The 135,804-nt window shown below is 44.8% G+C and overlaps 2 protein-coding genes across 6 annotated transcripts in view; both read right to left on the bottom strand.

Moving 5' to 3' along the window:
• Nucleotides 1-61,746, bottom strand: part of SLC35F4 (solute carrier family 35 member F4) — a 93,084-nt gene extending 31,338 nt beyond the window's left edge. The window contains exon 1 of one of the 2 annotated variants that reach the window (XM_032445046.1): nt 61,487-61,746. In XM_032445046.1, the coding sequence (XP_032300937.1) occupies nt 61,487-61,589 (103 nt within the window). In that variant the 5' untranslated portion in view covers nt 61,590-61,746. The remainder of the gene's footprint in view (nt 1-61,486) is intronic. The other variant, XM_032445048.1, reaches the window with a different exon arrangement.
• Nucleotides 61,747-81,516: 19,770 nt separating this feature from the next.
• ARMH4 (armadillo like helical domain containing 4) lies at nt 81,517-128,561 on the bottom strand. Of its 4 annotated transcripts, none has more exons than XM_015865798.2 (9): nt 128,455-128,561; nt 121,017-122,413; nt 119,731-119,940; nt 118,312-118,530; nt 109,224-109,475; nt 89,231-89,262; nt 88,099-88,203; nt 85,988-86,122; nt 81,517-85,789 (listed from the first exon to the last, which is right to left on the bottom strand). In XM_015865798.2, the coding sequence occupies exons 1-9, from the start codon at nt 128,496-128,498 to the stop codon at nt 85,721-85,723; spliced, it is 2,463 nt and encodes an 820-aa protein (XP_015721284.1). In that variant the 5' UTR covers nt 128,499-128,561; the 3' UTR covers nt 81,517-85,720. The 4 variants fall into 4 exon arrangements, with proteins under 4 accessions (XP_015721284.1, XP_032300860.1, XP_015721285.1 ...); XM_032444969.1 differs by having other exon boundaries at nt 81,517-85,786; XM_015865799.2 differs by lacking the exon at nt 128,455-128,561 and adding an exon at nt 126,475-126,519.
• Nucleotides 128,562-135,804: the final 7,243 nt, after the last annotated feature.

Here is a 135,804-nt window from a genome sequence, read left to right as displayed (position 1 = left end):
CAAACAGCTCTTAAACACATCCAGGGATGGCGATTCAACCACCTCCCTGGGGAGCCTATTCCAGTACTTAACTACCCTTTCTGTTAAGAAGTTCTTCCTAATATCAAACCTAAACCTGCCCAGGCGCAACTTGAGGCCATGATGCCACAGAAGAATACAGAAGGCATCAGCTTCTCTGGCTACACAAGTCTGAGCTTTGGCCACCCATTTCTGCTCCTAATGTGAACAGCTGATGGCATTTATGCTGGTGATGTTATTGATGCAGGTGCTCTGATCCTGCCTGTGTACCCCCCATCTCCTCCCTAATCATGCCAAAGAGAGGAACAAATTAATATGGAGTAGAAGGGAGAAAAGCAAGCAGTCTCTTTCTCCTATAGTACACCTGACACAAATCCACCCACACATTGTGTTTCATGTTCAAGTTTACCAGGATGGTATGACACAAGACTGCAAGTCCACATGAAATCTGCTGATACTCACATTTATGTGTGGTACCACAGTGGGAAAAACATGGCTTGCCTTCCCAAGAGTAAAGTAGTAGAGTATACACAGTGTGTATTATAAACCAAACTGCAGGCCAGCAAGCTACGCATCTGTTCCTACTTAAGGCAAACACTGTTAAGACCCCAACCAATGCCCTAAAGCCAGATGAAAAATCCTTTCTCTGGTTTCAATGTAGATGGCAGCCACTGAATTAGCATACTCCAGTTCAGCTCCCTCAGCCCCACAGCCCAAGTATAGGCCTCAAAACTACCTCCCACCCACCACAGCCTCTGTCCCTCAGTAAATATTAATGCAGCCAAGCACATGGAGAAGCTGCAAGGCTGCTGACTCATGCATCTGATAGCAAACCAGTGCTGCAAGCCATCAGAATTAGGGAGTGATGAATCACATTTGCTAACGAGGGCTCCACACTCACATCAGAACAGGACTGATGCTATCAAATCATTGACCATCCTCTTGGCTGTGGCACTCCAGCCACAGATGTACTTGGTTCCTGCTGACAAAGCTAGTAAGAGACAAAAAACCATTTGCAGGTGTATCTTGGGGTGGGACACAAATAATAAGGTCCCCAATAAGGACACTCCACCACTCTGTGTCACTACTTCATTAGGACTACAGAGAGCAGAACCAATAAACTCATCAAGCCATGCCAAGTTTGGTTTGGAGAGCTTTCTTTTTTCTTTCCGTATGGGAAAGAACTGCTAACCAAAACCATAGTATTAATATAATCCCACTGAGAAGTGATGGATCATCTGATCCCAATGAAGATGACGAGTGTGCTATTGCCACAGGGAGACAGAATCATCTCAGCTAAAGGAAAATAGCTGCAGATGTACACAGAGCACGTTGATAATGGGATTCATCTCACCTGGCCGTGAACATCAAGGTCTGAAACAGCTACACCGAAACCTTTTAAAGGTGAATGGTGAGAAGCTGGTATCTCCAGAAGACAGCTTGCCTGGTCTCCCTTACATGTCTGCTGCAATCTGAAATTAGGAAAGCACTGAATGGATTCATTTCTGTCCAGTGAGGTGACTTGCTGACCCCTGGCCATTTTAGATATTAAGTTAGGGCAAATGCTTCCAATGGGAAACACTGCTAATGCTTGTTAGAGATATGAAAAGACTTTCTTTGGCTATAATTGGCTTCAGAACAGGGTTCAGATCCAAAACTGTTTGTTTTGTACAAAGCTAGTTACAAGATCCGTATGCAATCCACTTTCTGTAGGCCCCGCAGCCAACAGGTCAGTCTGTTCCCAATTACTAGACCATAATACCCTCATAAACATGACTTTACTGGCTCTTGCAGGCCGAGCGTGTGTTTTAAGACGAGAAGCTAAAGGGCTGTTATCAAGTTAATTTCACCATGCAGGAATATAAACTAGATGCAAGACATAGAAGAGATAAACAGTCAAACCGAGATCAAAATGGTTGGATCCTACAAAAAGCATTTCTATGTAAAAGAGAATTCAAGGCTTTAGTTTGAGCATTCACCAGAAGCAAGCGGCAAGTGTTACTTGATTTAAACAGCAAACTCAGTCCAAAACAGCTTCCAAGGCATGCAGAAAAAAACAACTGCAAATCTCTCTGCTGTGCCAGGCTGTATCACATGGATTATAGAGAATCATATCCTGAATTCCTCGCTTTGCCTTACCTCAGACAAAATTCTCACTGGCTTAAATACTGTTGGGTCCCAAAATATCAAGCCTATTCTGAGAGGAACCCAATAAAAACTAAGTCATGATCCTTTGATCCCCACCAGTCTATGTGCACATATCACGTGTGGATAAAAGAGCAAAATATTTCTCTGTCTGCTTGTTGCAGGAGCAACAATTGCTTCTGCACATATCCAGTGGCTGCTTGACCAAACACCTGCCCCTTCCAACACAGAGATGTGGCAGTTCATCCATCCCCATGCTCAGGTGGTGGATACCAGACTCTTAAGAGCCCAGGAGACGCAGGCCAGCTCTGACTCAGAGATATACTGAAGTGCTTGGAGGGTCCTATTCACTTGTTCAAAGCAACCGTACTCTCAAGTGCCTCCTGGATGAACAGAATATAAATCAGCACTGGTGAGCTCCTGCCTGTCTTCTCCAAACCTTCCACCCCTTCAGGCTGGAGCCTGATGAGTGATTCTGCAATGGTGTTCCAGCCTGGAAACTGCTGCTCCCAGTCATTCTTTGGCTTGTGGCAGAAAAACTGCCTTACCCTTGACTTCCCTATCATCAGACATACTCTGTTTAAGAACATTCATACCAGAGACACACCGAAGTCTCACATATTGTGCTCACTGACACAGCGATACAACTTCATCCAGCTCTTCTGACATTCTGCAAATACCTAGAAGCAGAGAATTCATTTCCGACTAAAATATCACCTAATCACCACAAGCACTACTGCTGAACGTGAAGAGATTTTAATTCCCTTGAGGGCTGAGTGTTTATATACCCATCTCCAGAGGCTCGTGTTAACACGGGTTGCTATTTCCAACAGATCAGCCCAGGAATTCACTCTTTAATTCCCACTAGAAAACAGGGTGGGTAGTAAAAAAAAAGCAATATGTTCTATTTTTGCACTTCCCAAGCAGGCAGTTTACAGAAATAAGATTAATGGCACTGGGTAAACATCTACACAGAGATGATGATAGGAAGATTTGCAGCTTGCTGTCATGCAGAGCAGGAAAGCTTCTCCCTGCTGTTGTAAAGCCACTGCTTTTCCACCAAACCCCAAAGAGCTGTAGCTAAGCAGATGGCAGTGAGTGGCAAACCTGCATGGTTGAAGCAGGGTTGGTACTAGATGGTCTTTACGGTCCCTTCCAACCTAACCCATTCTATGATTCCATGACATGGAACTACTAACATTTGTAGTTTTTGGAAAGCTTTTTACTCACTATAGGATTTCACAGACCCGACAACTACTATGGGCTCAAAAAGTCACGTGGCTAAGGAAAATCTGAAGCCCCCATAATGATCATGAGATATGCACTGACATCCCCTGAGCTGGCAATCAAAGAATCACAGAATGGCTTGGGTTGGAGGAGACATAAAAGATCATCTATGTCCAACCCCCCTGCTGCAGGCAAGGAAACCTCATAGGTTTTTTGTTCTGTTGTGAGATGAAAAGATCATGAAATAATATTTTCAAGCAAGTAGATAAGAAATACCAATGTTGAGCATGGGTAACCTTTCATTTTTATAACAGGTCACTCTGTGTTTCATGGGAACAGAGTGAATTTACCTCAGCTTAGACATATCCTCAGCACTTTGGCATCACTGGAAACAAGACCTGAATTTCAGGCTGACCAAATTATTAGATGTTACCTCCAACATTAGGAATTCATTCTCAGTCATATTTGCAGAATAATAAGAAGGTGCACAATGTAAAATCAAAAAACGACTGGAGATGAACCTTACTTCAGCAGCACTGTGCACATCATGCCAGTGGCATCACAGCCTCCATTGGGTTGAATTGATCCTGCTGTCCTCATTCTGAATCAGTAAGGCAAGGTTTGTTTAGCACCACATTGTAAACTACAGCTTACAGGCTTTACTGAGAGCCAGGCACAGCAAAGAGCAAGAATCTTACGAGCAACACACAGAGATTTCGTTTGTAGAATGCACAGACCTCATAGGAAGGATTCAATCTCAGCATTCCCTGCAATCCAGCCTCTCTGCTTGAGAAGCAGCACTGGCAAAACTCTGAGCCAATGAGAACATGCTTTGAGCTTCTGAAGCACTGTCTGAGTGAGTCTGGGCATCCCTCATCAAAAGTCACCTGAATTTCAGAGTCTTTGCAAGTTTAAAAGAGGAGAAGAAAGGCTCCCACTTCAGCTTGGCCAGTGAAACCTGCTGGTGTAAAACAGCGTGAGGTGATGTCCAGCTCACAGTCTGCAGCAATAGCAAAGAGTAAGACTGGTATCAATCCAAATACCCAACACAGACAGAATAACAGTCAGAAGCTCAACACTTATTGGTGTGTTTTTTTCCTGTTGCTATTTGGTTTTGTCTCTTCTCACCCCATGAAAACAGTTTAAACATAATTGCATGCCAGATTATTACTTGCCTTCCCCATGCATTATTAACAAAACTGCCACAAATGAAATAAGCTGTCTACATTTCCTAATTCCACAATTATGAAATGCTTCTTCTTTACCACAGGAGAGCATTTGAGTTGAGACAATTTTCATTTCGTGCTTGTCATCATGACTGCGGTGCACGTCAGTGACAAAGTAAATCACTTCTATTTGCTGTCTTTTGTGTAGCCAGCAGTTAACGAGATCTCTTTAGGCTTTTTGCAGTACCACTACCACAACGGAGCAGCAGGCTCTCCATGTTCTGCTATGGGAGCAGGAGCTTGCACCATCCAACACTGCAGTCCTCACCACTCAGATGACAGCACAAAGATCCTTGGGTGTAGAAACTCAGTATTACTTAGAATCATAGCATGGCTTGGATTACAAAGGACCTCAAAGACCATCTTGTTCCAACACCAAAGGTGAAGGAAAAATGACCAATTTTTAGGGCAAATACAGCACAAAGAGACAGCATTTCTTTTCTCATTGGTGGTGCTCCATTACATCTAATTTTATATTTCACAGCCCCTCTAATTTAAAAGGCTGGGTGCAGCATCTGCAGACATTCTGAAGCAAGAGCTGAAGCTTCAGAAAAGATCTGAAAAAGGATGGAGGGATCAGAGGTTGAAATAACAGTGTGTGAGTGAAGATGGAAAGAACCGGGGTCGAGCACTTAACGAAGACAGAGGGGAAACAGCAAAGCAGTCATCATGCGTATAAGAGATCCTTGCACAAAAGAAAGGATTAATTATGGACAACTTCGTTGACAGGGCCAGAAGCAAGAGACTTTAATTGTATTAATGAAAAGTTCTGTCAGCAGATGAACTGTTTAACAAGGAGAACAGTGAACTGCTTAAATGGGATAATAGCAGGTACAGAATTCCCACTGCAGGAGAGTTTTCAGACAAAGCTGTCTGGCATGTTTGAAGTGGGGCTGATTCCACTTCAGAGCACAAGAACAGAGTATGTCCACTTCCTATTATAAGGTGACTGTAAGAAACAGTTCTACCCCTCAGTGAAGAGCACAGCTCCAGCTAAACATGCATTTAAAAACTGGAGTCCATCAAAATGACCACATTTAGGTACTTATATCCTCATGGCTGCACAAGCCTTGGATTTCATTTTCCTTATCCCATTCATTCACTGAGTTTACTTTCAGGAACCAACCTTGCTCTAACAACAAAAAGGTGCTAATGATAAAACCAGCCATAATTAGTTGAGCTAAGAATAAAAACGAGGGTGAAGGAAACACACTGATAGCTCAGAATGGGTCTCAGAAGCACTCCCTTATTGCACGCAAGTCACTTAAAGTGCTGCTTTCCAACCTGTGTAGCACAGGCAACTCAAGACCACTGTTAACAACAAACAAAAATGCTAGTAAGAAAAGCAAACAGTGCCAGCAAACCTTACTTCCTATTTAGGATTCTGTGCCATTTTTGGAAGGAACTGAGATCTCTAAAAACCAAAACAGTTTGACACCCACCAGCATCTGGCACAGGACATTAGGAAATTCCCCAGGCAGATGTGAAACCTTGCAAAGATTCCCAAAGCAGAGCCAGGGGTTCTCATAGAAGGGGCCCAAGCTTGGCTTCGGGAGCTGATGCTGAACAATATGTTGTAGTTTTCTAAGGAGACAAAGCAAGTCCTGATTTAATGGGCAATATATTCAAATTCAATTCTAGTTTAGGCCCTATTCTAGATTAATTTCCTGGAGCTCTGATGGTTAGATATAAAACGTGCTACGTCCTGTTTTCTGCTATTTTATTTAAAAGAATTTTTATTTTCCATGTTCGTTGCTGATCTGCTGCCAACGTGTCTTTGCCTCTGTAAAATTCCAGCCACGTTTATTTAGTGATGATGAAACAAAAGACCAGAATCTCATCTGCAAGATATCAGTCTTAGTCTACTGCAGCCAGTGCTTGCAATTAGGTAACTGTGGTCATAAAGACTATCACAAAAAGTCTTCCACCACCTGCAGAGCCCTTCTGAAATCGTCAGTCTCTGCTGGGTGCCAAAGCCCATCCATACTCTTCATGATGGGTACCACAGGGGATGTTCATGTAGCCCTGGTCCAGCAGAAGAAGGAGCTTAACTCTCTTTCCTCAAGAATTTGGGTCCATTAGAAGCCACAGAAAAATCAGATGTTACCATTTAAGGATGAGGGGAAATGGCCTCAAGTTGCACCAAAGTAAGTTTAGGTTGGATATTAGGAAGAACTTCTTAACAGAAAGGGTAGTTAAGCACTGGAATAGGCTCCCCAGGGAGGTGGTTGAATCGCCATCCCTGGATGTGTTTAAAAGCTGTTTGGATGTGGTGCTCAGAGATATGATTTAGCAGAGGGTTGTTAGGGTACTATTGTTAGGCTGTGGTTGAACTTGATGATCTTCGAGGTCTTTTCCAACCTGGGTAATTCTATGATTCTATGATTCTGTTAGCATGAGTCTGAAAAGTACCCAGTGCTGAGATTGGACATAAGTCTTTTGAATGGTAGAAATCTTTTCAGTTTTACAGTAGAAATTTTCTATAATTCTCACAGTACGATTCTTTTGTGATAGAAATTCAAAAAATTGGTAATAAAATCTCCAACCTTTTGTGAGTACTTCTTGTCTAGTCTTTGTATAATCCCCCCTAATGCCTTTCAGTGTAAATCTCTACTATGTGCAGCATCTTATTAGCAAGACAACGAAAATAACACAAGAAACCTCTACCGAGCAGCATAAGGGGATTAAGGAAGGATTAAACAGTAGTGACACAATGAAAATGTCGAAGCTGTGTATTCACTATAAGTACTCTGCTTTTAACACTCTCACTGGTTCAGTTACCCAAGCTTTAGGATTGTCCTTCAGGGAAGTGTAGGCCCCAGCCTACATCTTGGGGCCACTTCTCCAACATAAGAAGAGGGATAAGGATCCTGTTCTTATGAAAAGCTGAGCGCATATGTACCAGAAAATGGATAGTAAAAGTTAATAGGATCTTTCTAGACAGCAGAGCTTTGCATTTCTTTAGGATGATGAGACACTTCTAGTAATTTGAGGTTATTATCTGAAAGGTCTCCATCCCACTCACAGAGCATCTCTTGAAGAGATCCTTCCGGAGCTCACCCTCCCAACACACATCTCCAGCAGGGGAAGCACACACAGAACCAGAGACAGATTCTGAGGTCCAGCTCTATATAAGTCCATTTTGTCTAGCAGTCACTTGAATGATAATTATCCTCAGACCCTCATTCCACTCACAGCATTCACTGCTGGTACTAAACGAAGTGGTTGGAAGTGAAATTGCTCAGATCCACACTCCTACAGAGATATCTGTCAGGGAAGAGATGTGCCTTCGCTTACAGAAGTTCCCAAATATGAGGAGCTGAGATCTGCAGCCTGTGGGGAGAGCAGCCACCCCCAAGCAGTATCTGTGCCCTACAGCAGGCTCTCACCTTGAAAAACTGGTCCTTAATCCAAAATACATCCTTACTGAATACTTAAAATCAAGCCTATTTACTGCAAGAGAGCACAGTATTGATCTGGGCAACGGTTTAACTTGTCAGAGGTAAATCAGGGCCCTCAGCAGGATTCTATTAAGTTATTGGAAGACTCATCTCCTCATTAGGGAAGACACCATGTGCAATTAGCGCTATATCCACAATACAAGTAACATGGCACCAAGTGTTCACGTACAACCTTTGCCGGCTAGTGGCATCTTTGAGCTGAGGACAGCATCTCTTTTACAATAAACTGTAGGTGTGCATCACTCACCAGGTTGTTGAGGGGTGGGAGCTGCCACATCTGGTCACAGAATCATACAACCACAGAATCACTTAGACTGGAAAAGAGCTCCAAGATCATCCAGTTCTACTGCCAACCCGCTCCCACGGTGCCCTTTAATTATGTCTCCCAGAGCCACATCTCCATGTTTCTTGGATACCTCCATGGATGGTGACCCCTGACCACTCTTTTGGAGGAGGAAATTTTCCTAATATCCAACCTGAACCTTCCCTGGGCCAGAGCAGGCCCATCACTAAACTGATAACTGTGGGGGTTAAAAATGCAGAGTCTAAGACCAGGCAGCGGCATGTGGTGAGGAAACATGGCCTCAAGACAAAACCACTCTCCTCAGCATGAGATCAAGATGCCACTGCTAGGCATAGTATGGCTTCTGTGCACAGTATGGCTCAGTGCAGATGCAGCTTGCTAGGAGAGCTCACTCCAACTAAGAACCTTTTTTCCCCTCTCCATCAAATCTTCAAGTGTCTGAAAGAATAAAAGAACAAGGGAAAAAAAGACTCCCATGTGTCTGCTCGGCCCAAAAGCCTTCCCAGTCTGCAGGCTGGCCCTACTGCAGCGATCTGCATGCACTGCACACACAGCCTGCTCTAACAAGGCAGACTCCATGCACTCACCCTGGGGATACACGTCCTTCTGTGTCACGCCGGCTGCCTTCCAGGATGCTCTTATCTGAGCTCCCTTGACCTCTGCTGTGCTCTTACTTAAACGGAAGCCTTTCCCTCAGGGATTGTCCCATAATAGGTATTTTGAACTCTATGGAAGACTGTCAGTTTTACTGCAACACATTGCCCAGTATGTTTTTCTCTGCTCTCAGGATCCGTACTGCGGCAGAGTTTTGCCAACTATCACCTCCTGGGGTTTTTAAAGCAAGAAAAACTCATCATGAACCCAACTAATTACTTCAAAATGATGCTGCATAAGGTTTCATTCATTGTTCTGTCATCTCTCCTTTCTCTTTGTACACATTCCCCTGCTCTTTCCACTGTTGGATTCTGAGCATTTAGCTCGATTCCCATCTGAATGCCAAAAGCAATAAGAAACAAGTGAAAGAACAGAGACGCAGGATAGCCCACCAGAGACAAGGGTTCTCTGCATGTTACCAAGCTGGTCATTAAAGCGGAGTAGACTCTAGCTAATGAAAAAGGGTAGGAGGAGGCTGCATGGTCTTAGAGCAGCACTTCAGCCGTGCCCTCCCAAGTCAAGCTCTCTGCCAGAAGCTTGCTATAAAATTAGCATGGCAGGTAACACAGCACAGATAGGAGAGCAGCTCTCCAAGATAAACCTTCGCGAAGTCAAATAAGTCAAATTCAGCTTTGACCTCCTCCTCTGTAATCCCAGCTGGTTTAAGATAGCTATTTAATCACTCTCACCAAAGAGGGAAAAGCACATGGAAAACGCAGAGTGAAGCAGCTGCTCTCACCCCAGCATAGCTCTATGCATTAGAGCAGGATGCCAAAAACTTGTCTTGGCATGTGAGCACACAGAAGGCTTTGGAGAGAGAAGTTGGAGGCTTTTGAGCTAACAAAGAAGAATTATTTTGAGCACTTTGCAAGCAAACACCTTTTGCTGGATCATCTATCTGTGTTTTGGTTTTCCAGAGCAGAGCCTTGGGTTACGCAGCTGTAGAAATGAGCAATCTGGAAACCACATGCTCTGCAGCTTTTACTGTCACCTGTGCCTTCCTAACCAGAGGCTCCATTTAATTACAAAAGCTGTGCTAAGCACAGATGCCAAAAACACAGTCCAAAGCCCGAAACTATTTTGCTGGTGGCAGGTGAAGAACTCTCTCTTTGCAGTCAAGAAGCATCTACCAAGTAGCCCCTCTTCTGCCACTCTGTCCTCTTGTTGCTGCAGCTGCAGGCAGTCAACACCGTTGAGATTCTTCCTAAAGCACAAAGCAAATTAGAGGACAGAAGTGATGCCTGCAATGAGATCTGGCTGCTCGTTCCACTTGCAGAGTCCATTTCCTATGCCAACTCTCCCAGCATGGCCAGGAGCAAGGAAACAAGCTTCTGTGGCACATGTAAAGCAACCACAGGCTTCCTTAGGGCCTTCCCTACAATGCTCACAGATGTCCAGAAACTTGAATAGATTGTTTCTCTGCCAATTTCCAGGACTTGCCTGGGTCAGCAGAGCTTGTAAGCATGAAAGCTCAGCCAGGTACGAAGCTGCTAAGTAATACATCCTCTGGTTATGGGTCTACACAGGCTGCAAGCAGTAGGCAGAGCCCCAGCATCATCTGTCTCCACTTTGCCATGCAGTAGCTGCACAGAATTGTTTGTGTTGGAAGGGTCACCTGGTCCAATGAACAGGGACACCCACAGCTCCATCAGGTGCTCAGGGCCCCATCCAGCCTGACTTTTGGTGTCTCCAAGGATGGGGCATCCACCACAGCTCTGAGCATAACTCACCCCAACATAACCACAGTGCACATAGCCTCCCCCAGCAACACTCAGATCAAGCTCATAGCACCAGCATTTGACAAATGCCTACAATCACAAGCAAGACAAAGTAAACAAGTAACCAAAGCCAAGGACTTGAGATGTTTCACCATGAGGACAGAAGAGTGTCATGGTCACTCACTGAGAATCTCCTATCCCTTAAAACCAGAAGGGACCTTCCCAAAACTCCCTTAGCACTCTGAGCAAATGACTGACCCAGAGCAGCTGTTAACCTTTCCATGTGCTCCGGTCTCTCCACCTGTAACGCACTGCTGGTGGTCAGGCTTTTCCATCCACACTCAAGTCTCAAACAGAAAAATGACCTGATTTCCAGGAGTCCTGAGCACCACAAATTCCCATTGAAATCAAGGATAACAACAACATTCAGCACCTCCAAAAATGAGGCCATGTACTCTTCGAGGTGGCTAGGCACGCATTTAGAAGCGAGTTTGAAAATCTGGCCTGCTAATTTTACTTTCCAACAAACTGCTTCTTATTTATAGCTCAGACTGAATCAAGTATAGCACGTAGTATCCACCCAGGAACTGGGGTGAAAGGCAAGAATGAGGACAAAAAAAATGCGAGAGGAATTGAAAAGGTTTGAAAGGAGAGAGGGGGAGGGAAGGCAGTGATTTTCTTCAAGCAGAATTACACTGGATATTTGAGAAAAGGACAGTGCATCATACAGGGCAGAGTCACAAAGCAACTGGCAGCGCTCAGCACTGCAGACTGTCAGATAACCAAGCAGTGCTGTTATCCAAAATGTGGATTTTGAGCTGTGAATGCAGAAACTGGAGGCTTTCCTTGCAGCTCTATAAACAAACACTCCAAATCCTGTGAAGTCCAGAATAATTACATATTCAGCAGTCACCTTGTAGGAATACACTGAGTTGGATATCTCTACTTCCTGGTAAGTGAAGGATACAATACAGGTACATGCACTGCTTCTCCTTGACGTGATTTTGAAGCCAAGTGTTGTGCTGTATGTAAAGCACCTACTGCCCTAGAGAAGAGGTCACTTCCAGGTCCAGGCCTGAGGATCACAGCCTGATCACAGTGAATTTCTGCCTGAACAAACCCTGCTGCATCTCAGGAGAATCCATAGCTCCCTCTTGTGTCTCTACAGCACCGCTGGTACTTGCACTGAGCACCTCCAGCCACCTCTGCATCTGTTCACCTCACCTTCAAGCACAAACTCACTTTGCTGGCACCATAAATTCATGTGATGCCCACGAAGCTCAAGCTTTTAATGCCTCCTGCCTACACATGGCACTTTCCAGGCTGCAAGGTCGTAGATCAGTATCTCAAGGCAGCACTGATTGGAGCAGAGCGAACAGATGAAGCTGGCTTCCCTCAGGATGCTGTGGGGAGGGCACTGTTATCTGGGTGTATCTGCAGGGATACGGGAGCAGTCTGCAGTGACATGCTGCTGTAATGCTGTACACAACAAAGCTGCTGGTTTGGAGGTTTCAAAAAGTGCAATTTAAGCCAATCAGAGAATAGCTTTTCTTACATTTTAGGAGCCTAAATTATTCATCAGCCCAAAGAAATGAGCTTTATTTATTTACTTATTTATTTCTGAACTTGGAACAAATCCAGAAAGAAAGAAATTAAATAAAGATGCCCTCAAAAACACACTTAAATGAAGGGAAACACATTCAGCATCCCACTTTTTGCAGCTATCTGAGGGCCTGACCACAGCTACCTTAATACAGAGTATTTTCACCATCGTTCCCCCATCGATGCTTTTCACATGCTGTCCCTTTCTGATATTCATCATCAGATTCAGAAGAAATGAAGGACCAGCTGAATCGGAGCCAAGATGCATTTGTATCCATTTTTTCCCATTTCCTCTCGTTTTCTATCACCAATTACGCAGTACCATCATGTATTAAATGGAATTAGCTTGTTGTTGAAAGGCAGCGACAGAAGGAAAAGAGATTAATACACTGCACTGTTCTCTACTAAGCAGCTTGGTTCTGATGGATGTTACCAGATATTAGTCACCATCAAATGAACCTAATTGAATCACATGGCCACGCAGGTAATGAACCCTGCAGCAGGAACTGCTCTTCAAGGTGACCCTATCAGAGCCACAAGAATAAGGAGGGATCACGGTGCCAAATTCATCTGAAAGTATCAGAGCTTGGAAGCCAGCAGCACCTTCCTGCCTTTAGTCTCTGCTAGGACACCATGCCCTCAGAGCCAGTGATGACACAATCAACTTTAGCTCTACTTACCCTTGAATCTTCTGTGTACACATACAGCACAGCTATAGGAACATGCAACCAAGGGGACACAGCTACTGTTTGCTCTGAGGATCTCCACTGAATTCCCCATTTTGCTGCAATTAAAAATCTTAAACTACTTTGGAAGCAGTTGGCTTTTTTTGTTTGTTTTCCTTCATTTTAATGCACGATTCTAACTTTAAGATAATCCCAGGAGATTGGGTTATTATTTGCCTTCTCTTTTCCCTTTAGGAAGTTTGAAAGGGTGACTTCTACTTTGTTTGCACAGTGCTTTGAGTTGTAGCAAGAGAGCCTCTGTGAATTGATAGCCAGTGTTAATTACTCACACTCTGCATTAAATCCTCTTGGAGTATTTAGCAGAACTTGAAAACTAAATTAGAGAAGTTTGGTTACTTTTAGCTTTAGGACTCTATTAGTCATTTATCCACTGGTATGGAAATTGCTCTGCACTGAAGCTGGACAGATATGGACAGCATAACCCAGTGCACAAAGGCAGCACTGATTTGCACCCAAAGGACAAAGCACAAACATTACAATTCACTGAGAGCACCATCAGCTCTGTCCAGACTTTGCTGGGAACCTTTAGGAAATAATGAGCGTGACAGCTTGTGCAAATCTATCTGGCCGCTGAATTTGGGCAGCTGAGTCTGGATGTTGAGCCTAGAACTCCAAAGTATAATCTCACTAACATGAAAATTATCAATATAGGTCTTGTTTGTTTGACAGATCTCACACTTTGTGCTCCAGGGTCATAGTAGGCTCTTACAGCTCTTACATTTCACCTTGCCTCTGCTTTCTTCCAGCTCCTTTTAGCTTTCTAGGACATACCTCAAGCTGTGCCAGCACTGAAAGCTAAACAGGTCTGCAGCTATCACACTGTGATTGTGATTGTCCCTACAATTTGTCCCTGCTGCAACCCATGCAACAGTCAAAGCAAGTCTCTGAGAAGAGAGCAATGACTGCAATGCATCCCCCAAGCCATTCTCCCAGAGCTCTACCAGCTCTATACATTTCCCACATACTGAATGAGAAGGTGCTTTATAAATTTCATGCAAGTGCCTGCGTGGTTATTAATAGGGAGAATCATTGGTTTTTGAAGGAAGAAGGGTCGCTGCATTTCCCATCAGCTCTCTGCCATCTGATTACAGCCAGATCCCTGGGCAGAAAGTGGTTCAAGCAACTCATTACCATCTCAAGCACAGACACTTGATAGTCACAACACCCAAATTCAGTATCTGTTGTAAGCAGCCTACGTGAGACCTCAAGTCAGTGTGTGTGAATTGGGACAATTCACGTTCTTGCTAGCTTTGCCTTGTTTTCCTTCCAGATTTCCAAAGCAGAGTCCCCGCACCCTTGACAAGGATGAAGATAGGACAAAAGCAGAACCCCCAAATCACCAGGCAGTCTGAAAACTTACCCAGTGCTCAGCTCAAAACCTCACGGATCAGTGCTTCAGAGAGCAAAATCAGAGCGACTGTGGGGAAGGTGTAGTTTCAGTCCTTCTTGTTTATTCATTTCAGTGCTCCGCTTAGTAATAGCCAGTGCCTGCTGAGCCAATCCAACAGTCTGAGCAGCACATCATATACACTGTTTTGACTCTTCATGCCAGGGAGCAGGGACTGCGGATGCTCACCAGAAGGGAGAGCTTCATTTTCTGCTATTTGGCGCTATTGCAAGTTGACAAGAACAACAGCTGACAGGGAAGTGCAGGAGGAATTGAGGTTTTGATGCTCCCAGGGAGGTCAGGCAGGGAAAAGACTGGAAATGCTTAGGAAATGGCTGGAGCCAGAGACATGACTGGCAGGATTGGTGCTGCTGGAGTCCCACGATAGCCATGTTTGAGCCACGTTTCGCTTTGCAGTCAGAGCATATTTCCCTGCCTTCCTTTTCTCCCCTCTCTGTCTCTGCTTCCTTTGTCAAAGTTTCCTCCTCACCATAATTTGACACTGAGGTGACCTACTGTTTGCTGAAGCACTTAGAAGGAAGAAGACTTTAAGGTGAGTATGCTGGAAATAGGAACCAGCATGCTCAGCATCACGGAATCATTTGAGTTGGAAGGGACCATTAAAAGCCCTCTGGTCCATCCCCTACAATGCACAGAGACACCCACAGCTCCGTCAGGAGCTCAGAACCCATTTCCTGACCTTAAGGGCCTGCAGGGATGGGGCACCACCACCTCTCTAGGCCACAGTGTTTCACCACTGGATTTTGCACACAGAGGCAAATCCAGCTACAGAGATACATCTTTACTTAGCACAGCTTATAACATTTTTGAGTCCTATTCGGGTGTCACTATATATTATACCTGCATTAGTGTTATGCAGCCAGTGGGCAAAGAATACAGCTCCACCTCAGGAATAGAAAGCTGTTGCTTTTTTGCTGGGAGGTCTTGATTATAAGCATTTTTCTCTTACAACCAGGAATCCCACTCAAGTCTGTACATATCATCACAACTAACCTAAACGACCAGGTTTCAACACGTTCCAAGCAGAGTAGAGTTCAACACTATTAGGTGATGGGCTACAGGACTCTCCCTGGAAGTGAGAGGGCACAACAGATTGGATTTCTAAGCAGAGATCTGAGAATGAGCAGAAGGGATGGGGCTGTTAGAGGATGCCTCCCTTGTACAAAGGGCAGCAGAGGTGAAAGTGTGAGGGTAGTCCATGAGAAGTTGTTTTAAATACATAAAAAAGAGCAGCTCTGCAGAGCAAAGACAGCCAAGAGATCGTAGCCAGGAAGCAGCCAGGTCAGCAGAGCCCTTACTAAGGCAGGCACATCATTTATGTCTGAGGCAGGGGAAAAGAAAGAACAAAGACACTGTGGCTGCACCATTCCAGGACAGTGCACTCACAGTAGTGTTTGGAAGGGCACAGAGGGGGCAGAGGCTGACAGACACTCACACACATTTGTCAAGGCTCACATATATTCCAGCTGCTGCAACTGAGTCCTGTCATTCATGCAGATCTCTCCAGGTATCTTTCCCCTCACAGAGCTCTAACAGTGATGAATTTCAGCTCCAGACACTTCATTCATCCCATGTTCCGTATTGTTTTTCTTCCAAAGTGCTGCTTGCATTGGTAGAACAGGTTATTTCTGCACCAGGCTCCCTCCCATCTGTGTTTCCTCATTTCCCTCAGCTCACTGGCTCATGATGACCAAAAAACCAACACATCTGGCACCTCGTGACTGGTTTCAGCATCACAACTCTGGTGCTCTTTTGTTGTCCATACAGCAGCTCCAGCTTGCTCTGCTCTCCACCTGCAACTACTCTGAGGAAATAAACAGTGACAACTCCTAAAACGCAGTGCAGAGCCCTTGCACAGCCTCTGACCCTGGCTCCAGCTGCTCTGTGCATCTCTGCTGGCATAAAACAGCCACAGAGTGGCAGACGTGGTATCCTGAGAGCACATCAGCACAGCCCCCAGACAGTGACAGAATCAAAGTAATGTGTCCGCAGCACACAACTCCCTGTTCACTGCCTAAGGAATCAGCAGTGCTCCAGCTTTCCTATGCTCCCCAGATCTAAAAGGGATCAGCAGCAGCCCTAGGATAAGACTAGATTTTGCTAAAAGCACTTGCTCAGCTGGCTTCCTAAAGCCAACACTGTAATTAACCAGCAAGGAGAAACAAGTGGTGAGGACAGCATCCTGCAAGCCTCCACCTACCTGAGAAAGGTGATCCCCAAAAGCAGGGGTCTGCAAACCCAGAAAGGCTCAGTGTTCCCCACTCTGGCTGCCCTTGCTGCTGGCACCTTGCTCAGTGGTACCCCAGCACCTTGCTCCATCCTGCAGCACCAGCTCCAGCTCACATCCACCTCCAGCTGCACACAGCCACCCCATTACTTAAGCCACACGTGGTTCCAAGCCACAGGCTGGCCATGCTAACTGCAGGATTCAGCCTTACACAAACCCAGAGCAGAACTGGACCTCTTTTCCCTGCCAAACTGAAGGTGAATCACACATACGAACCCGTAACTCAAATATCCAGTTTTTTCACCTACTCAGTGAAAAGAGCTGGCTTCAAAGGAAAGCCACGTTATCTGCTGGGAAATATCCATGCCACAATATGCATGAGCCAGAAATAGACACTTCAGCAGAAGAGAAACTGCCTCTGGTAACAGGCAGCTGCACCCTGCTCCATCTCTATTGCATCTCTCCATTTTTCCACTGGTACTTCCCTGCTCAGCTGTCCCGTGGCAATAAGAACATGCTGGAATGTGTTTCTCACTCAACGAACTTCATTACTTCATATTCTTTATATCACTTAAGTATAAATATCAGGAGAGCTGCATGAAATGGTATCTAGATCACATTTCATCACTTCTCTCTTAAAGGGAATCTAATAGATGCCCAAATGTCTCATTTCAAGTCACATAAACAGAATGATAGTATGCAGGGCTGCTTGTTTCAACACAACCACCACAAAAACACAAGCAAAGAGCCAGACTGAAAATGTCAAAACAAACGATTGGCTTTGAAACATGGGGAGAAGTTTGTTCTAATGATCCAAACAGCTCACATACTTATGCAGTGCAAAGAAACAAAGCACCAAAAGCATTCTCCAACTTTCCTTGATGTAACAGAGTGATGACAGATGCACAACGGAATGTCTCCCTCTCATCCCAGCCAGATGAGGAGGCAACCTGCTTCTGAGATGCTCTGCAGTGGTAGGGAGCTTTAATACCTATCAAAAGCCCTCTTGACTTTGTCATAATACATTCACCTCTCTGCAACTGCCTTGTCCACTTGAGCTGGATGCTCCTGGGAGGGATTCGTGTCTAAAAGTCAAATGTATGAGCGTGGTTTCAGCACAACACACCTCACAACCAGCCTTCCAGGTGCTACTGCAGTAGAAAGAAAAGCAAATATCTGCTGTAAGCTTTCAGTACCACGGGATTTACGCTTGTCAGATAACGCTGTAAAAGCAGGTCAAAAAACTGCAAACCCCACAGGCCAACCAGATGATAGCTGATCTCCTTTTAGTGTGGGAAGCCATCAAGTTAGCACTCCCAAAATGCACTCAGAACTTAAGGATGGCTCTGGCAGCAGAAATAATGCTGGTGGCAACGACAGCCCAGAGCCAGCATTGGAGCAGGAGCTCCAAGGGATGTGGGCCTGGACCTGAGCTGGATACTGAGAAATGCTTCCCACAGGAAAGCATGAGCTGCATCCCATCCCTGCCCTTCTCTGGTCAACCCACTGCAGGACCACAGGGCTTCCTCACCTGGGTAAAATATCTGCACATCCTTTATTGCTTCTAGTGAGCTGAGTAGCCCCATAAGTTCGGAGCTTGTATGGGCTCATACAGCTCTGAAGAAATAATTATTTTCCAAAATAATTCAGTTTATGGTTAAAAACTATTTGTTTTTCCTTTTTAGAGATTTTTACTTAATTTATTCGCTTTTCGCCCATGACTTGTTAAACCAGAACTGCACAATATATTTATTTCATTGATTAATAATGGATTAAATTAGTCTTTACTTACTTATTGCTTAATGACCCAGCAAAGGCCTCACAATGTGACTTAACAACAGTGCAGCAAGACACTTCAAGTGATTAATTAAGGCATAATAATTAACATCCTTGCAGTTGTCAGGCACAAAGCCCAGTGATGCACAAAACCTCTGTGTACGCCGGATAGAAACGATTCCAGGAACTCAGTTTGAAGCTCTTATGGCTGTGACACCATAGCTGACATTCAGCTTAGAGTCATTAAGGTTGGAAAGGACATCTAAGATCATTCAGTCCAACCTGAACCCATCCCCACCACAATTAGGAATGGAGGTAACTGATGGTGTCCAGAGCTATCATTTAGTTGTCAAAGCACTTTCCTGTTCAGGTCTCCTCTGGCAGCAACGAGAAGGAAAATCCAGTGGGACTTAAAGATTCTCAGCTTACAAGGCAAAGAATCATTTGTTAAACAGTACAAGTAAAGCCAGAGATGTGCCAAGTTTCACTTAAATGGATAAATACTGTGAGACATATTCCAGGGTCTTCCGGACATCATTCATTGGTCTCCTCCATGTAAGGACCTGGGAAAGTGGGGGGGAGTGGGGGGGGGGGTCAGGGAGAAAATCTAGAGCAAATGCTATGCCAAGCAGATATTGAAATCCATCTGTTTTACCAAAAGCAGCAAAAATGAGGAAGGCAGTAACACACCTCCTAGAAACTGCATCTGTTCAGTGTTAAGAAATCAGTCAGAGCTTCAAGACAAGGCTAAAAGAAGTAAAGGCTTGAGCATTGTCTTCAAACCACGTTTTCCTGACCAGGATGGTTTAGCAGTTTCAATACGTGGATAAAATACTTCATTGACATTGGTGCGATTGCCCATTTTGACTCACTGGTGTGGTTTCCCTTCCCATCAGCAACAGTAGAGGCAGTGATTGCCTGCACCTGCTTCCACCTTTGCCTGAAGAAAGGTTTAAACTCAGGAGTGCAATTTCTAAGAAAACAATTAAAATTGAAGCTTTGAGGCAGCTCAGGCTACCAGGGAAGCTGTCAACCCTCAATTGTGAGTGATCTCTCCAGCCAAAGTGGAGACAACTGCTGAATTCTGGTTTCACTCACAAATAGGACTCAATTGGCCTCAGCCTGAATCTCAAGCTGTCAAGGGCAGAGCACTGACTTGCTGCTCAGGCTTTACCACATAGCTGATGCCAGTACTGAATTCATGCATACTGGATAGTTGGTGGCTCTTTCAATAGAAGCATCGAGTTTGGCAAAATTCAGCCTTTTGAATGCTCAAGTCTGAGCCCAAATAAGCCCTCCACTTTCTTAAAAGAAGTCTCATGAATGTAAAGGAAGCTTAAGCATCCCTCAGTTTCAGGGACCATCCAGTTTTGGTAACACTTTCCTCACTGAGCACACACTTAAGCAGAACATTTAATCAATCCATTTAACACAAACTGACGGTTTGCCTGCACATACAGAACTGACAGCACTTTATTTGTAGGCTCAAGTAGTAAGGTTTTCAACTCGACAATGGGAAACATCACAGTGATTCAATGACAGTGTGATTTTGGCTGACCATTTGATTTTGGGTAATGGAGCAGTTTGCTGATACTCTGCTTGTGAAAGCGAATCAGATGCTCCTTGGCTTTATTATAATGACTTTTAAAAGCAGCGATTTTAAATGTACCCTGTGACAGATAATGGATCCAGGAACAAGTCTGAAAACAAAAGAAAACATTAAAGAATACAAAAGACAGCTTTACAAACACCACCAAAATGGCTGTAAACGTAGTTCAGGATGTGAGTGCAGATGATAGCATATTACATAGGTCAGAAGGAGATGGAGGAGGATGCAAGAGGGCAAAAGCAGAGATGCCATAAAAAGTCACTAAAAGACAAGTAAGAGATGGTGGAACTTGGCACGAAAGAAGAGAGAAATGGGAAAGCAGAAGGAATTCTGAATGAGGATGATTATCTCGAAGAGCAAGAGCTCCAAGGGTCAGTGTATTTCAGCAGAAGAATCTGCAGTGATTTTTCCTGTAAAGATTAGAGACAGAACACCAGAGCCAGCAAGACAGAAGTCATCTGAGACCAGCTACAATAAGGAAGGTGCAAGCAGTTCAGTGGTCCAGCTTTTTTCAGATAAAAAGCAAGAGCTTTTCTTGAGATTCTCACTCTTCTCTCACCCCTCCCAGTTTCAGCTCACAGGGAGAAAGCAGCATTCAGTCCCAGCCATTACTTCGTGTTGCAAAGCATCAAGCAACACCCAGACATCACCTCCCTTGCTGAGCACAAAATGCTCTTCCACCAGAGCAGCTGGACCAGAGTTCAACCCGTTCTCCTACTCTGCGACAGTACAACGCAACATGTCTTACAGCACTCCAATTATTTGGGCGTAACATGCAAGGATGCTGTGTGTCCTCATGAAGATGGGAAAACCACATCCAGCCCTGGGCTACACACAAATCCTACACAGCACCATAGACATAAGACCAGCAGCTCCTCGCACTGTCCCACGGAGTGGATTTGGGGATTCTGACAAGACTACCAGCCATCAGCTTCCTGGTAGATGCCTGTTTGGCTCCAAACCCCATAAGCAATGCATGGCCTTCTGAGACATTCTCCTTATGGTCATCCCTCTGTCTCTCACAAGTGCAATGTAACGCATCGATATCACACCCAATTTTCTCATGTTGTCTAGCAACATGCCAAAATAAGCCTTCAGATGGATGGAACAAAAACATTTCCTACTTGATACCTCGCTGTAAGTTTCCTAAGGTGTATTTAGAAAAGGACAGAGTACAAGCACTGATTTTGGTCACACTAACAACCACTCTCAGGGTGAAGCCTAAATGCCACTCAGTGCATAGAGAACTTCAAAGGCAGGTTGCCCCAACACATGCACACCTCAGCAATAGCCCAAGCATAAAAAGCCTGTAAGACAACAGTATCTTAGCAATGAAGCCCCAGTGCTCCTTCAACACTTATCCCATTGGGAAATTAAGTACTAAAAAGATGCGTTTGTGCCTCTTGGCTTCAGACACCCAGAGAAGTCACACTCCTTTTTTCTTTTCAGTTTGCAGTCACCTGGCACAAGGCAAAGGCCAAAGTTCTCTGTCAGAGAGAATGTGATGTTTCACTGCCAGTTTTCTTGTTTTCAGAGCAGCTGAAACACTCATTGCTCCAGTTCTCAAGAGAAAAAGCTGTGAAGAGGTGCTGACATAGGAGGCTGTTCTGACAACACCTTGTACTCCAGGTTACCCTGGTTCACATGTCCCCAGAGATCTCCATGGGTTTCTCAGAGCACAGGGAGAAAATCCCCAGGGCAGACCAGAAAGAGGAATGACAGCTAGTGGTGACACTCCTGTTCCCAGGATATAGGACCCATCCACAGCAGATCTTTGCTCCTTCTAATGAGGTCTCAGAGGAGATAAGCTGTGACTGCCCTTGGGGAAATACTCAAGGCTATTTTGCAGGTAGCAGAGCAGCCAAAATACTACAGTTTGAAAGCATTTGAGACCTAAAGTGCCTTTGGACCAAAGTGCTTAGTTTCATTTTAAGAGAGTTATTTTGGCAGGAGGCTTCATAAGAAAGGACAAATTGCAGAACCAAAGGTATAGCCCAAAGAACTGACTGGTGGATCAGTGCCCCCATAGCTCTAGAAGATACGCTACAAGAAGGCCCTGGGGATAACATGGATTATAAAGGACTCCTGGCAACAACCATGGCTCAGGTGTGTACCGGGTTCAATGTGGGAATAATCATTGACTACTATCAGAAGACACTGATAGTTACAAATCCTCAGAGCCAAAGCTGCAGAACACCTTCATGCTGCAGCACAACAAATGACAGGACTCCTTTTTCAAGAAGAAAATGCTACATGGCTGACAGCAGACTTACCACATGCAATCCACAGTAAAAATTAGTGTAAGGAAGCCTGCTAACAACATCACTCAAATCCTTCCTTGGAGATACGCTGCAGCATAATAGAATTTCTCAAACCTAAGATAGGGAAAGCAGGCAGGCTTCTCTGCATGCAGATTAGCTAGAAGGATGGCTTAATCTTCCTTCTGGGCTGCTTAAATCCAGGCTTCTCTTCACGAATCCAGAAGGCAAAGTTAAACGCAGATAAGGTCACTGTCAACATAAGCGGGAAACAAGTGAATAAAAAGCCACAAACCCTTGGAAGCGTCTCCATTAATTATAAATCACTGGAAAGCGTTCAGCTAGTTAACAGCTGAAAGCCTTTTCCTGGCTGCCAGCAGGGAAGTTTGAGGTTTGCTTTGAAAATTCACAGCAAGAAAAACCAAGGGTCTCCTGGCCATGACCAGCCAGAGTCACTAAGAGCTTTAGAAGCTCCTGATTTCCCATCTTAAACTGATGGGAGTAGATAGTGGCCAGATACAGCAATTCCAGTCATTGAAGGATGAGACACCATCATCAAACCAAGACTGAGAAAGATCCAAATCTTTCACAGATGTTGGAAATAAAAGGAGAGAGACTTAATGAACTTGGTCATGGACAGAGACTACCAACACACAGTCGCTCCCCATCTAAATGGTTGCCACAAATGGAAGGCAGACAATTTGCTTAAGCTTTACTGAAAGCTTTAGAACATTCCCATGGTCACATGAGGTGCTTGGGGAACAGCAGGGAACTGAAACCGGGCCTCACAGATCCACTTCCAGTCTCAACCCCCAAATCATCCTTTGACTCCCCTGTAAAGCTCATCCGAACAGGTCCAAGATCATCTGCAAGCTTTAAATAGAAAGAGTGTAAAGAATGGAAAATAATTCTCCATGCTGGCAATATTGTCCCTATTTAGCTAACGAGTATCGATTTCTTCCTCGGCCACTTGAATGCAGATGAAAGCAGAGCAGATTTGGTTCTTTTGTTTAATTCCCTCAGTCCAATGAGTGTTACTGATGCTGTCACCAGACTCTGAGGACTGACTACCCATGTGCTATTTAAAGTCAGAGAGGTGCTTACATCTCATTTTATTTAGGACCAATGGGAATTGTAGCTCTGGGAGAAAGTTCCTTTTTTTGTGTCTTCTTACCTTCAAAGCATTGTCCGTGGGAAAATCCACTTTGTCTGCTCATATAATATAGGCCAGAAAAGCTAATTTAGGGCTTTTTGCTTCCATCCAGTTTGGGTTTAGTGCTGTCGAATTGAAGATATTAAGTCACACACACACACAGAATCACAGAATTACCCGGGTTGGAAGGGACCTCAAGGATCATGTAGTTCCAACCCCCTGCCTAGCAGGGCCACCAAACATACGCCTTTAGTCCTGATGTTAAGATTGCAAGTGAAAGAAGTCAACAAAGCGGGGAGATAATATCTGCCTGCCTGCAATACACACATCCACCTGGCATCCCTGAATCCTATTCAGGCTCATGTACCAGCTGCATTTGCTGCCTCTCTGCAAACATCTTCCCCAAATATCAGGTGCTGCATTACATGCTTCTCTTAAACATCTGCTGGTTTGCTGCACAGTTCCAGTCTAGGACAGGATCACAGATGGGGCCATGACACAAGCACATATGTTAAGTTCCCAGACACAGCTGTCACCCTGCTGCAGCAGCACCCCTGCATTTCTGCAACGACCTTAAGAAATAAGAAATACGAAGTAATGCTACAACTTGGGAAAGAGCAGCAGCAGAAGAGAGCCATCTAAATTCTGCACCTGTCACCACACTCCCTTTCCACAGTTGTAAATCTATTACCAGTCATAGCTTCAGACACAATCTGGGACACGTGCCTGACACACACAGCATAAGGCTATAAATAGTCAGATATGGACACTCACGCTAGATATTCTGAAGATTATTTGATTAAGCTGGGGCTTAATGAGCAGCCTGTGTTCAGCAGATACCTTGCAGTAGCTGGCTCAGACCAGCACAACCAGCTCCCAGGATGCTGAAAGCTGCAGCTGTACCCAGTGACCCTGGGCAAGCACCAGTGGGGACCATCAGAGCATCTGAAGCTGGACTACCTAGAAGGAAGAGATCAAACTATTCTTAATACACACTGTTCTCATTTAGCCAGTATCTTGGTACAACCTGGAAGCTTGAGCATCCAGGGAGCTGCACTGCTCTTTTAGAAGAGACATGTCAACCACTTCAGACCATATGAACCCCAGTCTGACTAGAGCAGGTGTGTAAGCGCTGTGATGTGTTCTCAAATTAAGACAAAGCTGAGCAGATGCACTGAACTCACTCCTGTGTCATACCTGTATATTTACCTTCTGAAAAGACACAGATTTGATTTCCCACTGCTTTGTATTTAGCACTGTCACCCACACTCACAAACCAGCATTTGCCTTCTCTCAGACTCACACCAGAGTACTTTTATCCCATATAAATATGACAAATTTTGCAAGCCATGTGTAACAGACCCAAAGGCTCAGAAAACTCATCCAGATTCAAGGCAGAAGCAGCACATTCAGAGCATTTAAAAGCCATATTTGAAGCCCAGACTGAAACTCCCAGCACGGAGCCGTTCCCTGTCTACAAACCATAAATTATACATAAACCAAACTACCTGCTGTGAGCATCCACAAGCTGTTGCAACTCACTCTACCACAGTCAGGTTGGGTTTGCTTAGCTCAGCTGAGCTCTTGGCTTGCCGCAGTGGTGACTGCACTGGTACACAGTCAAGGGACGGTCAGGACAAGTCATAGCAGCTGTGGATCTGTTGTCCATGCCAAGCCCGTGAGGCTGCAGCACTCTGACACTCACACCAGGGACAGTTTGACAAGGCTATTTGCATCCAGATAGCCACGAGAAATCATGAAAGTGTAAAACACACCTGAAGAGAAAAAACTGCTTGATCCACACAAGCATCTGGTCTGCTTACAAAGGAAAGCATTTGTAACTCATTAAAGCACCCTAGTGATGCACTTCAGTTCCTGAAGGGAGGATTCTCTGCAGTCACAGGCTCTCCTTATGATTAGAGCACACTGCAGGTGGAGCATCAAGGGCTGAATTCACACAGACAAGCTAACATTACAGGGAAACCATAACTATGCTATAGACAGAATTAGGAGATTCCTTGCAATAGACACCGTGCAGGTGAAATGGGCTAATGGGCTGTGCAAGAAGCAGTTTCCTTGCTTGTTGGATGCTTTCCCACTCTGCACCAGGATGGAGAAATAACCAGCTAAAAAGAGAAATAATAACCCCCCAAAACAGCACAGGACAGTCACTGTGATAGCAGGGAAACACCAGCCTTGTGGAAAACCAAACAGCTGTTCCCATAAAATATTTCTGCTTCTATGGATAAACCTTTCCAAAACAAGAAAAGCCTATCAGGACATGCCCTACTTCATCTCCAAAGCCTGACATCTTCAGAGTTCAAACAGATGGTGTAAAGTTATCCTTCCAACACAAAACTAATAGCCACAACCACTTCTGTTTGGCCTGCTTTCTGGCAATATCACTAATCACATGCAGCAAATTAAAACCCCAGGATCATATAATTGCTTGAGTTGGAAGGGACTAAGAAGCACAGAACAAAGTGACAAGTAAAACTCCAGAAAATCTAAAACCCTTTTCCTAGCAGGAATTAACACACTCCTGGGGAAAGTGAATGTTCATACAAGAACATGGGTCATGATCCATGTGGGCCAGAGGTCCATGTAGGTAGGGAACCCATCTCCGATAATGGCTGAAGACCAGAGTCAGGTGCAGTGGGATTCATTCCAGCATCATCAATCTGTGGTTTGGGGATTTATAGCAATAGCTTTAAGGTCAAGATCCCAACCTGCATTCAGTCCTTCATATTGCTGCAATCAAAGTGTGGAATGGAACTAATCAAGCAGTCTGGAGTTGTTACATCCTGCATGCAGAACGCAGAGAGAACTTCATGCCACCTTCTCATCAAGAACAAGGAGAAAAGGGGAACCCATAAGCAGCACAAAGTGCTGGAATATCTCAAGCCATCTAAAGAGTGCTTTGAATCCTGCAGGATACAAAGTAGATCCCTGCACAGGGGAGGTGGGAAGCAGAAAAACATCACTGACCATTTCTGTGCTAAGCACAGCTTTGGGATGCAGCTTCGTATCATGAATTTAAACTGATGTGAACCATTCAAAAGAAGCACAGCATATGGTTCCTTGGTGCATTCAGAGCTCTGCTATACACCAAATTCTTCTTTAGTAAACCCCACAGATGAATGCAACTGCACAGCACAAAACAAATAGCCCTGACAGATGCATTTAACTTGCTCCTAGGACCTAGAACAAACCCAGGTTCCAGTTTCACTTAGCATCACACAAAGCAGGGTAAGCCAGTTCTCAGAGCTTTAAAGACAGCAGAGAAAAGGACAATCTCTTTGCATTTCAGTCTGAATTCAACTGGAAAGGTTCAAGACATTCAGAATTTAGGAGAGGAGAACACTGATATTCACACAATGACAGCAAAATGAGTTTGTTTATCTTTTGAGAAAACGAGTTGGAAAGAACTATTGCAACTGGCGTTTGAAAACCTTAAATGAACAGCCAACAATGTACAGGACGAGATTCTGAAGACATTCAGTAGGAAAGAGTTTAGTTAAGGCCAAAACAACATCCACTGATAACAACACGATCTTGTGTAAGCCAGTGTAAGGCAGCTTCTACTATCTATAATCCTTGGAGGGATGTGTCAAAACTGGCCTCCATTTTCTTACCATCTCCCCAGCAGTAAAATAAGAGACAGACATTATGGATGCAGCATTCTGGTCTTGCAGTAAAAATATTCATTAGATCCAGGAAACAAGTTGAAGCTGTCATGGAAAAGAGAGTTTTCTGTCCCCTGGAGGATCCCAGAGCATCAAGCAGTGTCAAACTCACTCAGCAAATCTCCTCATTTGAGACAAGAGTAAGTTGCAAACCATCTGCATGCAAACCTTTTGAGAGCATCCTGGTTTTGGCTGAGAAGGAGTTAATTTTCTTTGTAGAAGCTGGTATGATGCCGTATTTGCAGTTTTTGATGAATACAGTGGTGATAACATACCTGTGTTTTTTGTTATTACTGAACGGTGCTTAAACTAAGTCAAGGAGTTTTCTGCTGCTCATGTCGCAGTGCCAGCAAACAAGGCTGGGAGGGGACACAGCCAGGAGAGCTGACCCACATTGCCCAAAGGGATATTCCATATTGTATGGTGCTGGTATGGCATATGGTAAGCTAGGGCAATGATGGATGGAGGGGATGGCATAAAGATTGATTGCATTTGTCTTCCCAAGAAACTGCTACAGATGATGAGCCCAGCTTCTCTAGGATGGCTGAACACCTGTCTGCCAATGGGAAGTTGTGTATTAATTGTGTTTTGCTTTGTTTGAATGCATGGATTCTGCTTTACCTGACCAGCTGTCTTCATCTCAGCCCACGAGTCACTTTTACCTTCATTCCAACCCTCACCCTAATCCCACTGAGGGCAGAGAGGAAGCAGCTGGATGGTGCTGAGCTGCCCATCAGGGATAAACCACAGCAGAAGAGGTCCTGTCTGTCATTAGCCAAATGGATACACAGTCATTAAATCTGACACTGGAGCACTTGCAGCTACTGAGGGTCAGGGATATTTTTAAAAAGTATCATTAACCAGAAGTTTCTCCAGCAAACCACTGATGTCTTTAGGTAAAGCAGCTCACTGCAAAGAGCAAATTGGACTGAAGAAGTTTCTGTCTTTCCAAGTATTAATCTTAATGATTAGTTATTTTACTATGGGCTTAGCTATATGTATATATTTAACTGCATACAAAGAATTTTCAACCTTTATCGCGTTCATAATACGCTTGTGCAGCTCAGCAAAGTATATGCCCCATTCCCTAAATTAATAAAGTTGTATGCCTTCTTTGTAAGGACGACAAATGGAATTAAGCTGCCTAGGGAGCTATATTCTCTTGAGAATTCTCTCTGGGGATTTGGTTTGAAATACACATGTCTATTTTTTTGTTTTTCGCAAGTAACACTGTGCTTTTGTTAGCACTTGGAGAGAGATGCTGCATCCTGGGGACAGAAACTCAGCATTAGGATCCCCAAGTCCAATCCCACCCCACAATGCCCACGTCCCTCAGTGCCACATCTCCATGGTTGATGAAAACCACCAGGGACGGTGACCCCCCACACCTGGGCAGCTGTGACACTGCAGCACCACTCTCATAGAGAAGGAATGTTTTCTAGTATCCAACCTGAACCTCCCCTTGTGCAACTTGAGGCCATTACCTCTCATCCTCCCTTTTGCCAAGAAGTAAGTGGAGCCCAGAGGTTTTTCATCTATGTTTCCCACTAGAGATGAAGACCTCTCAAGTTTCCTCAGCTGCCTGAAGCAGCTCCCAGCACAGCCACGTCTCCATGTGTGTTCAGATGTCTTCACGCTGGGGGAAGGAGAGCACAGGGTGGCACTGACAGGGTGACAACAGCCTGTGCTGATTTCCCCCCTGCTCCTAACTGCGTCCCATGCAGAGTAATTTATCAACAAGATTAATCGGAGCCATCGGATCCTGCCTGAACTGAATTATCTTCCTTGCAAGTTAGAGAGAAAAAGCCCAAGATAGCATATTAATCCTTAAAAAGTCAAATTCTTCTGCACTCATAGCTGAGCAAAAGCATAAATAAAACAAAATCCAAGTACCATTTAACCAGGTTAGATTTTTGGAAGTACTCAATACTCCTCAGCAGCCGTTCTGACCACTATGGGCGCCACAACCATGACTGGGTAACTGGGAAGTCTAACAGCTGGAGCAGGAGAGGAGTCCTTTTGAGAGGACTGATTCTGCTTGTTGCTGTTAAGAAAAATCAGGTATTTGGGTCACAGTCTGCACACAATGAAGAAGAAAAACCACAAGCTCCAGCATTACATGGATGTGGTCCTTAAACCTGAACAACTACTACGGATTCATCCTCTGCAATGGATCCGCCTGTGCTCCTCTAATCCAGAACTGGCCTCTTTAGCAGCTGGTAGTAAAAAGAAAGTGCCAAGTCATCTACTTCCACATTTAGGGATGATGAAATGCACTTGAAAATGCTCAGCACTTCTGCAATAATTATAACAAGCACAAGTACTCACTTTGGGAAAGTATAATGTATTCTGGTGAGCGGAATCACATTGAAGCAGAAGCTTTCAGACACTTTAAGGAGGACAATGTGAAGACATATATAGAGACAGATACAATTACCATCATGATCATAAGTCCCTCTTTGGCAAAGACTGTAGGACAGAGAGCAGGTGAGTAAAACAAAGAACATAATGCTGAGCCCATAAGGTGGCATAATGTAAGTTACTACCTGGATGTGGAGCAAGCTGGGCTGCTACTGCAGCATTGTCACTTATGTTTCATACTTTTCCTTACTTACAAGGTGCTGTAGCTCTTCAAAAAACCCCTTTTTTCTCTTGGGACAGTGTTCCACAATTGCCTGCTTCCTCTGCTTCCTGCAAAGGGCTCAGAGCTGGTCAATAGCTCCAACACAACTAATCACAGCCTTTTCAAAGGTCTGGCTGTGAGCCTCCATCGCCTCCCTCTAACCTCCATTGGGAAATTTGTCTGTCTTTATCAGTTAATCAAGATAAAAACTGTGAATTTAGTTTAGTCAGCTCAGCTTCATTATCAGTACTTGATCAGAAGTCTCATGTGAAGTTCCCACTCTGTGCTGGCCTCTTGTACCTCCAACATCCCATGTGGAACAGGGCCTCTCATGCAGCACAGGCATCAAGCAGGGCTTCCCCTCTTTACTTAACAACTGACTACTCATGGAACTTATAGTACCTTAATACTAATTTGAAGAATTCAATAACATCATAATCTAATAGTAAGATCTGGATCTAAATTTCTTGCAACGAGGCAATGGAGTAAAACAGTTACTAAGAACAAAAAGAACTACTCTTGCACACAACCTTAATCATCACCAGAGAAACTGTGTTAAAATATAGCAAGGATAGGAATTCCCACAATATCAACATCAGTCTGAAGCCAGGAATCATTAAAAACACTGCAGTTTCTCAGATGCATTTTCTCTGCAATGTTTCATGCAGCAATCAGTTGTTTCTCAGATTACAAGCAGAGGTCACCTGCTGAACACTGAGGCTGGAGGCTTTATCTTCTTAGATAACCAGAGAATTCCTTTGCCTGGCAGGGTACAAGCATGCAAAGACTAACAATATTCAACTGAGATGGGGCAGTGTTATCTTATCTGTATAAGAGGAAGGTGATGGTGAGCAGAGAAGGACTGAAAGCATATTTGCATATAGAAACAGCTCAGCCCTCCCCCAGGACCTCTTCCCAGACAGTCAGGGATTTTCATTTTTTGCTGTAGAACTTCAGCCACAGAGAGAATGCGATGACGATGGCACCATCCCAAGCTGAGTGCAGCAAAGATGTGTTCCTCACTCATCCCCAACTGGCAGCTCCGCTGATGCCAAAGGATTTACAGCAAGGCAGTGGATGGCCAGCTTGTCTCCTCCCCCTCACCCAACAGCTCTCAAAAGGACAGGAAGGCAAATCCAGCTCCCCACAAAGCTGCCAGTGCTTCTCCTGTTTTCTGGAAGCCTTAGATCCTAGCGCAATGCACTTGTGAGACCCCCAGCTTGAGTTGTGCATTCAGGTGCATTTCTGAACTCTCAAAGCTATGCACTGTCTGCTACCAGAAAAGGTTCTTACATACCACCTGTTCCTGCGGGTTCTTCCATAGCAATCCTGTCTTGGATGGGGAATGGATATTTTAAAATCCTGCTACAGAAGAGGCAGGAAACACTTAACCTTGGACTTGGAAATGCATTGGTCAAAGTAAGGCCACAACATCCATAGAACAGACAGCCATGTTGACTGCTGGTTTGAAAGCACATTCTCTTCCCTTATGCCCCATGAGAGGGATGTATGGTCACTGTGTCACCACCAGTCCCTAAGGAGGACCTGCAGGAATGTGACCTGATGGGGCAAGGATACTGAGAAGTCCTGTGGTCACCAGGATCAGACTACGGCAAGGGGACTGAAGACAGAGCCTGATCCTGAGTGATGGCACACAGAGATAAGGATCAGGGTAGGTATGAGGCTGGCCCTGTGATCATTAATGCACTTGCTTGTCTATATTTGCTGGACTTAAAAGCAGAACAGTAACAAAATGAAACCCAAAAGAAGAAAGCAGAATGCAATGACCTTCAGCTCTGTTGAAAGTCCATCAAGTAAACAAAACACGCAATACATGATAGCACCACCTCAAAGACAGACAGAAAGTACAAGAAAGAGACATTTCTCCTGCATAATTGTTGCGTTTCAGCCATAGCAGGTACTGCCAGTGGGAGGAAGAATGATCCAAAAGGCAGGCACTTGTAGACAAGTTTGAATCCTCGCCCTGACACAGATTGCCTGGGTAACCTTAGACAAATTACTTCATCTATCCGGGGTGCAATTCCTCATCTGTAAGGTCAGAACATCAAAGGTTGCTCCATAGCATATCCCGGAACAGCCCAGAAGGACAATGAGTCACCAGTGTCACAGTTTTGATAGATGGCATCTCCACAGCATCAAAAGAGCCACAATTGCTGGTCTGAGCACACTCCTACAATAAAGGAAGACCTAATCAGAATGAAATGACCACTTGGATAACAAGACAACCCTTCCAGGAGGAAAGGCAAGTCAATATTCTTTACTTCCTCACCTCATCCATCCATCCATAAGTCCTTTAACTGGGAAGCAGAAAAAGCCTTTGACCCGGTGCCAGAAATTGGCTCTCAAATCAACTGTGTAACAGTATTTCCTCCCAGAGCAGAACATTTCTCAGTGTTTCTCTGCCTCATATTTATTAATAGCTTAGTCATCACAACAACCCTGGGCTAAAGCCACTCTCTTTATTAGCATTAGAGAATGAGCTGCATGACAGGCAAAAGAGCTGCTCATTGGCGGGGCCATTTGGGAGCTTGTCACTAGCAGAGTCTTCCCTCTGTGGGACCAGCCCCCCCCTCCAGATGTCAGTGAGATCTAAGGCACGCATCTCACACAGACACCTGGAACTAGTCCATCTGGAGCATCTGCTTTGTGTTTGCATCACTACAGGATCTTCCCATTGGCTCCTCCACTGCTGAGATGCAAGCACTTCAATCTAAGTTCCTGCCCATGGTTCTAGATGCATCTACCTGTCTTAGTTTGCTTCTGTGATAATCATTCAAATAATCACAGCAAATACTGTGACAGAGACCTAAACTCTGCTTTTAGAAAGCAGGCTCAGAATAAAGTACAGGCTTGGGAGCTTTGCTGTAGCAAGCCCTAAATAATGGAGGTGGGAAGGGAACAGCATCTACAGCTCCCATAGCTAAGTGAGACTTTGCATGAACACTCAGACAAGACAGAATCCAAACATAACTGCCTTGACACATTCCTTTTCAAAGCCTAAAAAACGCTGCAGAGAATGACACCACCACAGCAATGCAGACAAGAGCAGTGGAACAGAAGCGTGGTGCATTAACCCTGCCGATCTGTAAGCAATCAGTGCCATAAAAACACTCTACAAGAGCCCATCTCTATGCTCATTAAGAAGCATGAGTAGAAGTGAAGGAGCCAGACATTCTTTAGTCTGGTGTTGTAATTCTGATGGTAGTTTATCCGGTGCAGAGGTGGAGAGTAATTCAGTCTGTCTTTCTGACTATAACCTGGATGACATAGCCATGAGAAAAAGAAATGACACCCACACTACAGCTGTCAGGGAAAGGCAAGAACCAAAGTAACTCTTGCCCTACAGGAGCTTCCATGATGCTTCTGCCTCACCTCCTGCCCCCACTGGTCTCCATTCTACAGGAGATATCAGCAAAGAACATGATCCCAGTGACTGCTGGGGCACTTCTGAACAGGGGATTGATCACCCACACCTCAACACTTGTGAGGTGAGGCAAGCCCAATGCTTGGGGCCAGCCAAATTAAGGACAATCTAACATGCAAAGTAGAGGACAACCTATACAGATGAAACTACAGGAGGCCTTCAGACAGGAAGCTTGTAACTGTCTAGCAAGGAATATTACATGACAAGGATTTCAGAGGTGAATTCTGCATTCATAAAGACAGAAATGAAATCATACGGGGCAGTCATAGGACAGCAAAACAAACTCTGCTGAAGCTTCAATACCCATGAGGGTCATCTCCCACATCCTCCAAACTTTGGTCTTGGAACACATGTTGGGAAGCCCTTCAAGCTACAACACTCCTAGTCAGGCATGCTTGCAGCAGGGCTTTCAAAGGAGCACTGGGCCAGAAATTCAAAGCCATCCTGGCAAGGATTTGCCAGACTCAAGCACTGAGAGAACAGAGTGAAGGCAACTGGCTCACGTCTCCAAGGCCATCTCCATCAGATGTCACCCAGGCCAGCAGGAGAAAAGGCAAGAGCATGGGGATGGCTTGGGCAGAACAGATGGAAACAGGAAAAAACAAGGACAGAGAAAAAAGATACTAACTTCTCAACCAGTAAAACAGTATCAGTAGTTCCTCAAAGAGGCACTTGCAACAATAAATTCAAAGCACACCATCCCCTGAGCAAAGAGGCCATAAAAGCACAGATCATTAATGGCAAGCAAGCACACTTCAGACGCAATTCAATCTGGGCTGCATACCGTTTAAGCAAAAGGAGGTCATCTTTATTTCCAACTCTAAGTGGGCTTTTTTATTATTATTTTTGCTTTTTATTAGCAGCATGGGACAGAAGTGAAATGAACTCCAGTTTTTATACGATCCATGCACATCACAAGCACAAAAGCATGCGGCCAAGCTGGGAGGACTTCAGCCTTTCCCCATTAGATCTGTGGGGTTGGGGGCCAATGACCTGAGGCTGAAGTGTGGTCTGAGACATGGGGCAGTGCCTGGAGCTCAGCTGTCCTCAAGCCCTGCTGCTGGATAGCAAAGTGTAGCACGTCTCTCTGCCTCCCTGGGCAGTGAGTCCTTCTTTTCTACAGGAGGAGCAGGAGCCCCAGCCCAAATCTCTGCAATAGCTAAGGAAAATAAAATAGGATCAAACCTCAAACACAAGGAAAGCCTCGCCAGGAAAACACTTTCTTCCATCTCCTGAAAAGCAGAGAGCAGTCCTGAAGCACTTAAAAGAACAAACTCTCTGGCAGGCTGAGATCCAGAACATGAAAACCTCTTCTTCAGAGGTAATTTTTTACTAAGTTATGAGCAGCCTGGACCGTGACTTTGAATGAAAGAGCCAACTCAGCTTCCACTGGAGCTCCAACACTGCAATGCCAGCATAAATTTTAATAAAATAGCATTATAAATGTAGTCTTTTTACCCCTTGAAATGTTGCTGTACATGGAATGAGACTCTCAGGTCTCTAAATAAAGTCTACCCAAGCACTACAGTGAACTACTGTTTTGCCCTACAAAGTAGTTACTCTACTGCAGCAGCCTGACAGTGATACAGAGAGCTGCCTTTCAGTATTCATAGCCATAATGCCACTCCAGATAGCAATAAATTGATTTGTCAGGTCTGCTGCTACTATTTTTTTGGCCAATTAGTCTATGCCCCCATCACCAAACAACTCACAAAGAGCATTAAAAGAACTTAAAAAACAAAACAAAACCCCCAAACACAGCAGCCTCACTTCTTGCTGTCACTACACCAATTTAAACTGAGATCAATGGGAGAGATCAAAGATAGTTTAAATACACAGTGTTCCCTGTACCTGCAGATGTACCATAATACAAACCAGCCTCTAACCAGAAGGGGAGGCTGACAGAAATATTATTCCTTCGAGAGAGGAATTACTGTGGGGTTTCCTGCATGTTGCTTTGATGGATCTGACTGCAGCCACTTTCATACAGAGCCAGTTGGGCCTAAAGGATTGAACGATGGTCTATAAAGATCTTTCACTGCTTGCTGCAGCTGCAAGCAAATTCTATAGTACACATATATACCTTTTTAAACCTATTTAGTTTTATTCTCTCTAAATTATGGGACGATCTAACCCAGTTCACAGCTAAGATAGAAATAAACATTGACATTTACAAGTAATATTTACTTATAACTTGCCCCAAAAAGACTGCTTTCTTCATTAATTTTTTTCACCACATCTCTCTAACCTAAGTAGAATTTGGCTTGCAAGACTATCATAAATCAGACAGCAAAACAGAGAAGAGGTTCCCTTTCATACAAATACTCTTCCCTGAGTGCTGTACCTCAAAGAGATCAGCCTAAAAAACCTGGAGCTGCTGAATTACCAGTCCACTACAGGGGTCAGCATTTGAGAATTTAAAGACTTCAGAGATAAAAGAAGAAAAACCCACAGCATCCAATGAAAAGTATTGGCTGCTTCTTGCTAACAGATTTCCTTTATGAGATGTACATAGAATCCCATAGTGAACTGGTCACTCATGACAAGCTGGCATCACCCCCACCAGGAATGTTTTGAACAGAGAGCAATGGAAAGGGGAACAGAGCATCGCTGAGCACTGCATGGGTAACCTCTTCCTCTCGGATCAGACACACCAGAGATCTCCACCCAGCATGGAGATACATTACATAAAAGAGCTTTTTTGGTAACTTTGCTCATTTTTCTCAGCATCCCTTGGGCTCCTGAAAAAGCATCAGCATCAACTGCAACAGAGAGAGGAAAATAGCTTCTCTTGACTTCATCCACAAAGAGGGAGGTGGGGGGAGACAATACAAAGGCAAATAAGGGAAAATTTCAGCAAGAAAAACACCTCAGACGGGATACTAAAATTACTCAAGTGATGCTGCAAGTGGAGCACAACAGCAGGAAAAGGGACAGAGGTCGCTTGGATAAAGCACTGCTGAGGGCAGGCAGTGAATGTACCCATTCTGGATTTCCCTATGGCAGAGCTCAGCCCCAACACCTATTCTTTTTGAAAAGCAGCAGATTCATTTCAGGATAGAGCTGGTTATGGTGCCTGCATCATAAATTTGCTTCAGTGAACTGATGCAGAACAGCTTGTTCTTCTGTCCACATCTCTCCCAACTGCAGCCTCAGGAGATGTCAGGCTGTCTGGTGGTGATGGATAACCTTGTACCCAACACCAGCTTTCCGGAGGATGGCAGGACTAACTCCAACTAGATGGCTGCTAACCCAGAGAATGAGAGATACGTGGTCCTCAGCACTAGAGGGGAGACAAGGCCATACCCACCTTTGGTCTGCACCAGGAAGAACAGACTCGCAACCAAATTCACCTCCTTGTTATACAGATAACTACAGACCCATAGAAATAGCAAACAGTCAAGGGCTGTTTGTGGCTCTGCCTCCTGCCCACTCTCACCTTGAGCTTTGTGCTATAAAGGCAGGAGCCCCTCAAAGTATGCACACCAATCAGGTAAGGCTAAAGCAGAAGACAGTAAAGCTTTGACATATTTTTGCCACCTATGTGTGTACATGATCACTACAAGTAGCAAATCTATAGTAAACCTACAATAAATCCCTTTGCCTCAGGACAATATTTACGGTACATCCTCCTTATTACAGCATCAGATACAAAGCAAGAATATTCGCTTTTGAATCCAGATCTCTGAAGGATGTGCTGCTTTGCACACTAACATATATTTAACACTTCCCTGCCAATCATACCAAGCAACAGCCATGTGTGCAGAATGAAGATACTTCAGCAATGTGACAGTAGAACAAAATACACCAGGAAGTAGGGCTTAAATTGCCTAAATTCCCTGACTCCCATTCCCCACTTTCAGCCAACCATGGCATGGTTCAGTGAGAACACACTCATTCTGCACAGCAATAACAGGAGCTGTAATTCTGCGCCTAACATCCAATATTTTCCAATCACAGCAAAATATCCACACTCTCAAAGTGAAGTATTTCACTTGCAAGACCAGATGAAGAAAGCCAAAGCATTTAGGTGGTTTCAGAACAACAAGCATAGCAAAAACACAATTGTTTCTCAGTTCCCCTGGGCTGTCTCTGTTTAAGCATTTAGATAACTTAGAAACACGGACAGATGCCAAACCCCTTGCCAATGGCAGAACTGTAGTATATGGGAAAACACAAGCAGCACCAAACAGTGTTCTGTATATATATATATATACACACAAACACACATACAGGTCTGCAAAAGGCTTGATGCTACTGTGTATTTCTTTGGAAACAATTGGGAAGCACTGGCTGGAAAGTTCCCATCAGCTTCAATGCTGGATCCCAACTGTTCCCACTATCCAGAAATTAGTGCAGACCCCTAAAGATCCAACTGGCCACACAAGAGGAAGCAGACTGTGGTTATCATTGGTCAGCCAGAACAGTCCCACAGTTCTGAGCAAAGAAGTCTGAGATCAGTCCCAGGTCACGTTATGATACAGCAGTATTATAATCAGTGTTTGCTGCTGCTAGACTCTTCTTTCCACTCAAGAAGTGCACAGTACCAAATCAGACTCAGAGAGGTGTGATCTTCTTGGGCCATTTTACATCACTGCAGACCTGAGTGTGAGCTTCTTTGGAAAGTAACTATAAAATTCCCATCAACCTCAACAGAAGCAGGTTAAAGCCCTGCAATACCTCTCTAATGTGTTTTCTTCCATTTAATTACAGGTCAAGAATAAGTCCTCCATATTCAGTTAACTTCATAGCTAACATTCTTGGTTTTACAGGCTTAGCTGGACAAATTACTAAGGTTCGTATTGGACTTAATATCTGTTTTATAGCATCCAGTAATGAAAGGATCTTCCTAAAGAAATAAAGAATCCACCTTTCTCAGGAACAAGCATTTTATTAATATTCCAGCAAAAGCATAAGAATCTCACCATGGAAGGACTTCAAAGCAGCGCTGATTTCTGCCTTACATACTTTTATCCCTATAATCAATATGTTTGAAAGCCAGAAATTTAGCAGCTATAGTGTTACAATGGAACTTGTTATAACAACCTGATCATAAATGTAAAGCTTTCTTTCTTGAAATCTCACAAATTCTAACTAAATAACAGGATGTGAAAGAAAAATACACACAGTACACTCCAAATGGTTTCATGACAATATAAAGCAAAATCCAGTTCAAAACCAGAACCTTTGTCTGCATCAACCAAAACTGACAGTGTTAAGGAGAAAAACACCACAGGAAACCAAAGCAATAGTCTTAATTTACTGCTGAATCTTTCAGTTCTCTTTCCTTCCTTTGCCTTCCTTGGGAAAAGTGCATGTTTTATTCATGCTTAGAGTAACATCCCCTGAAGGGCATGTCTCACCAAGATTATCTTCCAGGGGACAATATAAATTGAATACCAACTCCATCTGTTTCAAATCGCCAGAAAGTTAAATGAGTCCATACGTTTATATCAGGCTCTCTTATCAATTTCCTGTGCCTTAGTCAGGAAGGAAGGAGCAGGCCCTGCTGCTAGAAGTAGGAATGGATTACTTACACTCCTTTCACTGAAGGAAAGATTATCTTCTTACAGATAAACTAGTAAAAATGCAGACTGATGCGAAAAAGAGCTTGCATGATACCAGTACAGACAGCAGACTTGATCTCCAGACAGTCTCAGGCTGGTATTTAGCTCAAGGTACAGACGTAACCAGGAGTTAAATGGAGAGTGAATAAGCTCCACTGGAGGATGGATATTTGATTTAATTAGCACATAGCGGGATTCTTCATCATCAAGGACCATACCTAAATGAACGTTACCAGGTTTTAACTTCTTTGGCTCCATACCAAAGTTAAATATGGAAGGAAGGATTACAATATTCTCCTCAGTACATCGGTTCATTTGTTTCCTGCCTCTAGCAGATGAAAGTAATCCTACCCCAGGCTGATGACTAAGTAGTTCAAGAGACAAAAAAGAGAGCCAAAGATTAGTTCTATGAAGCTGGCCTTTCTGGAGCTAATCAAATCTAATTTGCTTTAATTTGATCCTTATTGGACTCTGCACGGAAGATTTTCCTTAGGCCAACTAAAGAATTCCTTTTTCACTGCCGTTCTGTTTGTAAGAGAATACATTTACATGCAAAAAGCAAGCTATCTCCAGATTTTACATCAACCCAGAGATGCTGTCTGCACATAAAATCCTCTATGAGAAAAGACAGCAGAACTGAGAACACCTGCTCAAGCCCAAAGCGTAAGCTGTTACTCAGTTCTTCATCCAAGTGTGCGTTCATCCCATTAGAGAACTCTTTACCACTTGCAAACTACACTATTATATCCCTGCCAGGACAAAAACTTCCAGTCAAATGCTTCACTATAGAAGATTATTCTCTAATTAACCCTCCAGCTCCTTGCATCTAAATTTCTCACTTTCATCACATCAGCCTTAAGCCATCCTAGCTCTGTCAAGGACTGGCACTTAGGTATTACATCATGGCCCCTATAGACAAAATGGAAACATGAACTGTTCTTCCATTGGGCAGGCATTACCGCACTATACAACTCATGTAACTCAACATAGTCCAACGTCTTAGGACAGAGAAGAAATGCATACAAAGTAAGGAACAAAATGAGCAAAACACTCCAAGTGTGAGGAATGAAGTCAATCTCATCTCTACAAACTTGAAGGACAAACTCAAGGAGGTTGAGGCCTCATTTCACCTGGCATCTGCAGGCACTTCCATACAGCAAGTAACAATCCACTACTGGGCACCAAAACATCCTAAATGCTACATGAAAAATACCAAGAATATTGCCTTCAGTATCACACAAAGCACAAACTTCAGTTTATTATTAACTTTTGTTTTAAGCAAATACTTCTTAGGCTTTGAAGCATGAAAGAAGTAAGCCCCGTAGAGAATGGTATTTTTAGCTCCCACCATCACATGATGTGCCAATAGCTTCTGTCAGGATCATCAGTCTTGCAAATTTAAATTGATTGAAGTAATAAGAGGACTTGGCAAACAGACCAAGTTGAAACGTATGGAAATCCAACATTTCTCATCAGACAGCATGAATTAAGCACAGCTCTCTTTATTTATAAACTCCTAAACGATTCATATTGCCAGTGCTGCAAAGAGCTGAGAAACGCTTTGCAACACAGTGGAAGTCTTCCTTTTTATTATTTTAATTTATCAACACAGCAGTTCACTTCTTTGTCAGCATTCTGCCCTTCCGTTCCAACTGGTTCCTTAAATCAGTCCTTTCTGCATTAAAAAGTAATCAATTCAGTACTGCACAATAATTCCTACTACAAACAAACAGCCTGGAGTTATTCTTGCGTTGTTCTTATCCTGGATAGATGTGGGGTCATAGAATCACAGAATGGCCTGGGTTAAAGAGGGCCACAATGATCATCCAGTTTCAACCCCCTGCTGTGTGCAGGGCTGCCAACCAGCAGACCAGGCTGCCCAGAGCCACATCCAGCCTGGCCTTGAATACCATAGAATCATAGAATGACCTGGGTTGAGAAGGACCACAAAACTGGCAAAATACAACAAAATACTTTTCCAAACCCAGACTTACACTGATCAAAGATAGAACAACCAGAGAAAAACTTGACAGATCTCCTCTGGATTTTTTCATTGTGATCAGACTTGATGGCCAGCGCACACACAAGCATCCATCCCACAAACACTGGAGGGATTAAGAGTAGGAAAAGCTAAATAACTGAGGATGACAGAAGAGCACGTATTGGCCAAGGTCAGAGGAACTGCAAATGAAAATCAACCAATCTGCATGGTTTTCTAGGATTTTACATTTGCTTCTGTTTTAATGATTTCGTGCTCTGGGTTATGATGCAGTGACTGAAACACACAGGATGTGTTTGAGAAAATAAAAAGAGAGGAAAAAAAACACATGGGCCAGATCTTCTTCTTAAATGCACCAGGATAAAACTCCAATGATTCCAGTAAACTCTGTGGGTTTTCATTGAGGTAAAAGAGTCAGAAACCTCCCTGTTTCCATTGTTATTCTTGAATTACACTAGTAGGGGTAACCAGAATTTCTGATAAAGGCAGATAATAGCTAAAAGCAGATGTCATACAGGCAGACTCCACTGACACAAGCTTTAGGACACACACCAAGGACAAGGAGGTAGAATATGTAGAATGAGCCCATATGCTACAAACAAGGTTTCTGATCATTCACATGACTAAAAATAATTGTTTTCCCTTTCTACTTGATCAGTATCGATAGATATCCACTCTGAGCTTGAAATGACCTCCCCCTAAGCATTGATTGACCAACTTGTGTCCACGGGGCTCCACATTCCCATGTAGGCTTCCAGGAGCTTGGCACTGTGTTCACATTCAAGTCTGAGGTATAAATCTTCATGCCCCCTTTCTAAAAGCCAGGGAGTCCAGCTACAGCTCAAAGTTACCCTGATTTCCTAAGGACCTGTCATAGCTTAAAGAGAAAGTAGCTGACTACTATCCAGTAGCTTTAACACAGACATTAACATCATATCCCATATGGGTCATGTTTCTATGCATTAAATGTAATATATAATAATGTATATTTGTACATAATGTAATATTAGAATAAATGAGGTCAGATTGAGTGATTTTAAATGTCCCTTCTGGCGTTATTGATGTATGTGAGCCCTCCTTTCCAACATGCCAGCCAGCCAGAGTTATATACCCCAAAGGAATTGTAAGGGCTATTCTAACTTACACATAATGCTCAAGTATGTTACTCAAGACCCTGGGCAGTACTTTGATCCTCATTACATCAGCACAAACCTGAAATCAAAGTCTGTGCTGCGGAGGAATTGTCAGTAAGCGGTTAATTCAGGCTGATGCCAAGCTGACAAATGGCCACATTTCAAAGCGTGGAGGTGAAGGTGACAAGCAAGAAGGAAATACTAAAAAATAAACAAACAAAAAGCGTTTTCAACTTGAGCAAACTCTCTATATTCCACCTTTAAAAGGAAAAAAAAAAAATACCCTGAGTGTCCACAGGAGCTTATGGGTCAGATGCTCAAAAGCTGTACTAAAAATAGACCCCAGCAGTCTTCTGAAAAGCATCCAGACATAAGAATCGTCAAACACAGACAGAGCACCTAAATATTCAGTGATCTGATTTTGAGCTCACTCACACAAGGTGCACAGTGCTGGAAAGCCCTGTTTTGTTTTGGGTTTATTTTTGATGGAGTGAGTCAGGATTTATCTAGGAGCAAGATTACTACCCTATATTTATTTCTATTTTTAATCCTTGTGATTAATAATTAATGTTACATGGCACGTTTAAGATGAGAACATATTGCTGCTCTAGATAAAACTAATAGAGCAGGCTTCCTGGCTTTTGCAGACAGAAGAAGATAACAAAGAAGCAATCTCTTCTAATTTCACACTACAGCGCTGTCTGCACGTGATCCCTAAATTAACACTGCTACTATCACCGTGCAATAGTATATCAACTTCAGTGTTATTAGTCTGCTGTTTACTTTTGGCTTTAAAGAAGCAAACAAGCTCTGAAATAGGGCACAGAAAACCTGAATGCATCACTGTGGTCTGTTCTGATTCTTTCTGGTTTGCAAGTTCAGATCTGCAGAAGCCATCACTGAACAATGCAAGGGCAGCAATTACAAGCACAATGCTCATCAAGTACCTCCAAATAAGTACAAGCCAAGATCAAAATTAACTCAGTTTATGTACCAGCAAGTATTATCTATTTGTAGGCAGATACGCGTGAGACAAAATGCAAAAAGAGGAAAAAATGACCAACGGCTCAATTCTATAGACCTGACTCAAGGCAAAACTCCCCCATTAATTTCAGTGGTTTTGCTGGAGTCAGGACTCCAGTTCTGGAGCCTTAATTACAGCTGAATAACCTACCCACAAACAACTGTCAGCAAATCAGTACCTCTCACTCTCGTTGTGTAACAGAGAGCAAGATTTTTCCTTTCATTAGCTTCTTCTCCATTCCACATGACAGTGAATGCCTTGTGCCCAGCAGCTTCAAGTGATGGGAAAGTCACAAAGTGTTTGTCACCAGTATCAGAAACTGCACCTCAGGGGCTCAGGCTAACACAAGAAATAGATGGTTCTCAAGAAGACAGTCAATGGACAGCTGACTTACAGCAGCATTTCTGTATAGTGTAAAATGGGACCGTGGCATTCATTGCTGGAGGTTTTCAGAGGCTAAAAATGTTTTCTAAAATAGTTCAGAGGTTCAAAAGTGCTCGATAACCCACTGCTGGGAGAGGGTGACAGCAAAAGGTCGTTTTGTTTGTGTCCTGTTTTGTTTCCTTCCGACCCACTCTGCTAAATGAGCATCTTGTGCTAAACAGGCTTCTGATTAAAGATGCTGTGACCAGTAATGATACCAGTTCCAGGAGTCCCACAACTACACCAGACTGGTAGCTCCAAAACATTAACTTCTAGCTTTCAAAATTATTTGTTAAAAATAAAACAAAACAAAATAAAGCTGACAGTTTGATCAAACAGTTATCACATAAACCACGCACTGCAACACTGAAGAGATAGGAACAGCAGTTTTAAGATAACCCAGTTTGTTATACCCTCGGGAGTTTAATGAGGAGTTTGTCACTTAAGCCAAAGTTAGGTCAGTAGGAGTACAACCCTTCATGGGATGAGTATAAAACACTAGAAGAAAAATGTTCAATGTATTAGCAAGAGGCCCACTGTTCTTTTATGAGCTCAAAAAGTGATTATCACAAGTTGAGAAATCAATATGACCATAGCTTACAAAGATGGGGTTGGTATGAAGCAAGTGTTGAAGAGTTCGGCTTCTTTGGCCCTATTCCTAAGATGGCTAAAGGGAGAAAAATGAAGGGGGAAAAAAGCCAAATAAGACAAAAACCACATTCCTGCTACCATTTCTAGATTTCTAGTGTGCTGAAAAGGAGATTCTCTTACACAGCGTAGGAATTAATACATGTTATGCCACACCAACCAGTGGTCGGCTTCAACTTCAGCCCCATCACTCACCCTCACTCTCATGTCCTTTAGCATCTACTTATTCAGACATTTCAGACATGGGTTGACATCAGTTTTGAATCCCAGCCCCAACACCCTTCAGGCCTCACATAGCCACAGCTGCAACTCATAGTCCAACTAGAGAGCATCCTCATGCAGAGAGATGAAGGAGATGTTTGGCTGGTGGACCCATCTGTTGTTTTAAAAACTATTCTTGGCTTCTCAAGGCCACAGCACAAAAGGCAGCAGTCCAGATGGCCTGGATGGGAAAATTTCAAGCAATCTCCTTCATATTCCTACATTAATTAGTTTAATGGGACCGTGAAATACTATTCTTGTGGTATTTAACCAGCTTCCACTTCACTATTTGTTCATCCTCCTGTAATTTGCTATGTAGGTTCATTTTTCAATCCATAAAAGGTCAGGGCCATGTCTACAGAGCACTCAAGTCTAACTCCAAACGGTACCTGAGCCTTTGCTTGCCATATACCGCATCTAAGGATGTCACCATCTGTGAGCAATATGCTGAGATGACTTCACTTGCAAAATGCTGGCAAAACACTGGAGAGAAGTAACACAAAACAAGTTACAAGGATCATTTCAAAGTCACTGCCAAGTTTGCCAACACTTTTTCCCTCGTTATCCACTCAAGTTCTGCCCTTGATAATCTCTAATACAGGCAAATATTAGAAATTTATCTTAGCATGAATTTCAAGTTCTTAGTAAAGAAATGCAGTGTTTTATATGTGTCTCAGCAGTCACTGCTCTGCAGAACAATATATTCTAAAGAATAACAAGATGGCACTGAACAAAGGTTGGTTTGAAACTTCTATATCTAGAGGGGTAAATTTCCTATCAACAACAATTTGGTCTGATGATATACCCAGTGAAAAAGCACTGATGTCAGTTCACTACTGGTTATGTAGTTAACAAGAATCTCTGACAATTCTGGGAAGGTACAAGAAATTCTGAAGGAGTAGAAAACCAAACTTAAGTTGAAAAATGCACATGAGAAGCTGGAAATAACAGGGAGGCCATCCACAGATCCCATAAAACTAAAAGACCAAATAGTCAAAGGGGCTACGCAAGAGAAAATGAGGAGGATGATCAAAGGTTCATCAAGACTAAATCACATCACACTAATGTTGTTTCTTTCTGTGGAAGAGTAACGGGTTTGTGAATAGAGAAGGACGGGTGAATTACAGTGGGTGGAAAAGTGCTCATGAACCAGAGCTGGAGTTGCTATCAGTGCCTCACTGTTAAAAAGAAAGATGATAAGTGAGGGTCCTTTCACCATTTGTTACTTCCATAACAGGGAGATTGATCACAATATCTAAATTATATGAAACACAGAAGCTGTCACAGATGCAGGCAGATTTTCATTTAAACCGTGACACCAGCTAGAGCAGAGGGCCAGAGAATCAGCAGGGGTCCAGCAGGGAACAGCCACCATCTTCTAGATAGAGAAGGACTAGGAGCTGAGAGGAATCCATAAGGTGATGCTGCCATACCTACTGCTGCCAAAACTTTAGACTTAGAGGTAAGATGGATAATCCATAGCACTACAGAAATGAAGTAGTTCTCTGCAAGGCTGCACTGGTGAGACTTTAACTAAAGACCCGAGTCTAATGTCTAATTCAAGCAACCCGATTTTAAGAAGAGTATATGCTCACTATGAGAGTTCAGAAGAAAGAGAAGTTAGGCAAAATTCTACGAAGCATGGTTCTACATAGAACGAGTTGAAGGATGACCTCTGAGGTCCTTTTCAACCCAGGCCATTCTACATATACAACAATGTCAAAGACCACATCAAGTTCTGCCACTCTTCATCATGTAACTTCAATGGAGAGCAAAACCTTATTCAACCTGGATAGCACCTCACTTGAAACAGAAGACCACAGCAAACAGAGTCATAACTTGGATGCCTGTCCATGATTTTGTCAAGTTTTAGGGCTATCTTTATGGTTCTACGCTTGCATATGATCTCCACGATTACTTTAAAATGTTCTGCTGTAATGGAATAATCAGAGACAATTATAGGAGGTCAGAGAAAGAGCAGGCATAACACATTCTGTTAGTTCTTTCTAATAGTTCATGATGCGAAGCTTTATTAATGTGTCTGGGACAGGTCAACCAGCCCACTTCAGAAATACCATTGCAACCTACTCAGGGGATGGCAGAGAAAGGACTCACAGCTTCCAGATCTGTCTACAGAAAGGCAGGGAATATGGCTTGCAAGAAAGTCAAACAGGTTTTCCCCACAATGAACTCAGGGCATGCACGAAAGTAAGAAGAGGCCCTGTGGCAGAAAGATTAAGATATCCTTTCCTCCATCTAGAGAGTCAAAGTTAAGTCTTCATCCAGATTTGCACCAAAGACTGTGTCTCCAATAAGCCCAGTTCTAAGCATCCCCTTGCTCATTTTGATCAAGCACTGGGAAGCAGTTGGATGTAAGAATAGCCACTTTCTAACTGTATGTAGGAAAGATTGTAAATGCTGCCGTGCTTTAACTCCACTCATCCACCAGGATATAAAGACCTGAATGAACCATCCCTAAAACAGGTTGGGGGGGAAGGTCAAAACCTTATTCTCTGCTTATAGCACACATCCATCCTAAGGGCTGGTCCAGATTTATGGGCTGGTTCTCCTTTTTGTTTGACCCACTCAACAATGTTCTGTTTCTCCTGCTTCTTGTACTTCTACGTTCCAATGGAGAAGGTAGAGGTGCCTCTACACCTCCACTGCTAGAAGATCACCCAGAGCACAAGGAGTGTCTGATAATGAGCCACACTTCACATTAAGGACACGTTTATGTAAAACTGTGTGAACAAGTAACTAATTACATCCTTAACAAGCAAAATCAGAACATCACCAAATAATGTCTTTAAATCCATCAAGTCACCTGCCAATGTGCTTCCAGCCACTTATTTGTATGACTGAGCCCTTGACAGTCATCGACACATGTTGAACTTTTATGGAGACCAAACAGTGGATGTGAAAACCAGGAAGCAGCGGGTGGTGCATTTCAACAGTGGCAACAACAGTGGGTCACCACTGCCAGGGCAAATTTGTGCCAGGATGCTATGAAGGCTCTTGTTCATTGCTGGCAAAAAATCCAGGGCAAACAGTGAAAAACTGTGCTCAAAAACAGTGTTTTGTAGCCGAGAATTTGTTCTATCAAACAGGTGTTATTGTGTTCTGTATAACTGTTGTAGTTTCCATAAAAATAAATAGGAAGCATTATTTTCAGAGTGACCTTTGTACAATTACAGTTAACCTGTGATTTTTAAAGTCCTTCCCAACCTGAGCCCAGATTGCCCAGAGCCTTTTGCAGGTAGATACCAACAAGTTGCAGCCACATTCACAGCATACCACATTTTAATTCAAAACTGTGAAACCCACAGGACTAGCTCTGCACAGAACTGCCAAAGCACTGTGTTTTCTAACAGGGAGTTGTTTTACATCCACAAAGGTCAGAGCGTGAACAGAGCAAATTCACCTCTACCCAACGACTAAACATCCAGGCAAGAAGTTAAAGTCAAGTCAGTCCTGAACTCTGCCAACAATGGAAACTCATTAATTGCTCATCCTGCATTTGTGCAACCATCACCATCTCTAAAACTTCCACCACAAACTCTGCTCCACTACCCATTTCTGACGCTGGTGCCAGAAACTGAAAGAAGAAAAAGTGATTCAGAAGTGCCCCAGACTATTGCTGCTCTCAAGCTATTTAGGCTTCTCCACACCCTCTGCCAAAGTAGAGAAAGCCGGCTCTAATGTGTTGACCAGCTGCAACACCTACTTTCCAGTATCCAACAATGCTGGATCATGACTTAATAGAGCCGATATAGGCAGCTCTAATCCAGCCCTTTCCAGACACTGTAAAGAATGCAAGCAGTGCAAACAAGTCTTGCACTGCTAGGGCTCAGCATAGCTACACACAGCAGCCATCACTTGTCCTTGCTACACTGGGAGGGTTTAAGCAGCACAGAAAGGGGATCATAGAATCACAGTATCATAGAATAGCCTCATTTAGAAGAGACCTCAAGGATCACGAAGCTCCAACCCCCCACCACAGGCAGGGCCACCAACCTCCACATTGATACCAGCCCAGGCTGCCCAGGGCCCCATCCAACCTGGCCTTGAACACCTCCAGGGATGGACGGGGCATCCACAGCCTCTCTGGGCAGCTGTTTCAGCACCTCACCACTCTCCCTAATATCCAACCTAAATCTATCCCCCTTCAACTTAAAACCATTTCCCCTTACCCTGCCATCATCTACCCCTTCAAAGAGTTGACTCCGTTCCTCTTTGTAGGCTCCCTTTAGGTCCTGGCAGGCTGCAATGAGGTCACTGCACAGCCTTCTCTATGCTGTACAAGCCCAGCTCCCTCAGCCTGTCTTCACAGGGGAGGTGCTCCAGCCCTCTGATCATCTTAGCAACCCTCCTCTGGACCCTCTCCAACAGCTCCCTGTCTTTCTTAATTGGGGGGCCCATAAAACTAAGGATAACTAAGAATAACTAAGTTAACATCAGCAACAACTTTTGCAATCTCCTTTTCTCAGGACTCCCTGCCCAGTTTTTCCTTTGTGCTGAGGGAGCTCAAAGATCCAACTCAGGGAACCCAGCTGGCAGCACCTGATTGTAAACCTGCTCACATGGACTCTGCCTGCAAGGAATCTCTCCAAGCCCATAATATAAAAGCAGGAGATAACTTCATAAGCCACCTGCCATGGATGTGCAAACATTATCTCATTATCAGCCACTCCTTTGCACTTAGGCTTATGAAACGAGACCTCCATATTTTACCTCCAAAGCAGAGCAGTCATCCAATCCAACAGTGTTACATAAATGAGCTTCACACCAGTGGGGAAAGCTAATAGATTTTGTAGGTCAGTGCTTCTGGCAGATATTTCTCTGAAGACCATGTTGCAAGTTCAAGGCGAGGGGGAAGGAGGAAAAAAAGAAAGCATTCTTCAACTAGATTTCTGAAGGCAGAGTCCAGTAAAAGTTAATAAGAGTGAGGAAAAACCAGCAGAAAGATCTCCATTGATTTGTTGTAAGCTGACCTGAAAGCGTCTCAGAAATTCAGGGCATGCGAGGACAGAAAAAATATTCGAGCAGAGAACAACTCAACAATAAAAATAGCAGCAGTGGCTAAGAGCAGTTCTTCAAAGGGATGTCAGACTTTGCAATACTTTGTGCAGCAGCAACTAAAAAGGCTTCGTGTTGTCGCTACGTGGCGATATTAAAAAACAGCGCTCGTTTCTTGTTGGGGAGAGGGGGTAATAAAACACAACCAAGAGAAATCTGCTTTAAATCCCATTTTGAAAACCCCTGAGGCATTTTTCCTTGTTCACTGCGGACGACACAATGTCACAGTCTAATTTTCAGCACGGGTCAGAAATGTTGTAACTGGCAGTTGGATGCACAGCGTGGGTGACAAAAACAATTTCTAGGAACTTGGCTTTTAAATAAACAGAAGTGGTGGCAACTCTCCCTTGTTTTCGGTGGTTGTTGTTGGTTTTTAACTTATTTCCTCAATATAAGCGTAGCTTGCTGTAATAACAAACAAAATGCTTTCTTGCTTTCTATGATCCCTTCTGCACAGCAGTGCCTGGGCTCTTAAAGAGCCAAAATATCAGAAAATGACTGCAGAGCCCTCTGTTTCCCTGCAGGAAAGAGGGGAAAACCTACTTTTCATTCTCCAGGCACCATGACATATTTGTGAGCCTAATAACGTCCTTGCAAAGTAGATATAATATTATGCATTATCTCTACGCTACATCAGCAAAGATATAGAGGCCCAATAGTCAGCCACCGGTTTTCTGCAAGTACAGAATTAACCCTGGATTTATTATTTCAAATAAGAAGAGATGATCATTATGAATATTTTATAACAGTTTCTGTAGCCTTAATAAAACAGCTATGTTCCCTCTAAAAACTGGTAAGGCTTCACAGCCATCGTCTGGGTGGCTCTACAGGCTGTTACCAATAGCATGGCCCTGAAAATTAGTGTTTTATTCATTGAATTTCAGATGAAAACCTGAGACTGTCCTGTAGAAGTGTTTTATTGTTTTCAATGCATCATCTCAAAGATCCAAATAAAAGGAGGCATGTTATTCCTGTGACTCCTGGCATTCTGGTACATTCAGGAAAAGCAGACAAACAGCATGAAGGCTGTATGTCATTCATCAGTATCCTATCCATGTGCTGGAATGAATTATGGAGCAAAGAACGTGTTTCATTCAGAGTGTGCTTATTTACCTCTAATAGGACAATACTTCGTTTTCCTTCTCACCCTCTGTCTCCAAATATATCTGGGGAAAGGGTAAGGCTCTAAGATTTCATTGGTGTTACCCTCATAGAATCATAGAATCACCAAGGTTGGAAAAGACCTAAAAGATCATCCAGTCCAACCATTCACCTATTACTGATAGCTCCCACTAAACCATGTCCCTCAACACAACATCCAGTATCATTCATCAGTTGAAGTACCAGCAACAGCAGAAAAATACAGTGAAATGGACAGCTGCCTTCCGACAGATTTTGGTCTGACCAGATTCACCAATGCTTTGAAAGCAATTAAACAAAGTCATGGAAGAAATATCCATCAAAAGCCACTAAAATAGACACAGACCCCAAACTTCCCATGGCACAGATTAATCAAAGATGAAGACACACCAGGAAACTGTATTATGTGGAGTCCTCCGTGCAGGAGAGATGTGGACCTGGTACAGCACATCCAGAGGAGGGTCACAAAAATGGTCCCAGGGATGGAACACCTCCCTGTAAGGACAGGCTGAAAAAGCTTGGGCTGTGCAGCCTGGAGAAGGGAAGGCCATGGAGAGAGCTGAGAGCTGCCCATAGATATATAGGAGATATTCAAGACCCGCCTGGACGCCTACCTGTGTGATGTGGTGTAGGGAGTCTGCTTTGGCAGGGGGGTTGGACTCTATGATCTCTGGAGGCCCCTTCCAACCCCTACAATTCTGTGATTCTGTGATATCTAAAAGGAAGCTATGAGAAAGAACGGGACCACTTCAGCAGGGGCTGTTGTGATAGGACAAGGGGAAATGGTTTCCAACTAAAAAAGGGGAGATTTAGATTGGAGGAAATCATTTACAGTAAGAGTGGTAAGGCACTGGCACAGGTTGCTCAAAGAAGCGGTGGGTGCCCCATCCCTGAAGATACCCAAGTTCAGGCTGCATGGGGCTCTGAGCACCTGATGGAGCTCTGGGTGTCCCTTTGCACTGCAGGGGGTTGGACCAGATGGCCTTGAAGTTTCCCTTCCAACTCAAACAATTCAGCCATTCTATGACTCCAAGCTGCTCTGCACATCTGTTGACCCCTGTCTGAAGCAGGATGTGAACTAGGTGCTCTTCCTATAAGACCCCAATAACGTTACTAAATACACTTCTTCAACAGTGAGCTACGCTTACAGCTTTCCTACTGTGGGAGAGCCAAGAGGTCTACCTTTTTTCAACCGGTCCATTTTCACATGGTCCATCACACTACTTTGTCTTTCATGCTCTCCTATTAAGTTACTCAAATCCAGCCAATAGACTCAGAAGTTACAGAGAGTGGGGATAGGGACAGGGACATCATGTTCACATAAGCCTTGTTTCCTTAAGAAACCAGGTTAAAAAAACCCACAGATGAAGAGTTACAAGACGTTCTGTAATCTGCTTTTAAAACACCACAGAATGTGGCACAAAGTCCTAACAGGGCACACGCGGATGTGTTTGACAAGGAGCAAGTGCTTACATTAGACAAAACAGCATCACCTTTAAAAACTGCTTCCACAATAAGACCCAGCAGCAACCCCAAAAGCAGGAATGTGCTCTCTCATAGAACTACCACAAGACACAGGGCTATTCTTTCCTTTTTAAAATCAACCTTTTTTACTCTCTTCCAGACCTTAACAGCCCGCTACAAAAATACCATAAATTATAGAGTATGAATGATGTCAAAGCCTGCTCTCAGAGGGAGGCTGGGAACAGTAATCATGTATTCTTCAGTTTGGGAATACACAGACAATTTCTGTTCACAGCCTATAAAAAAAGACCGTGCACATCAAAGGCACCAAATATATTTCATTTAGATCTTCTCTTCGACCAGCCCAATTTGATGCTCAGATGCAGGGAGAGAAGGGAGGCCGACAGGATGAAAAAGGAATGTCAGGACCAACTAGAGTAGCTTTAAGCTACTGAATTACAAAGAGTAAATGCTGTAGAAGACTGAGTATCTAGGTACTGTGTTGAAACTGCACTACATTTGTCCTGCTGGCTTTCAGAGGCTTGTCCCTGAATACCTGAACAGTGCAGGAGATAATGACCATAACCCTCAAATGAAGGCATATGAATCTTTTCCTCGTGCACATAAAAGATATATGGCAATTTAAAGAGCCCACTGCCAGCTTTAAACCACAGGACCTGTCCACCTCCCACAGAGGGAAACAGAAATATTTGGGAACAGAAACCAAACGGAATGACTTGTTTCACTCAGCCACACACTGCCTGCCACTCACAGGGAGGATGTGAAGGGCGGTCATTCAACAGCCACATGATTTTCCTGCTGCACTGTTATCTTGACAAGTAACACAGCATTAGGATTGCTCTTTTCCGGGGGGTGGAGGGGGGGGAAGAAAAGAAGAACGCAAAAGAAAGCAGAGGAAATAAGAGAACATTGATGCTGTTCTCCAAAGCTGCACCCTTTAGAAAATACCAAAAAGACAGACTGACAGAAAAAGAACATAAAGGAATAAGTTAAAAATACAGGGAAAAAAGGCTTAACATTTACCTAGAGCTAAACCAAGAGTATCCCCTAGTTGTGAACAGCCCCTATCTAGGGGCAGCTTTTGCATTAAAGTAAATATGAACCCAGACAACTGAGGTCTGTCCCTCGCTGTTACTTGTATGGCAAACCTGAGACCTCTGCTCAGTTAGGAGTCCAAAACCAACAGCTGTTAATGCTGTGCCAAGTGATGGAGATGGATTTCTTCTACCCTGCATTTCCTCACACAAGATAAATCTGAGAGCTCTGCTTCTCATTTTGTTTACCACCTTAAACCAGTAAGCTCCAACGAACGTCTTACCTCCTCAAAGTGCTATGAAACTTCACTTCACTCTATAAATATTTTACAACAATAATAATCAAGGGGCACATTTTCAAAGAACAGACTCTAAAAGTTACATCCACAAAATGTGAGAGCATTGTAGCTAAAATTCAAGCACACACTCACCACAAAAGCTTTTCATAGACTCACAGAATCATAGACTGGCTTGGGTTGGAAGGGACCTCAAGGATCATGAAGCTCCAACCCCACACTAGAGGCAGGGCCACCAACCTCCACATTTAATATCAGACCAGGCTGCCCAGGGCCCCATCCAGCCTGGCCTTGAACACCTCCAGGGGTGGACGGGGCATCCACAGTGCCTGCCTTACAAAGTTTGGCTCTCAAACAGCCACTGTTGCATATGTGCACAGTGTGAATCACTAAGTTTAAGCACACTCTCTAGAGCTTTCCTATTCTTCCTGCTGAATTGTCTGAGCCCACAGCTGAGGATGCCTGTCTTCCCAAGGATTCAGTTGCTCTGAAATGGCTTCAAAGCAGATGTGCACAAAGGCACTGCACAGACTCTACCTACCTACAAATAAAGTTGTCCTGATTTCATCAAATTAACCTCCTTTGCAGTGCTGAATGTGTGGAAACAAACAGGCTGCACTGGAAAACCTATTCCAGACCAATCCGTGCCTATTATCCAAGGGTCCCTCCAAGAGGAGTGGCAGAAGGCAGACCTGGCACTGGACAGGTCACCTCCACTGGACACACAACTGCACTCCAACAACAGCTCGACTGCATTCTTCAGCTAAAAAACAGCTTTTGTTTCTTCTTCCAAAGCTTTTTCAACACATGTGAAAAAACAGCACTTCTTTAGTGACACTCCAGACACTTCATCCATCCAAACAGTCTGGAAAGAAGTAAGAAATGACAAAGAACCAGGAAACTGGTTCTTCTTTCCCATCTTCCCAGCAAACATCAAGTTCAATCATTTTCCACCTACTCCTCACTTTACCAACCTCATCTGGAAAGGAGAACTGAATAAGCGTTTTCCATAAACAAAACCAATCCTCCTCAATTAGAAGTGCAAGCCTTGCTATGGAAACACCACTCAGAGTTCACCTTCCTACCATCCACACTGTCTGCACTGAAGAATTTCCTCTGGGGGAGGCACTGGGATGCATCCCACTTGCACACAAGCTGCTACAAACTCTAGCCCCTGCAATACACCATACAACAGGATATTTCTGGCACTGCAAAGAAAAACCCCAATCTGCACCCACACAGCTCTAGGGCTGCAGATTCCACATGGTAAGCTTTGCATATGAAATTAATAAGTCTTAGGTTTCAGATGTATGAAGGAAAAGGGACACAACAACTGCACTAGAAGATGCCCTTTTACTTCAAGATGCTGAACATAAATCACACTGTGTTGAACTACTGCAATCACTTTTCTGTGTCCAAACACAACAACAGAGAACATGTGTTCTAGCCCTGTTTCTTGCTTATCTTACACAGCACAGGATTTCAGTACCGTCCTTAGACACCCAGGTATACGATGCCCATTAGCAGTAATGGACCTGCATAGTTACATCCCTGTGAATGATATGATAAATGAGTCCCCAGCAGGAAATTGTTTTTCAATGAGGTGCACAGCACCTCCAAGTAATCACTTAATAATAATAAAGGTGTGCATTAGTCCTCACCAAAAACATCCCTCAGGAGACCTGGGCTCTATATCTTGCTTCAGCAATCCCATAAACACCCACTTCCCAGTTACAAACGTAGTGGTAATGCCAGCACAAAGAGCAAAGGTTGGCTTCACACTACAACGTCCTTCTCATGGATGGAGAGATCGCTGCCAGGCTTATGACTGGTCTAGCAATGGGTTTAGTGTAATCATATTTACCCACAGCAAGCACTCAAAGACACTGCTTGCCTCCCCTCTCCCCTGCAAAGAGTAGAACTGAAAATCAAAGTAGACTTAAACAGGCATGGGAGCCAAAATAGACGGGACACATGGAAGACAAGGAATTGCTCTGAGATCACCAGAAGCACCAGGAAACATCTACCAACCTAGGGCTGAACCCCACTCCCTCTCCTTAGCTCTTAAGTGAATCACAGAGGAGCAAAGCAGCTTCCCATTGCCTTTACAAAGGGACAATTGAGACATTTCTCACTACCTCACCCTGCTACACCTGATCCAGAGATACTGAGTGTAGGAAAGGGCAAGTCTATTTTACCATCAATATTTGCAAGTGAAGTCTGGGAAGAATCAGTGCTCCTAAAGCAATAACAGAAAGGTCTTCTCTGCATGGCAGATATACTGAGAGCCTGTGACTCGAACACGCTTCATGCCTTTGAATAAATTCACCCTTGTCACTCAAAGTGCTGGGGATGCTCCCTCTTACAGCTCCGTCACTGTAAGAGCTAAATAATTCCACAGTGCGCTGGGTATGTGCCTACACAGTGTTACAGATCCCTGTCCTGTGGCAGGCCCAAAACACAGCCAGCATAAAGTCCCACCACACCTCACTGCAGGAAAAGAGAGAGGATTTTCCTTCTTACTTAGTAGAGCTGGTTCACTTTCTGTTGGCGAGTAATATAAGCAGCCAGTTTAAACACCACTTTTTCCTCCCCTTTGCATATTTGCCACAAAAAGACTTTTTTTCCCCAGGCATTTTCAGTATTTACTGTGGCAATCATCCAGCAGCAGGTTTGTAAGGAAGAGCTCCTACCACCCGTTGTTCAACAACCAGCAAGGCACAAATTCATTTTCATGGGTGAACAACTATGCAGGTACTTGAGCAAAAAAGTCCATCAGCTTCCAAATGTGTAGAAGACATTATTGCAAACTTCCTAAAATACTTAATTAGATAATTAAGTAAATAAAAATGTAAGCTTGAGGAAGACAAAAGCTTGCTCAGAATTATGGCGCTTTGTAATATTACTTTACCACATTTAACTAAGATCAGAGCTGCAACTAATTGTCTAAGTGAATGGGGAAGGCAATTTAAGGGAACATAATTTAAGGCAAGCAGTGCTAGGCCAGTCAAAATAAGGGCTGCATCTTCTGTGCATTCCAAAAGAACACTAAAAAGCTGAAAAGCACCTCTAAGCAACCGTAGGGGTAGATTAGGTTCAGCTCAAGGCCTGCTGTATAGACACCAGCACTGGAAGACATTGCTCCATCAAACATTATATCTTGCTCTGTGCAACCTCTGGCAAATTAACATCTCTCTCCCCTATCTCACCATCTCAGATTCCCCTGCCAAACAGGAGTATTTTTTCCTCTAAGTCCTGGCAAACTTATTCATGAGGCATCTTTACAGCTCGGGAACTAATTCTTGTTTAGATACATAAGACTGGGAGAGAATTTTTGGCCATTAATTCCAGCCTTCTGCTAATTTTCAGCCTTAATTTATTCATGGACCGTTCATACCCATTTGTATATATGCCAACATGCTGTTTCAGTTTAAATAACTCTTTCCTACATCTCCCTCTTCGTCCTCCCAAGATGTATTTGCAGCAGTGGCCACATTCCCATCTTGGCTGGCCAAGCTCTGAAATAAACTTTTCCCAGCTAGGCATGCATCTCAAATCCCTAAAGCCCAAATGCTATCAGCTGGCACAGGGGCTGCTGTTGTTAGCTGGAATAGCCCTCAAACCTCCTTAACTCCCACAGAAGCCGATTCAGGCACCACTGCCTCCTTTCCAGCTTACCCAGCTGAAAGAAAACTTCAAAGCCCCTTTCCTTGACAGCTGCTTTCCAGTCTATCCCACTGTGTGTGCTCTGTGTGGAGAAACCAAGGGGTCTGGAAGCTGCTGGAGAAGCAGGAGGGTGCCTCCAGTAAATAGCCTGTGACTTTGTTCCTATCACTAAAGTGATGAGCCACCAGGGGGGCACGGTGCTCAGCAAGCACAGAAATGATCTCGGCCTGCCATGTGATTTGTACTGCAGCAAAGCTGCTGGCACAGCTGCTGTAATAGCCAGGAAAAAATTCCGTCTGATGTTTTGGAGTTGGATTTCACCTCTGTGGCCTTCATACGTTCAGGAAGCACAATTGTCAAGCCTCTGATACTGGCTCACTGTGCCTGTAATCCCAGTTTTATTAAGCAAAGCAATTAAGCACGGACTTAACTTTAAACACATTGTCAAAACCCAGTCGCTTAGCATAAGCTCAGACTTAAGCAGATGCTTAAGTTCATTGCTGGCTTGAGGCTTAACTTGTCATATGAAACCACAAAACCTTGCTTGAGCTGCTCTAGCAGATTAGCAGAACCAAAAGCTTGTTCCCCACAGCAAGTGTGTCCCATCACTGCTAGTCATTGACAGCAGCCTCAGCTTCCAGCAGCTTGCACAAGTCTGGGGTATGTATCAAGGCAGGGCTGAAGAAGAGAAAGGGGCTTAAAGCAGCACGGGGGAATGTTAAAAAGAAAAAGTCCTTGCTGTAGGCTGGTATTCAGAGCCTTCTGGGGTGAGACTCAGACCTCCAAACGCAAACAAAAGCAGAAAGAAGGGTGGAAATAATCTTTGAGACCAGCTCTCCAAGTAAGAAAGATAAGGCAATGGACCCTGTGAAGAACTAGGAGAACAAATGCAGCCACTGCAGTTTCAGTACCATTACGCTGCGGTTGTCTGAGCCAGAGAAAATGGTGCTCCAAAAACCCAGCTCTGCAATGCTAACAGCCAGGACAGCACCAACCTGACTTGGAGGTGGACCTGGTGAAACTGATGGAGATTAGAGAACAGAGAGTTCAGCTGGAACAGTTTTAATTCAGAGGTACACGCACAGAAAGGCTGTTAGTTCAGACTGGAAGGAGAGGAACTTTGTGTCATAAGAGTACATTCGGAGATGAAAGTCAGATGAGGTGGCATTTGAAAAGAATCAAAGGGAGGGAAAAAAAAAGCCAACATATACTCTTAAGAATGGAGGCTTTAAATATGATTGTATTAGCAGTAAAATAAAAAGGAGAAATTATGGCAAAGGGGAGGAAATGGGGACAAAGACTGAAGCCTCTGTTCTATGCCAGCACAGAATCAACATTTATTCCCTGGGAAATTAAGGAATAACTGTGAGGAAATTCATTGGAAGAGAGACAAGCTGTTACAGAACTTCCTCAGAGTTACTCCATAAACACACACAAACCTGAGACCTCATACATACATACTTAATATATTAATGCAGGAACTGAGGGACCAAGCCACATACTCAAACATAGAGGGTAAGTGTGATCAGGAACAGTTCTTCTATCTATGGATGTGGCAGGAAAAAGAACCAGGAAAAGAAAAAAGCACTAAACATCATGTCTTGCTCCACTGCCAATGCCTTATTATGCAGGATATGTTCTTTTGCTAGATACATGGATGCAAATACCAGATCAAAACCCATGCTTCTGCTTCATCAGATGGCTCACAGAAGCTGCTTTCCTTCTCTAACAGCTTTATAAGGATAAATAAAATGATAAAAGTAATTGACTTGTAATTAACAGAATCATATGCACACTCTGAAGTAGGTTAGTGCACAAAAATACAGAAGAAGCAGAAGAAGCAATGCTCCAGTTCCCTTAAAAACAGCCAGTCAGCGCTACAGACATTTATTTGATGTTAGATTTCCTGACCATTTGTGATCAGTCCTTAGCCTTCACACAGAACCTTAGGCATGCTCTCATGTTGAACTACACAATGAATGCCAATTAGATAAGGGAGAGATGTAATTCATGAGCAGAATTCATTCAAGCCTTGGGATTTTGGTTGTTTTTCCAGGATCCACATCCCAAGAGTCAGCAGAACAACTGATACCCACACCAGCCTTCCCCTTTCCTCCTTGCCAAGAGTCTCCCTGTCCCTATCTGGACACAGCAGGTTGCAGACAAAGAGAAGCCTCAAGGAAGGTGGTGACCAGCAGCAGAACACCATCACCCAAATATCATCCCCAACTGGTGCCTGGCCAGCTCCTAGATGATATCTGACAGCTATCAGAGAAGCAGAAGAAAAGCAGACAGAGCAAAGCCCTCCTGGGCACCACAGCTCATCCTCAGCTGTTCTCTTCCCAAGCACGCTTCAGACATGGGCAGGAGCAAGGTGTCAGTGTAAGGAGGTAACTCTACGTGCTACACATTTACATACATGGCAGAACAACAGTTCTTCTATCACTAGGAGTGGATTTTGATGCAACCTACCTGAAAGTTGGTGCACACTGCAGCTCTCCAGCAAAAGGCATGGGCAGGGTTCAGCTGCACTAGAACTGTATTTGAATAGCAGTGACATAATTACGCCCCCAGAAATAAAACAAGAGCTCGTGTACCTTACAAATTAGTCACACAAACTTCCCGTTTGAGGGCTTATACTTTGACAGAGCACAAAACAATTAGCAGAGAGAACTGCCAAAAGCACTTGGGAGCAGCCACTCCTGAAAGCTATGGTTCAGCCCAGACACAGAAATCTCCAAGCCAGGACCTACCAGAGGACAAGTTACCCTCACTGTTTAATGCCAAGAGCCTGCAAGAGGCCTGAGCATCATGAAAGATTCCCCAGGGAAGGCAGAACACCTTTACAAAAACCTTAAGACATTAGGACTCTTTACAAGCCCAAAAAAATCACAGCCATGAAGACAAATTAAGCCATTTGCCAACTGCAGGCACTCCAAAGAATTAACGATGGTGTTACAGAACTTAAGAGGCTTCCTGAAGAAGTGCTTGTGGTTTAGTAGCAACACATACTTTTCATCCACCTGAGGACACTTCACACTTGCAGGTTTCCTCTTTAAGCCTGGTGACTACAAACCCTGTTTGTTTTCTTCTGAGATACTAATCTTTCCCCTCCATCAAAACCCCTGTCAGCACCCAGGCTTCCACACAGGCACAAAAGGCCAAGAGATTTGCAATGAAATCTCTTAGAGTCAGCAGTTTTGTGAGCTTTCCTCTCCAGGTTCTGTTTAATTCCAAGTAGATGCAGCTTGGAACATCTGCAGAACCTGGACTGAGTAAGCTCCTATACCTGGGCAGTCAGACTTTTGATGAATCCATGTTGAGACAGACAGTCATATTGCCAATGCTGAATTCGGGTCTGCATTTGACAGAGAGTGGGAGTGTTGCTGCAAGCTGCATTCTGCAACCAAAGCAAACTTGTGACTAAGTACAAAGCTGGTGCCCTCACCTTCCTCTGGTCCATCTGTCGGGCTGCTGCAGAATGCAGGACACAGACCCACCTGGCTCAGACTCCCATACATCCATCCCTGCAGTTCGCTCTCAGCTCCTTCCCAACTGCAAGACAACCGACCTCAGCAAAGGGCCCTCGCACCCACCCATCTCCACCACCTGCTTTATCAGCTAACCGACACACAACGCAGTGTTATCGCTGTTTTCAATGCGCTGCTTTTTCCTCTCTGCTTCACAAAAAGCCCTCGGAGGTGCCCATCTGACAGGAGCAGCTCAAGCTGTGCTGCTGTTTCCCTTTGTACTACAGCTGGAGAGCACTGCGCTGTTCTGGAAGCAGCTCACCTCCGTTGATTCCAAGGGGAGTTCGCATACTCAGAGGCAGGAGTGCTCCCTGCTGCTCCCCGCACCTCACCGGCTGCTTAGGGGGGTTTTCCGTTCTCCTTTCTTTGTTGTGTTTTTGCCTTTTCCTCTTGTTTTTCTCCCCTCTGCCTCCATTTCCCTTCCCTAAGCATCGGCGAAGTGCAAAGTAACTCTTAGATTACAGAATGGATCGGTTCCTCCCCCCCCCGCGGTATAGGAAATAAAACCAAACAAATGAATCATTTCTTTCATTAAGAGGAACTTTTCACCTCGGAACAGCTTCACAGAGCGCTGGGACATCCCCAGCCCTACAGAAATCCGCTACAGCCCCCAAACCTTCACCCGATTAAAGCGGATCTTTCAATCACCCCCCACCTTTCTGGAAAAATCTGATTACTTTAGCGAGGAAAAGGAACCATCGGGGGATGCTGAGGCTCCGAGGGTCCTCACCGCCAGCCAAACTTTCCCGGAGCATCGCTGAGCTGGGAGGGAAACTATAAAGCCCCTTATAAAGGACCAAATCCCCGCAGTCCTCCCGAGCACCGATGCAGGATGGCTGTGCCCCCCCCTCCTCCTCCATCCCCCGCTCGGCACCTGACGGGGCGAAGCCCATCACGGAGATATGATGGGTGTCTTACTTTTCTGGCTGGAGTAGCCCGGGTAATATCCATAGTAGCCCGTGATTCGTAAGATCCTGTCCTCGATGGTGGCCACGCCGTTGGGTGCTGCTTTCCCATCCATAGAGGGTGGGAGCCGCGCTCGGGGCGGCCGGGCGGGACGAGGAGCCGAGCCGGGAGCTGAGAAGGAGGAGGAGGAGAAGGAGGAGGAGGATGAAGAGGAGGAGGAGGCTCAGCCGCCGCAGCTCGTAGCGGGGCTGGTGCAGGACGGGCTCCGCAGCGCCCAGCGCGGCCGCTCCCCCCCAACCCTCCACCTCCCTCCCGTGCCCGCCCAGCCCCGGTGTGCGGCGCTGTGCTGAAGGCAATGGAATATTGGGGAGTTAGGGATGTCAGCGCAGCTCTGTTTCCCTTTATGCTATCCGACAGCCCCCGCTAAAGAGTCTGTCCGCTTCTTTCTTACAGCCACCCCTTAAGATGCTGAACCCGGAGCCTTCACTGCTCCAGGCTGCACAGCCCCAGCTCGCTCTGCCCGTTGTTCCATCCCTGGGACCATTGCTGTGCCCATTCTCTGCATGCTCCATGTCAGCTGCCACAGCCTGCAGCCTGGAACGGGCTCACCTGCAACGCTCAGGGAGCAAAGCTGTGTGCAGGGCTGAGGGATGACTCCAGGTGGGTCCCATGTACCGATAGCTTCAACCTTAATGTCAGTGAGAGAGGCAACCTGAAATGGTGTCTATAAACCACAAAAACGTGGCTCTCCAGCTTCTATAAGATCATCTAGTCCAACCATCCACCTACCACCACTATTGCCCACGTCCATCAGTGCCACACCACCATGATTCATGAGCCCCTCCAAAGAACGTGACCCCATCACCACCCTTTCAAAGAAGAAATGTTTCCTAATATCCAACCTAAGCTTCCCCTGGTGCAGCTGAAAGCCATTCCTTATCATCCTACTGAAGCAGAAGCAGCAGCTGTGCTCTGCAGTGCTCCAGGAAGGTTCATAGTGTGGTTATCTACCCACTGCCCATAGGGAGGTCATACACCTGCTCTAAGTTCCATCCATAGCGTGCCCTCTAAATCTGTTCCTGCCGTAGGAAAAAAAAAGATGAGAAGTTCATAATTTGGTTTGTGACAAATTCCAAACGTTAACCCTCTCATTGGTCAAAATCAGGCTTTGAATTAATTGACTTTACCTGCTGCTGGTCCTTGTTATGCTTTTCTTTGCTAGACTGAGAAGACCATTAGTACCCAGCCCTGAAGATATATTTATATCTCATAATCAATTCAGTATTTTCCATCCCTTCCATTGTTTTATGGCCTTCAGACTTCATCATCACCTGCTCCTATTCTGTCCAGCCATTTCCATTAACTGCTGTACAGGGAACCTGGTGAAGCCATTTCACATCCACTGCTTCCTTCTCTCTTCACATTCATTTTCCTCCCTTCCGTGCTTGGCTAAATAAGCTCATGGCACAAAGCAGCCCTTCATGGGCACAAACAAAACATAGATGTATTAAAAATAGCCATCGTGGTGACTTTGCATGGGGAGTCATTAGCTGGTTCGTGTTCATACAATGCTTTGAAGACCAACGTTTTCATGCGTATGAATGCAGATACAACAAATGCACATAAGGTCTTTTGATCATGATTTCTCATCTCCTGCTGCACTGCTATGTAATATGAAGGGCAGTTGCAAATCAGTGCAAAATCAAACACCTATAACACAGGACTTCAAGACGTTGCTCATTTCTCAGTTTCTTCACGCCCTTTCAGGGTAGTTACTCGCATCAAGATTAATGACTTCTAATGATTTTCAATTTATGGATTTTTTTTTGTTTCTTTCTTATTTGTCCAACATGAGCACAGACTCCCTGATGGCAAATTCACACCTACTGACTACTTCTGATCTATAAACTGCTCCAAGTCGCTCTAGGATCTCACAGACCATGGGACAGAAGTGGCTGAGAGCCATTTGTTGGCTTTGGGTTGGTAGGAGCTGCTAAGCCTCTGCAACCTTCCACAGCATCCTCTGTCCCAGTTAAGGAACACACAGTTCATGCAAAAAAAAAAACAACCCATATCACTTGCCTGCTGTGTTGTGTGGAATCTCTGAATAGACCACAAATCCCCTCCTTCCCTGTTTCACCTCCAAGTGGGAGTTGGTGTTATGAGAACGTTACCAGCATTGATCTCAGCCTCAAAGTCACATTTGGGGACTTCAAAAGCGTTACTTTGCTGAGAAGGACAAATACGACTGGTTCATTTGAAGGTTAAATGAATATGCCTGGATACTACAGTAAGCTTCAAATTCTTTCCAAATCCCTCAGTTCAAGCTTCATTTTCCATCTCCTCCCTTCCCTTTACCTTTAGTCTTTCAAGGACACTCTCTGCACGCCTAAAAATCACTAGCTGATAATAGAAGAAAAGCCATTCTTGACATTACTCACGAACGGCTCCTTTCCAAGATCGCTACGTGCAATGGCTGTTCAGTCGTCCCCTCTGTCTTCTTGAAAGCTCACAACGAGTTGCAGTGTTGTATTGTTTCTGAATTCCTACTACGCTGACAATTCTTCTTTTAAGAAAAATGAAGCAGATTGCTTTTCTTTTTTTTTGCAATTAGGCTTTTTTTTTTCAAATTACGGTTAAAGGAGTGCAGAGAAGCCCAGCTGAGTATGATATATGAACTACCATTTATACCAAGAAAAAAAGACATTGAAATGATGAAGGGCGTGTGGGGACTTATTTGTTTCATCTTTCCACGTTAACAGGCCCATCAAAGTTGTTAGCTGCAGAAATAAGCTGAAGTGATTTTGCAGAGAGATTTGGAGTTTTACCACTTTGAGACTGAAATCTGAGGGTTGAGCCAGAGAAAAAAAAGGACTTCAAAAGCAGCAATTTCATGTGGAATTTGTTGCTGTGCTGCTCGAACGTCCTTCTTTGCTGTACAAATAGAAATATATCTCTGAAGGGAAAAAAAAAGAGCCACCATTAATGGACGCGGAATTCAGCCATAGTTAAAAGTCATGTTTAACTCCAGGCCATATGGTTGCAAAAATAACCTCTCAAATCAGAGAACAATGTAGATGTCTCCTGACCATCTTGCTGATTCTGCAGACAGACAGTTCTGGTGTCTTTTTTTTGCTGCTCACAGCTTTCCCAGACAGCTTCAAATAGAAAGGAACAAGGTTCTGGGTATATTTCACAGCTGTCTTTCAAATCCCACAGGATGGTGCTGGAGCTGTAAAGACTCTTGAAAGAGCGAGTATCCTCACACAGGCAGAGTCTGAAGAAGCAGACCTTTCCTTATCTGCCTTTTTTTTGGGGGGGGACAGTGTTGGTTTTGTTTTGTTCTCCACAAGAGAAGAAGCATCACTGCCTACTTTTCAGATCCTTACTTATGTTGCAAGATGCTCTCAAGACCCAGCCGTGACCAAGCTTAGTATGTCCTCACACTGGACACAGCCCGATGAATTTAGGGAAAGACAAGGGGCAAAAGGGGCAGTAAATACACTTAGAGCTGAAGTGATCTGCCTAAAGCAGATCAACAACAGGCTTAGGGGATTACTGCCCAGCTCTCCTATTTCCCAACACAGTGAGGAATGTTTAAAGGAAAAAGGCTCTTTCAGATGAAAAAATAAATGTAATGACAAGTTAATTGCTCCAAATGAACCATTTTCATTCCAATTGGGATTTCCAAAAGGATTTGTCAATTCAGCTTGGACTGCAACTCAACACGTCTTTAAAAAGTCATGGCAAATAGAACTTCTCTCCATGTCATAGCAATAGAATTACTTTGCAAGTCATGGGCCCTGTGCTCCTCTCCAACTAATGAAGCTGTTCTTGTGTAGAACTAGCAAACAAATGGTAGTGGACCCACAGATAGGGAACAGAAAGTCTATAATGCTTACAGGTCCTCTAACTGTTACTGGAGCAAATCCAGCTCTTTCTCACTCTGTCTCACGCCCACAAAGGGAGAAGGATGGACTAGTCTCTGTGCTGACATCAAGGTCAAAAAGGACTCATTGACAATATGAAACTATTCAGTGTAAATATGCTTCAAGCTGGCAGCTCGGTTTTAAGAGCTCTTCCCCTCTGTTTTGAAAGCTGGGGAGCTTCCAGCTTGGAACAAAATTTGTGGGCAGGTTCCAAAATATTTCAGAGCATCACCAAATATTAACAGGTTTTAACAGTGAGGCAGTTGGGTTTTTTTTAATGCCAGTTGATTTCACTGAAGGGAAGCAGCCAAGCCTTTGTTTAAATAAGATAGAAAGGTGGTATCAGGGATGGAGGAGAAAGCTGGAGGAAAAATAACAGAATAAGAGCAGAAAAACAAGGAAGAGAAGTGGAAGAGTGCAGGAAACTGAACTGAAAGAAGCAGGAGTTTTGAATAAAGAGGAGGCCAACAACTGAGATGATAGAAAAGAACGCCTTCCTGCTCCCAAACTTAGATGTGGTTTCCACTCCTGGAAGGGACCAGCTTACGCTTTAGAGAAGAAAAGGGGCAGAAGATGCACTACAAGGCTGAACATGCTTATTCTGTGTGTTAGCTCCTAATGAAGCAGCTTGTGCACATCTTTTAAGCATGCATCTGTTGGGCACAGACAACAGTGCAGCTTGAAACCATCCCCATGCTCCAAAGCAATTTGTATGAATGTACATGCTGTGATCCACTTGGGGCACTAAGAGGCAGAGGGATAGTTGGCATTTGCTCCCAAGGTGTATAAAAAGGCAAGTCTTCAGCTCTTGCCAATTATTAGTAGAGCTAGCAAGAAAAGAGCTTTCACAGTACTCATTGCTTTTGTTTCCAAATAACGAAGGGAGGTAGTTACTCTTCTGACCCACGTTATCAATCATTTCCTGGAAGCATTTATTCAGCATTAACACTGCCAACGTATTGATGCCTGTTTCAAAGAGAGAAGAAACAGGGAAGAGCCTCTCAGAACCACAAAACAGTTGAGGTTGGCAGCACCTTTGGATCTATCTGGCCCAACCCCTGCTCCAGCAGGGACATCAAGAGCAAAGTGCTCAGGCCCACATCCAGGCTGTTGTTGGAGATCACCAAGGAGGAGACCTCACAGCCCCTGGGCAGCCTGTGCAGTGGTTGTTCAATAAAAGTAAAGAAGTGCTTCTGTCTGTGCCTGCTGCCTCTTGCCCTGGCACTGGGCACCGCTAACAAGAACCTCTCCATCTTCTCTACTTCTCCCTTCAGGTATTTATGGACATAGATAGAATCTCCTGTGCCCCAGGCTGAGTAGCCACAGCCTCTCCTTGTAGCAGAGCTGCTTACAGCCCTAAGTTGGATTTCTCCAGAATGCCCAGGTCTCTCATACTGGGCTGGTGGTAAGAACCAGACCCAGCACAGAGCAAAAGGGAAGGACTACCTCCCTCAATCAGCTTCACCTAATTCTATATTCTTAGCAGCAAAGGCACACAACTGGCTCCTGTTCTATTTAGCATCCACCAGGATCCCCAGCTCCTTTCTGCAGAGCTGTGTTCCTGGTGGGTGCCCCCAGCATGGGGGTGGGGGTATCCAAATTGTGCTGGTTGTTGCGGATATTTACTCCCTCAGAATCACTCAAGTCATCTCTGTTCAGTCATAATGACAAACACATACATACATACAAATAGCACAAGTTCTATGTTCCTCATCATGGAATATATGCAAAAAAAATGAACCCTTTCTTGGCATTTTGACCTAGCACTGATCATGACTTGTCTTCCTTCTTGCTCATCATAGAACATTACAGCTGATTTAACAGGAGCCCACAGATTCATTTATACCCATTGCTCTACATATACAAATCCCACTGCTGCAGGGTCTGAAAGCGATCAGTGTCTCTCACCAGTGGTTCTTCTACTGTTCATAATGGAGCTATTAACATTTAGACCCACAGAAGAACTTTGTTGGGTACAGTGGGAAGCAGGCTGGATAATATTCAGCTGGACTTTCAGATTCCAGATCAACCACAGCTACCCAGGGAAGATTTGGAGTCACTACACCTGGAAGCTTCCAAGAAAAGGGTAGATATGGCAACAAAAGGACATGGTTTAGGGAACCTGGTGTTGATGGATGTTGGTTGGACTTGGTGTTCTTAGTGGTCTTTTCCAGCTTCAGTTATTCTCCAGTTCTACCTCTGAACAGTCTGTGGCAGTTGGGAGGCATGGAGGAATTTGAGTTCTACAGTATGACTCAGAAATCAGCTGTGATAAGACTCATTCTGATTTACTGAGCACCTGCTAAGATTTGGATATCTCTCCCTGTCCCTTGAATTGGTGGCTGGTGCCATTGGGAAGATAACACACTGGTGCTCTGACATAGAGAGTCCTGAGGGCTGGCAGCCAGGACAATACTGACTTCATACCTCATATCTTCCCTTTCCTGTGATCTTTTGTGCCAGTTTTTCAGTTGCTTTTGACACCAGCAGGAAGCACAGCAGGACCCACAATGAACAACAGTCCACATAACACTAAAATATCTGCAACACTGGATAGTCTTACAAAAGAGCTCTTTTGCAGATGATGAAGTCCTGGTCCTTTCAATACATCCGTACCTATAAAGTCTCCCAAATGCTGTTTGAAGGAGATAAAGAGAGTTCATGAAAAGGTACTTGTGGAAACCTAAAAATCTCTACTACCTCCTGGTGGCAGAGATTTGTTCTCTGTATGCACAGCAAAGAAGTGAATGGAATGAGCCATTCACGTGGCATCACTGTACAGGCTCCAGTGTCTTCAGATCAGCTCAATAATAATAATAAAACTCCTGCATGAATCAAGCCATCAATGACACACTGCTACATAGCTGCCCCATGTACAACTTAATTAAAAGCCATCCTGATGCCTCTATAGGATACTACACCCCAAGTCATGTGTCGTCCCTGGCTGTCTCGTGTTTAACACATTTGCTGACTGCATGTCTTGAGTTATCTGAATCGCACCTGGGAGGCAGCACTGCTCAGAGGCCAAAGGTGAGCACTCAGATTAGCTGTATTTGCACATCTCCCTTGAAAACATGATTGCCACTTAGATAAACCACATGGAAAAAGCAAGCTGCCCCAGGACTGGGACAGTACCCTCAGCTGTTCTCTGCTGGCCTCAGGGGGTTGGATATATCACTTTTTGAGGGGTTCAGTTGCAAGCTAAACCTTCTCACTTTCTAAAATGAGGGTTTTGTTGTTGCTTTGAGCTGCCTGTGAAGGCGAGTTGACTTTCATCCTGTTTTTTTCCCCATCTGTTCGCCATGCTGTGCTAAGTTGAGTGGATGGCAATTGTTCTCTGCCCAGCATCAGCACACGCTGCCATATCACCAGCCACCCCTGACCCTTATCCAGAAGAACATCATAGATTCTGACCCCTCACATTTCCCCCAATTGGGTTTGTCATCGTTTTGTACCTTTATCATGATACAAAAGCTCCACACTCCTCTTTTGGCTCATACCTGCTGCATTTACAGCCCAGTCCTGTGACCCCTCTTGTGCCCCACAAGCAGAAATGCATTATGTGATCTGCTGTATCACAGCCACAGATCCTGCAGAGGAATCCAATGCTCTGCCCAGTGTGTGCCTGGCTTGGCTCAGCCCCCTTCCCAACTCCTGTCCCACAGCACAGCCACAGCCCAGAATATTCCATAGCATTTCTCTCACGTGCCCCAAATCTAGAATCACTGCTGACCAATACCCTAAAAACACTGACATTTTCCCTACAGGAGTCCCCACAACGCAAACTTTCAGATATGAATTTCATACTTTGCAGCTGCTTCACATCCATGGGAGAAAACTTACACCAACCGATGCTTTCTCTAAGCAATCAGAGGGCAAGATACGGCTTTTAACATTTGCTTTCCCTCTGGAAACTGCTTGGGTCGGATGTATCTGGAAGGAAGAAATCTGGTGTCCCGCTCCCTCTGCTGGTACAATTTCTCAGCCATTCCTTTATACCAAAGGGGAAGCTGGCCCTGGGTTCTGTTCCTCAACACCAAGCACGGCTCTGCCATTAGAGGATCTATCACTGCATGGAAGGAAAAAGCTTGGGAGAAACTGCAGATCTCTGCAGTTTTCTAATTACATCCAGGCTGTCACTCTTGGCACTGCATGTTTTATGGCTGCCTCTCTGCCTTCTGCTTGAGCTCTGCTATTTGGAGATATACATCCCTTGCTACCCTAACTGTTCTGTGGGTAACCTTTCCTGCTTCCATGAACATTTCTAAGTTCATGTTTCTTCCCTCAAGGTCACATAACCTGCAGCTTTTTTTTCATTGGAGTGCTTCAATTGTTAGTGTTAGACACCTCATTCTCTTCTCAATGGCGTTGCATTTAAAGAGCTTTTCAGGCTGCTAACAGGAGCTGGGAATCCTTTCAGCGTGACATCCTTATTTATAACAAAGCCCCTTAGCCCGTGTTGATCAAACCATACATAATTTCATACAATGTAGTAGAAAATGAACTAGGCTGCCCAGTACCAGCAAACAAAGACAAGGATATTTGAGAGCTCTGGTTACTTTCTACCTGGAGGCAGTGTCATTGAATTCAGCACAGTCTTGACCCAGGTGTGTATCTGCATGACCCCAGTCTTTGAGAACTCCAGGGGTCCCCAGATCCCAGGTCCTAAAGGCATCTAAAGCTACACCTGAATCAGCATCAAGAGATCATTGCATCAAGTCTCCCGCACAGGCTGGGCAACCAGCTCTGTCTGCAGTCATTCTGTACCTGAAGACTCCCACAAGAGAGCCCATCTAACCTCTGAACAACAGGGAAATGGTCCTGGATGCTGTGATGATGAGAAAATCATTTTCTTTCACCTTCTTTTTCACAATATCAACCCCAGTTCCAGCTAGTTCTGTCTCCTTGTACAAGCTGTAATCAAATCTGACCCATAAGCGCAGAATCAAAGGAAAGCAGCAACCTGTTTTTCCCTTAACAATCTTACATTCAGTATTGCTGTCTTTTAAATATGGTCTTCAATGGTGACATGATCAGCCTGGCTTGTATAACTAACAGGACTTGTCAAATCTCAGCATCAACCAACGTATTCTGCAGCCAGAACAAGCTATCATATTGAAATACTGACCTGGATAACATCAAAAATATCTGCTATTCATCACAGAAATTACTAAATCTTCCATCAGGAACAGAGCCAGCTGTTACTGTCTTTAGCAAAATAAATCGTTTCTAAATTGTAGTGCTCTTTCCTGTTTCCTAAAGCACTGCAACTTGCCATGAACATTTTGAGTGTCTGCTGGCGATTAATTTTCTTCTTCTCCCTCTCACGGTGTTTGAGTCTTTTTCTTTATGAGATCCAAGTGTTTCTATTTACTAAAAAGAATTTAAAGACAAAAAGGGTTCTTGGTGTGGCACCGAGATCTCTTTGAAAGGGCTTTCAGCCCTATAGAAGGTCTGACAGAACAACAGCATTGAGCAGAAGTCTGCAGGGCAGGAAAACTATTCCTGTTGCAGCCAATGCCTTGCTGGCTTTCTACTTAAGTGTAATGTGGAACTGACACATTTGTTAGCCTAATCTCCCAAAAGAAATAAGCTCGCTAATCCCAGGGCTCTGACTATTACTGTATTGAAAACTAGAATGGTAATAAGTATTTCCCAGCATTCTGCATGAAGGATAAGGCCTTCCAGTCACTTTCTTTTGTTTGTAATAAATTACCTCCCTGCTAGCTATTTCACTGTGGTATAAATCAAACACTTCCATTTCAAGGGGATGTTTTGTGTCTCTGAAACTTCTGTTGCTACCTCTCTATTTATTACACTGAGAGTCCATTTCATTACTGTTAAGGTCACAAAGTCGAGCATTAAAAAGTTCAGAAATGCCAGACTAGATGTTGCCTGTGCCACCGTATTTTAATCCACCTATTCAAAGCACACCCCATACCCAAAACAACTGTTAACCTGTGCAGTTGCTCCACTTCCAAAGGTGACTTGTCCAAACAGAATGGTACTCCCAGTGTTGAGGAAAAAGCCTTCATATAAAACCTCAGCTTATTAAACTGCCTTAAGTTTCTTTCCCTTTGTAATCAAGTTGTAGGTCTGTAGATCCTGCAAATCTAATAGCCAAGTTAATCAGCTTTCCCTGAAGGCAAATACCCCTCCAGCCTAATCAGTGCATGACAGGTGATAGTACAAAGCGTCACTACTAGCTACATTTAAAAGAAAACCCATATTTCCTCTTTAAACATCTCCAGTATTTCTTATCCAGAGCCTCAGCAGGGGGTATCCCACCATCTGAGCATGCAAACTCTCAGGTCACAGCTTAGTTCTGTAATAAAGGGAGGCAAACTCTCCATCCTGCTGCATTCAGAAACATTTTGCTTCCATCCACCAGAAGGACCACATCAAAACAAGATAGGCATGGCTCTGGTGGAGACAGCACCCCAACACAATGGAGCAGGGGGTGCTTTGAGCTCCATTTTAACCCTGATTTTGTCTGAGTGATCAAAGCTTCCTTGTCACAGTACAGGAAGGAGCTGCTCTGTTTTGTCTGGTGATGTGCAGACAGTGGTGTGTGGATGTGCTGCTGTGTGTGTTATCAAGAATGTGGAAAATCAAGAGGGAAGACTGCAGGATCACGCCAGAAACTTGCACCCGGAAAGATACGACACCACCAGGAGATGATTTTCTTTGCTACAGCCTGTCCCTGGGTCTCATCTCTGCTCCAGGATCCTCAAAGACACACCAGCACCTGGCTCTTACACATGCTGCTGGCACAGAAAAGCTCCACACAGGGGATTAGGAACCTTTCTCTGTCTGAGATTAATCTATTGCTCTTAACACACAATAAATTCCATACCAAGAATGGACAACAGGCTTGTTAGCTGGGCTTGGACATGCCAATAGCATTCATGATGCAGTGTGGGGATTTATACATCCATAACCCATGTCTAAATCAGTCTCTCAACCACCAGTACAGTGATACAAATCATGGCTGTTCCCTTCTCCAACAGCTGCTCTGAACAAATAAGAAAACATCCACCAGACCATAGAAAAGAAGAGGAAAAAAGAAGACATCAAGCAGCAGTGTGAGCTCAGATCTGCATTCAACTGTTTGATGACGGTCTAAACCCAGCTCACGTTCCCTATTAGTGGCTGTTCGTCACAACAGATACCTCAGCTGATATTTGAGGTCAAAATCAAGATGTAAGAAAAAATAAACAACTTCAGATGGAGACTCTGAGGTCTTCTGCAACTCTCAGTAGCCTTGGTTGAAGTCAGAGAGCAGTTTGCAATAGCTACACCCTGACCTGAGCGTGCCTGATATGAACTGAAAGGCTTTGCCTACAGATTATCTGTGGATAGACATAAAAATGACAACTACTACTTTTAAAGGAAGAGAAGAGTAATCTCACACAGACGTCGGCCATCACCAGCTTATTGCTCCTTTTGCTTCTCCAGCAGTGGCTCTGCCAAATGAAATCCTCCACAGAGACCGTCTGTGCAGCTTTAAAGCATTTAGCACATCCCAGCACTGTCTGGGGAATGATGGAACACGTAAGTAATAAGAGAGGAAAGAGCTATATTATAGCAATGCACACGGAGGGAGTTTATGGTATCTCTCCAATCAGCATCAGAATTTTTACTAGCGCAGGAAAATGAAATTTGACTGAACATATTAGTCACAGCTGAGGTGCTTAAGGCCACCTCAGTGCTCTTCCTACCCAGCAACCACACATGTTGTCCTTGTAAAGTGAGTGCTGGGTGTGCATCACCCCAGACTGGCCACTCACAGCATGAGTGCTGCTGTAACTGTCCCAGGAGCAGTTGGTATAACCACTGATTATGTGAATAATAAGATTGAACATTTGGGAATGCCCCATAACGCATTACCAGAACTCCAATAGAAGCAAAAAGTAAGAGAAAACCACACACATACAAGGAAGTTTCACAGTTCTACCCCACCTGCATGGCACAGCTTGACCGAGCCCACCTTCCTCAGCCTTGGGTTCAAGATCAGCATCTGGATAAGGAGCTAGGAGATATGGTTTAGGGGTTTTTCTGTAGGTATGGTAAAGGGAGGACGGTTGGACTAGATGATCTTATAGGTCCTTTCCAACCTTGTGATTCTATGATCTGCTCACACAGATAGTGAACAAACAGGAGCAATTACACTGACTTCCACAAACCAGAAGTGTTTCTATTTAGAGTTCAGACACAAAGTAAGTACAGAAGGGGCACTAAGCCTTTAGGTAAGTCAAACCATTGCAGTGCTCAAAGTAAGTTAAGCTAAATAAGAAGCCAGAAGAATACTGATGTAGACAGTGTTACCTGAAACATTTAGGGAGATTGCATTCATAAGGAAAAATGCATACAGCCAGTTATTAGCCAATAAGTGGAGCAGTTCATTGGCACAGACACAGTAACACACAGCAGGCTGCTGGAGCTCTTAGGGAAAATACAATTAACTTGATAACAAAATTAAATATAGGAGATCTATAATAAGTGTGAGCAGCTTACAGTAAACCCAAAGGGAGCATTAAGAATTCAATCCATCAATCATCACAGCACGTAACCACCTCTGGACAGCATTTCGGAAAACCCGTTTGCAATTTTATGTCTGTTCCAGTTACTCTACATTGGAATAAAGACAATCTTTCCTGATTTTAACTGTTATGGCCACTTGGACTTAGTGCAGAAGTGCTCCTTCATGTTGCTCATTTTGATCTTCTATATCTCCATGCTCACGTTAACTATTGCAGCCTGTAGCTACAGCACTGAACTGATCCCACCTCTGCCAAGTGATTTTTAACAAGATTCCCACCCAAACGTGACCATTTTCTCCATCTCTATGACACAGATGATAGCATTCCTTTCCATTAAGAACTGAGTGGAGCCCTAAGGCTGCTTAATAGAAACACACTGATAGTGCTGCAGACAAGTTTCCTTTTACTTAACCTAAAGCAATCATGAGTAATGCCATGAACTCACCGACATTATTGTGGTAGAACCCCAACATGACAAACTCCAATCATTCTAAAGAGAAAAACACCAGGAATATTGTTGTGGCTTACAGGAAACAATCCAGTCTAACAAATAGCTGCCTACCCTGTATGAGGATCATGCATAGGGCTCTGCAGCAGTGATCTGAGATTCCAATGTGTCCACTTAAGAAAACATGACTATTTTCAGCCTCCCTTCTCCATCAGAGACAGAAAAACACGCCCTGTAAAATAAATGGCCCCTAAACCAACTAGTCTCCTCTTCCATAAGGCTTTAAACCAAGGGGTAGAGCTGTGTAGAGGTTGTGCACAGCACAACCATCTTCTGAAGATGGAGAGACAACAAGGATTTAGTTTCCTCACTGCAATGAAGGCAAGAGGCTGACTACCAATGCAGAGTCTACTTACACTCTGTACAGACAAGTTTGCAGCCTGGGACTGTTCCATAGAGTGCAGCTCAGGTGAGGCATCCGAGCAGATCAGCCTCTCACATTTAACAGAAACAGAAGCTTAACCACCAAGGAGTCTCTGGACCTCATACAAGGCACTTGGATGTGAATAGCATGAACTGAGATACAGAGATTTAGAGATACCCTTCCTTTTGCTGCTAGTCATAAAAGCTTGAGCCAAAGACCACTTGGAAGTGCCAGCAGAGATTATTTGTGTGCACATGGGAGAGGGAATTGCACTGCGTGAATCTGGCTTTGGATCACCCCCCAATGCACTCAGCTATTTTATTAAATCTCTGTGCTAACACATGCATACACAGATCTTGACAAGTTAGAAGGATGTTAAATTTCAACAAGGAGTCACAGCTTTGATAGTATAGATCCACCTATGATCTCAAACCATCTCAATAAACAAGATAGAACAGAGCTATGCTTATTCTTTGTCAGACTGAGCTAAAGAGGGTGATTTCTAAGAGCTTACCGTGTGTTTAGAAAATGGAACTTGTAAAAACCCACCTCCATTTCATTTGGAAACCAAGAGATCATCTGCAGGTCTTCTTTATGAGTAACAAGAGCCAGCCCATCCCACAACTCTTCAAACACCATCTTGCCCACCCAGCCACCAACAAGTGTAGAGCAGCCTGTCTATAAAGCACATGGGACAATTAATCCCACCTGGATCTCTGCTGGTGTGAATTGCATCAGCTCCATCACAGCTGATGAAGCTGTGCTTGTTAATAAAGCATGAAGGTAGTGGAGGAACCTTATAGTGACCACTATGGTTTTTTTTTTTCTAAAGATAGATGTTAGTAGGGCTGGGTCTGAGCTGCTGGTGGACTTGTGTGTGTTGGAGGGTGATGGAAACCTGCTGAGAGCTGTGCCTTCATCAGTGCTGCAGCCCATTGTGCCCAGGAGCATCACCCCTACCATCCAGGCAGTTTGCTGCAAGGAGGTGCAGGCAGAGCGCATCTTAATTCTGCCAAAGTCTATGGCAGAAATCCAATGGCTTTCAGAGAAGGCACAGTATTTATTGGAAGAAAATTAATATGCATGCTCTCAGGGAAACGATCTGCTGTCAGAGCATAGTTGGCCAGAGCAGTATTTGATCTATGGACTCCATAGCTACTAGTGGACATCGTGTCCTTTACAGGCAGTTATATGTTGCTTTTTGTATGTATCAAGCAGCTCTTTCAACTTGCAGACATTAATTTTCTTTTCTTTAAGGACTGCTCTTTTAAATAAGCCATTAAATAGATGAATCAGGCTCCAGCGTTACCAACAGCCACCACCAGTGAACAGATGTGCTGCAAGGACAGTGCGAACAACACTTGTGAATACCCTGAGCTGTGACAGCAATTTGCTGATATCCCCATCCCAAATGAGAGCCTCTCTGGGAGAGAAAATGGGTCCAAAATGGGGCACAGTTGAAGAGCGGAGCTGAGAAAACCAAGGCTCAATTTAGCCACCAAGTCTGATAGATTTACCTGCCAATGCATCCAGCCAGACCAGAAGAGTTTTCCCCATCATTAAGGCAAAATTCATCCAGTTTTTCTCTCCCACCACCACCAGACATCAGTACTCCCTCCTTTGCATCCCCAAAACCATGGTGGATCTCATAGCAGTCACTTCCCCAGCAGACATTGGATCCCTTGCTGAGAGCTACCAGTGGTAAGGTTGGGAAGTGAGGGCAGGGTATGATCCCTATGCAAGATCCAGAAAGTCTTTGACTCTCATTTCTAAGGCACTGCTGAGCAAAGGAAAGGGCCTGGCTTACCTTGAAGCAGTGGGAGATTGGGTTTTGTACAGCCTCCCCTTTTCCCATGAAAAGCTTCTGTTAATAGAAGGGTGCATCAAAGAGACATCACAAGCACAATCCTCTCCATCATTGGAGCTGCCACTTGCCGGGAGGGTTTTTCATGCAGCCTCTGATGTGCTATTATATTTTATGAAAAGAACAGAAAATGTCAACTTAAGAACAGAAAATGTCCTTTAGAACACCTTGGCTCTTTCCAGTGAATTCATACCATTTCTATGCTGTGAAGAGATGCACTGGAGCCTACTGCCATGTTCCCAGGCAGAAATCTGGGAACCAGCTCTTCGAGGTGACATCTGAGCCAAAATAAAGTTGATCCCAAGCTGAGGAAGGAAGAAGCCATTTGGCTCAGGTAGTCCATCTTCCAAGGGTACCACAATATCAGAAAGACATAAAGCTATTAGAGAGTGTCCCAAGGAGGAGATACAGAAGGGCTTGGAAGGCAAGGTGTGTGAGGAGCATCTGAGGTCCTGTGGTTTAATTGAACCATAGAGTCATTAAGGTTGGAGAAGACCTCCAAGGTCATTTAGCCCAACCATCCACCTACCACCAATAGTGCCCACTTGACTGTATTTCTAAGTACTCCATCTCCTCTTCCCTTAAGCAATTCCAGTGATGGTGACTCCACCATCTCCCTGGGCAGCCCGTTCCTGTTTGTTTGGCCCAGGACAGTCCCCAGCTATGAAATCATCATCCTCCCTGTGAAAGGAGCTCATAAGGATCCCCTAAATTAGCTGCTCTGTTTTAATAGGTACTCAAAGAACGATTGGATGTTGTGTTGAGGGACATGGTTTAGTGGGTGCTATTGGTAATAGGTGAACGGTTGGACTGGATGATCTTCTAGGTCTTTTCCAATCTCAGTGATTCTATGATTCTAAGATTCTGAGCTCTGCATCAAGCTGCTGAGGACACCAGAACCCCAACATCTTCTTTCTCACCAGGGATATTGTTTTAGAGGTCAGAAGCACAGCTTTTCCTCGCGGCATCGGAAAAGAAAATCACCCTTTAATCAGAGATAGGACAGACTCTGATCAAGTTCAGAAGGAAAAAAATAAGAGCAAAAAAACCCTTGCACACAAAAAGATCAAAATCACAACCAAAAGGATCAGAGAGATTTTCTTCCACGTGGCTACAAGAGAAATCATTGTCCAGGGTCACCGGGAAGTAATTGTAACTCTCCTTGGAGTTGTACATTGCATCAGAGGTCTGCAAGGGCTGAGATCACTCGATAGCTGCTGCACCTTCCAGACTCCAATTATCCTCCTGGCTGCTTTCAGTATCAAAGGCAAAAATAATAATAATAAAGGGCCTTTTTTTTCACACGAAATGATTCACAGAGCGGAACCAGATGGGCAAAGGAACTTGGAGAAATTATTGCAGGTTTGGCTGTGCCTGAGTCTCATCTATTTCTCCAGCTCCACTCAGGAGGAAAGGCTGCATGGGAAGTGTGGGGCTGGAGGTGCTGCTTTCTGCACCTCATGCTCTCCTGATAAGCTGGTTGTGAGCTTTAGGCATGAAGAAAATTAATCTCTGCTCAGCGTGTTCATTGGGCTCTTTGATATTTCAGAGAGGAAGAAGAGAACTGTGGAGCAAACCCTATTTGTCGGCCAATACTCTGTTCCCTCTGAGGAACAACACCTTCCCCTGCAACAGAGCTCCAACACAGCCATTCTCCCTATTAAAAAGGGGGAAACTGAGGCATGGGGCTGGTGAAATTAATCTCCATGGGGATTACCCAGCAGTTCTGCAGTGTGTGAGCAACAGCCTGCAGTGAGCCAAGGCCCCACACCTTGTTGCCCTCCAAAGGCAGACACTCCATCTCACCATTCCCAATGGGTTTCATTCTTCCTGCTGCAGAGCAAGACCTGCCAGGATGCTCAGCTAAGGAGCAAACTGCTGTCAAGCCAAGGCACATCTTCCTAGTCCACTAAAAGAATGTACATAAATTTGGGCACAAGCTGGTTTGGTGGTTTCACCAAGTCCACACTCTACTATCTAAGTGTTGCTTCTAGCTTAGTGCTTCCACTGCCTCATCTCCTCCCTACACCCAACTGGGATCGTTTCAGTGTTTCAGGGCAATACCATATATTTTTAAGCCAAGTAGGCTGGCTGCAAAACAAATATCCAATTAAATGCTCATTTTTAATAGATGCTGTGCTGCTTGTGTGCAGCCAAGTCCCTTTACTAGACTTCTGTTTTTAGTGCTATTAAACCACATTCTTCAGTTTCAATTTTAGAGGGATTTCTTCTCTAGGATGTGCCTACCAGCATATCCACCATGGTTGAGCCTTTAACAATTCACTGGATGTAAGGGTGTATTGGGTTAGTTCTGCCAGCAGAATGGATGCAACCCTGTGGTTGTAACCTGGATATAACCCTGGGGAATCCAGCAGTGGTGGGTTGCTGAGGTCTTCATGTGGGGTAAGAGCAAGTGGTGGCAATGGCCCTTATGGAGTCACTTTTCCCTTATATCCCATCTAAACCTCTATTAGTTAGTAAATATTCCTCCTTGTCCTATCAATCACAGCAGACCCTGCTGAAGTGCTCGCCCCCTTCCTTCTTACAGCCCCCCTTTAGATACCAAAAGGCCACTCTTAGGTCTTCCTGGAGCCTTCCCTTCTCCAAGCTGAGAAGACATGAAAGTATTCAGATGCATTATCCCTGTAATTTCTGTTCCCTAACAGTACCCTGGAGCTGAGAAGCAGCCACATCCAGAAACTCATTAGCACCAAAGTGTAACACCCTCTATGGAAGAGATTAAATATCATCCTTTAGATTAAGTTGGACACATAGAAAACAATTACTCTTGGCAACACAGATTAAAAGTGCTTTTGTTCTGCCCTGACCACAGGCCTTGCTGGCCTCCTATAGACAGTTTCCATAAAGCCTCTTCCTAAAGATTTGGCTGGAGGTGCCAGAGAAGGATCCAGAGACCCATGTGCCATAAATAAGCTTTATGAACCCAGCACAGCTTTCTCTCCTTGGAGCTCTGCCTCAATGGTGCATTTTACTACTTTGCTCCTTTTCATTTTAAACCCAAGAATGGTGCATTTTTCATCTAGTTCTCCTTGGCCACAGTTGTGCCTCGAATTCGATATCGATCTGCTTCTCTCCAGCTCTCCGTGCCCAATCATGCTACAGCAGTCTCCATGGGACAGAAGGATTGAGGAAGCTCAGCTGCTATTAACCTCACCAACCACAACCCCTTGCACCTCTAAACACAGATTTGTCACAGTGAGTCATCCCAGATATTTGCAGTCCAGCAAAACTGGTCTGCATTACAATCTGGCATTGGCAAATGGTTTTGTTATGGGACCTTTGCTAACATCATAGCAGCTAGTTGAATTTTCCTGCTTATTCCTGGATACCCTTTTGTATGTACACAGCTACCTTTGTTTTGCAGGCTTTTTCTTTCTCCTTTTCTGCCATATTACCAATGTGTTTTCTGTTAAAGAAAAAGGATTAAAACTGAAGCACAGCGAAGCTCTGGTAATATCAGCCTTTTCCTCGTCACTGAATTCCATTTCCTCTGCTTCTGATGAAAATCAGTTCATTTGTGGCCATCAGCAGCTGCCATCACTGCGGTTCCAGTTGTTTTGAATGCACAGTCCCAGGCATTCTGCATGTTGCTCTGTAGCACCCTCTGGATGATGTAGGGGGGCACAGCTCAATCCCACTGATACAAGAAGATTTTCAAGCTTACCACCCCAACTTGGGTTCTGCTTTAGTCCTCTGCCCTCCCAGCAGCCTCCCCCTGATTATCTTCTTCATTGCTTATCTTCTTTCAGCAGGTTTTGGTTTTTTCATTGGAAGCGAGTCAGACCCGAAGCAAACAGCTTCATGAATATACAGATGGCTTTAGCAGCTACCAATTAACAAAGGCTGCGCTGGTGCAATCCCCAAGTGGCCATTTCCCTGGGAGCTGCTTATTTTAAATGAACCGTTTTTCATTAGAGAAGATACACACATATGGACAAAGAGTTCTTGCTGCTTCTCTTAATGAGATGGAGCCCAGCAAGGGATGGGTGCCCCACTGGGTGCACAGGACACATACCAGGACCATGCAGTGATGCAAGCTGTGCAAGGATGCTTGAAAACAGGGCCGGGGAGGCCACTATAAACCCAACCCACATGCTTCCTCTCAGCCTTTTCACAGAACCATAGAATGACTTGTGTTGGAAGGGATCACAGAGATCATCCTGTTCCAAACCCCCTGTCACAGGCAGGGTTGCCAACCACTCAACTGGCACCAGATCAGGCTGCCAATGGTCCCATCCAACCTGGCCTGGAGCACCTCCAGGGTTGGGGCATCCCCAGCTTCTCTGGGCAATCTGCTTCTTCTGTGTAGACCACAAGTCCATGGATGTCCATGAGACGGCGTTTACATGAGGTCAGCCTTGTTTCCAGGAGTCATTTGCAGTACCTGCATTTGAGACTCCAGGCTCACCTGAGATGTATCACTGAGGCCTTGAAAGGTTTGTGCACAGGCCCTTGCTCACAAGTCACACCAGGTGGGATAAAATGTCCTGGTGCAGACAAAGAAGCTTCTGGCTTTAAGTTCAACATCACAAACATGTCAGTGTTGGGTTCCCTTACAGCTCCTCAAAGTCTAGCCTGAGGAATCTGGGTGTTATTCAGTACAGCCCAAAGCCAACACTTACCTCCAGGTAAATGCGACCCAGCCTGAAACTTTTCACTGTGTCCCACTGCAAGCCCAGCTCTCATCCTTGCACCAAACAACATCTGAATCTCTAAGATTAATAAATGCAACATCTGAATCTCTAAGCAATCACTTTGCAGCTTTACTGGAGACAGAGCACACAATGAACCACAGATCAGGGAGACAAGGTGCTTAAAGTCAGCTATGATGGCCAGCTTTTTATTTTCCAATGTTTTACTTTAACAAAGTGCTACATTCCATAGTTACAGTATGAGGAGTTGGTCTCGTCCGAAATTGAAAACCACAAGAAAGCATGAGGACTGCTAATATCCCTCTATGGAAGCAGTGCAGTCCAAAGGAACTTCATCTAAGGTGAACACCTGGCATTAGAGACACCATAAAAAATCAGCAGCTGTGGAGTGCAGGAACATTTCATCATGGCAAGGGCTGCGCATCAGACAGGCTGCTTCATCCTATTGGAGATGGGGCTGTGAATGCTGGAAGGGTTGAGTGTTGCCTACAACAAATTCTGGCTTGTGCTATCAAGAAATCCCAAGCTGGGCATCTATGGGAAAACAGAGGTGAGCTACGTGTCTTGTGCCAAGTCAGGAGAGGGTTATTGCTGCAGCAAAGTCGTCCTTGCAGCTGTGCCGTCGCAATGGGCTCAGGCTGCATAGCAGTGGCACAACCCACCTCTTCATTCAGGTCACCCAGCACTAAGCATGCAGGGCCAGAGGGCATTTCTGCTGCTTTTCTTCTCCTTTATTTCTCAAAAGAATCTGTTTGGCTTTTTATTTTAGAAATCTGGGGATACAAACGGAACCAGCAGAGCTTTAAGAGACCCGAGGCTTCAGTTCCCATTGGAAACCCTCTCCCTCCCCAAGCTGCAATCTGATAATTTCCAGCAAATTAATCTAACTCCAAGAGTTGCACACAAAATACCTTTAAGTGCCCAGTCCAAAATCTACCAGTCTTGGATGAGAGGAGAAGGAACTGGATGCTGCTTGTGCTTTAAGGACCTGCAGGAATCCCACTGACATCAGAGGCTCTGCAGAAAACCCCGTCTGTGCTCCAAGAGCTCCTGGAAGTCTCACTGGGACATAAGGTTGCTTGTGGCTGCCCCTCTTGCCTCCACCCCAAGGAGAACTAAATTGGAAGATATGAGGAGCATCCAGGCTCTTGGGTAGGTGCTTGACCAAAGATAACTATTAAAGACCTCTATTTCAAAGGGACGTTGGTTGGGATCTCGTAAAGCTGGCCTACAGTAAGCCCCCACCAACCAGCAGCTCCCACTCAAGGCACCGTATTGGTGGGTAGCAAACCCAGGAGCAAAGCATGGTAGAGTGGGGGTCAGAGCTAGAGCCAGGACTGGAATGAAGCTGAAGTACAAGCATAATCTTTGAGCAACCCTTCTATCCACAGATCTGGCTAAAGCACAGACCCCAGAGCCGACACCGAGCTGTGCATATGGCTGGACACCCCATTTGGCTACAGGCTGCCCAGTTATCTGTAGAACAACCAGTCAGATACCTGCAGCAATGCCATCCTTACCCGTGGCACAGCTGATGACCAGCATCACAGCCACCCACTTTGTGTCCTCAATGGGAGCTGCGTGGCTTTCATAGATACCAGGTCACCCACACAGTGCCATCAGACACCAGCTTTGTCTAACAGACCACGCTGCCTTTAATTTAAATCCACTATGTCAAGGGCTGAGAAGAAGAGAGACAGTGAAACTGATTGTCACTATAGAAAATGTTTCCCAAACTGAGGATTAATTAGCACAATGAAAGGCCACATTGCCTCCCCACCAGCCTTTTCAATCCATCAAACTGACAACCCACCCAAACAGCCCTGCCAGGGCTGCATTACCTGCACTCACACCAGCAGCCTTGTTCAGCCATCCTCCTCCTCCCCTCTGCCTAGGAGCTCGTTGGTTATCAATGTGATGTCTGCAGTTATCACAAACAGCACAGGCACATCACTGTTAACAGGGAAGTTGAGAAGAGGCTGCCCTTCTCAGGCTGCTGTTGCACAAAGCCCTGCTGATCCCCAGCTGTTTGGATCTTGCTGGTAGCCCTGCTCTATGCAGCAGTCACTGGCAACTGCTCCCCCAGGCTACTTGGCCCAGCAGCCCTATGCTAGCAGGCTGTTAACATCTCCTAAGCACCTGCAGGCTCCAAAAGAGATAGAAATGAGAAGGAAACAAGAAGTGACCAGTCCAGAAGGGAAGTTCTTACCTTGGACTGACCACTTGTAATGAAAAAAAGACTTCAGTTTTGGGTAGGGACTTAACAGAGGGCTCCCAGGCAGTGGCTGTTGAGAGATCTGGGGCTGTTTTTAGCAAAGCAACATCTTCCTGACGAAAGCTGCAGGAATGAAAGGGGAGAGAGGCAAACACTGTGGCTGGGTGAGCTTGTCCTAAAGGGACAGAAAAAGGGACACTGCCTGGTGCGCTGATGGCTTTCCCCCCGACCTGCTTCCCACCACCCAGTGGGATGAGCACAAGGGCCACACACAGCTCCAGGACTGGAAGACTAGCATTGGTAGCAGCATTTCGAAAACAGGTCGTCCTGACTGTCCTCCAGGTGACTCACTGGATGGGAGGGGAAGGCCAGCAGGAAAGCACCCGGGCTCTGAAGAGCATTGCTTCCTTGGAACTTGGATGTCCATCTGATGACTTATTGTTCAGAGGACCCTCTGAAAAGAGAACTGAGCTTCAGATTCTTCTGGTGTGCTCTTCTGAATGTTGTCTCTATCACACAATCCCACGAGACATATGCTTACCATCAACTATATCTGACCCCGGCAACCTGGCAGCCTTTTCACCTTCACTGAAGATGAAGCCCTATATGAGTGTCACCTCATTCACCCTTCCCTCACACCTCCTCCAAGAAAAAGTGGGACTCAGCTCAGTCTGATCTCATTTCTCTAACCAAGCCTCCTTCGGTGACAGATGCTGTTTGCTTTATGAAGGATGACTCCTCACAGAACAGTGATTTCCCCCTTGGAAACATGGATATTTTGCATACACATAAGATTAAAGAGTCATTTCACAACTGTCAAGAGAGATAAGTAACGCAGCCCTTTGTTGTTAGCTATTTCAACTGCAAAGCACCATTAGCTCCCCCTGTTTGGTTCAATGACATCAGACACTGTCTGTTTCCCTCTGCAACTTGCTGCTAGCACTACAGGCAGCTTGCCCTCACCCCAAGGCACCGTTAGGATCCATCTCCACAGCCCTCCACAGCCATCTGTCCTACAGCTACACGTCTTCCCTATGGCCAAGAGTTCCCAGCTCAACCATCTCACCTGCTCTGGACATGCCTCCAACTGGGGATACTGCTGCTTTCCAGCAGCCAGGAGCCTCGTGACACCCTGACAGCTCAACCACCTTTGATGCCTTCCTTGTGTTTGGTGGTACGGAGACAAGACCCATCAGATCTCCCAAAGGTTCTGCCATTCACGGAGCTTTTCAGAGGCTGAAAATGGAACTTGCAGCTGGGGAAGGAGACACGCTTCACTGCCACCTCGATGTGAACGCAGCCATGTGTTAGAGGAGAAGCAGTCACTGGTGCCTTCGTACAGGCAGCAGAAGCTGAGGAAACCTCTGACCTGGCTTTCCTTTTACCTACCTGCACAATGAACAAAAGCTAAGTGATCCATGCAAGGCTACCCATCAGTACGTGAGCTCTGATATTTATTGTGCTGTAACAGACGGTGCTGGTTGGAAATGGACTAAAATTGTTGTAGTGAATCAAGAGTTGAGGCCATTCCCAAGTGTCTCCAAGAAGCGAGGAGCAGAGCTGAAGGCAGGGGTGGGAACTGGGGAGAAGAGCATAGGAATGTGCTTCAAACTGTATCAACAACACTGTACTCGGGCACTTCTCAGGTGATGAGGGATACAGTTCAAGTGGGTAATTCATTAATCAAGCAGAGCAGCTAATCTCAGCACTAATGAACTCTAGCTCAAGTAATGTTAACATTTAAAATTAACAAAGTGGACATAAGTCATTCACAGTAAAGATTTCCATTCCCAGGTTAGGTGAGAGCTATTGTTATGAGTAGATTACTGCCAGCCAGGACCGAAATAGTACACCAGGATAATAGGAAAATAATCATCCGTACAGATCAGCTCCAGCTGCAACGAGATGTGCTGTGGATCTGAATGAGGCGCCGGGTGTGAACGTGAAATCTCACTACTGTATCAAAACAAACATCACTGCGCAGTACACGTTGAGCATAGCATGCTGGTTCGACGGGGTGGTACCAACCGCTGCTCGGTGTTTGGGGTGGCTGAGAGCAGCGATGCAGCAGAAAGTCCTTCCTTCTTTTCTTTTCCTCCCCTCCCTCCTTCTATAAGTCACTGGATATCACAAGGGCACTGCAGTTCAATTCAGAATTCGTCTTCAGAGCTGTCGGCGAGGAGCATCACTCGGTCTTGCATGCTGTTAAATTCCCTCTGCTGGGGGTAAAAAAGAAATGTTAATGAGCTCCACCTACAAAACTAAAAGGAGCAGCATCCGGATCCCTCCCCCAGCACTCCAGGTGCATCGCCCCAGAGAAACCACCCCCCATCACCAGGTTATAACCAAGATGATGAACTGAACTGCAAAGTGGTGGGGACAGATCAGCTTTTTCCCTTCCTTGGCAGTTGCTCTACCTTTCTTTTATGCCTCTTCGAGCCGTTCCTCCTCCGGCGACTCATAATCTTAATGCTGTAAAGTGCTCCAAGGATAAAGAGGGCTCCAGCTATCCCGACTCCTACAGGAACCAGCATCCCCGACATGTACCCTGCCTGGTGGGAGACAGACAAACTGAGCAGCACTCACAGCAGCAGCTCTTCAGAGTCCTTTTCCACCAGTCCAGGACTGATACAACCCCACACTTTTCTTATACTTTATTGTATTTGAAACTTCATCATCACCTGCATGGGACGAGGTCTGTTTCCAGGAAGGGACACAACATCTGGGTCTCTGAAAGAGCACAGATGCCAAAGCAGCTGTGCTGACACACTATGGGGTGGATATGATGGTAGCCCCAGCCAGTCCAACTGGAATCCCCTTGGCTTTCGTGAATAATATGGAAACGTTTGAAATCCTTGTGAAAATATTCCTAAGTGTTAATTATTTTACTGTTGGAATGAAAATTAAGATTTAAAGTGTCAAACTGCTACAGCATCCTCACTTAGCTCAGGCTGGGCTCTCAGTGGAGCAGGGCAGGTAGGCACAGCTCACTCCCTGTCAGTGCCGCCTTCACTCTCTGCAGCTTTACCATTCCCCATCTACCCACCCAGAATAGATTTTACACCAGCCAGGGGACAGATGCACAATTCACGTCCTTACCTGGAGAATGGAAACGACTGCTTTCATCTGGGACAGACACAGTGCTAACAAGGGCTGTTGGGCTCTCATAGACCCCTCCAGATCCTGCAAGGCTCTTTAAATAGGAACACCTTCATGCCTGAATCCCAGTGCTCAGGGCTGCATCCTGCGGTGCCTTCTAGCAAAGCCAGCCCTGCTCAACACTGCACTTTGCAGGGAGTTCTGTGCGGCACCCGAGTTCCCGAGAAAGGAGGTGAGTGAGAACGTGGCAAAAAGCCTGCATCTCCACCAGGCAATTAAGGCACTTTAATCGGGTGACCTAATTAGTGCAGCGTGGGTAGTTCTATTTCTGGGAACAGTGCTGCTGGCACAAGAGGCGAGAGGAGGTAGGAAATGCCTTTTTAGCTGCTGTCCAGTTGAGTTTCTGCACCAGAAATAACTGGTTTTAATACGATGGACTCTCCAGTCTGTCCATGAGCATTTCCAATCTGCTCATCCCGTGCCCTTTTACAGCCTTTCTCAACAATTGCACCAATGGTTTGTACCCCCAGTGCCTGCATTGTGAACCTGTCCTCCCAGCCCTCCTGCATCACATGGCCCAATCTATGAGGGCTTTGGCATTTGTTTGATATAGAACCCCACTCTACAGGCACCTCCAAAGCCATTTCGCACTCACTGCCCATGGGGAAGATGAAATTTCTTTATGGACACCAGTTGCTCATATTGACCTTCCTGGCAGAGAGAACAGGGGAGAATCAGGTTGGATAACAGGGAAAGGCTCTTTCCCACAGGGCGGTGGGCACAACCCTGAGCTGATGGAGTTCAAGGAGTGTCTGGACAACCCTCTCAGACACAGGGTCTTCTTGCTGAGTGGTGCTCTGTAAAGCCAGGAGTTGGACTCAGTGATCCTTATGGGTCCCTTCTGACTCAGGATGTCCTATGGCTCTATGATAGGGCTCTGCCAACAGTGCATGGAAAAGGCAGGTATTAAGACGGGTGCTGACAACAAGAGGAAGGAAGAAACAGGGTGTGCAGGTGTGATTTGCGCATGGTTTGGCTCATCAGCACTTGGTTGCTGGTGAGGAGTGGGTTTTGCTGGTCTTTTCTGAGGGGAAAAAATGGTTAAGGAAAACGAGCAAGATGCAAGATCTGCCTTCCCCAGTGCCATACCCTGCAGGAAGGAGATATCTCTCTTTTCAATGCACACCAGCAGATCCCTGGTTATATCAACACTGCAAATGACCAGACCCCACACAGCAACTCTGCTGGAGACTGGAACATGCACCCTCCTCGTGGGAACATAAAAGGGTAGCCAACAAGAAACAAAGTGAAATACACAGCAGGCACACGATGCCCCCTAGTTCTTGTGGTGCTCTGGTGTGAGCAGGTGACACACGTACATGCTGCAATCCCTCCAGGCACCCAACCAGCCTCAGTGTCTGCTTTTTACCTTCGCTGGGAAAACCATTCTCTGTCCTTGCAACGCTCGCTCTGGCTGAATCCCAGGCCAGGATGCTCTGCTATGAGCAAAGTTGGCACTAGACATGTCTCCTCCCTATTGTGGGCAGAAAATCAACTCAACAAGGGCCATGCACGAACCTTCCTCAATCCTTTCATTCCTCAGTCCTGGAAAACTGACACTCAGACCCATTCTTTCCTGCAGGTTGCCCAAAGAGACTATGGGTGCCCCAGCCCTGGAGGTGCCCAAGGCTGTGGATTGGGCTCTAGGCAGCCTCAGCTGGTTAGGGCACCCAGCCCACAGCAGGGGGTGGAATTGGATGGGCTTTAAGGTCACTTGCAACCCAACAATTCAATGATTCTATGTGTTTTCAGGGGCCAGAGTTCTTCATTCTTTGTCTTTTTATCTGTGCTGATCCTAAAGAAGAGTTTCTAAGCCCTACTGAGCCACAAAGTATTACTGTCTTGAAACACTCCCGTCACTTCATTTCTAGCTTCACTGCTTTAACACTGTCAACAAAGCATTTGGAAGGTTTCACCATCATTTCAAAATGTTAATATTTGCCCTAGGGTAGCAAAGCCTGAAAATGTATCAGTCTGTGGCTGGTAAAACTCATTATTCCACATACCACCACTCTGTAATGTCAGGGAAAGAGGATCAGGGTCTGGTATCTTTTCAGTTGCCCTATGTTCACTCCCTCTCCTTCCAGGAACTGGCAGCTCTTCTTGTATATGAGGCAGGAGAGGTCTGGCCCTGAGGTGATGCTAAAGCACACAGCCAGAGCCAAGCTTTGGGCTGAGAGAAAAGGGGTGGGGGAAACTAAGAGGGCAATAAAAAAGCAACTCTGGGAGTTAGAAGAGAAGGTGAACATCTGGTGCAGAGAAGTCCATCCAACACCCCTGTCTTTCATTTTGCTCTTAGCTACCTGCCAGTGATATGCTGTGGATTTACACCAATCTATACAACAGCAGCATCTGGTTCATTGTCTCCCAGTGGAAATGCTAAACCCCTTCTCAATCGTCTTTGCAGATAGAACAAACTGCACTGGCAAAAGCTTATTTATTCCTGCAAGGAAAAATGTTTCTGCTTTTGAAGTCATTGAGAGAAACACTGAGCCTCCTACCTTATCTTTCAGCTTCTCCATCCAGCTTCTCACTGAAAAATAAGACAAAAAAAGTTAGAATCGTCTTACTGATGTTAATTAGTAACAGATAATAATCATAGTATTGAAATTGATATTCATTAACTTGACAAGCTGATAACATATTTCATTAGATTTCCACTCTTCTCGTTCACAAAGAAGAGAAAATGCAGCAAATGAACAAGAGAAACTCTTTTTGAACCAGCACTTCTCATCCACACACTGGAATGTCAGACAAGGAGGTAACCTTACAGCATGGCTCTATCTTACAGCATGGCTCTATCCTCTGTTAGGCACAAGCCTGCACTGACACCTAAGAAGGCATTATTCCTTGTTTTCTACTGCCTGGCTTTTCTGGAAGCATCCACTGCCTGCTCTGGGTTGTCACCATGTACTATCTGAGGACAGGGAAAGTGCTGGAGGGGCTGAAATACCAAACCAAGGAAATTTGTACTGCCATCACAGACACTTTCACTTCCTAACAGGCCACATAAATCCCATGAAAAGGGATATCCAAGAATTAGAAGTGTTGACTGGCGTGTACTTGGGGATGAAATCTGTAGCTGGTATCAAAGAACCGCAGGTGCTTGGCACTGAGTGCACAACTTGGTGACTCCATCGGCAGTTCTACATCTGTCTGCTGTGCATGGAGGACAAACTGCTGAGCAGTTGCTGGTTGCTTCAATGAATTCCTACTCACAGGAGATGGCCAAGAAATGAGTTAGAGGTACCAGAGTTCAGCAACTGTGCTTTAAGCTCTTTAAGCAAGGATCTCTTACTCCATGGGGACACGAGCAGAACCTCTGCTGTGCCCATATCTTTCTGTGGTTTATTTCCCTCAAAGTATGTTAGATCCCAAATGGAACGCGATGTTTATGGAGGGAGACTTTACTTCCAAGCCTGCCTTCTTATAGGAGCACCCTTCAAATCTTTTGTTAACAATGTTAGGGCTTGCATGTTGGTGTACACGTGTCATTAGGAGAGCCATTCTTCTGCAATGACAGCACAGAGGCGAAGGTGCAGCACCATGACCATCAGTACATCACCTTTTTATGTCTCACATACAAGAAGCACAGTGGTTAGGAGATAAATAAAAACAACACCAACACTGCAAACCAAGAGAAACCATCCCAAAACTCTTGCCAAAGAGCCTTATGCTGACTCTCATTTATTCCTGATACTGTTGTGTCATATAGCAGGAGGATCAGGGTCTGTGTGTCAGGGACACACAACAACGGCTTTTAAATCACAGCGCATGCTTGGAAGATCTTGACTGATGTCCTCAGTGCACACATAGAGGCAGCTCTGTGCGTCCCTGCAGTGCATACACAGAGACAGCTAAAGCTGCCACGATGCTCAGCCGGCCACAGCTCTAGCTAAGCACAAAGCCTATTTTTATATGCCTTCCACAGTAATTACATTGGACTGGTGATCTTGTCAATAGTCGACCCACTTTCCCACAGCTGAACATCAGCGCCTCTAAAGCAGCAATTAACTCCGCAGTGTTTCTGACAGTTTGCATGTAGGGGCTGCTATTTCCACTGGGGAGATGATCTAATAATACTCTACTTTCAACAAATACAAATTCTGGCTTCATTCCCCTCTGCTTCGCAAAACAACATCAGCATGCCCGATGGGACCCACAAACGCTACAGTACAGATTCACATTTGCTATTTATACAATGGCCTGTTATTAAAAACGACCTTGTTTTCAGCAAGGTAGAGCACATGTCAGAAACCTTCAGGAACCAGCCTGAGAACAACACGACGTGGTTTGTGCCAAGCTGGATGCCTCTGTGAGATGCTCCCCCGGGCTGCTGGATGGCTCCTGTGTCAAGTCAGTGCTCAGCAGATTGCTGTGTGTGACAAGCACTTTTGATGCTACTCATGCACAGAGCTGTTTTAACATTACTGAGGAAATGACAAGCCGCTGTGTCACCGACAGCAAGCACTTTCTGTTCCAGTCATTTACATACATGTGGATGCTAAGTGTGGGGAGGAAATAGGACCCTTTATTAAGTCGGGATTTATATTTACACTTAATGGTTGCCATCAGTTGATTCCAGACTGCAGCCTCTCCTTAGGCATCATTATACATGATGACTATTCTCAACTTGGTCTTGGAAGAGGAACACTATGGACTGCCATTTCTTAGAGAAACAAAAAGCTCTCCAAGAACACCAGGAGAATTGCCAATGAAGCCAAGCAAATAATCACTAACAAATACTCTGTTCCATGTATTTTTCATCCTTCTCTTTCTTTTGCCTTCCCTGATCACTCAATGGCCTCAACAAATGGCTTCAGCCTCCGGGTGCAACATTAGTCCTCCAGGTCTGCAGTGCCAGCTCCTCTCCCATGGCTTTTTGAGGGTAGTGACCAGCACAGACTCTGCCTTTGCTTAATGCTGAGCTCTGGGCTTCACAGGGAGCTGAGTCAGACCACTGTGGAGCACTTCTGAAAATTGCATGAATAATCTGACATTTCCTCAGTGATTTATAGAACATCTGCATCTCCTCAAATTAATTTTAAATAACATCTAGCTTAAGATTTACCAGCTCAGGTCAGCCTGAGCTGCACAGGGGATGACAGTGCCTGTGCCAAACACAGAGCACAGCTGGAACTGGAGTCTGAGCAGCTGGGATGAGTTCAGTTACAGATACACGGTGCTATTTTCAGTCCATTTTGCCCTTCAGAAGTGCCCAAGCAGCCATTAAGAAGCCACAGTGTCAACACTAAGGAGGGAATCTCCCCTCCTTAGCACCCTCATCCCACACCTAAGCTTTCCACTGTGTCCCACAGCTTTGCATCCCCTATATGAATGGATTCAGCCAGGATACACAAAGCTGCTCATTTAATGTTTTTTGTTCCGGGCTCCTCTTGAAAGAGAGAGTGATATGATGTAACTTACAACAGAGAACTGAGGAGGAACTGGCTGGGAAGCTGCTGTGCTCTCCCTTCCCTCAATCCCTACAGGTAGCCTTTGCTTACAGTCTCACTTCTTGCTTCTATTCAGAGGGCTGCTCATCTTCAAATACATTCTTCTTCACTGGCCAGGCCTCTGGAATCCCCTTTTGTTCTCACTTCAAACGTGCTGCAAAGCACCAGTCTCAGGGTTTACCCCTGATGTTCAATGTCTCTCCAGAGGCTTCTTCCTGCTCCCCCCCCCCCCAGTGCCCTCAGGAATCAGTAGCACAAGTCCTCAAGGCTGTATGCTTTGTCCACTAGAAATAATCCTCATTGCCCAATTATCCCCCCCAATACCACAATAAAGTTGCTTAATAATTCTGTTCACTTCTCATTTGTTCTCTCCCCTCCAGAGATAAGAAAATGCAATGACATCCTACAGGTGAAGATTACAATCAATAATTCATGCCCTCGACCCATTGGTTCCAGTTCTCCCTTATCATCCTGAATGCCCTGCTATTTTATCTTGTCACTTCAGTTTCCACTTTATCAGCTTGTTTTAATCATATTTCCCTTTTTATCACCTAAAGCAATCCTGTTTTTCCACAACAAAACAGCACGTTCTCCCTCTGACCTGCACACCTCGCTATACGTTCACACCCAGCCATCGCATCTTCAACCCAGAGTGTGTTGATAGTGATCTGTACAGCCAGCACCTTCTGTCTTAACAGTTCTCCATCACAAACAACTGGTTTTGAAAGCACGGCACCCAAGTTTCCATATACACTCCAAAGGGCAGAAGCAAGGTCTGAAGGACGGCATGTTATGCTCCTCCTGCTCAGTCTCTTTGCTGCACCCCAGTGCAAAGCAATTTGCTGTAGGCAGCTCCCCTCCTCCCCACTTACACACACAAAGGCACGCACAAACCCCAAGCTGCACACCTGCACAAGGCCTTAAAACCTTAAAAATAAAGAACAGATCGATTGCTTTAAATCAGCCTGGAGACGTCGGGCAATCCATTCTCTATGTCACAGATTTCATCTCTTTCTCTTGCAGGTAAAACTTTCTTTTAAATGAGGGTACAGAGAGCAATTTTGCAGAAGTGCTCCGTGCTTCGTCTGCTCGGCTCTGACAACTTAATGGCACAAAGCTGCATCGGCTCCTTTTCCTTAGAATATACAACTGCCAATTTACTTACGAGCGCAAATAAATAATAGAGAAAATGGCATTCTGCTGGAAGGCAGCGTATTTTTAATTCCAGAAGAAAAACTATTTCTACCCGACAAGAATTTTGATGAATTTCTGCTACAGCCACGGAGAGAAAGGGAAGAGCTGAGGAGAAACAGCCGTGCTCACCCAGCAAGCGGAATGATAGTCATAGAATCACAGCATGGCTTGGGTTGGAAGGGACCATAGGGATCATCCACCTCCAACCCCCTGCCACATGCAGGGCCACCAGCCTCCATATCTAATAAACTATACCTAAAAAGCTGAGGTGCGCTTCCTAACTCCTCCTTTTACTACAAAGATGCTTTCGACACTGCCATCTCCAGGGCATGCAGTCAGCTTTCTCCTGATTTTGCCCTTTTAAAGCCATTTTCCATCGTGAAAGTCTGGCAGTGGCTCTGCCTTTCAGCCTTTGCATCTTCCTGTAAACTCAGGTCTACGGTGCCTTGAAATCACTTGTTGGCTTAAATGAACTGCTTGTTTTTCCCTCAGTGATCCCAGGCAGGCACAAGATGTTAAAGCGCAGTGAAGGTAGAAAAGCCCTCAGCATCCAAAGAGCACAAGGCATCAGCAGGATGCTGCTGTGAACAGCCTGTCATAATGCATTGTACGATCACACATCTATGGGATCACACAGCATACAAAACTACCCGCGCTCTGGGAGATGAGATGCAAACGCTGCTTACTGGAATGGCCTCTGCCAGTGCTCACATTGGGCCAGGCTCTCTATGACTGCACACATCCTGCAGTGACATGTGGATTTGCAGCAAGAACCCACTCTGCTTTAGCTGATCTCACTTGCCATGCTTACGTAGTACTAATTGGGTAGCAATATGTAAATAAACAACAAACTAAAAGGGGAGAGACTGAGACTGGATATAAGGTTTTTTACACTGAGGGTGGTGAAGCACTGGCACAGGTTGCCCAGAGAGGTGGTGGGTGCCCTGTCCTTGGAGACACCCATGGTCAGGTTGGATGGGACTCTGAGCACCTGATGGAGCTGTGGGTGTCTCTGTAGAAGAGAAGATGACCTTTAAAGGTTCCTTCCAACTCAAATGATTCTATGATTCCTTTTTGCAGCTTCTCAATCCACCCTTCACTTCACCTTTCTCTAAGCCACTGGACTTCCATGTCCCTCTAACACCTTCTCATCTATCTTAAGAGAGCAGCAGTTAAACTACAACACTTCTCTCTGTATCTCAGTTTAAGTCTAACACTCATAGGGTTGTGAAAATATTCTTGGCTTGGTTGTTTTTTCCTTCTATACAGAGTGAACTTTTCAGCATCATTTTTCCTGGGGACACCATATGAATGACCTGCCTGCAGCAAGCAACACTGAAATGGGGCATTTTCCATTTTCGTATTTAAGACAAAGAATTTATTTTTCTTATTTCAAGATCTGGCCTTTATTTTGGCTGGAAAGATGCAGCATCCATCAAGAAATGACACAAAGATCAATAAAGTGCTAAATGGTTGGAAATAAAAATGATGGAATTGGCTTTTCAAAGGAAAAAAAGTAGATATTGAAGTCCGTTTTCAGCAAACAATTATTCTAGTAATTAAACCACAAAGCCCTGAGCATCGATTAGACACCAGAAATAAAATCTGATTACCTCAAAGCCTCATTTTCATGCAAATACTAAGGAACAACAGCAGACTGAGCAGCTCACGCTTTGACTCCAAAGGAAAATGCATTTGCCCACATTTGGCGACAAAAAAGAAGGCTGATCCCACATTCCTTCTGCATCATGAACTGAGCATTGATTCTCAGCCAGATGTGATGCTCTTGTGTTGAAATACCAAATGGGGGTTTATGGATCCTGACAGTGGTTCGATAGCCTTGCAATTGACTTCTTGTATAACCACAGGAATATAAATTAATCTTTGTTACTCCTTTTAGTATCCTTACCATGGGAATGCTACGGGTATGCATGATAGATAATCATAGAATCATAGAATCACCAAGGTTGGAAAAGACCTAAAAGATCATCCAGTCCAACCGATCACCTATTACCAATAGCTACCACTAAACCATGACCCTCACTACAACATCCAGTCGTTCCTTGAATACCCCCAGGGTCGGTGACTCCACCACCTCCCTGGTGGTTAAAGAGTGCATGGAAATTGAAGGATCTCACAAGGAAAATTACAGTGATCTTCCAGTGTGTTCTCCAGGAGAGCCCCAGCTTGGAAATGCTTCCTGCCTGCAAGGAAGGCAGATGGGGAGGTAATGACAGGCAGTATCAGGCCAAGGTAACATGTACAGTGCCTTCCACCTGCTGTAATGCATTCTGAATGAAAACCACTACCTAAGCTTTTACTACGTGAAGTGGTGGGATGTCCTCTGTGTACATCCCATGAATTCAAGTAAGAGCAGCCTAAATTGGTAGTCCAGAGAAGTTGTGGATGCTTCACAACTCCCTGCAGAGGGAGATGGACAGTAGTGCTGGCAGAGCCTTCCCCAGAGCAGCACAATGAGGATAATTACTCAGCTCTCCCATTTCTAAAGAAGCCAGCGCTTCTGGCAAATGATAATGTGTTTGCCATAAATGCAGTAACTATATCTAAAACTCTTCATTAACGTGGAAATGCCAAACAACAAATTAGAACCAAGTATCTACAATTAGGCTAAAAACCCACAACGGTTTGTTGTTCTTTGCGAGAAATCATTTTTCATACCATTTATTGCAAACGAGGTCTCATTACATAATGATATTCAGCTCTTCCACTACTTTGCAGCTTTATTAATTGCATTCACAACAACTCTCTAATATAAACAAGCAACGTTATCTTCATCTATTGACTGTGAAGCCAGATGTGATATATGCAGATTTGGATAATTACAGCCAAAAGGAGGCAGGAGTCGGAGTCAGTGAGAAAACAGGGGCAAACCTCTTCAGTGCAGATATAGCCCTTCCACCTGAGAAGTAGAATTTCCACTTCAACACCAAGAGGTTCAGAGCAGCGCTGAGTTCTGCCAGCCTCACCCAAGGCTCTATTTTAATGTCACATCACAATTATCCAGATGACACTTCCCTTTCAGCTAATAGCAAAGCTTCTTATTAAAAGTTGGGCCTCGAGAGGCAATGAGTGTTTTAAGTCAGTGGATATTTCTCAGAAATAATGACTCAGACATGATGACAATCAAACCAAAATGGTTTCACTGAGCCTGTGCTGACTGGAGATGAATCCAGGCTGACAGATAAAAGCTCTCCTAGGAGGCAGAGCACGACAGGCTGATGACGGGCTATCCAAATGAAGAAGCCACATGTGTGTTTGGTAGACAAACCTGGACAAGGCAGCTCCCCTCTTATCCTGCAGAGGGTGAAGTATCTCTAAATATCTTCACACCAAAAACACACTGAAAGGCACTGAAGATGAGAAGCAATTTTGTTTTATGGCTGGACCGGTAATATCAAAGTATGCATCTCGGTAGGATTGTTTTTGTTTGGTGTTTTGAAATACTGTGAAGTCAAATTTAATCCCTGATCAAGCAGGCCTGGCTCCATAAGGTCAATGGTGGAAAGCCCTACCTCCACATCTTTCTGGCACTCTACTTTAACCTGGGTTCCTCTAGCTTAAGGTTAATTGCAATGGCTTCAAGGGCTCTTTTCTGCAGTGCCCATTAGTATTTACAGATGAGGCTCTGAAGACAAGTGAACATCCCAAAATCTTGTTGACTTTCGCTCCCACACAACAGGCACTGTAAAATCATCACCTCCCAGCCAGTTCTGCTTGGTCCTACAAGTGAAAGGGTTAATTTATCCTCAGACTGACTCTTGACAGCATTTTCCATTTGTTTCACTAGATTAGTTTGCTACCTGCACACCAGCTCCCTGATCCCACCTACACCTGAAGAAAAAACTCCCCAGGAGGACAGGGATACACTAAACAGGCTACGATGTCCTTGTGCTGTTTACACTGACAGTGTTCTCAGCCTTCAAAATGCCTCAATACAAAATCAGTGAGTTGTCAGAGGGTGTTTTGTGTGTTTTCTCTCTGCTCTGAAATGAATGGGTCTGCTCTTTCTTCAAGCACATTTAGATAATCTCTAACAGTTTACTTACAGTGAAAGGGCACTACTCATATACAGGCGTTCCAACAAGACATGCACCTCATTTCACCAAATGATAAAATTGAGTTGGAAGGGACATTTAAAGGCCGCCTGGTCCAATTCTCCTGCAGTGAACAGGGACACCCACAGCTCCATCGGGTGCTCAGAGCCCCCTTCAACCTGATCTTGAATGTCCCCAAGGACTGAGTACCCACCATCTCTCTGGGCAACCTGTGCCAGTGCTGCACTACCACTAGTGTAAAACCATGTTTATACCGACTCTTCACAGATGACACCCTGGCTTGTGTAAGAAATAGCGCAGCCAGCAGGAGCAGGAAAGTAATCATCAGTTCTGGCAAGGCTGCACTTTGAGTACTGTGTTCAGTTTTGGGACCCTCACTACAAGACAGACACTAAGGCCCTACAACACATCCAGAGAAAGGCAATGAAGTCTGGAGCACAAGTCCTATGAGGAGCAGCTGAAGGAACTGGGATTGTTTAGTTTGGAGAAGGCTCAGGGGAGACCTTACCGCTCTCTACAATGACCTGAAAGGAGGTTGTGTTGAGGTGGGGATCAGCCTCTTCTCCTATGTAACTAGCAACAGGACAAAAGGTGATGGCCTCAAGCTGTGCCAGTGGACGGTCAAGTTGGATACTAGGAAAAATATCATCACTGAAAGAACAGTCAGGTGCTGAAATGAGCTGCCCAGGGAGGTGGTGGAGTCACCATCCCTGGAGGTATTTCAAGAACTGAGGAGAAATGATACTAAGGGACATGGTTTAGTTGGAAAAGATTGGTGGTAGGTGAATGGTTGGACTAGATGACCTTGGAGATCTTTTCCAACCTTGGTGGTTCTGTGATTCTATTTGTTCTTGATGACTACATCCCCAGTTTATCTGGACACACATACACCAACAGACCAAAGCTCCAAATTCTCTCCTTTTCTATGACCCCATGCACTGGACAGATATCATCCTTCCCAAGCTGATCAGCTGCTTCACAACCATCAGTTGAGATGTGAAGAGGGCTGGGGCTCCAAGTGATCTTCTCCCAAGACCCATTACTAGCTGTGGGGTTCTCACTCCTACTGAGATCCTCAGGTCCTTGTCAGGTGATGGGATGCATCAGGCCCACATGCTCTATCACACACAGAGACTCCCCTGTAGGGAGATCTTTGTCTAACTCCAGTTTGTGACTTTTGTAGGATGCAGCATCATCCACGAGGGATGTGGATGCAACAAAGGTCAAAAAAGAGGCAGCAGCAGGAGAAGGTACAACAAAATATTTAAAGACCTTTGCCAGCATTTTATGTTTCCTGGCATGCAGATAAATCTCCACATTACACGCTAAAAGTAATCAGCCTGGAGAAAGATGCAGGCATTTCATCAGACTTCTAGCAGGGGGTTGGCTGCTTATCTTTCAACGGGTTTCGCTAAATCCCGCAAGCCAGTCAGTGAGCAAGCTCTGATCATAAAGCCAACACTAATAGCCTTCCCTGAGAAAGAAATTGTTATCCAACATTGTGCTTGAGAAATACACAAAGCCAAAAAAGGCTGGGAACTAGAGTTTTCTTTCTGCTGTTTTTGAAGAATCACATCTTCTTGGCTAAGGGAGCTCTGGGACTCAAATAGTTGCACTTTTTTAACTTACATGTTCTGCACTGGGGAAAGGTTTCTTTTTCCACAGCATGAGCAAAACCTCTTCGGATCACCTAAAATCTGCAATTCTTTGTAAGTACAGAAATAGTACAGTCACAGAGCACTTCCAAAATTTAGTCCTAAACATGGAAGACAAATTGTTGGCTCGTCCTGTAACGTTGCAAAGTGGTTGACAGATTCAGGCAATTACTGCTCAAACCTGGTTAGAGGTTTGATGGATGGACCAAGTGAACTGTTGACTTAAGCCTGTTCATCACAACATCCCGACTGATAAATCTGTCCACTGACTGAGAAATCCCATTTGTCCACATTTATTTGAACCCCCTTGAGACATACAGGAGCTTAAGATTCCTATTTGAAATTATTTTCTACAAGATAACAAGCAGATCCACCAAAGCCAAGAGAAAAAGAAGCCACAGATTTATGGATGAGCTTTTGGACTCATAACTGAGGCAGGTATGGGAACCCATGTGCATTTGATTTGATTTTCCATCCCAGTATCTGCAAACAGTGAGAAGACAGTGCAAAATGGAAAAGAGAAAGTCTGAAAATGCCATTACCTTCTGTGCCAGTCCAGCAATGATAAGAACTGTAGAGCATATAAAAAATGAAGCTTTAAGTGTGGGAAGGGGACAACATGAACTCATTAATACCTGTTCTCAGCTGCACATCTTTGGGCACTGAGCTTAGACCTCTGACTTCAGTTTTAAGTGTTTTATGTGGCGTTTTGTGTACCTGAAAGACACTGCACAATAAGGACCTTGGAAGGTACCTGTAGTCACTGAGTCATATCTCCCTGCAGCGAGCATAACCAGCTGGTTTCAGGCATTTCTCTCCTTGGAACGTTGCTAATAAACTCAGGGCAAAGTTTGTGTTAAAGGAAGAGCAACAAAGAATATCAACCGAGGGAGGCAGTAGAGTCACCACCCTTGAAGTCATCCAAGAGCTGTGGAGATACAGCACTGAGGGACATAGTTTAGGGGGAACAATAGGGATGGGTTGGCCATTGGACTTGATGATCTTGGATGCAGTGGATCAGCAGCTATCAATATTTTTTGTTCATCAGAAAAAAATAATACAGAGAGAAAATGGAGGAATATATTATTAATTACTCTTATCACTGGAATACCTGAAAGCCCATCTGAGATGACATACTCCTGTAATAAATGCTCTACAAGCATGTAAACAGACTGTATTTGCCTAAAAGAACCTGAACCAATACACTACCACAGAAACCATGAAACCAGCCCACTGATGGATAACAGGACTCAGGAACAGAAGGAAGGGATTTGTGCAAGGTCACATAACAAAGCAGTAAAACTGGCAGCAATGAAGCAGAGGACTCTGCTGGGCTCTGCTTATAGCCAGTCTAGGTCAGACTGAAGGTCTGGCTTGGTTAGTAACTCAGCATCCAACAGCATCTGCTTTAGGAAAGCTTAGGGATAAAACAGTCACACAGCAATGCTCCCCTCCTTGCAAAGAATCCGATTAATTCTCTTGCTCACTCTTTTCAGTTATTCTTTGGTTACTCTTCCTCTTCCCTGTACATTTTCCAGCTCTACTGCATCTTCTTCCAGATGCACAGAGTGGCACAGACTACTTAGGATCAAAATGATAGCTGTCATTTTGTTCCCTTTTCCTGTTTCCCCATCCCACCAGGCCTATGTTTATACTGCAGCATCCTCCATACAGTTCTCCTATGTGCGGTTGTTGATGAAATACAAGTGCAGATTCCATAATGGATGCCTTGAAGCAGATTCAGAATATATGAAGAATTATGTGTTCCACTGCTTTTTTCAAATCCTCATATTCACCATCAAAGCCCACATATTAGTGACTACTCAGTGCTTAATAACTAATCATTGCTGCTGTTCATTAGCACTACTGAAGAGCACTATCCCTTCAGAAGATGATTTAGACTTGGGGATGCCAGCTCTGGTTTGCGATGCTGTTGCAGTAGACATGAAGGTACATGCTCACACAAACAGTTCTGAGAGATGCCCCAGGAATAGACACATGGAGCAACTAGGAGAGAGTCCCCAGCAAGCACTGGGCTCTAATGCTCCACTTAACCCCCTACACAACAATCCCCACAACCCACAAAATAGGAAATGACTTCCTTTAACCACTTTTTACAGATATAAGAAATAGCATCTAAGAGAAAGATATTTTTCTCATATGATTTCACTTGTGAGGTCATACAGGTGTTGTGGGGAGAGGGAGGTGATCTAGACCCTCTGAGATCCTCCATAGCATTAGATTTGTACTTGAGCCAATGAGAGAGCACCCAGGTATGCAACACTGCAAAATCAGTCTGTTCAAACACCTGAGCAGTCATACAAAAGAAAGGGAGATGGGGAAAAGCAGCTTGGGAAAGGAATAACGGAGAAGCTTGGGATAGCTCCCAGCCTCACTTCACATCAATAAAGCCTCAAGTACAATACATTAAAAGAAATGATAGGTTATTGGGAACAGCCCTGCTGAAACCCTTTATTACATACCAGGCGAGGATAAGGTTGTGATTAGAGTTATTCAAACACACACAAGAAAAAAAGAAAGCAAAAGCCTCTAATAATTCTCACCATATCGACCCTTCTCGGTGATTAATGCTGATACCCAACATTTTTGCGAAACACCATTTGCTTGTGGTTTGAGATAAATTTTATTGTCAGTCAAAATCCAAGCAATTTACTTATTTCCAATACTGGTCCCTAACTCACACTCAGGCAGGGCAGGATTTATTTGTTTATCAGGAGAGAACATCCTTTCAGGAAAGAACTTAGATCTCATTTGATCCTCAAGTCATCTTAATTCAAACCAACACCAGCGCAGAGGCAGGGTTAGCATCAGTCATTTTGGCCTGCGCTGCCTAAGCAGAGAGAGAAGTTATCTACACTCTCATTAGAGAGGAATATTTTAAAACCATCTTCTCCACAAATTACCATCGCTCTCCATGTTAATGGCTGCAAGGAGCTCTTTTCCTACAGTTTCCTCTTACTCACTCTGTAGTCAGAACCAATACTTCAACCCAAAAGATCAGCAGCCTCTGATGCAAATCCCCAGAAGAAGAGAGGCAATTCAAGGTCAATGAACCTCCACATTCCCATTTTTTTTTCTTAGAGGGCTGAAATGCCACAAAAACAGACAGCTCTTGTGCACTATGGCTTATATTGCTATTAGAAAATAAATGTGATTCCTGCAGTATAAGGACAAGGCTCTTTGTACAAAGCAAAGACCACTCAGGCAAGCACAGAAAGGAAAAATTAATAACTCTGACCCAAGGAGAGCTGCTGGCCTGCCTGCATTCTTCAATCAAGATAAGTGATTACCGAAAGCCAATGGGAGACGGGGCTGAAAACCTTGTCTTCTGTCTAAACAGAGCCAAGACTTCTGACATACATAAAGTGAAGGGTAGAGGGTGAGACAAAGCACTCTAAAATGGCTGGGACTGGGGGGGTGTCTTTGAGAACTTTTCCAACCTTATTGATTCTATAATTCAAGGTAGGTCCATCCCATGACTGCAATTAGTGGATGCATGGAGAGAGTTGGGGGAGGTAAAAAATGCTCAGCTGCTGGTAGGATCCTTTTGTGGGCAGAGAGGAGGAGTGCATAGCCAAACCTGGCCCTGCACAAATGAGCAAACCCCTCTATACCTGCCCCCAGCTCCAGGAGGCAGCACCTGAGGGCCAATAACAAAGGGCTCAGCTAATCTTACTCTGAGATAGGTTTAAACAGAGACACAAAGCTCAAGGCAGGGCTGTTGTTTCAAAGCAATATATCTGAGGTTGTGACAGTGCAGACAGTCCTCAATGTATTCTAGTAAAAATTATCAACTGGAGTTTCCTGCTTGAGGTTTATGTCTAGAAAGGCCCCTGCTGCCTCCCCCTTCCTTCTGACACACATTTCTTCCACCACAAACTATAGCTTCGTTGCACCCATTTCTGACAGCCTTTTGCTTCTGTTTCACTCCTTGCTATTCCCTTCTCTGAGCCTCTGAGATGTCCTCTGCTGCGAGGACAACATCTGAATGTGGCACTGCCAACTTCTCACACTTAACATGCGTGGGCTGTGTTGGCATCCCTGTGCTGTATGTAAAAGCATAGCAGACATTCCCCAAAGCAGCTTGGGACAAAATGTGACAAAAGGAAAAGGCCAACCATGATGTGAATGATTGTCTTTGGGGAGCTGCTCTGGCACTGTAATAGCATGTAATAGCTGTTGAAATTGCATATGTCAAAACAAGGCAGGGAAAAGGATCATTGTTGTTGAGAAGACATTTGAATGCGTAATTTCTTTTAGCAAAGCAAACCTGATTGAATAGCGCTTTGCTCCAGGATTAAGGTATGATCACAAGCTAACTCTTAAAATGGTTAAAAAGAAGTGATTCCAAAGTGCACATTCCTCACAAGGAACAGAAACACTAAATTTAGCCACCAGCCTGAGGGGGGGAGCTTTGTTACTGCTTTGGAGAAGGAAGAGAGATGGTGAGGAACACAAGAAGGAAGGAAGTCTTAAAGGTACAGGAGAAGGTTATCCCCCTGTGCTGACAGATGAGCCAGAAGTGAAAAAAAACAGCACAGATTAACAGGGAGATTTTCCCAAGGCTCCAAGAGAAAAAGAGAATCTGCCTCCCAGAAAGAAGGGATGAGTAACTTGGGGAGAGTACAAAGAAGCTGTTAGGATGTGTAGGGAGAAAACTAGAAAGACAAAAAGCTCAGTTTGAACTCAACTTGGCCATTGGGTAAAAGAGAATAAAAAGCTCTTTACAAATATATTTACAGTAAGAGGAGGGCTAAGGAAGATCTCCACCCTTTACTGGATGTGATGGGGAACGTGACAACAGAATAAGGAAAAGGCTCTCAATGAATTCTTTACACCTGTCTGTAAAGGTCAGACCAGCTGTCCTTGGGGCACTCTACCCCCTGACATGGAAGTCACAGACAGGGAGCAGAATAAAACCCCCTTGATTCAGGTGGAAACAGAGACCCACTACCCCACTCAAGCTGCCACAAGCCCATAGGGCCAGATGGGATCCACATCAGGGCACTGAGGGAGGTGACAGCAGAGCCTTTGACACTGTCTCCCACAGCAATCTCCTGGAGAAGCTGGTAGTCCATAGCCTGGACAGGTACACTCTTTGTTGAGTAAAGAGCTGTCTGGATGGCCGGGCCCATAGGGTGGTAGAGAATGGAATCCAGCTGTAGAGCTAAACTCCACTGTGTACAATATCTCCATGAGAAACCAATAGGAAAATCTGTGGAACCAGACATGGGATGCTGCACTGAGGAGCATAGGCACGGGGTGATTAGAAACAAAGTGCTGGCACTGGGGCCATCGTGGTTATAAGCAATGTACCAGATGTCAATTAGATGACAGATGAAGACCAGGACAAAATTGATATAGGGTAAAACAAATATAGCATTTAACACACATAAAGGCCACCATACACAGCAAACTGAGATGCATAAAGCCAGGAATAGGCAAAGAAAACAAGAACTGTGGGTACAGCAACTCTAACTGCATAATTATTTCTTTTTCTGTAACAATAACTATGTCTAGACTAGTAACGATTAGACTGTGAGTAATACAATTGCATTAGCAATAAATTCTTGGTTTTGGGTATATATGGGTTGTGCCTTTGCTGTGCCTATAAAACATGATTTTGAGCACAACAATGGAGCCTTCTCTGTTAAGATTTTTGGTTCAAATAGAATCACAGAATTGTCTGAGTTGGAAGGGATCTTTAAAGGCCATCTGGTCAAATTCCTGTGCAAGGAATAGGGTCATCTACAGCCAGACGTTACCTCATATTAGTGGTGGCATAGGATAAGCAACCAATGGGCTCCACCAACATTTTAAAGAACCCAAGTCCACCACACCAACGCTTGCATCTACAGTTTCAACCATACATTCAAGAAGTCACAACCCTGTACAGCTTCAAAAAGGAAAAGCCACAGCTGCTCCAAATAACTCCATGCATTCTGAATGCACAAAACAAACTACCGTAAACCCCAGAGCAGCAAAATGAAACGCTGAGTAAATGGTCTCAGACCTCCTGTTGCTATCATACTGCCAACAGTAGGATCTCCCAGTTACAGACATTGGGACATGGAAGACAGGCAAACACTGTGGCATTAACAAACAGTTTGAGAACATTCCCTTGTTCTACACTAGTTTATCTAAACCAATGGCAGTTCTCATTGTAATGCATAAACATTTAATCCCAAAAGAGGGAGAAGGGAAGAATGCTGCGCTTCTATTCATTCTCAGAAGGCTCAAGTTTCCCGTCCCTCTGATATTCTCCAACACAAAGTTTGTGTTCACCTACTATGCACCACCCACAACTCAAACAAGCAGAGGAAGGCTGAAGTCATCTCCCACAACACAGAGAGGTCCCAAAGTTCTGCTAAGATGCCCTTTACATCTAAAGACAAAGCATCAGAACACCAACAGAGATCCAAAAGCATATTCAGACCTTTCTTCTGCAGAACCAGACTCCACCAGAATGTTTTCTGGAAGATCAACTTCTATTTTGATGACATCATTTATTTTTATCATTTAGTTTTATTTTTTTCTAAATCTTGTTGGTTAGAGAGTCAGCTGATAGACTGTAAAGCTGACAGCCTCGTTACCGAAGCATATAAATTGCTTTTGCTCAGCTGGAGTTAATGTAGGACCATCTGACTTCCTAGAATTGACATTTTAATGATTCTGTTTCTCTGGCATTTTTTCCACTGACCACTACAAATATCCAAACTGTCTCTTTGCTTTGCCAAGCTGCCTGTGGATCAAGTTACTCATTCTCCAGGGATTCTCAGCTTGTCAGCCATCAGACCAGGTAAACCCAATAATAACTGAGCTGACAGTAGCTACTCTAGTACTACTCGCTCTTCTGTACTACAGATGTTAGAGATAAAGATCTGAAGGCCACAGGACAGAATATCTCCCCAGGAGAAGGAGATGTGTGTGAAGCATTTTAAATATGAAAAATGCCAACTGTAAAAGTTTGGTATTTATTGAACAAAATCAAGAAGAAATAACATTTAATCTCCATTTAAGAGAACAACGACAGAATCAAACACAGGGCTGCCAAAATTGACTACCGTGTGTATACTGCAATTTACTTCAAATACGTTTTCAGTTACCTCTTAGAGGAACTTTTATTAAAGCATCTGCAGTAACTTTGCAGGATCTGCTGCAATCCATCGAGTTGATAATCTGCAGAATGAAGTATACAAAGTCATGACGTTCTAACTGCAGAACTCACTGCCCTGTCTCCTCTGGTTTTCCCTTATCTTGTACCCTGTTGGGTACCACCACCTTTCTTCAGTCTTCCCTTGCTATGCCATACCCCAGGTTAAGAAGAACAGCAAACTCCCTCTAAATCATATTTTGCTTGTATAGGATGGGAAATTAGGCACTCCTCTGCACTGCTTAGAGCCAAGCTCTGCACCTCCCTTCCTATTCCCCAAAGTCACTGTGAGCTGAGACAGGCAGGAGCACCGTGCCCTGACCCATCTGAATTCAGACAAACTGCAGATCCACCTCCTCCAGAGCTGTGATGAAGTACAATGGTTAAGAAGTTGTCTTAAAATGAAAGTCAAGTTAATTTCAGCTTTAGAAGAAAAGCACTTAAAGGAAATAGATTTCACAGGGCTAGATTTAGTTGAGAAAGCGGGTTTCAAAGAGTCCATGCATATGTCCAACAGATCCAAAGTTTTACAAGCCCTTTTGCAAGTCTGATCTCCCTAGATGCTCCAGCAGAACAATGTGGGCAGTTCTTTCAACCTCTTGTCAGGTTTGGTGAATTTCTTTTACTCCTAACAACTCACCTCCTGTTGACACAAGCTATATATTTTTTTTTCATTCCCTCCTGTTCTCCTTTAAATGCCCCTGATAACAAACCACACAAAGCAGCACATAACAGGGCCATGTAAAGGGCATCTCCCATTCCCCACTCCCAACAGAGGACACTCTCAACACCCAGCTCAGCTCTTTGCTCAACCTTAGGTTTTTGGTATGAGTTCATACGCATCCTTGGTTTTCTTTGCGCCTTTATCTGAAACAGATCATTCCCCCTCCTCTTAACATTGTAGAATGGGGAGGAAACAATCTCAAAAAGTCATTCAGGTTGTCTAGACGGAGAAAGAAGAAATGACTCTTCTTGTAAGTGTTTACCTGATAGAAAAAGATGAGTGATGGGTGAATCAGAAGCAAAAAGACTGATCCCATTGCTCCTCTCATCTCCCCAGAACAGCACAGTTACAAAAGTCCCACCTCACTCTTAAAGACAATATCAGCTCATCCTCCTGACTGCAACAGCTCCAAAATGAAGGCAGTCCTAACTATTTGGACCTGGTAACACACAACCCAGCCAGGCACTTACAGACAGCACAGAAATTCACACCTGCTCAGTCCTCCAGGTGCCTGGCTCAGCTGACGTGGCAGCTGACCTAACCTGACAAGCTTCACAGCAGGCTTCTCCAATTTGCACAAGGATAAATGAAATATAAGCGGGCTAGAAATAAAAAGAACATCTTTGGCCACACAACTTATTCTATGTCTGAAATTTTCAGAAAGATGGCTTTTTCAAGAAGAAAGGTGGTAGAGGATGAAGGCTGTGGGATAAAGTAATATTAATATAAAACACAAGAATAGAGCTGAGTCCTTATATTCAGAAGCAGCTGTCTGGAAAATGTACTGTAAGGAGCATCCTCCAACAAGGCTCTGCAAGAAGCTCTCATATCCATGAGGAGGAATCAGTGCCATCTTCCTCCACTTCCCGTGTGCTACATGGGGACACACCTTGGAGTTTGTCAAATACTGCATTTCTTGACCACAGCAGAGCGCTGGTACCCTCAGCCAGGACTGACTCATCCAAAGGCAAAGCCATCCACCATGGTACACACAGTCCTGACCCAGGCAAGTAGTTACAGTTTTCTGAGTACTAAAACACATACCTTCCTTAAAGGCACAAAAGATCTTGCACCAATGAAATGTGTAAGATAACAGCACAAAGCTACCAAAGCAACTCTTAACATAACCCTACATTTCCTACACCGCTCCAAAAGCACTCTCATGTAGCTCTCTAATACGGCTTGTCAAAGCCAACCAGAAAGTCATTAAAGACTTAGAATTACTTCCCTTGCACAGCTCCTGCCCAGCCTGATGGGTTAACAGGACATGTGAAACAGATCTGACATGCAAATCATCTAATATAATGTTTTTCAAGAAAGAGTTAGTGAGACAGGGAGACATCAGGCCCGATGCAAACTCAGTCTGCCCTTGGAGAGCAACCCTCCCGCAGGGCTCTTGAAATACACTCTTTGATTTATTTCAAAGGAAGCTAACACTGCTCAAGCAGGCTGGAAATCGGACTACGTGGAGAGAATTAAACATCTAGGGGAAGCAACAGTTCACATAACTCAACACGTATAAGAGGTTTGGGGTTTCTGAGTTTGGTGAGTCTCAGTACAGCTAGATCATTATAGCCACGCACATATTCTGTATGGATGTAGTTCAGCTCTCGCTGATTCACCTTTCTAGGCAGAACAAACTAACATAGCCATATAGCACAGGGCCTATACACATAAGAGGAATAGACTGGAAAATGCTTGACACATGTCTTAAAGGGTTTGTCTTGCTTAATGCATTCACCACAAGGTCCCAAAGACTGGACCACGCAGCCCTGAAGATTGTCAATGGTCAGAGGTGCTTGCAAGAATGCCACTGAATTAGCAATGGGCAGATTAGCAACTCCCCAGCACACTTTGCCCTCACAGGATTGTATGCCTGCATCAACACAACTCAGGCAAAGAGCATTAAAATTTCCCCTGGAATTTCAGCTGAGACACGCAACACTAAGCTCTAGGAATGATGTCCAGGTCGGGAGTATACAGAGAGGCTCTCCCCCAAGCTAAAACCTCAGGACACATTATCTGGGACTCATTCCAATTTGACCAATTTTTTTCTGTTAGCAGGGTTCTTTCAGAAATACAGTTGCTCCAAGTTTAATCAATTATGTTGGAGGCCTATTGAGACCTCCCTGTTCAATGGGCTGCCCCATATAAGGTGAAGAGAAGGAGACGCGTCCTCCATGAAGGCAAGGGAAGAAAAAGTTTATTCACTCACCCAGCCCCTGGTTCTGCTGCTCCCACTCAATGGTATCGGGAACCTGGTAGGACACCCCAGCCAGCTGAGCTGCAGGGTTCTCCAGGCCAGCTATGGGCTCCTGGGATGTCTCGCCTGGAAGCGTGAAGCCTGGCAGCTCTGTGTCACCCTCCATGCTTTCATCCATAGAATCTATCTCTTTGTCCTCTTCATCTTCCTCTTCCTCCTCTTCTTCTTCCTCCTCCTCTTCATCTTCTTCTTCTTCCTCAGCCTCTGGTCATGAAGACACAAAAACAACATCAGGAAAGGTCCCATAAAACAGAAGGTTTCATACATTCCTATCAGTGAGCTCATAATCCCTTTTTCAAAAGCCAGCCACCCTAACAAAGCCCTGCCTGTTTTCTGACATGAGAGACACCCAGAGGATGTGGATGAGCCCCATCCTGCCTCCATCCTATTCCTGACCACAGCCCACAGCAAAGAAGAGCAGCTGTAAGAACACAACATACACCCAGGAAGGCTTCCCACAGTGTCTCTTCCCAGCACTTATAACACACAGAGCACTGAATGGAGCTTGCAGGGATGTAGTCAGCCCCTTACACTTACATTCCCTTTATGTTTTAGGAGATAGGACACTATCTTAAAATGTGCTCATCATCTTAAATCAAAACAAGAATTTTCTCTATCAAACTATATGTCTCCATACAGAATACACAGCCTCAGTACACCTGAGTACGGCACCTGGAGAGTGCTTGCAGGAAAGCTGCAATGATAAATTAAAGTAGGTCTTGTGTCTCTGCTGAGAGCAACACAACTCCCAAACAGAACAGCAAAGGTGCTAAGCAGCCAGCACTGTGGACAACAGGACCATGAGCACATTATCCCTGAATGAACCGAGTAGGGAAAAAAAAGGTCAGAGAAAACAAAGATCAGATTTTATCTGAAAAATCTACCTTGGAACAAGGCTTTCAAAAGGCTCCTGTGATTTTAGCATGCTAATTGGAGACACCTGCCAAGAGCTGGCTTTGAGAAAGCAGATATCCATCTCTTTGCTTCCAAACTCCAGCAGGCAGCCAGGCTGAACACCTGAATTGAAAGTGCCAAGACTACTTATCACACCTGAAAATCGCCCAGCTCCATCCATCACCCCACAGCCACAGCACAAGGATGAGGATAGCGCAGTCCTCACAGCGCAGCTGCACCAAAAAGGGCTCATTCTCATGTCTGAAAACAGCTTTGTAACCCCTTGCCCCAAAGTGCCATCAGGTTGCTTTCATGCACAGCACAGAGCATAGCACCACTTGGTGGTCACATATAGGAAATTGTGCTTCTAAAGTAATGCAGATCACACTTATTAGAGCTCAGGGGGGCACCAGGAGGATGGCAGGCACAGGCAGTCTGCTCACAGCACCCACTGATCCCAGGGGATAGGAAAGAATGTAAGGCAATGGTCTCGAGCAGCGCCAAGGGAGGTTTGGGTTGGATATTATGAAACAATCCTTCTCAGAAGGAGCAATAACAGATTGACACAGGCTGTCCAGGGTGGTGAGCAAGCACAATGCAGCACTCAAGGATCTGGTTGGGATGGGCTAACTGTTGGTCTAAATGATCTTAGGGGGCTTTTCCATCCTCAATGATCCTATAATTCTGTGTCATGCAGTCAGACCCCCAAAAGCTGCAGGTTCATGCATCACACCAGAGTCTCTTTGCAAAACTGTTTTGCATCCTAAACCAGTCCTGCTTGGCACTTCAGAGATCCCCACATCCACTCCAAAGAAGTGAAAAAGGACCCAAACTGCAAAGCCCAGCAGATGTGGAAGGCATTTGGATTTCTGCACACATCAGCATCCCCTTGTGAATTACTTTGTGGAGCGTGCTTGCAAGTACTCAAGGCTATGCCAAGGTTCTCCTTACACAGGAAGCGAGATAATCATACAGTGGAACATGCCCACAGCCAACATGCTGTTCTTTAATAAAGAAATGCAAGCAGTTTTCCTGGTACATGTGTGACACTACCCAAATCAAGCACTCAGGTGAAGTGCCCAAAAGAGCAGACCTAACTGGCACAGTACTCCTACTGCACGTTCATCTTGCTCTGCAGACCTTCTCCAGTGTCTTGTTTTCTTACCTAAATTCTGGATCTCACCTGTGACATGCAGTGTAACCCTAAGCAGGCCTAGGTAGAGTAAATCCTGCCTCCTCTCACCGTGACACCACGACTGTAGCACCAAAATACCACCCTTTACATTCCTATTTCCTCCTGCAACGAGGGTGATGCAGAAGCAGACTATGGGATGGTTACCTCATCCCAACATGCTGAAAAAAAAGCAAAATCTGACCCTCTGGCAGACTAAATAAGCACTGTGTTCTGTAACAGGCTCAGTTCTGCCTCCATCGACACAGAGGAATAGAGAATTTTAACACCTCCCTGCTGTGACAGCAATGCAATCTAAGCAGCAGGAATTCCCATAAAAATGAGATTCCTGCTTCACTTGTCAACAATTTTGGTTTTGAAGGACCTGACAACCTTGTAACAGGCATTGAAATGTTGAGTTTTTGAGAAGCTATAAGAAGGCACCAAGAAAAGCATGAGATTCTTCTTATTCGCACATTTCCACCTTTATTAATATTTGCCAGACGGAACAATGGTTCAGTATTACTGTGGGGCACCTGCACTACTGCTGAAACCCATAACACAGGAACTGCTGCCTATACCTTATAGATATTTGCCCTTAATGGTTAGAAGTCACTGTTGCACGTTCACTGGAACAGGTTGCCCAAGGAGGCTGTGGATGCCCCATCCCTGCAGGCATTCAAGGCCAGGCTGGATGTGGCTCTGGGCAGCCTGGGCTGCTGGTTGGTGACCCTGCACACAGCAGGGGGTTGGAGCTGGATGAGCACTGTGGGCCTTTGCAACCCAGGTCATTCTGTGATTCTAAGTGTTCTCACTCTCCAGCAGACTTAAACCATTATTTGCTAGATTTTGTGCACAGGAGAAATATCTTCCTACTCTACAGGCAGCAAGGCTTGCTAGAAGGTGATGGCTTGACTTCCATAGTAACTTCAAACAAACTATAAGAAAACTCTTTTAAAAAGTTGCAAGACAAAATACAGAGGTCTCAATCTGTTCTTTGCACTAAATCCAGAGGACAGTGGTGTCTAGACAGTAATGCAAAGTAACATTATGGTCCGCAGTAGTCTTAAGCTGTGATCATACCAAATATTTAGTGCTGTACAGCCTGAAAGCCTATGAGCATCTGATGAGCACAAAAGCCACAATCAGAAGCCAGTACTAATTGGCTTCCAGTGGTGATCCCAGTTCCCATGACTCCAAGGAAGTGGAACCTTCACTCCTGTGCCAGCACTGAGCAAAGCAGCCCAAGAGCTGAGCTACCACTCCAGGGAGCTACAAGGCAGGCCTAGCCCCATCTGAACACAAGCTAAGAGGGACAGGAGAGCATTGACACCCACCTGACAGTGACCCACAAGGATGTTATCCAGCACAATTCTACTTTTCAAGAAGTCTCGGTTGGCCAAAACATACCAGGAAACTCAAGGGACCTTATAGAGTCATACAATCACCAATGTTGGATAAGACCTCTAGAATCATCCAGTCCAGTAACCCACCTATCACCAATATTTCCCCACTAAACCATGTCCCTCAGTACAATATCTACACTTTTCATGACCATCATGGCACATGCTTGCACACAGAATAGGATGCAAAGGTGTGTAATTAAGGACAGGACTGGGAATGAGGGATTCATGACTACAGAAAAGAGGTATTTAGAAGTCTCTGCTAAAGGACTCCTTTCAGTACACTTGTAATGTGGGAACATGGCTCATTTTCTGCACTGCTGTTGTAATCACAGCTAGCTGTCAAGACAGAAAGGCCTTTCTAGGAGAACTCTTATTAATCAATTGCTTTCATGTGATCAGTGATAATGCCACCATCTGATGCTTCCAAAACGCTGCCAAGAGCTGGGCTTTGCCACAAGTGATAGCTTGGAAGGAGATAACTGGAAGGAAAGTAGAAGGGTTCTGACCCTGCCCTGCTTCATGGATTGCATAGGGACACCCACAGTGGAAGCAGGAGCAGTCCAGGCTCTGAGTTGCACAAACACCTCCTATGAATGGAGGTATTCAATGCCTGGCCTGCTGCAGAGGTGAGAAAACAGAGCACTGAGAAGAGTGCATCCATTGGATGGGTTCTTACCACACAAAGCAAGGCACAAGCCCTAACTCTGCACACCTAAATTTCAAGATAAGAGGAAATGAAACTCTTTTTCCTGTGACAGGGAACACTCCTGCTACATTTAGGAGAGCAAACAGGACAGCAGGACTAAACTATAAGGTTTCCTTATGAGTTGCAGAAAGTTTTCAGTACCCACTTGCCAATAAAACAGACCACAGAAAGCACTCCCCAGCAGAGGGCTCTATAAAGATGGTAAGAACTTGGATTCTGATCCTAACCTGCCTTTCAGATCTGAAGCGATTCACACTGGTGTTTTGAGTCCTGGCTTATCTCTCACCACAATGGAGCTGATGCACTTGTAGGAAATTTAGCTTAGGAAAAGAGTAGCTAACAGACCAGGGGTTGAGCAAGTGTCTGAATTAAGCTGTTTTGTAGACAAAAGTACAGATGTAATCAGCATGGATCCATTCCTGATGGCATGAACTATGGGTGAGTGTTATTACAGGTAACAGCCTCCAGGATACCAGGGTTAACTCCAGTCCTACCTAACACTAAAGGCAAGGATGACTACAAGCTCACTCATCTCTAGACAAAGCCTCACACCACTCAAAGCATGAAGCACCAGGATTATCCTAATACAGATGCTATAAGTCATCTGGGTGGTTCTGAAAGAGCCAAACCATTCTGCACTGTTGCCTGCCCTGCTCCCTGTGTCCAAAGGACCACGTAGAAGCCTCACAAACAACAAAGCTCTGCGTGTGCTGAGAGACCCCGGGCAACAGCAGTAGTTCAGAAGTGCTCCTTGCAGAGCACTCCAAAGGAACTGCCACATACCTGCTTAGCTGAATCCACCTCACTAGAGCTGGAGGGTGAGCTAATCCCCCGCTTAGGAAACAAAAGCCTCATTAAAATCTTCACCCAGAGCCCAATTACCTTTCAACACCATCTGTAGGGGGTTTCCTCACTTTTGTTCAACTGGGAGATAAACATGGGAAAACTACAACCTTAACATTTATAGACAAATGACAAGTCAGATACAGCTAGAAATTTTAAGGTGCCTATCCAGAACAGTTGAATGGATCATTCTGAACCAGGCCATCTAACCTGCCCAAGATCAGGTATCTAAGAAAGAAGTGGTGGTGTTTCTTTTTTAACTATGTAATTCTTTGGTACAAAGGAGAAATACAAGTGAACAGCTGACTTCCATGAGGAAGATCAAGGTCAATCTGTACTAAAGGGAAAGAAGTTCCCACTTCAGCAGCAGAAATAAGCTAGAAGCAATAGGAAGCGTGCATCAAAAGCAATTATTAATTCATTTTGCATGTGGTTTTGTCTTAAATCTTCAGATCCCTGCCAATTCAGCTGATAACCAAAGAGCTGGTGAGGAATTATAGCATCAGGCTAGTTAAGTACGCTAGGCTAAGTGCCCTTCTTATTTACAACCCTGCAACCTCATTTAAATTTTTAATGGGGTTGCAGAGATTTAATGAAGCAGGTCTTAATCCATACAGTCAGGGTCCAAATAGCAATTGAATTTTCAAAGCCTTAATTTCCATTTAAAAATAAGCAATACTTCCTATCAGAAGAAAGGTGCCTTGTACTGCAATGGCTTAAAAGGAAGGAGAGTTTGAAAAGTCATTTAAAAAAACACCCTGAAAACCAAGGACCAAGTATGTGCCATTAAAATACCATGGAAATATATTGCACTGTATGATGTGCTCCACTGTTCTGGAGCAGCCTTCAAGGTAATCAGTGAAGCAAAACAAAGTTAAACCTGAAGCTGAGATGCAGTGATCAGGCTCCCTACAGCTGCAGAACAGAATTTGCTAACCCCAAGGCAAGTCCAGCCCCGTGTCTTAGAACTGCTTAGGGACTTCACAGCCAAATACTGCATTATGCAAACATGCAACTGCTCACCAGGAACACTGCTGTGCTCTGTCCTACACAGCAGATACTTTGACATAAATGATCCAAACATCCTACAACTGATTTTCCCTATACAAGTCAAAATGTGGAGCTGCCCAAGGTCTATGCTTTGCTCAGCTATACATTTCAAGGGCCATGAGAGCAGTCTCCCCATTGCTCAGGGCCTGTTCTAAGCCTGGAAGTGGCTCATTTTCAGTGTCATTAATGGTGGAATAGATCCATGAAGATCACTTAGTCTGGCCATCCACCTACCACAAATACTGCCCACGTTCCTCAGTGCCACATCTCCATTGGTTCATGAACACCTCCAAGGATGGTGACCCCACCACTCCCTGGGCAGCTGTGCCACTGCATCACTAGTCTCAGAGGAAATATTTCCTAATATCCAATCTGAGCCTCTTCTGTCACACCTTAAGGCCATTACCTCATCCTGTTTTATTACTAGCAGCAGTGCATGGCTCCATAAAACAAATACAGCCCTGGTACTCTTTACACCAGCACTAACCTGTGTTAACAACTGCATTCAATTTATAATTTGAGAACCAAGGTAAAACTCTATCCTTAAGTTGTTATTAGCCAAGAGAAGCTGCAAATCAAGGCAGACTGTAGCTATAATTATGTATTCAGACTCATTCAACACACTTCTTGGCTGAACTTTTTCTCTTCAACGTGCCTTCCCAACCCCAGGATTACTCCTCCACCATAGCAACAAGGACTTCACCAGCTACATGTTGAGAGGTAGACAGAGTCATTGGAAGCACCTTCTATTCAAGGACTATACAGCTCAGACTAAGTTGCCTGTTTTCAGAGCTATTTGCCTGCTCCTGACATCACTTCACAGGCATAGCATCTCCCACGAGCATCCTATGAATGCTGACCTGTGAGAGCAGCTCAGCCCCAGCAGCAGTGCTCAGATAAGCCTAGATGACTGAACAGGAACCAGCCCTAAGGCTTACATGCTGTTGTAGAGTAGTTTTGGATGTTTTCTTTTTATAGACCCACTTCAAAAAGCACTGGGAAGCTTACAGAATGATCCTGAACAGATAAGTTGAATTAGGTTTTCTCCTTGGATCCTAGAAGTCCTCCAGAGAAAGCTGCAATGTAGGGCTTTCCAGAGATGCAGAAATTTTGGGCACAAGTACAAAATGCAGCATTAAGCCTCAAAGACAAGTAAGGCTCATCCTCAGCTACGTCCTGTCCCCAGATCCTATAATCCCCCTAAAGGATTTCTTTAGCTAGGAAGGGCAAGTAGCACCAGTCTCACTGCAAAGTCCAGGCAGGAATATGGTCATTACTCTGCTAATCTCTCCAGAGCTGATAGAGATGAAGACAACCCTATTTAGAAAGCTATTCAAATATATCTCCTGTTTGTCTGTACAATTTTGAGACTTTTTTAAAGTTACAACCAATCCAAGCAGGTGAATATACTGATGCAATTAACTGCAGTCAGTTTGGCACAGATGGTCCCCAAGAAACAGAACTCTGAACAGCAGGGGTCTGTATTTAATGATGAGCCAGGCCCTCAGCAATGCAAGGCAGTGAGCCACACTGGGGGCTGTAGGAGCCAGCAGAGCTCACCCAGCTGCCTGCACTTCTTCCACTGGTCAGCAAGTACCGTGACCTCCCCAGGGACTTCATTATGTCTGCAGGAGTGATGTCTGATCTTGCATTCACCTGCAGTCTGGGCTGGAGCTTAGTGCTGCTCTGTAGGAAAGCACTCCTGAGAATAATGCAGCTGATACGATATGGGTATTTGAGAGAGAGCACTAGGTACTGTGATTTGGGAAGGAATACTTCAGCCTTCCTAACACCACTCCAGCCTGAGGTGGAAGTGCTCATGAACTAACACTACAAAGGTATCAGAAAACAGTTGCAGCTCAAAAGCTTCCTCCACACTTAACTGGGGCAGCAGCATCTCCAGACAGAAAGCATACCCTCAAGTGGCATTTGGCCCACTTCAGAGTGGGAATTGGTGATTCTCAACACCAGGCTCACCACATCAAGTCCAAGTTACTCCAAAGAGTTTTAGACCACATAAAAAAAAGCTGTGCCAGTTGTCATAAACACACAGCATAACAAGGAGCACCACAACCCTTGGATGACAGGCACCTGCAGAGCTGTGCCTCAGAGCCAAGGAATCCACATCCTTGCACGACTAGAGAGATCCATCAGGGTAAGGATCATGTGCTGCTTTCACTCCTGGCAGGTTTTAAAGCCAGCAACAAGCCCAATAAAGGGCAGGAGCCACAGCATCTTGCATATAGAGGGGAGGTCTCCCTGCCTTTGCTGCCCTCCAAATTTAACAGGAATTCAAGTTATTGCTTCATGCAGAGAAAAGATGCTGATTAGCTGTTGTGTGTGGCACCCCACCTCTGATCAGAAGAAAAATACCATCTGGTATGCCACCTCTGGAGGACTGCCAACCTTTGCAGTAAAATATGAAGGTAGGAGAAGGTCAAGATAAAGGGAGGGGAGCAAAACAGGCAGGAAGATTAATCCCTGCCAGGTGGTGTAGGCCCAGAATCTGGAGTACAAAATAGGGGATGGATGAGCAAAAAGAAGAGTCAAAGTAAAAGAAAAAACAAGAAGAATCAAAGCAATTCTCTACAGGAAATGATGGATGAGCCAAAGATAGACTCCAGAAAAGCACCGACTTCATCAATACCTTGTGTGAATTTGCATTAAGAAGTTTTAGTGAACAACTGAATGAGATCTCAAAGGTGATGCATTCTTAACCTCTCTCAGCACTGTTACAGGAGTATGAGTATGGCACCACAGCCATTTGAAATCAGGTATTCTCCACAACACCATTCACTGCTCATTTCCTGTACCACCTGGAAGGGGACAGGTTTTTCAATAATTTTATTATCAACAGTTAACACATGCATAGCCATGTACCAGACAGACCAATTGGAAGCCCACATAATCAAGGTAATCGCTCCTCTCCACAGGAAGCTGCCTGCCATTTAGGCTTGGGAACAGTGGTACCTTCTGATTCCAGTCGATCCAACCCATAGGTTACAGCTGTACTGATCTTCCTCACAGCTGGAAGAGCTGTCCTCCTAACTGATGATGCCACTGATGCTGGAGTCACCAGGACCGTCATTTTGCTGGATGATTCCTCTGTTTGCCCAGACTGTGTAGCCATCAACCCACCAGGAGATGGAGCAGCCTTCTCACCAGTGACCAGGACCACATCTGTGAGATCTGCAAAAGACAAGAAGTTAGACACAACCATATTAAAAAAGTCACCATTAGAGGTGGCACTGAGGGACATGGGTTGGACTTGACAATCTCGTCTCTACCAACCTTAATGATTCTATGATTTAGGAATAAGCTCCTTAATGAAAGCTTAAGTTCAGGAAAGAAGCTATCAGACACTTGAACCCTTAGCTACATTAAGTTATTCGGCTGTAATGACAACTTCTCCTCCGGGACAGCCAGCACAAGAAGTCCCCTTAGTGAGAACAACCCTAAGTTTTACTTCCATTGTTTTAAGGATCCACTGCAAGATTAAAGCACTGAGGCACCAGATGAGGTGTGAACTAAGTGACAGATCTAGTTGTTTATTGCAAAGATGAGAGTTACTTGAATTTATAATTAAATCCCAGAAGCAAATTAATTAGTGGTAATTGCTGGAAAAGCCTTCTCCCCCCTATAGAGCAACCTTACTTTAAGGGATATAGTGCAAATTGATTCTTTCCTTTGATGCTCTGCAATGGAAGAACTAGCAGAAGTGCTGCCCAGCAGCAGTTTCATTACAGCAGCATCTACTACTACCACTACTGAAATGACCTCAAAGGTCATTCTGTGCTAAGGGAGCCCCTGCTACGCTCCTGTCAAGAAGACAGGCTCCTGTGTGTACTCACCAAGGTGACATCAAGCCAGCAACAGGATAAACATGACAGGTTAAAGCACTTATCTATGAGCTACCTCAGCCCTGAGCACAAAAGGAAGAACTCACTATCACTTAACAGAAGCATCAGGGCAGGCTTCCAATGGCTTCCTAAACTCTCACAAGAAAACCCCCTTTACTCCCACGTTGTTCCCTAAATAAGATTTTTTCCTCCTTTGGGCCAAGCATCAGCAATCCAGAAGTAACTAAGGAAGCAGCTTAAATATTAAGGCCAAAAGTCAACATATGAACAAAGATGGACGTGGGGGGTTTCATGCAGTGGTTTTGTTTACTTCATTTTTACTCGGGACAAAAATTATGACCTGCTGGCACATCTTAACATGACTGATCTGCATGGGCATAAAGCAGCAGCAGCCCAGGGCCAGTAGGCAAGGGAAAAAAAGCAAGTTGACCCTGAATGCTGCATGAAGATTTCAGTGTATGAGCACTGAAATTGGAGTGATGCACTGATGTGTCCTTATGAGAGAGAACCTACAAAGTTTGAGCCTTACCTTCCACATCTGGAGTTCTTACTGTGGAGGTGCCTGCAGCTGTCAGCATCTGGGTGGCACCAGGGGCACTCAGCATCTGGGTGTCCTCCCCACTGGTTTCCTGGGGAAGGCTTACAGCTCCTGTCCCCTGGGCAGGAGCAGGCAGCAGTGTCACAGCTGTCAGAGCAGCAGCAGCCTCCTGGGCAATAGTTGTCACCTCCTGAGTGAGACCTGCAGTGAGAAGCAGCATCAGCACCAACTCACAAGGCAGCTGACAGTAACAGAACAGACATTCAAAGGACTGACACCATGTATTATTTCCAGAGTCACAATGCAAACAGCAAATCTAGCTGATTCACAGCTTAGAAACAGATGAGAGCTCATGTGTAACATGTATGAAAGTAACAGAATCAATCCTTGATTCGTTAGCCACCCCCTTATAGACAAATAGACCTACCACAGCACTGCAAATCTGTGATATGGAAATGGGGGGGCAAATAAGAATCAAGCAAAAAGCTGCCAAAATAGCATTTTTGGTGACTAACTCTCAGAGCTAAGAGACTCAAGTTGTGTAGAGTTTATTTTTCACTGCACAAGTATTACTGCTAGCTGATGTTTCCCCAACACCTGGGAATAGCAGAAGGAAACCTGCTGAGAAGTCAAGTGGCTATAAATTAATCTAGAAATTAATCAGTCTTGTTTCAGCACCAGCATGCAATTAGCTTTGCATCTCTTGCAGCAGAAAACACCTTCTGGGTGCAGCACAGAGGAAGTTGTCCCTTTGTCCTTACAGACCAGGGGACAAAATTAAAGATGCCTAACAGATATTAAGAAGTCCTTGGCCATAGCTCACATCCCTAACCAGCCTAGGTTAGGGGCCATTGCTCCAGACATTTGACCCAGCACTCTAAACACCACCTAGAACCATTGCCAGTGGGCTGAAGGTGTCATCTATACAGGTATGGCCACACAAACACTGTAGATTCAGAGCTTTGGCTGAAAGGTAAGGAGACAACACCAGGAACTTCTGTAACAAAGGAGAAGTGTAGATCTCACCACTGATTTTTTTGTTCTTAAATCTGCTCTGACCATCCCTGCATAGACAAGGAAGATTTAATTCACACTCTACTAGTGCATGCAAGTTACCCGTTTAAGCCATTACCCCCATACAAAGGTCCACAGCCCTTCCCTCCTAGAGGAGGTAGGTTACACCTTTTTCCACTTGAGCTCTAAAAACAATAAAATGAAGTACAGGCTCTAAGGAACATCCCTCCTAAATTAACACTTGGAAACCAGTGTCTTTTTACCTTCCAGTGAGTTCTCCAGAGTAGAGGAGAGATCAGGTGTTATGTCTGTCATCACAGGAGCCTCTGGCTGTGAAGGAAGGATGCTCTTCTCTTCTGCTGTGACCATGTTTATGTCTTCCAGAGAGTTCAGACCACCTGTACCTACATCCGGCAAGTCCCCTGTGAGGGAAACATCACTGCTGGCTGTGAAAGTAACCAGTGCATCTTCCTCACGCACCGCTGCAGGGGTTGTGATGTTGATCTCCTTTATAAGTTCTGGAGTTGGTGGAGCAGATGCTGGAGACGGCAACACTCTTGTCACATCATCCTGCTCTTCCTCTATATCTCCCAGAGGGATCTGGGATGCTTCAGCTGCCACTTGGTCCTCTCTCACTTCCTCATGCTGCATGCTTCCCCCTTGACTTGTGCTCCCCAGCTTGGTATCATCCCAGTCTGGGGGCATGGAATCAGCATGGAGGCTGGAGGCAGTGTTTGCTGCAGTGGGCTGCTCTCCTTGCCCCACACCTGCATCTGCCTCCACATGAAGGTAGGTCTCAGAGATCACAAGATTAGCAGCAGTAGTTCCCTGTGAAGCCAGTAACCTCATAGCAGTGCCTGTGTTGGCTTCTGGTATTCCCACCTCAAAACTCTCGCTCGGGGGCTGTGCAGTTGGGATGATGAGGTAGTCACTTGCCCTTTCCAGGCTGGGAGTGCTGGGCTGTGATGTGGGCACCTGCTCACTGTAGGGCTGAGGTGCAGCTGAGGGGTACAAGCTGCTCTCTGCTATCTCCTCCTCTGCTGCAGCTGTGACAGAAGGGGGGCTTGCCTGGAGGGTGACAGAGCTCTGCCCCACCTCACAATCCTCAGTGGTGGCCACATTGATGGGTTCATCCTGGACAGGAGGGCTCAGGGTGGTCACAGCTACCATCAGCATGGCCTTGAACTCTCCATTTTCATTCAGTTCTGACTTGGTGGGACTGAGCTCCTCTTCTACAGCAGCCAGTGCCCCAGGCATGGTGGTGCTGACATCCAGGCTCTGACTACCTAGGAAGGTATGGATTGGACTTATAGGCCGCATTTCTCTTTCAGCAGTAAAAGCTTCATTTAAGGGTATCCCAGATGGCTTTGCTGACACTACAGATGGTTCCTCAAAGAGGGTTTGCTCAGAGGGGTCCAGCTCGTCCATTAAGTTTGGCATGCTTATCCTTTCATCTTCTACCCCATTCCCTGCCCAAGAGCCATACTGGGCCTTTGTCACGTCCTTCTCCTCCAGCAATGGATATGCAAGGCATGGTGGGCTAGAGGATAAGAGCAGGATGCAGCAGCTGACCACATAGATATCAAGTCCTATTGATCTACTCATAGCTGAAGAGGTGTGCACAGAAATCCACAAGGCTGACAAGTCCAAAAAGTAAAACCTAGGGAGGGGAAAAAGAATCCAGATCATATAACTATAAACACATACTGACCTGGTACCATATGTAACTGGATAACATGGACTTCCACATTCGGGACTTGTTGGTTTTGCACAGATCCTTACCACACATTTCAAGCAACAGATCCCCATGCTTCATTTTACTGTTCTTAACCTACCCAAAACCATATGTGTATATATATTTACATTTATACACACAGTGCGTTAGTCATTACAAGGGTATATCACTTCCCCCACACTCCATCACATGGCCATGCGATGCTTTGTGAGAGGTAACCTCAGCCACAGGGGGAAGGATTTCAGAAATACCCCATTTGTGTTAATGCATCCAACACAAAGGCCCTCTGTGTCCTGCTGCTCACACACATTTGTCTCTTCTTTCGGAAGAAGTTATTCAATATGTCCAATCAACTAGAGACAACCAGAAAGCATATCATAGTAGGTCACACAGCTATTTGTGTATTCCAGTCAGAAAATGGGCCTCTTACTCCACACAGCACAGATTTCTCTAGCTGAAGGCCCGCAGAAGGGTTAAGCATCTCAGGATCCATAGGTTTCATTGTAGCCTAGAAGCCCATCTCAGCATTCAGCCACAAAACAGGCTGCCGGAGTCAAATGCTGCAGGTTGCAGACACACCAGGTCACTTTTCCTATACTCCCTACAGCCTTGTTCATCCACAGCAAGGGCTGCAGGAGGCCACACACATGCACCAGGTGCTCAGGCTCAAGGCAGAAGCCACCAAGAAGCTGAGCAACAGCAGAGACACCTCCAACTTCAGCAGTTCTTATGTCCAGAAGATGGGCATCCATCCACCCCTCCATCTCCTCTACCTCATTCCCCACTAAAAAAGTAGGAATTGAGAACTGACAGCATTCAGACAGCTCTCTTCCAGGTTAACACTTTACTTGCTTTTATAGTTAAAAAGCACTGAGACTATACTTACATAGCACCCAACAGCATGCATCTGGTTTGCTGTATAAATACATTTATATCACATTCCTTCAGCAACGGTCAACTAAGATCAGACAGTGAAGCACAAAGATTTGTTTCTTATATTTTAAATAAAGTGAGGGTGCAAATTGGATCAAAATACAGTTTCCCTTGAAGAAATTGAGAGCCTTTAGGGTTTACAAGACATTTTAGCAATAGTTAAGCCCAAACAACTTCAGGTGTACATGAAAAATGGCCATAGTATCCCATCCTGCAGCCAAACACACTGTAAATGTGCACATACACATCTGTAGGTTCTCCAATAGCCTAAGACACTCAGAGGACGTTAACAGGAATACTGAAAAGAATCTATTTCTCAACAAGCTCACTCTGCCCTCAATAGGACTGGGAATGAGCAAGAGGGAAAGCTGCTCCATAGCAAGCTGGATCTTTAAGGCTGTTAAAAAGAAGTATTAAGAGCCTTTCTTCCTTCTAGCTAGGAGATAACGTGGGTAATGCTCTGTGTAAGCCCATCACTGCAGTTCCTAGGGAATTCTGGGCAGCCTCACAGTTTCTTCCAGGCTGAGAAGCACTGTCAGCCACAGCTCTACATGGGTAAAGGGCAGAGATAGCAGCAGAACATTCTGTGTTAAGGAAACCCACAACCAACAGATCTAAACTAACCTGGACCACTACATTCAATAAGATCTGGAGATGGTGGCACAGAGCACACTGAAGGATAACGGCACAAGTTCATCTTCAGAGATTAGTCAGAGCTTAAGATCTACTTTAGAAAAAAGCTGGATTACATTGTGTATCAACAGCAGTGACCTGGCTATCTACTTAAGCAGAGTTTAACACCTTGCTGTAGCACTTCCACTTAACACAGAATTGATCTGGGGCTTAGCAGCTGGCTGCAGCAGCCTGGTACTCAGGCTGCAATGAGCTATACATCTCTCCTCCTGTCTGGCTACTTCTATAGTCAGTTTGCTCTACAGCCTAGCAATAAAGCAAGCTGCTCTGACCAAGCACCTCCTCTACAGTAGGATTAACGCTTTTCCTTTCTAGCCCGCAGCTGGGGGAATAACACAGTATTTCACTCTGTACCCAGCTTTCACTCAATCCTCCAAGCTAAAGCCCTGGAGGACAGCTACAGAGCAGCAGCCTGGCTCTGTGGAAGAGTAATCCTTGCTTCCAATAGGAAGGAGGCAGGAGACAACACCAGCCACTTCCCCTGCACATAATAACAAGTCCCAGGAGATGCAGCTCCTCATCTGCTAAAGCAGCACAACTGCAAGCAAGCAAGTAGCTTTATCTTTAGCACAGAAAAGTGGCCTTTAACACCTTCTAAGCCTCAAAGTAGCACAAAGGGCTGCAAAGGCTACAAGAAGTGCCTGAATAGGGTATTTCTGAGAGCTGCCCATAAGACTAACAGCCACCTACTACTACTTGTGGGCGAGTCACTGAACTGGGGGACAATGTAGACACTTCACATGGTGACTTAGACTCAGCAGTCCGTTTAAACCAGGCTCCCTCCTTTCTCCACACAAACATCCTTCACAGGTTCTATTAAGTCATTAACCCCCTCCATGAAGTTTTGAGACCTGTTTGTAGAGTCAGCTCCAGCATAACCCCAACCTGCCATCATCACTCCAACACAGCAGGTTTGATAGGGACAGAGAAGATTGAATCCCTCTTTCAGTAGCTCTTCCCAGCACTGAACTGCCATCTACTGATCCACAATGCAATAGATGAAACCCTTTTGTACCCCAGCTGCACGCAGCCACCCCCTACAATGGCTCCTCAGGATCTTGCCCAGTTTATTTGATGAAAACTTGCATGACAGCCATTTGCTACTTTCTGCTGCTGGAGAAATACAACCAGAATCTGCCAAATTATTGAAATAAGGAAAGGATCAAGTTTTGAATTAATAACCCTGCCCTAACAATCCCTCTTCCACACAGAGGAAGACACTTGTGCACTGAAGCTGAAGTGGCTACATGCATTGCTATAGCAGAGAACACAGGAGATTAACAGGTCAGCATCAGACAAATCACCACCTTGCCTTCGCAGAACGCAGCTTTTTACACCTCCAGTACAAGCTTGATAATGGTAGCTCTGACTGGCTGAACAGTTCTAGATGTTCAGCCCTGCAATTCATTCACCAGTTGGTATGGAAAGAGGACAAAACACCCCACAAATCTTTCAATGCAAAGATTTCACCAAAATGTGCAAGTCAGGCAACTGCCAGCAATCAAGTGTTATGTTACTGGAGCGCTAGCACATGCTATCCATGCATTATTACTTGTGCTGAATACAAAAAGCCAGCAGATAATACACGATGCTGCAGAGCTCCAACTCCTACTTTTGTACAAGCAGGGAAGAATGCCTCCATTTCATCTTCTATTGTCCTCACACGGTTACATCAAGCCAATTGAGGAGCCAGTGTTCTTACAGCATCTCAACCACCTCCAACAGCTCCTGATGATGACACAGCCCCATGCTGGCACAGCCAGAGATGGATGAGCTGAACTATGCAAGCACAGCTGCACATCAACCAGAGAGGCACACCTTCCCTTAGCTTTGAGGACAAATCATTATAAGCAAAGAGATGAGATTATTATTCCTTTAGGGCTGGTAGGAAGCTGGCCTTGCCTGGCACCTTAATGCATAATGCATTACCTCCACTTGGAGCATTTGTGTCTCTTCTCAGAGTGCTACTGCTGGAAGCCAGCATGTTTTAGGCATTATTCCCCCAGCTGTGAAGCAATGCTTGCTTTGTTCAGAAAGCCACTGACCACCTATGTAAGTCCCTGCTCAGCTTTGCAATTAGAAGCTGCTCTCAGCCATCCGTGGCTCCTGACCCGTGCCAGGTCCCAGCACTCCAGGAGTCAGAGGTCTGATAGATTTCTGAGCAATTAAAAGGATGGGGGAAAAAACAGGCTGTTAAGAACAGGGTCAAAGCACCTAACAGTTTGCAAACAGCATAAGCATGGCAATGCCATCCTCCAGGTTCACTGGGAACGGAGCTGTAGCATTTGGCTTCCAACCAGCGAGAAACATTCAGAAATGTCAGTGCCCAACACAACAGACAGCAAGACACAGCGGATCACCTGGGAGACCACGAAGCAGATTAACTCAGCCTTGTCGGGCCATTCTTACGTAGGGCTCACTCTGCTTTTTGATGAAGGAACGGAATTAACAGGGGTTTAAGACCCGACTGCACCAGCACAGGGACTCACCCCCATTGTTGTCCCTACTTGCATTTCCAGGTTAGCTGGGTGTCAGCACAAAGCCCAGCACCGCCGCTACCCATCGCCATGCCGCACCGGCACTGAGCCGTGCCAGGACCGACGGACTCCCCCAGCAGCCGCCGACCCCAAAGGCGCCGGGACCACACCACGGAGGAGGGGGGCGAGATGGAGCCGGCGGCCCCCGACCCTCCCTACTCCCCAGCCTCACTCGCAGGGCCCAGCCCCAGCGCTCCGCTCGCTGGGAACAAAGAGCCTGAAGGCGGGTGGAAAAACCATAATAATCAATTAAAAAAAAACGAGCGAACACCGGGGGAAAGGGGAAATTAATAAATAACCTCCTTAGGAAGAGAGGGATGTTGTCCCAGCCGCCCTCGCATCATCCCCCCACATACGCAAACACAGCCGGCTCCCCGGGCCGCTCCCCCCCAGGCTCACCTGCCTCCCTCCGCCCGCAGCTCCGCTCCGCAGCATCCCGGGGCCGCGCGGCCGGGGCGGGGCGGCAGAGCGAGAGATACCGCCCCGCTTGGGCGGATGGTTCAGCCCCCCACGCCCCCGAGCAGCCCAGGGCATCCCGAACCCACCCCCCGGGATCGCTGTTATTAGTCGGAGGTGCGGGGGGCTGAGAGGTGCTATGCAATCCCCGTGAGTTGCCCCGAGGCAGCTTTTGTCCCCCGTGGGTTTTTAGCCCACCTCCAGACAAAGGATCTGGTAACTACATGGGAAAAGCAAGCAGTTGATGGTTATAAAGATTGCACGTGCTGCTGCTAAGCAGAGAGTACAGGCGTGTTCCAGCATGAGGAGCACGGTTCTTCACACTGCTCACATCACTCAGGACAGAATTGAGATCACATACAGCATATTAGTGGTTTTCTCCCCATGTGAAGGAATTTTCAGCTTCCAGATCACCTCTTCAGACAGCACACAAGCTGAGCTCTGGGCTGGTCTGCAGCTCTTAGTCCAAAGCCAGGACCATAATCTAACCAGAGGGGCACCCTATAGAACCACAGAATCCTTAGAACTGGAAGGGACCTTTAAAGGTCGCTTAGTCCTATTGCCCTGCAATGAATGGGGACATCATATCTCTATGAGGTTGCCCAGGGCCTGATCCACTCCTGCCTTGTTACCAGGGAAGAGGCATCAACCACACCTCCAGGTAACCTGTGCCTCACCATCCTTACCATAAGAGACCTCTTCCATACATCCAACTCAAATCCATCCTCCTCAAGCTTGAAACTATTTCCCTTAGTTCTATCAAGACAGACCCTGCTAAAGAGCCTGTACTACAAAGATGGTCAGAGAAGCTACAGGAAAGAGCAGAAGATCTACAGGAGTACCTGGTCAGGCTGGACGGGTGTATATATCTGAGCTGTATAAATCCCTGTTCATTGCAGGGAGGTTGAACCAGAGTGCCTTTAAGTGTTCCTTCCATCTCAAACAACCCTACAACCTGAAAGCAAAGCCTACAATACCATCAGCAATTTGTTGTTATAGATTCTCCTCCAGTATCTTCAACTTTAGAGGTCACCTTCCCCTCATGTTCTCTCCACAAGGAGAACATTTCTTAAATAGCATCTCGCACACAGCTTGTTTCAGGGCAGTTGATGTTTTGATGTTTTATTTTAAACACCTCTTATGCCTGGAGGAGAGCCAAGTAAGCATTTTTTACTCCTGCTTCCTTCTCTTCCCAAATGCTTTGGTTGTTTTGTTGTTTTTTCTTTCCCTATTGAGAAGCCTCCAGCTAACCAAGTAACAAACATTTACACTATCAGCTCCTGGAACACGTAAACACACTTGACTAAAAATCAAAGAACTCCTGAAGCTCAGAAGTCCATAACTTACCAGTTCTTCTGCCTTCCTCCTTCAGCCAAGAGCTGGGGCACCATGAGGACCCAGCTGCTCTCCCAGGGTTTTATGTGCTGTGCAGTGGCTCTTTCTAAGCATCACGGCAGCAGGTGCAGCTGGTTGTCATTGAGTAGGGGCAGGTGAGCAGAGTCCTGACGTGCTTCTTTTGTGTTGCTAGGGGGAGAGATATGGTGGGGAATTACAGGGAGGACATAAAGAAATAACACAGGAGAAGATGACTTATCAAAAGGCTTTGCTATGACTGTGTTCTACCACATGAAGCCAACGAGCAAATTTCTCTGTGCTTCCATTTATAACGGTTGACTAAACAGGGCTCTGTTTTGCAGGTAGTGCAGTGAGATCCTACCTGCTTGCACCTGCTAAATGCCTGGCTCTCTGCATAAAGCAGGTGGTTAAGGAGAGCTGAGGTGTTATCCATGAAGAATTTATTTGCTGTGGGTTTCTGTGGTGTTTTGGTTTGTTTGTTTTCTCTTTGTTGTGCTACTGAAAATAACATCAGTGGTTTCGTTGTTACACTCGCTCCAGTGTTTCACTTATCTATCCTTGCAGTGCTTTGTATTGGATTTCAACCAAGCTGGAACCCGCCCAATTCATTTTGGTGGCATTCTGCATCCGATGCTTAAACTTTTAAAGGACGGATTTGTCACAGGTCAGGGCAGTTTCTTTCAGGGCAATCTTGCTAACTGCTGCATAAGTTGGAAATAAAGCCTAAGGAATGCCTGCATCAGCAGCCAGGACAGCCATCCCATCAAGAAATAAAAAGAACTCTGGAGTTAGAATCATATAATTGAGTTGGAAGGGGTCCTTAAGGCCATCTGGTCCCAATCCCCTGCAATGAACAGGGCCACCCACAGCTCCATTCGGATCTCAGAACCCTTTCAGCCTGACCTTGAGTGTCTGCAGGGACAGGTGCATTCAGTCTCACCACTGATGTCATTGATTAAAGAGCACAGGTCCCAGCACTGACTCCAGAGGGGCAACCACACATCACTGGTCTCCATCCAGACATTGAACCATTGAATCTCTGGGTACAATCTGACCACCAGTTCCTCATCCATAGAGCAGTCCACCCATCAAGTCTAAATCTTTCCAATGTGAAGAGAAGGATGTTGGGTGGGAGGGTCAAAGGCATCAGGCCTGATGGAACAAACCATCAGAATAGTCCCTTCTGGTTTTACAGCTCTGAATTGTAAAATCCGGGTATCTATTTATGAATCAATATTTCTAGTGCTGCACCATCTTTATAGAAAGATAATGTGGAAGTATGCAAAAGGAAAGGATATTTGCTCTCTTTTGTAAGGAAGATAGAGGGGAAGAAAAGGAAGAGGAAAGGGTTGCATTGCTGTTGCTATGTCGAACACCATTCACCCCCCAATTAGGAACCCAAAACTCCCCTTGGATCCATCCTCACCCCCTGTTCCATGTTGGCTGAGGGGTCTCCTCCAGCAATGGGAGTGCTCAGACACAGAGGAGGTTCCATCTCTGGATAAGTGTAGTGAGATCTTACAGCAAACTGAAATCAATGAGGACTCATTTTAAAATGCAGCAGAGCATTTGTGGCTCAGCCATTGATTCACCACCAGCTGCTCCTGTCCCCACACACGGATGCTCCTCCCAGGACACAGCACTGTCAGCAATGGGCACAACAGGCTCCAGGCAAAGGTTTCAAAGGCTGTAGTTCACCCTTCACTATGAAGCCATGATTCTAAATGAGAGGTGCTATTTTCAGCCCCTTCCACTCTTATTCCTAATCCCAAAAGGTCTCAGGGAAGTTTTTAAAATGTAAAGCACGTGTAACCGATGCTCTGCTGTGCTCTAAAGCTTGCAGAGCACTTAATGTATTGGAGAGGTTTTCTCTTCCCCCTTTCATTTCTCTGGGTAACTGACTCTGAATCCAGGCTGTATACTCTCAAGGTTAAATATTTCACTGATAATCACTATAACCAAAATAGCTGTTTGTTTTTTCTTTCCCCATCTGATATTGCAAATCCCCCATACACTGCAAGTTTCTCTACCCCGCATAACCTGCCAAAATCACAGGCTTCTGCATTATCAACAGAAAATCTGCAGACTGAAAGCAGATAGAAGGAAGCAGGCAGAATTCAGCTCAGAAATCCCCTGAGAGCACTGTTTTGTTGTTCATTTATATGGTTTATTAACTGAATCATCGAACTGTCTGAGTTGGAAGGGACCTTTAAGGGCCCTCTGGTCTCATTCCCCACAGGGGGCAGGGACACCTACAGCTCCATCAGGAGCTCACAGCCCCGTCCAGCCTGACCTTGGGTGTCTGCAGGGATGGGGCATCCACCACCTCTCTGGGCAACCTGTGCCAATGCTCCACCAATATCAGAATACTGCACCTTACAGTGCAGCTCCTGGCATCAGTGGTGAGACAATATCAGGCACCTTAATTATGTCAGGGCATAGCACAGAAGCTGAAGGCAATTTTAAAATAGTTAACACTAATTTCTCTGCTGAATGACTTTCCCAAATTGAATATTGGGGACATCCAGCATGTAAATCAGTGCACGTCTCCCTCTGTAGTTTTGTTTTACAGTTCACCTCTATGTCAGCTGGTAGCATCTGTATTAAAGGGACCTACTCCTCCCATTAAACAGTAGTCACCAGAATGGAGCAGCAAGTCTAAATTGGGCTGATGGGAAACTCAACAGCAACCCCATGTTAGAGGCTGGGAAGCAAGTGTACAAGTAGCTCACTTTAAAGAATGAGTAGAAGGTTTGTGGTCAATTAGAAATGGTGGTGGTGGGTTGATGGTTGAGCTGGGTGATCTTAGTGGTCTTTTCCAACCTTAATAATTGGATGATTCTTTGAAATGTAATCATCACTGATGAGCAGATTTCTTTTTGCCTCAAACTGCAAACCCCCAAAATGCCATCTGCAGTCCAAACAGAATCAACAGAACCTCACTGGATTCTGTTCTTCTTCCTTGCTCCTCAAAAAGAAAGCTGCACAAGGCTGAGCAGTGGCCATGTAATTCGTAGCAATTAGTCCTACCAGAAGTCACAGCTTCTGCTTTCCCAGCTCTCTTGGTTTTGCAGTGCTCAGAGAGCAGGAAAGCCATAAAAACTTCCATTTGTCACTGTAGTCAGCAGATGTGACTTGGAGCGTGTACAGCAATCAGATCTGCTGAGTAGGAAAGTACCATTTTTACACCGTCACTTTTCAGAGGAGTACCACACTTCTGCTGACTTACCCAAGGTCGCTGGAATTGGTTGCAGTCGCTCTGGGAATACAGCCCAGCAGTACCAGCGCTCACATCCGTACCCGAATGTCTGTACAGCCTTCGCTCTTTTTCATACCCTATAACAAAATCAATGTGGTTAATATCAAAGTGCAAGGCATATCACAATTTACCCAGAGATAAAGTGCTGAAGAAGCCATCCCCATGCATATTGAAGTCTCAGCTAAAATGTGAACCATCTGTCAATTCCCTGTAGCACTTGGATATTTTTCCCCCCCGTCCTACATACTCCACTACGAAATTAGGCTGATAATAGAAAAAAAGCAATTGACACAGCACCCCGAAGCGAGTTAACCCTAAGCAAAGTTCTAGCTCCTTGAGGTTCAACAAAGCCACGTGCAAGGTGCTGCACCTGGGTTGTGGCAGCCACCACAATCACTATCCCTCTATATCTATATCATCTATATCTATATCTATATCTATATTTATAGCTATAGCTATAGCTATCTACCACTATCAATACATACAAGTTAGGGGATGTAAGGATAGAGCATGGCACTGCTGGCCCTAAGGATGTGACTGCTTTTGTGAGGAAAAGGAAAAAGAAGAAAAAACATGATGTGACACAGCTGTATACAGGGATTAAGGAGGCTTAAAGGCGAGCGCACAGACAAAGCCATCTGATGTGGGGACACACAAGACCGTTTACTTTCTCTCCAAGAAAAACAATGCTGTGCCATTGAAACATGTCCAGAGTTTAGCTGTAATTCTGTAGTCTGCAGGAGCACAGGTTGGCTTTACTGCACTGAGGGTAACTCTTAGCTGCCACCTGAAGATAACAGCACTGCCTCCCCCATCGCTCCTTGCAGACAGGCACAGTGGCGACTGTGGCAATAACTCGTATGCAAGGTACTCCGAATGATTCTTTCTTCCAGTGGCTTGAACACCAGTGGAATCTAAAATAAAGTCATGGAATCATTTGGGTCAGAAGGGATCCTTAAAGGCCATCTGGTCCAGCCTCCCTGCAGTGAACAGGGACACCCACAGCTCTATCAGGTGCTCAGAGCCCCATCCTATGACCTTGGGTGTCTGCAGGGATGGGACACCCACCACTTCACTGTGTCAGTGCCTCACTAAATGAGAATGAAAAATGAAAAGGACTGCATTAGCCAAAAGAAGTATCCAAACAATTTAATATAAATTAGAGAATTTTTACTGATTCAGATGGGCTACAATTCATTCCCAGGCATATTTGTATATTTATGCAACCTTGCTTGTAAAGAATACCACTAATTCCACAAGTAACAGGAACAGGCTGCACTGTCTCACTGCATTAGGGAGATCCCATGCTGTACTCCCCTCTACCTTCTGCTTCATAGCCGCCTTCATTGTCCTACCATCTCCTTAGACTGTGAATCACTACCCTCATCTGTATTGTTATCCTGAATGTATTACTCAGATTCTTATGGGTTAGCATCACCATCTGTTCCTTCAACAGTCACACACTCAGGATGGCACGAGTGCTTTTTTGTTATGCAAGCAGCTTCCGTGATGAAGCCAGCGTGGTGTGGATGGGTTTTGTTATGAAACACCAGCACACTTCTGAGCTCTCTGCCTTCTATTACCAATAACTGACAGGCTTTAGAAATACCATCCATTATATTAAGCCACTTCTAAGCTGCAGCTTGAGTTTCAGAACTCGTGTTAACTGCAATTGATTAATGTAATTTAAGGAAAGATTTCCAGCGGACTATAGAGACAGTGATGTGATTAGCAGCAAGCTCTGATCTTTCCTAATCTAGTGATAACATGTTGAAGAGGAAGCAATAGGCTGTATATTTCAAGTAGGGTCTTTGACTTTCATCTAAGTTGCTTTCTTTTTGCATTTTACGTGGTGCAGGGAGCCTGCTTTGGCAGGGGGGTTGGACTTGATGATCTCTAGATCTCCCTTCCAACCCCTACAGTTCTGTGAATTCTCTGAAGCCCAGAGAAAAGCATCTCACACATAATACCTGCTTCAGTCAGGTCTAATCCAACCTGAGCATGAGTTCTTGTTGCAGTGGGGTATTGCTCTTACATGGTTGAGTTGAGGTTCCGACACTTAAACATGTTTTTGGGCACATTTGCTCGCCTATATTTAAAGTTCAGCTTTATTTCCATATTTTGGAAGAGCACAAGATACTAATCATAAAATATAATATTGAAAAACATTAAAGAAGTTCAGCTTCATCTTGGAGCATTTAATTGCTACAGACTTTTGTTTGTTTATTTTTGTGTGTTGGTATCTGTTTCTGCTGCCTTAGCAATGCTTACTCCTACACCAAGAGCCCACTGTTTGCTCCCTGCTCTCTTCTCTATTCCTGCATATCGCATTGATGCTACCAGCTTGTTTTCTTCTTATCTTCCCCTCCAAGAAGCAGCAGCTGATATAGTGGCTCATATGCGAAGTGTAAGGGTTTATACTGAATTATGGGACAATATTTGTAGGAAAGCTATAAGGGCTCTATGAGTGATATAAGTGCTTTGTGAGGAGTCTCCCCTGGCTTTGTTATTATAGGGCTTCCTACTTTATACCTTTCCTGCACTCCCTGGATTCCTCCATATGTAGAGCCATTCTAGGATGCTCAAAGCACTACAGCTCCTCAGCTTTCCAGTCCTTCTCCATAACCCTACATTTTTGACCACACTTTGTGAATAAAAGACATTTAGGAAGGCCTGAAGAGACAGGAGCAAAGAGCAAATAGATACACTGAGCCACTTGTACAATGATAGGTAGCAGAGTAGATGGGCAGCAGCAGCTTTTGGTGTCTCACCTCGCAGCCTTTTCGTCTCCAGCTCCATCGTACACCTCCATCTTCACACATCTTTAATAGGAACTGCGGGTGTGGGACAGATCTCACTCCCACTTGAGAAACTCAGTGTCTAGGAACTGCTAACAGCTGCTCCCACAGTTTGGGTTTGGAGCAACAGAACATCAGGGTGAGTCTTGAGTTAAATGTAACAACAGCCCAAGTTTCTACCATTAGTTCATTAAACTGCATAGTGGGGGAGAGTGTGATATCAAGTGTTCAAGGCTGTTTAGCAGTTTATCTCATTTAGTTCTATTGTATTTTGTGCCTACCAGAAGCACTTGCAGTGTTTTTCCCTTCTGAAAGCAAACACCAAATGTCATTAAATTCTTGTTTAGGTCTTTGTGCTGCCCATAAATGGTTCATATTTAGGTAGACTAATGCAGTAAGAGCATTAGGCTGTTACACACATCTACCATCAGCAGGTTAGGTTAAATTGGTGGTCAAGCTGAGCTAAAGAGTTCATTTACACCAGAAAAACTTAACGTATATATTTGGGCACAATGTAAATGAACTCATATGTAGTGTTTATTTTGATTCTACATTGTATTAATACATATATAATTGTAGGTAATAGCCCATATTAGTGTACATATGGGATATGTCTTCTGGACCAAACTAGGAAGAAATCCATTGAAGTTCATAGAGGGGCTGACTGAATTTCTAAGACCTTTGAAAGTGTCTGTGTGCAAGTTGCATTGAAGTACTGTGTTTTCTATTCCCCTTGGTGTTAGTGCCCCATAGACACCAGGAAGCAGCTGGCAGAGAACTTAGTGGTTATGGGTGACACTGCCATGTTACCAGGATTCCTGCACAGACTCGTGGCTGAAATCAGGTACCTGGTGGAAAAAACAAAATACAGAGAAGTCCTTGCAACTAAAACCTTCAAAGTTCACACTCCACCTGCCAAACCCAACTACATGGTGTGGCTGGGAGGTAAAAATAGACCTGTGCTCCAAAAGCTGTAGTGCAATCAGTGGCTCTTGCCATGAGGTGGCAGCAGTAATGAGAGTGAGCAGAGACCTGCTCGGTGCACAGCAATCTGCTGGGTGGAAGAAAGCTTAGTAATTGATTTGTTTTATGCAGTCTTCCAGTCTCTCTGCCCCAGACCTGGGGCTGTTGTAGCAGAAGTGCAGGACTACACCAGGTCGCACTTAAGGGGGAATCTCATGATGTGGTTTTTACCACAGAATCACAGAATGACCCGGGTTGGAAGGGACCTCAAGGATCATGTAGTTCCAACCCCCCTGCCTGGCAGGGCCACCAAACATACAC

The sequence above is a fragment of the Coturnix japonica genome, chromosome 5, assembly GCF_001577835.2.
Source record: "Coturnix japonica isolate 7356 chromosome 5, Coturnix japonica 2.1, whole genome shotgun sequence".
NCBI classification, from domain to species: domain Eukaryota; kingdom Metazoa; phylum Chordata; class Aves; order Galliformes; family Phasianidae; genus Coturnix; species Coturnix japonica.
Note: the sequence above shows the minus strand (reverse complement) of the source record. Positions and strands in the feature narration are given on the sequence as shown.

Bases quoted from the DNA above. Each gene is read 5' to 3' on its own strand.
- ARMH4 (XM_015865798.2), bottom strand. From the start codon at position 128,498: ATGGTGCCCCAGCTCTTGGCTGAAGGAGGAAGGCAGAAGAACTG. The intron at 122,414-128,454 runs GTAAGTTATGGA...TCCCCTCCCTAG, and splicing joins GGAGGAAGGCAGAAGAACTG to GTTTTACTTTTTGGACTTGT. The intron at 109,476-118,311 runs GTACCACTGTTC...CTTCATGACCAG, and splicing joins GGATCGACTGGAATCAGAAG to AGGCTGAGGAAGAAGAAGAA.